The sequence below is a fragment of the Myotis nattereri genome, assembly GCF_964212035.1.
Source record: "Myotis nattereri genome assembly, chromosome: 6".
Taxonomy (NCBI): domain Eukaryota; kingdom Metazoa; phylum Chordata; class Mammalia; order Chiroptera; family Vespertilionidae; genus Myotis; species Myotis nattereri.
Genome location: NC_138081.1, coordinates 4,770,110 through 4,914,288, shown reverse-complemented (window position 1 = coordinate 4,914,288; position 144,179 = coordinate 4,770,110). Strand labels below are relative to the sequence as shown.

At 38.6% G+C, this 144,179-nt stretch overlaps 1 protein-coding gene across 1 annotated transcript; it reads left to right on the top strand.

Moving 5' to 3' along the window:
- Positions 1-36,308: 36,308 nt before the first annotated feature.
- On the top strand, positions 36,309-140,102 carry LOC308521524 (uncharacterized protein; the record flags this gene model as incomplete). Its single annotated transcript, XM_081094602.1, has 57 exons — positions 36,309-36,525; positions 48,541-48,561; positions 50,225-50,263; positions 51,717-51,887; positions 53,336-53,356; positions 55,017-55,055; positions 56,509-56,679; positions 58,126-58,146; positions 59,817-59,855; positions 61,309-61,479; positions 62,927-62,947; positions 64,626-64,664; positions 66,118-66,288; positions 67,736-67,756; positions 69,447-69,485; positions 70,939-71,109; positions 72,557-72,577; positions 74,253-74,291; positions 75,745-75,915; positions 77,363-77,383; positions 79,066-79,104; positions 80,558-80,728; positions 82,176-82,196; positions 83,872-83,910; positions 85,364-85,534; positions 86,984-87,004; positions 88,678-88,716; positions 90,170-90,340; positions 91,789-91,809; positions 93,493-93,531; positions 94,985-95,155; positions 96,603-96,623; positions 98,298-98,336; positions 99,790-99,960; positions 101,410-101,430; positions 103,089-103,127; positions 104,581-104,751; positions 106,196-106,216; positions 107,874-107,912; positions 109,366-109,536; positions 110,982-111,002; positions 112,663-112,701; positions 114,155-114,325; positions 115,770-115,790; positions 117,449-117,487; positions 118,941-119,111; positions 120,558-120,578; positions 122,264-122,299; positions 126,131-126,151; positions 126,853-126,873; positions 128,243-128,278; positions 130,781-130,801; positions 131,501-131,521; positions 136,748-136,768; positions 137,468-137,488; positions 138,857-138,877; positions 139,981-140,102. Exons 1-57 carry the CDS (start codon positions 36,492-36,494, stop codon positions 140,100-140,102), a joined length of 3,861 nt encoding a protein of 1,286 aa, XP_080950728.1. The 5' UTR covers positions 36,309-36,491.
- Between the last annotated feature and the right edge of the window lie 4,077 nt (positions 140,103-144,179).

Sequence of the window (144,179 nt, the reverse complement as noted above, 5' to 3'; positions counted from 1 at the left end):
GTACTGTGCTGAGCTGAGTGAAATAAGCCAGACAGAGAAAGTCACATATAATTTCATTTATATGTGGAATCTAAAGAGGAAAATAAACAAACCTACAAAATTGAGGCAGATTCGTAAATACAGAAAACGTTTTTATTGTTTCCAGAAAGGTGGGGTGAGAAGTAGGTAAAAAATGTGAAGGCATTAAGTAGTAAAAATTAGTATTTACACAATGGTCTCAAGGAGGTAAAGTACAATATAGGGAATGTAGTCAATAATATTGTAATAACTAGATATGGTGCAAGATGAGTACTGGATTTATCAGACATATCATTTTACAATTGATTTCTATGTCTAGTAACTGGGTTGTACACATGAAAGAAATGTATTATTGTATATCAACTATAAAAAATTTGATCCAATATTTTTAACATTTTTTAAAATAAGAAAAAAGAAAAAGATATGCCCATGTAATATGAGGAAGAGACACATAAGGGAGAGGTCAATGGAGGTAAGGGGAACATATGTAATAGTTTCAACAATAAAGAATTAAACAAAAAGTAAAAAAAAAAATGGCATCTAAATTGGGGGAATAAAAAAGTGAATGAAGTTTTTACATTTTTGTACCTAATTTTGACATTTGCCTTCATTTGGAATTAATCATTGCTTTCTTCCTTCTACTTTGTGAAGAAGGAAAAGTAAGTCAAAATTTTAATAGTAATATAACTAACTTTTTTCCTTGAATGTTGTTTTTTTCTTTATTGTGGACACAATTACAAAAAATTTGATCCCCAAAGAAAAGTAAATTTAATGTAATTTTTTTTGTACCTAGTCATGGTCTTATCTCTTACTTGTAACTTCCTCTTCAACAAGTGATCATTATCTCAAATCCAAAATACTGAGATTTTTACATAAATTTTCCTCAGTACTTATGTTTCAACTTATAGGTAGCCATTTTAATTCATTATTCAATTGTATCCCAATATTGCTTGTTTGAATTGTTTTTTTTTTTTTATCTATAGAGATATTCCTTTGAGTGAAGTAAATTTTATTTTTCATACACCTCTACTATATTGTAATCCTATATAATAAAAACCTAATATGCTAAGTGTCTGGTCGTCCAGTTGTCCATTCAACCAATCAAAACGTAATATGTTAATGATATGCTAAGGTTGCTCAACTGCTCGCTATGATGTGCACTGACCACCAGGGGACAGACAGTCGACTGGTTGACCAGTCACTATGATGTGCACTGAACACCAGGGGACAGACGCTCTGACTGGTAGGTTAGCTTGCTGCTGGGGTCTGGCCAATTGGGACTGAGCGAGATGGGCTGGACATGCCTTGGAGACCTCCTGCAGTCCTTCCCAGGCTGGCCAACCTCCCGCGTCCAACCCAGGCCCGATCGTGCACCATTGGGGTCCCTTGGCCTGGCATTGCCCTCTCACAATCCAGGATCCCTTAGGGAATGTTGGAGAGCCAGTTTTGGCTCAATCCCTCATGCCTGGCCAAAGGACCCCACTGGTGCATGAATTAGTGCACCAGGCCTCTAGTACTCAATAAGGCTGATGTCAAAATTTGTCCAATATATGCCTATGTCAATTCATTTGCCCAATTGACTGTTATGCTATATTTCATTTCTTTTTTTTTTTTTTTTTCATGGAATTTACTTAAGAAGTGCTTCATTTAACTGTTAGTTGAAATATAAATTCACATAACACAAGATTGTTAAAATGTTGCAAATAGAGTGGTCTAAGAATATAACCCTGTTGCACTTCTACTTGCCTTGGTTCAAGATCCTCTAATTTACTGTTTGTGGTTAATGTATACAACATAGCTACTGCAAACACTAGATTTGACTAGACACATTAATTAAACTGATGAACTTACAGATTTCCACATTGAGAAATAAAGAAAAACTAATTAATGTCCAAAAGGATAAGAAATACTTTAATAGGCAACCTTGAGAAATAGTATTTCCATGTTTCTTTTATTTTAATTAATGTATCATATTGTGATCATTTTTACTGAGTTCTCAACCACTATTTCGTGCAGGTGTATGTGTCTGTGTGGTTTTGTATGTGCCCATATGCAATGTTGTGCATGTGTGTTTATTTGCTACTCAATAGGATTACTTTTAAATATATATTTGCATGAAATTTGAGTTTTATTCTTATTTCTTTTACATAATTTTTACATTGATCTCTATTTTGTTTTGCAGAAAATACTGGGAAAACACTTGGTAAGTTTTTTTATAAAATTCTTACTCTGAAACCCGTGGCTGGTTTTATATCGTTTTTATATTCTCTTTTACTAATCTACATGCTTTACCTTTCCCTCTTCAATTAATTTGCTAAAATCTTCTGTCATATTAAGTCTCTCTAATTTGATTTTCCAAATTCCATATATTTCCATTTTGTTATGCATTCCTTGCCATTGTTTTGCTATCAACATTGACTTTTTCTGTTTTTCATTAACAATCTATAGTTTCAAGAAGGGGTGAAATAAAGAGCATTTGATTGACTTTTAAGTGCCTTCTCTTTTTGGGAGAATGTAATTACTTCTATGTTTGGCTAATCAAGAGATGAAAGATATGGGAAAAGAACTATTTAACATGCTGAATAACCTTTTCCCATTTCCTTTTTAAAAAATTATTTATATCGGTATCTATATATAGAAAAGGCTAAGCGACCTTTCAACCAGCTGACTGGCTGGTAGGTATGATGCACACTGAAAACCAGGGGGCAGATGCTCAGCTCAAGCCAGGAGCTACTGAGCTGCAGTGACTTGGCAGTGGTGGTTCTTAGGTGACACATCCCAGAACCAGAGAGGAGAGAGCCCTATTCCTTGCAAAGCCATATGATTCTACTTTTGGGCCTGGGTTATGTTGTTGCTGGGATACTGTCGGCCCTGAATCTGGTTTACTGTGGAGCTGTGGTGACTGCAGACACCCTTTGAGCCATGGCACCGCCCCAGGTGTGGCCAGCCAGGGATGGATCATGGGAGGTTGGCTCCAGGGCATGTCTGGCCCATCTTGCCCAGTTCCACCCTGCCGGCCACCTTCTAATTAATTTCTGGGTCATTCTATCTATCTATCTATCTATCTATCTATCTATCTATCTATCTATCATCTATCTATCATCATCTATCTATCATCTATCTATCTATCTATCTATCTATCTATCTATCTATCTATCTATAGATAGTCATTATATCTATCTATCTATCTATCTATCTATCTATCTATCTATCTATCTATAGATAGTCATTATATCTCTATCTATCTATCTATCTATCTATCTATCTATCTATCTATCTATCATCTATCTATCTATCTATCTATCTATCTATCTATCTATCTATCTATATAATTTGGTAGTTTTACTGATATCTCCCATTTCCCTCACTTTACCCCCCTCCTCTCAACCCCTACTACCCCCTCAGGACTTCACCACCCTATTACCCCTTTCTATGAGCTATGTATATAAATATATAGCTTCTTTGGTTTATCTCTTATCCCCACATACCCACATTGAGGTATGGCAGTCTGTTTGATGCCTCCCTTCTTTGAGGCTTATTTTGTTGGTCAATTCAAGTTGTTCATTAGATTCCACAAGTAAGTGAGATCATGTGATATTTGTCTTTCTCGGATTGGCTTATTTCACTTAGCATAGTATTTTCCAGGCCCATCTATGCTCTCCCAAAGGGTAAGAGAGCCCTCTCTTTTGCAGCTGCATAGTATTCCACAGTGTAAATGTCCCACCGCTCTTCTATTCATTCATCCAGTGATGGGCACTTGGGTTGTTTCCAAATCTTAGCTATTGTAAGTAATGTTGTTATGGACATACTCGTATGGGTGCATATATTCTTTCTGACTGGCGTTTTGGTGATTTTAGGACATATTCCCAGAAGTGGGATCGCTGGGTCAAACAAAAGGTTCATTTTTAATTTTTTGAGGAAACTATACTTTTTCCCATAGTGGCTGCACCAGTCTGCATTCCCATCAGCAGCGAACCAGTGTTCCCTTTCTCCACGTCCTCAACAGCACTTGTTGTTTATTGGCTTATTGATGATAGCCATTCTGACAGGTGTGAGCTGATATCTCCTTATGGTTTTAATTTGAATTTCTCTGATGATTAATGACATTGAGCAATTTTTCTTATCTCTTGGCCATTATGGAGAAACGTCAACTGAGGTCTTCTACCCATTTTTATTGGATTATTTCTCTTCCTTCATTGAGTTGTTTGAGTACTTTATATATTTTGGATATTAACCCTTTATCAGACGTATCATTGGCAAATATGTTCTCCCATACAGTAAGTTCCCTTTTCATTCTGATGGGGTTTCTTTTGCTGGGCAGAAGCTTTTTTATTTTATGAAGTCCCATTTGTTTATTTTCTCCTTCATTTCCTTTGCCCTTGGAGATCTAACCTTAAACATATTGCTACCTGAGATGTCTGAGATTGTATTGCCTATTTTCTCTTCTAAGATTTTTATGGTTTCACACCTTACATTTCAGCCTTTTATCCATCTTGAATTTATTCTTGTATACGGTGTAAATTGGTGGTCTAGTTTCATCTTTTTTAATATGTCTCTCCAGTTTTCCCAATACCATTTGTTGAAGAGAAAGTCTTTATTCCATTGTATGTTCTTGCTTCCTTTGACAAATATTAATTGATCATAATAGTGTAAGTCAATTTCTTGGGTCTCTGTTCTTTTCTATTGGTCCATATGCCTGTTCTTGTGCCAGTACCAGACTAGTTCAGTTATAATAGCTTTGTAGTAGAGTTTGATAGCCCTCCTACTTTAATCTTCTTTCTCAAGATCGTTGCAGTTATTCGGGGTCCTTTTTGGTTCCATATAAATTTTTGTAATATTTGTTCTAACTCTGTGGTATTTTAATAGGGATTGCATTGTATCTATAGATTGCTTTGGGTAGTATAGACATTTTAATGATGTTAATTCTACCAATCCATGAACATGGTATAAGTTTTCAAAAGTCCTATAGTGTTCCAAGTACAAGTCTTTTAATTTTTTGTTTACATTTATTTCTAATCATCTTAACTTTTTTGTTGCAGTGGTAAATGGGATTTCTTTTTCTTTCTAAGAATTCATTATTTGTGTATAAAAATGCCAGTGATTTCTAAATGCTTATTTTGTACCCTGCTCCTTTGCCAGATTTATTTATTAAGTCTAGTTATTTCCTGGTATCATATTTAGGGTTTTCAAGATCATATAATCTGCATATAATGAGAGTTTTATGTCTTCCTTTACAATTTGGCTCTCTTTTATCTCTTCCTCTTATCTGATTGCTATGACTAGGAGTTCCAGTGCTATGTTGAATAAGAGTGATAATAGTGGATATCCATGTCTTGTTCCCATTCTTAGGGGAAGTGCTTTTAGTTTTTGATCATGAGTATGAAGTTCATTGTAGTCAAGTATAGTCTTTATTATGATTCCTCTATTCCCATTTCACTGAGAGTTTATTAAAAGAGGATGCTGGATTTAGTAGAATCACTTTTTTTGGCATCTATTTATATGATCATGTGATTTTTATCTTTATATTTGTTTATGTGATGTATCACATTTATTGATCTGTGAATATTTTGCCAGGCTTGCATCCCCAGAATAACCATTACTTGATCATGGTGTATGATATTTTTAATATATTACTGGATCTGATTTGCTAATATTTTGTTGAAAATTTTAACATTTGTGTTCTTCAAAGATATTGACCTGTAATTTTCTATCTTTGTTGTGTTTTTCTTTTCTTTTTTTCTTTCTGGTTTTGGAATTCAGATAATGCTGGCTTTGTTAAAAGAGCTTGAATTCTTTTCTCTTGAATTTTTTTGGAATAGTTTGAAGAAGATAGGTGTTAATTCTTCTTTGAAGGTTTGGAAAATTCTCCTGCAAATTAATTTGATTTAGCACTTTTGTTTGTTGGAAGTTCTTAAATTACTGCCTTAATTTAATCAATTGTTATTGGTCTATTAAGGTTTTCTGATTCTTCCTGATTGAATTTTGAAAGATTGTATATTTCTAGCAATTTTCCTATTTTGCCCAGGTAATACAGTGTGTTGGCATATAGTTGTTCATAGTATTTGCTTCCAATCCTTTATATTACTGTGGTGTCCATTGTTATATCACCTCTTTAATTTCTGATTTTATTTATTTGGTTCCTTTCCCCTTTGTTTCTTGAGGAGTCTGGCAGAGGGGCCATCAATCTTGTTTTCAAGGAACCAGCTCTTGGACTTAATGATCCTTTGTACTCTTTGTTTAGTCTGTATGTCATTTATTTCTGCTCTGTTTTTTTATTACTTTCTTTCTTCTACTTCCTCGGGACTTTTCTTGCTGTTCTTTTTCTAATTTATTTAGTTGTAGGGTTAGATAGATTATAGGTGCTTTTTCTTGATTCTTGAGGTAGGCCTATTATGCTATGAACTTCTCTCTCAGGACTGTTTTTGCCATGTACCATAGGTTTTGGGTGGTAGTGTGTTCATTTTCATTTGTTTCCACGAAGTTTTAAATTTCTTGCTTGATCTCATTGGTAATCCATTCTTTGTTTAATAATAGCCTATTTAGCCTCCAGGTATTTGAGTTTTGTTTTGTTTTTTTAATTGGAGTTGATTTCTAACTTCATACCAGTGTGATCTGAGAAGATGCTTGGAATTATATCAGTCTTCTTAAATTTGTATAGACTTGTTTTGTTCTCTAACACGTGGTCTACCTTTGATAATGTTCCATGTGCACTTGAGAAGAATGTATATTCTGTTGCTTTGGAGTGAAATGTACTGTAAATATTGGTTAGATCCATCTGATCTAGGATGTCATTTAAGGCCTCTGTTTTCTTGTTCATTTTTTGTCTGGAACGTCTACCCAGTGATGAATTGGGGTGTTAAAATCCTCTACTATGATTGTATTTCTGTCAATCTCTCCCTTAAAGTTCATCAAGTATGTTTTTATATAATTGGGTGCTCTTATATTCATTGCATATATGTTTACAAGGCTTATATTTTCTTGTTGAACAATTCCCTTTAGTATTATGTAATGGCCTTCTTTGTCTCTTGTTTTGGCCTTTGTTTTAAAATCGATTTTATATGAAAAGAATATTGCTGTGCAGCTTTTTTTCATTTCCTTTTGAATGGAATATATTTTTCTAATCCTTCACTCTGAGTCTGTGTATATCTTTTGTTCTGAGGTGGGTTTCTTATAGACAGCATGTATATGGGTCATGTTTTCTTATCCATTCATTAATCCTATATCTTTTGACTAGAATATTTAATGAATTAAATTTAAGGCTATTATTGATAGGTATTTATTTATTGCCATTTTTCTTTTCTTTATGCCTAGGATCATATCTCTCTCCTTTTCCTTTTAAAGCAGTCCCTTTAACACTTTTTGCATTGTTTGGTGGCAATGTACTCCTCTAACCTTTTTTTGTCACCTTAAATGTTAAATGATAGCCTCTTTGAATACAGTAGGTAGGACTAGGGCCCTTGCTTTTCATTACCTTGAGTACTCCATGTTACTACCTTCTGGCCTGAAATGTTTTTATTGAGAAGTCAGCTCTCATTCTAATGGGAACTCCTTTGGAAGTAATTTTCTCTCTCTCTTGCTGCCTTTAAGATTCTTTCCTTGTCTTTAATGTTTGCCATTTTAATTATGATGTGTCTAGGTGTGGGTCTCTTTGGGTCCATCTTGATTGGGACACTCTGTGCCTCCTGAAATTGTGTGACATTTTCCTTCACCAGGTTGGGAAAGTTTTCTGTCATTATTTTTTTAAACAGGTTCTCTGTTCCTTGCTTACCCTGTGTATAATTACATACAGACTAGAGGCCCGGTGCACAAAATTCTTGCATGGGTGAAGTCTCTAGGCCTGACCAGTGACAGGGCATTTCGGAGCCAGGCCGATCAAGGCCTGCCAGCTGTTGTGAGGGACACGGCATGGGAGGTTGGCTGTTGGCCCCAAGGAGGAAGCTGGCCCTTGGCCCCTGGGAAAGGGGCTGCATCTGCCTTCACCCACCCCCAGTTCCCTGTCCCAGCCTGGGGCCTGAAAGCCCTGGCAGGGTTAGGAGAGGAGGCGATGGTCACCAGGCTGGCTGCGGAAAGAATGGCACAAGATGCTGACACCAATACAGGAGCCCCGCCACCATGTGGTTCTCCACCTCCCCTGCTCCTTCTTTCTTTGCCACCGTGCTGGCACCTGGGCCTGCTGGCTGGGGGGAAGTGTATGGGGAGAAACCTCGGGAGGTTTGCTGGCCAGAGAGAGGGACTGTGGAGATTGGCCGCTGCCCCAAGGAGGGAGCTGGCCCTTGGCTGCCTTAGGAAAGGGGTCATGTCTGCTGCCACCCACCCCCAGTTCTCCATCTCAGCCTGAAGGCCCTGGCAGTGTGGGGAGAGAAGGCTCCAGTTGCTGGGCCAGGTGTGGAAGGAATGGATGGCCAATGCCAAATGGCGGCAGACCAATCAGTGCCTGCTGGCCAGGGTGGGAGGGACAGGGTGTGGAAGGTTGTCCGCTCACCCCAAGGAGGGAACTGGCCCTTGGCTCCCCTGGGAAAGGGGCTGTGTCCTCTGCCACCCAGCCCTGGTTTCCTATCCCAGCACAGGGCCCAGTCCCAATCAGATATGATCAGGGCCTGCTGGCCAGGGGAAGGGGCTACAGGAGGTTGACTGGTGGGGGGAGGTTTGCTCTGTGAGTGCACTGACCAACAGGGAGCAGCTCATTCATTGAGGGTTGCCCATGGTGGTCAGTGTGTGTTATAGTGACCATTCATTCTAGTTTTTCTGGTTCTTTGATCATAATGGTCCCTCAGGCTTTTATATATATATAGACTAGAGGCCCGGTGCACAAAAATTTGTGCACTCGGGGGGGGGGGGGAGGGTGTCCCTCAGCCCGGCCTGTGCCCTCTCGCAGTCTGGGACCCCTCGGGAGATAATTACCTGCTGGCTTAGGCCTGCTCCCGGGTGGCAGAGGGCAGGCCTAATCCCTAGGTGCAGCCCCAGGTCGGGCTCAGAGCAGGGCCGATTGGGGAGTTGGGGTGCCGCCCCTGTCATCCACAGAGCAGGGTGCATTGGGAGGTTGCGATACCACTCTCAGTCACACTCAGGGTAGGGCTGATTGGGGGGTTGTGGCACCTCCCCCTGTCACACTCAATGCAGGGCTGATGGGGAGGTTGCGGCGCCACCCTCTGTCACACACAGAGCCGCAGGACGATCAGGGGGTTGGGAGCTCCCCCCTATCAGCACAGAACAGGGCCGATCAGCGGGTTGGGGCGCCTTCCCCTGTCACGAACAGAGCAGGGCGGATGGGGAGGTTGTGGCCCCGCCCCCTGTCACACACAGAGCCAAAGGGCAATCAGGGGGTTTGGGTGCTGCCCCCTGACACACTGATCCCAGTGCTGGGAGGCATATTACCCTTTTACTATATAGAATAGAGGCCTGGTGCATGGGTGGGAGCTGGCTGGTTTTCCCTGAAGGGTGTCCTGGATCAGGGTAGGGGTCCCCACTGGGGTGCCTGGCCAGCCTGGATGAGGGGCTTAGGGCTGTTTTCAGGCTGGGACTAAAGCTCCCAACTGCTCCTTTTTTTCTTTTTTCTTTTTTTTTTTATTCTGGGCCAGCTTCAGCTCTGGCTCCAGCTCTGAGGCCTCTGCTGCTGAACGAAGGTATCTGGTTTGTTTCGGTTCTACAATCAAAACTCTGTATCAACTCCAGCTCTGAGATCCCCGGCTGGCTGAAAGCTGGTTTCTGGGAGTTTTTTTAGCTTCTATATTTGTAACTATGTTTCAAACTGCAGGCTCAGAGGCCAGCAAGGCAGGCGGGGAACGTTGCAGTCCTCCATCATTGAAGCAAGCAAGCCTCATGTTCAGTTTAAGCTGCCTGGCTGCCGGCCGCCATCTTGGCTGGCAGTTAATTTGCATATCTTGCTGATTAGCCAATGGGAAGGGTAGCGGTCATACGCCAATTACCATGTTTCTCTGTCTTTTTTTTTTTTTTTAAACTTCAGAGCAAGCTTTTCTTTTTCTTTCTTTTTTTTTTTTAATATATTTTATTGATTTTTCACAGAGAGGAAGGGAGAGAGATAGAGAGTTAGAAACATCGATGAGAGAGAAACATCGTTCAGCTGCCTCTTGCACATCTCCTACTGGGGATGTGCCCGCAACCCAGGTACATGCCCTTGACCGGAATCGAACCTGGGACCTTTCAGTCAGCAGGCCGACGCTCCATCCACCGAGCCAAACCAGTTCCAGCTACCATGTTTCTCTTTTATTAGATAGGATATCATTCATTGGTCAAGTTTGAACACAGGCTCATACTTCCACTTCCCTGGTATACTTTTCCAAAGTTTTCACTGGCTTATAAAAAATGTTCATGATTTTCCTGGAAATAATTTTATATATAACCACACAACATATTAAAAATATTATACACCATGATCAAATGGAATTTATTCCAGGGATGTAAGGTTGGAACAATATTCACAAATTAATAAACATATTACATCATATAAACAAATTTAAAGATAAAAATCACATGATCAAATCAATAGATGCAGAAAAAGCATTTGACAAAATCTAACACCTATTTTTGATAAAACACTCAACATAGTGGGAGTAGAAGGATCATACCTCAACATAATAAAGGCCACATATGACAAACATACAGCATACAGCAAACTCAATAGTTAAAAAATCAAACCATTTCCCCTAAGAACAGGAGTCAGACAGGGATGTTCACTTTCACCACTCTTCTTCAACATAGTAGTAGAAGTCCAAGCCACAGTGACCAGACAAGAAGAAAATATATAAGGCATCCAAATTGGAAAAGAGGAAGTAAAACTGTCATTATTCCCAGATGACATGATAGTGTACATAGAAAACCCTAAAGACTCCACCAAAAATATACTAGATTTAATAAATAAATTTTAGGTTTTTAAAATTTCTTTTACATGATATTCAATTTGATCTTTTGTTTTTCAAAAAAAAATTCATAATAATATTTGGCACGTGTTTTGTAAATCTTTACTTCGAATAAAATGACTGGTTTCTTCTTGCCTTAACATTCCCTTCCCTTAATCTACATGTGGTCAATTGGCTTGTTCTTCTCTCAGATAGGTACCCTTTCCTCCCCAATTTATAGCTTGATCTCTTTCATACTAAGCCTCTTTATTTCAACTTTACAACATTCCATATACTCCCATCCCTTATTTTCCATTTCCATATCATTCTTTCTGATGAGCATAGGCTTTTCCTAGAAATGTACTCTAGTTTCACTAAGAAGTTGGTGAGTTGGAGAACATTACATGGATAGATATATGGATTTCATTGTGTATATCTTTATAAAACATAGCCAAAGATAGGGCAACTGTCACACATTCCATATTCAGTTGTCCTTTAATATACTGTCCTAACCTTAAGAAGTGAGAGAAGGTTTCTAAAAATCTAGTGACATTTGTCAATCTATTATTCTTTGAAACACTATGCAAACTCTGTTATTATTCATTGGTCAACTGTCAACCTGAGGCTCATTCTTCCACTCTTCCATTGCCCTTAAACATATTACTCAAGTGTTGCAGCTATACAAATATGACGCATGATAGTCTTACAAGTTTTTTAGGGTCCTTTTATTTTTGCATTTTCAATTTTATAATTTAATTTTGGTAAGCATGTAATTCCTGTTAAATATTGGTAGAATGATTTCATATCACAGAGTATGTTCAATTATTATGTAATCTCTCAAATCACAAATTTACATGGGAAAGATACATGAATAATTACCTTAGAATGTTGGTAAATATTTTTTTAAAAAAACAAAAATGACATTCTTAAAAATGGAACAATCTCCTGGTATATTTTTAAATGATAATTTTTATTTATAATAAAACTTGTTCAAGATTATATTAATTTAATGTATATAGCAAGTCTCATTTGACAAAAGCTAAGGCAGAGTTTTAGATAAATGAGTGTTTCTTTCTCATATTCTTAATGTGCCTCTCTTGAGTATGAATATCCGTTCTCATCTTATTCTAAGTAAAGTAGAAGGCCTAATACAAAGCCACTGTTGGATACCTTATTTATCGCCCCTAGAGGTTTTTGTTCTCTACCTCTTTGCATGGTGTTATTTGCAATCTCAAACCTTTTGGTACTGTATTTGACATATGAACATAAAATAACATTTTCTCTGATTGGTAAGGTGGCCTTTGAACTTTGGTTCCAATTTTCAGAAATGTGTCAGACAGTTCCTTAGAAAAAAATATGGAAATTTTTGCTCCCTTCTTTTCATGATTTTGTACTCTCATTTTTTCCTTAATATAGAAAATTTTATTGAATAACCAGGTCCTTCAACAAATAAAAGTCATGTAGTAGGCACAGAGTTATGAAAAGGGATGGAAAGTTGTTACCCATAAAAGGTCTATTAACCAAATTCAATGTGTGAACTTTGTTTGGATCCTCTTGTGAACAAAATAATTTAAAAAGACACTTTGAGATAATCAGGGAAACATGACCATGTACTTGTTATTATTATATTGACAAAGTTTTGTGAATTTTCTAATGCATATTTATGACTTTGTAGTAATGTAAAATAATTAATCCTTTATCTCTCTCTCTCTTTCATTATAAATGTGAAGAAGAAAAAAGTAAGTCCCATTAATGTATTTTCTTGGGTGCTTAGTCACAGTTTTATCAATTACTTGGTATCTTTCTTTTCAACTCCCAGTGATCATCTATCTCAATTTGAATATATGCTTTTTTTACATAATTTCCTCTGAAATATGTTTTTTTCCAACTGAAGGTTGTCATCTTCAATTGCTATTCAATTAGGTAAATTATCCGACAACTTTTTAGTCCAATAACCCTTAAAATAACTGTTAATATTCCCCCATTTTTATGTATAGACTAACCATTGGGTTGCCTTCCTCCCTTCTCTCTCTAATATTTCTTAAACAAGAGGCCCGGTGCACAAAATTCGTGCATTGTTGGGGCGGGGGGAGTCCCTCAGCCAGCCTGCACCCTCTCCAATCCAGGACCCCTCAGCGGGATCGGGCCTAAACAGGCAGTCGGACATCCCTATCACAATCTTGGACTGCTGGCTCCTAACCTCTCACTTGCCTGCCTGATCACCCCTAACCACTCTACCTACCTGCCTGATCACCCCTAACTGCTCTCCCCTGCCAGCCTGATCACCCCTAACAGCTCTACCTTGTCAGTCAGATGGCCCCTAACTGCCTCTGTTTTGGCCACCGCCACTGTGGCTTTGTCCGGAAGGAAGTCGAGAAGACATCCAGTCTAATTAGCATATTATCCTTTTATTAGTATAGATGGTCTTCACCCATGTTAATTTTTCTTCATTTTTTCCCTACATATTACCCTTTCCCATTCATTTTTTTTTCATTCCATGCCATTCCTCTTCTATGAGCATTAGTTTCTCATGTCTACATAGATTTCCCAGTTTTATTATGAATTTTGTAAAGATGAAGGAAATTGGGCTAAAAGCCAACTCTCATTTATCAAATGAATATTTTCTGGAATACAAGCTCTGACATGGATTCTTTGTCACTTCAAAGTTCAAGGGGCAATGACAATGCAACTCATAGTCAAACCTTAAGTGAACAGAAAACTTCAACTTATTAAATAAAGTTTCTTTAACTTTTGTTCTTTCAACGTCTATGTGAAGTCAAATGTCATTCTTTGGTCTAGTATGAGCTTTCAGGTAAACAGTGTTCTTTGCCTTGATCAAATAATAATGGTCATATAATAAAGTTCCAAGGTATAGAAATATTTTATATAATATTTTGTGGCCATTTTTTCTCTTCATCCAAGAAACTTTCTTTTTCATTTTTATCGACACAGTGATTAACTATGCAAACTGAAATTCTACTTAATGTTTTTTAAAGGAATTTCATTTATAGATAACCTGTCTTTCAACAATGAAAATGCATGTTAGTGATATAAGAAGATATTATCCTAGCATATAAAGGAGTTGTCCATAAAGCACTAATTAAAACATTAACAGTTTCACATCCTCCATTCTAATGATATTTTCTAATTACAATTATGTTTTGAGGGGAAATGGGATTTATCAATATATCCCTATAGTTTGTATTCGGCTACAAAGGACTAGTGCTACAATAACACATTTCTATAGATGGAACATTTCCTGTGTGTTTCATCATCACTTTTTAAGTAACTATCTCTGATATCTGTACCTGTTTGTATTTTATTATTAAAAAGGCAAAGGGCCAAGGTAAGCCCCATGACTGCTTTTGTTGAATCCAGAGGAATTCCTAGTCCACCTCCTCCAGGTCCTATATTTTGAAGTGAAGTTTAACATCTTCACTTGCCTTTCTTTAATCCCTTAATTGCTTCTTTAATTGTCTGGTTGCTGCAATCCATGCAGACATTCCTCTTAAGTTAAGTAAACTTTATTTATCTGACATTCTGGTATTTTTAGTGAGGCTGATGTAAAAATTTGTCCCAGAAAACCCAAGTCATTTGAGTTAGACCAGATTGACTTCCTTAGTATGCTTCATTTGTCATTTTTAGTGGAATTTAATGAAGAACTTTCTTTAGGTAGTAATTAAAATATAAATTCATATAACATAAGGTTAAATACTTATCATTTAATTAAAATATTGTGAATAGTGTGGCCCATGAAATTGCCTCAATGTCTTTTGAAACACTGGTTCAGGGACTACTAATTTAGTGTTTGTGTCTGTTTTATACCACACAACTGCTGAAAAAACTAAAATTGAATATACACTTAAGTAAAAGCCTAAAATCCTATAAAATTCACACAGTGAACAATTAAATGTTAACTAATAATAAAAGATTAAAGAATATTTTAAAAAATTACCATGATAACTACTATTTCTATACTTTTCTCTCAATTCAGTAAATTCACTAAGTATTTGCACAATTAATTTTAGGGAGACATTCGTGGACAAAACTGAGCTCTCAACTACTATAGTTTTGTATATGTATGTGAATGTATGTGTGTCTATACTCAATTGTGTGGGCTGTGTTTTTCAGTGTGTGCTTATATGCTTCTGGTTTGTTTAATTTTAAATATGAATAATGCATTAAATTTGAATTTTATTTGTATTTCTTTCCATGATATTCACATTGATCTCTCTATTTCATTTTCAGAAATACCGCTAGAAAAAAATGGTAACTTTTTAGAAAAACCTGGTTCTCTTAATCACAATGAAATTGCCTGATCTTGTTACCTTTCATTCCCTGGCTTTAAATCTGCATGCAGTCTGTTAGGTAATTATTTTCCTGGATGTCTACCCCTCTGTCCTTAAATAATTGCTTATAGACTTCTTCCATATTAAGTTCTCAATTTCAGTTTCCAACTTTCATATTTTATTCCATTCTTCCTAATCAATATTGGTTACTCACAGACTTGCTTTCATTCCACTAGAAGTTGGTAAGAAGAAGGGTGTTAGGTTGATAGAAATATATCTATTGTACATATCTATCTGGAACACATCCAAAGATAGGACCATCCATAAATAACTTGGTTTATTTATGGATTTCAATTAACATTATTAGTGATAGTTTCCTAACCTGAAGAGATAAGCAAAGACATTCTTTTTTAAAAAAAAGAAAATAGCTAATACTCACCTGAGGATATTATTTCCATTGACTTTTAGAGAGTGGAAGGGAGAGGGAGAGGAAGAGAGAGAAACATGGATGTGAGAGACACATCATTTGGATGCCTCCTGCATATACCCTGACTGGGGCTAGGGATAGAGCCTGCAACTGAGGTAAGTGCCCTTGACCAGAACCTAACCAGGACACTTCAGTCTGCAGGTCGACACTCTAAGCACTGAACAAAACCTCCAGGCTGCAAACCCACACTTAACACTTTGAGTAAACTTTGGTCACCCTTTTACTCTTGTGTAAATTCTGATTCGTGCAATATTCAAGTGTGAACTTGAGGTGCCAGAAAAATTACCCAACAGCATCTATAAAAACATTGGTTCAAGAACCTCTAACTTTATGGTTTTGGCTACATACACTATACAGCTGCTGCACACATTAGAACTGAATATACACATTAATTTAAAGCAGAGAAATTATATCTGATAAACTAACCAATAAAACCCAATTAATTTAAAAAGGAATAAGGAGGTTTGAAAAAGGTAAACATGAGAACTACTATTCCTAAGATTTTCCTCAGTTAAGTCATTCAATCATCTGATGCAATTTTAATTTTAGCAAAAACTGTTTTCTGGGGAAAATAGAATGCTCAACCAGTGTATTTGTGTTTGTGTGTGAACGTGTTGTTGCCTACATCAGTGGTACTGATCCGGGTTGTTTTCCTGAGCAGGATGCAAGGGTGATTTCTTTCCCGGGTCCAGATGGGTTCAAAGAACGAAGCCACAGACAATAGGTGGTAGGTGCAAAGGATGGAAATTTATTGGAAGCAAATACAGACTCCCATACAGGGAGGGGGTGCCAAGGGAGTAACCAACTAAGCTCCCTTTCCCTAAGGTTTATAAAGGCTAAAGGCTGTAGTTTTGTCTCTTCATACTGTCTTCTAATTGGTCACTCCTTTTGCAGAATATCATCTTCAAAGCCCAAACCCCAGGTGGTGCCCCCTCTACCTCTCCCATTTATCTTGTAACATTTCTGTGTCTCCTCTATTTTCCTCTTCCTCCCATACCCTGTGGCTTTTCCCTATCTTCTGTGAATGAATGTCTCCCTCTCCCCTTATTCTGTGGTGCTTGCTTTTTTTCTTCTGTGAAGGTATGCCTTCTGGCAACTCCCAGCCCTCACCTATGCATTCCTCCCCCATGGACACTCTTTACAAGTATTTCTAAAACTCCCTAAACCTGCCTATTTTATCCCAAAAACTCCTTTCAGTATGTGTGTATGTGTGCTTAACTACATCTAAATAATTTTAATTTTATATATAAATATTGCTATACATTTGAATATTCTTTTTATTTCATGACATTTTTATTGATTATCTTCAATTTATTTTCTCTTTGAAAATATATTTCTTGCCTTAACCGGTTTGGCTCAGTGGATAGAGTGTCAGCCTGTGCACTCAAGGGTCCCAGGTTCGATTCCAGTCAAGGGCGTATACCTTTGCTGCAGGCACATACCCAGTAGGGAGTGTGCAGGAGGCAGCTGATGGATGTTTCTCTCTCATCGATGTTTCTAACTCTCTATCCCTCTCCCGTCCTCTCTGTAAAAATTTAATAAAATATATTTAATAAAAAATATGTTTCTTTAATTGATTTTAGTGAGAGAGGAAGGAAGAGAGAGAGAAACATCGATAAGAGAGAGACATGGATCTGCTGCTTCCTGCATGCACCCTACTGGGTTCAAGCCTGAACCCCAGGCTTCTGCCCTGACCTGGAATCTAATGGGTGAACTCTTTCTTGTTTTATGGCTCAAAGTTCAACCACTGAGCTACACAGGCTGTGCTCAATTTATTTTCAGAAAGATCTTGAGCCACAAATGATAACTTTTTGGAAAACATATTACTTCTCATATATTGATATAATAAATGTAGCAGGCTTCAGATGGCTACCTCTATACGTTGAGTTTTGGAGAAGTTTTACCTTTACTCTTTACTTGTTTCTTCCTCACCTTACATTTAGCACCTCTTTTGTATGTGCGTGTGTGTTCTTATTTTCTATTGAAAGTGGAAGGCCCATTATAGAACCAGTGATGCATCCATTCTCTATCCACCCCAGAGGCAGTGTATTGGAGCTTCTTGCATGGTGTCATTTCCATTTTAGCCTGTTTGGCTCCAGGGAGTGTAAGGAAGTTAAAAAAGTTTTCCATTCAGTGGGGAGCTGTTCTTTGGACCTTGTGGTGCCAGTTCCCTTAGATGTGTGTCATTTAGGACCCCAGAGAAAAACTATGGTAATATTTGAGAGTTGTGTCTTTCTTTCTTAGTGTCATTGGGTTCTTATTTTGAATTAATGTTTATTTTTTTTCTTTCTATCTTATTAATAAAGATGAGGAAGAAAAAGGTAAGTTGTATTAATGTATTTTCTTAGATACCTAGTCATGCTTCACCCATTAAATGTACCTTTTCCTTTGACCCCCCAATGATAATCATCCTCAACCTCAAATACATATTTTTACATGATAATCTCTTGAATCTAGTCTTTCCAAATGAAAGTTGCCATTTTTTTTTATCTATTAAAACATCCCTTAATGTTCCTTTTTTTTGTTTGTTTCCTACTTGTCTGGTTGTTGCATCTACACAGATACGCCTTTTGAGTCAGGTACATTTTATTAATTATGCATATTTGAAATACTGTCATTTTCAATGTGGCTAAGGTGAGCATTTGTTTAAGACAGGTCTGGATCATTTTATTTGGACCAAATAACTGTCATTTAATAATTCATTTCCTTTCTTTCATAAAATTTAATTAAGAAGAACATTTAGACATTAAATGTAAATTAAAATATAAATTAACATAAGGCAAGGTTTGTATTCATTGGTTGATAATAATGCTGTGAATAAAGGAGCTCAGGGAGATCACTCTGCAGTACCTCTAGAACAGTGGTTCTCAGCCTTCCTGATGCCGCGACCCTTTAATACGGTTCCTCATGTTGTGGTGACCACCAATTTCATTGTTACAAATTGAACATAATTAAAACATAGTGATTAATCACAAAAACGATATGTAATTATTTATGTGTTTTCCGATGGTCTTAGACGACCCCTGTGAAAGGGTCTTTCAAACGCCAAAGGGGTCGCGACCCACAGGTTGAGAACCACTGCTCTAGAAGCTTCTCTTGTAGTAGTAGTATGAGTACGACCACAGAACCTTCTCTAATTTGATGTTTGTGGCTACTTTCTACTACATAGCTACTTCAAGAAATAAAATTGGATATTCCTGTCAATTGAAAGCCAAAGAACTGATTAAATCTTACATACTGAACAATAATATTCTAACTAATGTCAAAAGACAAAATGAATAATTTAAAAGGTAACCATAAGAACTACTGTTCCTAAAATTTTCTATAATTTAGTAAATTTACTTATTATGCTCATATTCATTTTGGGAAGAAAAAGGTAAGTTCCATTAGTGAATTTTCCTATATACCTATTCATGGCTTCATCATTACATGAAATCAAAACTGATTTCAACCACTATATTTTGCAGGTGTGTGTATGATTGTGTGTGTGTGTCTACAAACAATTGTGTGTACATGTGTGTATGTATTATGTGCTCCCTGCTTGTTTGAAACATGAATTTTGCATTAAATTTGCATCTTCTTTCTCCGTTTTTCATGATGTTTATACTGATTTCTTTATTTTATTTTCCAGAAGAAAGCAAGATGGATGTTGGTAAATTTTTTGTCAACACATTACTCTCAATCCTGTTAAAATTACTGGTTTCTCATTGCTTTAATCTGTCTTGCTTGTTAATCTATATAGCATCCATTGGCTCACTGTTCTCCTGGAAGTCTAGGCTTCTCTCCTCCAAAAATCGCTATATAGACTTCTCCCTCATTAAGTCTCTCCATATCAATTTGCCAGTCTTCCAACATTCATATTCTTCCCTTTTCCACTTCAATACCATGTGTCACTATCAACATTGGCCTTTTTACTTTCCAGAGACTTGTACAGTTTAACTAATAAGTTGGTGAGATGAAGGGCTTTAGATTGATAGGCCCAAGGTTCTCATTCTGAAAGTCTGATAGACTACAGACAAAGATAGACCTCTGTCACCTACACAACATTAAAAGGCCCACTTTTAAGTATTTGATACTTCCTCTAACCTGAAGTTTGTCTTTTAAAGCCTGTGCATTAAATTTTGATAACATTCATTGCTCAAGTGTAAAGTTCAGATTCATTTTTCTATTGTCTTTGACAATATTACCCAAATTATCAAGGTATCCAAATATTATCCATGATTATCCAGGAAAAATGATACAATTTTTATTATGACCAAGTGTATTTGAGACAATTATTTGTATAAGGTTTTACATCTTAGGAATTGTCGCATTAAAATAAATTCTCAGGTTTTCATGTAAATGACATAGGATACAATTATCCCACGCTATTGGACATATTTTTTCATACAACAACAATATAAATCTTAAAACATTACATACTCCTTATAAAGACTATACTATAACTGTATTCTTGAAATGCAGTTGAATAACATGTCTAATGTATGTGAGAGTTTTATATGACTACCACTTTTTTAAAACTTTATTTTTATTGTTGATGCTATTACATATGTCCCCATTTCCCAATTTTGCCACCTTCTTATTTTTTTCTATACAAGATAAAGGCATAATAAAAGACCAGTATTTGACAGAGGAAGTGCTCACAACTGCTCTCAGAGTACATTTTGAATCTCAAAACCTGTCAGGTATGACCCCGGAGAAAAGATATTGAAGTATTATTAACATTTCTGTCTTCCTCACTTTCTGAAATTAAGCCCTCACTTTGGAGGAATTGTTTCCTTCTTTCTTTTATTTAATCAACAAAATGAGGAAGGAAAAGGCAAGTCTTGTTCCTGTATTTTCCTGTGTATCTAGTCATGGTATCTTATTACTTATTCCATGGACTTTGATTGTAACTTGATGGCTCAATGACCATCATCCTCAACTCTAAGAGCTGAGTAATTGTGGATAATATTTTCCTCATTTTCTTGTCTCTAATTGATGCGCTCCATATTCATTTGTTATTCAATTTTTCCCGTTGATAATTTCTGTGATTCGTGCAGTTGTTACAATCTATGCAAACAGTTTCTTTGTGGCCAATGTTATTATACACATACCTCTAAACTATGGCATTTCCTGTGTGCCTGGCATGTCAGGTTTGTCCTAGATATGCTCAAGTCCTGTGACTTAGAACTCACTTCACAGACATTTGATACTTTCATTCATTTCATGGGATTTAAGTAACATAAGGTTAATTGTGGCCTAGGTTAAAGTAGTAAGCAACATCAAAGAAGGCTATGGTCAGTGTTTGATGTAAATGTCAATGGAGAGTGTATAACCATGTTTAACCTCCAGAAAGTAAATGGCTTTATATCCTCTAATTCAGTGACTCTGTCTAATTTATACAACAATGCTATGCTCTTACCTGAATTGACTTAACATATATCTTTGGTAGCAACCACAGAACTTAATAAATTGTACAAACTAAATAATAAAAGACTCAAAAATGATTAAGACCTAATATTTTTAAATTTATGTTTCCATTCAGCAAAATACTCACTTTATGCCCGTCTTCATTTTTTGAATCATATTCTTGGACAAAAGTGAGCATTTAGTCACTGTGTGTGTTCATGTGCCTTCCAGTAACACGTGTGTCTACATTTTGCTTCATTCTTATGATTTTAATTTTAAAAGTAAACTTTTGATTAACATTTAATTGTCTGTGTTTTTGTTACCTTGATTTTACATGGGTCTTTCCATTTTATTTTTCAGGTTGGCTTCGGAATTATTTTGGTAAATTTTTAACAACTCTTTACGCTCATAACTCTTTAAATAACTGCTAACATTCCTGCTTTTTATCTACCCTTTGGCTTACCCTTTTTTTCCTTCTCACTCCAATGTTTTGGACGTGGCCTTGACCCATGTGAACTTCTCTCCATATCCTTTTCCTGACATTGCATCCTTCCCCATTCCTTCATTTTCATGCCATACCATTCCTTTTCCATTAACATTAGTTTCTTATGTCTCCATTGATTAGACATAGTTTCATTATGAATTTTGTAGTGATGAAGGGGATGAGACTGAAAGCCAAATCTCTTTCATCCTATGAATAGTTTCTGAACACAATCTGTGACATAGAATCTCTGTTTTTTATCTCTCAAAGGGACTTCCTTCAACTACTGTTCTTTCAAAGTCTATATAAATTCAGATGCTATGTCTTTGTCTAATATGAGTTTTCAGGTAAATTCTCTGCTTTGTCTTGATCATATTATTCAAATATTCCCAGATATAGAAATATTTTACACACTCTTTTGTGGACATGTTTTCTTTCCATTACAGTAATCTTATTTCTTATTTTTTTGCATTTTCGTTGACTCAGTTATTAGCTGTGCACATTGTAATTCTTTTTAATGTGTTTAGAAGTTCTCCATACCTTCAACGAAGATCATTGATAATGTATCTCCCCGGTATGAAATTTTATGTTAGTGATATAAGAAGATGTTATCCTTGCATAATCCTAAAGGAACCTTCAGTAAAACACTAATTAAAAAATTAAAAATTTTACATTCCCTATTCTAATGATACTTTATAATTATATATTTAGTTTTGTTTTCAGGAGAAATAGAAGTTATCAGTATATCCCTACAGTTTGTAATAAGCTACAGAAGGCTACTGCTGAAATAACACATTTGCATAGATAGGTCCTTTCCTCTTTCCTTGTCACTTTTTAAGTACTTGTCTCAGATATTGGTACATATTTTAATATATTTCTGAGAAACTTTTTTATTTTTTAAATATATTTTATTGATTTTTTACAGAGAGGAAGGGAGAGAGATAGAGAGTTAGAAACATCGATGAGAGAGAAACATCGATCAGCTGCCTCCTGCACATCTCCTACTGGGCATGTGCCCGCAACCCAGGTACATGCCCTTGACCGGAATCGAACCTGGGACCTTTCAGTCCGCAAGCCGACGCTCTATCCACTGAGCCAAACCGGTTTCGGCTATTCTGAAAAACTTTAAGGGCCCATGCAAACTCAGTGACGGCTGTTGTTTAACCCAGAGGAATTCCTAGTCCACCTCCTCTCACAGCAACATTTTGAACCTTACCTACTTTGGCACCAAGCAGTGTATGGAAGCCAAACTACAAGCTCTGATTTGTGAGGTAGACTTTCAACATGTGGTGTCATTTCTCATAAATATGTGTCATTGGAATCCCAAAGAAAACTAAGCATTGTTTCAGATTTTTGTACTCACCCCTTATTAACCTTGTGCCCTCATTTTCAATGAATAGGAATGTTCTCCCATTTATTTCTCCGTTAGTGGGAAGAGGAAAAAGCTTGCCTTTAACCACTTCACTGTGTACCAGTCATGGTCACATTGTTTCCTGTATCTTTGTCTTCCACTCGCAACATCTTCCTCAGTGCACTGTGCACTTAATGTACATGATTTGTCCTGTTAATCTTCCCACTGAAGTCGCCTTCTTCATTTGTTATTCAATTTCCTTGATTTTAATTCTGTGATTTCTCCATACACTCTATGCCAGTGGTTCTCAAGCTTGGCTGCACATTAGAATCACCTGGGAATCTTTTTAAAATCCTGATTTCTGGGCCTCATCCTCCGGAAATTCCATTTCTTTGTTACTAATGTTGTGGCCTCACCCCATAACAAAGAAACAGAATTTGTTATAGTTTCTCTAAGAAGTTAGTAAATAAAGGGCATTAGGGTTATAGGCCCATGGTTTGACTTTTTTAAAAAATCTTCGCAGAACACATTCAAAGATTGTGCCAATGTCACCATCCATACTGGAGTGCTCATTTCCATGCCACTGAAAGTTTCATAACCATAAGGGATGCAAAAATTCCTAAAACTCTAAGTAAATTTTGACCATATATTGTTTTTCAAAGCCTGTGTAAATTATATTATCATTAATTGATCAAGGATGAACTTGAGGTATATTATTTTTCTTGCCCATGTATACACTGCCCAAGTGATTTCAATGTACAAACATTGCCCATGATTGTGCTTGGAAGATTTTTTCCAAAGAGAGTAATTGTTTTATGGTTTTGCATTTTCAATAAGACAATCCTCATTTTGGAAATTCACTTCTGCTTAATATGTGTAGAAGAATTTCATATTACACAGTTTGGTATTCTATTTCCTTTCATGTTGTTATTTCCCATCATAGCCCCTTTGGCAACAATGTTGTATGGAAGTTAAATAACATTTCCTCAAATTTGTGGGATGGTCTTTGAGCACTGTGGGTTCAGTTCTCAGAAACACATGTCAGCACCAATGGATCTAGAGGCTACTGTACTGAGCGGAAGAAGTCAGACAGAGAAAGATAACACCAAATGAAACAACAAAGCTGAGGCAGATTCACAGATACAGAGAACATTTTGATGGCTTCCTGAAGACAGGGGGTATTGAGAAGTAGGTCAAAAAGGTAAAGGCATGAAGAAACACAAATTGGTATTTACACAGTAGTCTTAGGGATGAAAATTACAGCATAGGGGATACAGAAAAAATATTGTAACAACTATGTCTGGTGCCAGATGGGTTTAGATTCATCAGGAATATCACTTCCCAAGTTATATCAAAGTCTCATAATTGGGTTGTAGCCCTAGAACTAATATGATATTGTACATCAATTTTTAAAAAATTAAAAAGATATTTTAAGAAAGAAAGATATTTAAAAAGTTATGCATGTAAATTAGAAGTAAGAGACACATATTGAAGCTTTGAAATTTTTGTGGCCCTTTTTGACATTTGCTTTATTTGAAAATAACCCTTGCTTTCTTCCTTCTACTATGTGAGGGAGAAAAAGGAAGGTGAAAACTTTAATAATAATATAACTGTTTTTATCTCTAATAATATTTTTTCTTTACTGTTGACACTATCACAAATGTCCCCCAATGGAAGTCAATTCAATATAAATGTTTGTGTGTCTAGTCATGTTACTTGTAACTTCTTCTTCAACTACCAATGATCATCATTCCAAACCCAACACACACACATTTTTACATAATTTCCCCTTAAACTTATCTTTCACACTGAAGGTTTCCATGTTCCCTTGCTACTCAATTATAACCCATTATTGCTTGTTTGAACTGTTTGTTACGTTATCTATGCATACATTCCTTTTGAGTCACTTAAATTCATTTTTTCCTACGTGTTTATCATGTATTTATACTGAGTGAGGCTGATCTGTCAAAATGTGTCCAGAATTTGCTGATGGGATTGCATTCACCCAACGGATTGTCATGTAATACTTCATTTCTCTTTTTCCCTGCATGGACTTTAGCTTAAAAGAGTTCTATTTATCTGGCAGTTAAAATAGAAACTCACATAATACAAGGTTGGTATAAATGTTGTAAATAGAGTGGTCTAGGGAAAAAACCCTGTTGTACTTCTAGAGGCCTCAGTTCAAGATCCTCTAATGTACTGTTGGTGGCTACTGTATCCAACATAGCTGCTGCAACACTACATCTTATTGTACACATTAACTAAACCAAAACACTTATAAATCTTACACATTGAAAAATAAATCTTAACTAATGTCAGTAGAGATAAGAAATACTGTAACAGGCAAACTTGAGAACTATTATTTATTTCAATTAAAATACTCATTTTATGACCACTTACATTTTGAAAAGAGTACTCCCTGGAAAATACTGAGTTCTCAACCACTATTTCATCCTCCTGTGTGTGTCTCATACAGTGTGTATCTATATGCTATGTTGTGCATTTGTGTTTATTTGTAGCCTGATAGGTTAAATTTTAAATATGTGTGAAATTTAAGTTTTATTCCTGTTTCTTCTACACAAGATTTTGATTGTTCTCTATTTTTTTTTTCCAGAAAATCTTGGGAAAACATCTGGTAAATGTTTATAAAATCCTTACTCATAACTTCAATAAAATGACTGCTTTCTATTGCCTTTAGTTCCCTTCTATTAATTATATGCCATCAATAGTCTTTCTGTTTTCCTGGATCATTACATTTAATTAATTAACTAAGTTCTTCTGCAATATTAAATCTCTAATTTGGTATTACAATCTTCCACATATTTCCATTCCATTTTATGCATTCCATACCGTTGTTATCCTACCAAAAATTTTTTTTCTGTTTTTCAGAAAAAAAAAACAAAAAACTCTTTTTTCACTACATTGGTGAAATGAGGGACATTAGTCTTACAGGCACAGGGACAGGTTCTCAATCTGTTCATTTTTCTGGAACACATTCCAATACAGGTCAACATCATTAATTCCATATTTGAGTGATCATGTGATACTTTCCTGATCTTAAGAGATGTGAAATAATCCTAATATACTGACACATATGTATAATTCATTGGTTAAGTGTGAGCCTGAGTCCTATTTTTCCACTGCCCTTGTACATATTTCCAATGTGTTCACAGGCATGCAAGTATTTACCACGGTGTTCCTGGAAATCATTTTATATGCAACCATAACACCTGCTTTTCTCTTTGGCCTTTAATAACACAATTTCAACATTGCTAAACTGCAGTGTCTGTTAATATTTAATGGAAGCATTTATATCCATCAGAATCATCACTGATCATTATATATTTTTCAAGTCTCAAAATTTCAACTGAAATACTTTAAAATTATTACCTGGGAAATTTCCAAAGATTTGTTCTACAACACAAATGTAATCTTTAGGGCTTAAAATCCCTCCTTGCAATGCCATTATTTTCATGATCATTTTAATTTCAAAGGGAGTACATTTCCCTAACATACCATGGTAATATGTATCACAGGCCTTTTATGGTTGCTGCTACATGCAGCATTTTGAACAGATCTTTTCTTTTACTCTTTTCTTTCTTATCTACTTTTTCATCATGATATTTACCTTGATCTCTTCATTTTGTTTTTCAGAAAGCCCAAAGCAATACAATGGTAAATTTTCTGAAACACATTTATTCCCATCCTCTTTAAGTTACTTGCATCTTGTTTCCTTAATATTCCGTGCCTTTTACACTCTCTGCCATCTATTGCCTCACTTTTCTAGATTTCTACCCTTCCCTTCTCAATAAATAGGTAGTGGGTTTCTCTCACAGTAGGTCACTGCATTTAAATTTTACAACCTTCCATATTTTCCCAATCCTTTTTTCCCACTTCATACCATTTCTTTCTCAATCACCATTGCCTTTCTCAGTTTTGCATTCCATTACAAATGTGTGAGACACAGGGTGTTACGTTGATTTACATATGGTTTCTATTGTACATCTCTTTCTGGAACACATTAGCCTTCCTGGTCTTACATGACTATGCTTTCCTTCCTAATTTTGGCTACAGACTCCCTCATATTAAGTTCTCTCCATTTAGTTCGTTTCTCTAAAGGGAAATAAGTCAGGCAGAAAGTGTCAAGAACCACATAATTTCACTCATACATGGGATATAAAACTGAAAGCAACAACTGAACAAACAGAAAAACAAACAAAAACTCATAGACACAGTCAATAGTATGGTGGTTACCAGAGGGGAGGAGAGTTGGGGAGGAAGTAAAGGGTAAAAAGGGACTATTATTTGGTGGTGAAAGAAAAGTTTACTTTGGGTGGTGACCAAGGTGTGCAATATTCATATGATGGATCATAGAAATGTACACTTGAAGCCTATATATTTTATTATCCAATGTCACCCCAATATATTGATGAAGAAAAAAATAGAAAAGATTACATATTAATGATATCACAAATATGTTGTGAACAGAGTTCTGCAACCTAAAGCAGATTTCCTCCAGAAACAATGGTTCAGTATAATCCAAATTAAATTTTGTTGAAACTGTAATATATATCATGGCTATTGCAAACGTAAGACATGTGTACAGGGAGAGGCAAAAGTTGACTTACAGTTGTGAGTACATGAAACACAGAGCTGATACTTGTATTACTTGTATTACTATTTATAAATTATTAAGTTATTTAAAAAATAACTGTAAATTTACTTTTGCCACACCCTGTATTTATAATTAGTAACAAAGAACTTATCAAAGGTAACAAGACAAAAACAAATTCTAAAAAAGGTAAAACAAGTTAAAATATTTTTATGAGATTACTAACAGAACTTTATTCCTTTTTTGTTAATTTGCTGCATCAATACTTTTCTCAATTTTAGTATCAAGACCATTGTTTCTGAGCAAATCAGAGTGTTGAGCCAATGTTCCCATGTGCATGTTGTGTTTTCATCTGCACTTTAATAGGTTTAGTTTTGCATGAGTGTTTTACAATAATTTGAATTTTATTCACATTTGTTTCCCGTGATATTCACAATATCATTCCATTTATTTTTCATAAATATTTCAGGGAGAACTTGGTGAATTATTTCTGACAAGCCTTAATTCCCATACTTGAATGAAATAACTGCTTACTTACTGTCTCTAGCATTGTCTGCCTTTTTCTTTATATGACATCCATAGGCTCACTTTTGGCATATATAATTCTCCAAGTTCAATTCCACCTATTTATATTTCTAACTTTCTTACTTCTCCATTTATTTTGTTTTCCATCTCATACCTGTAGTTCCATATAAATTTTGGCATTTCCTGCTTCCAGAGACTTGCCATATGTTCACAACAAATCTTGTGAAGTGAGGAAGATTAGGCACATGATTTCCACTCTCTCTCTATATATACTGTCCATAAAATATAGATGAAATTAGGACTCTGCCTTTTTATTGTTGTTGTTCAAGGGGCCCACTTTATTCAAACTTTGAGTAATGAGAGATTCCAAATGTGATGAGCACAGTTCCTTCCTCCATTGCCCTGTCAAACACTGTGTAAACCCTGATGTCATTCTTTGATGATGTGTGACCTTGAGCCTCACTCTTTCAACTCCCTGAAGATCAGACTTGGTAAAACTTAGCCAAGTTTTACCATTTATATGAATATTTTATATAATATTTTTTGGACACTTTCCTTTCAATTACATTAAATGTTCTTCGCTCTTTCACATTTTTGCTCACTAAGTTAACAATTCCAAAAACTTCAATACCACTTACATGTTGCTCTATCTTAAGGAAAGTTAGGTATAATGTATCTTTAACTCAGACCTCTATGTGGATGACATGAGAAGCTGTTGGTCAGAGCATGATCCCCAAAGCTTTTTTCATGGAGCTCTGATAGAAGAATTAAATGCTTTATGCCCTCCTTTTCTAATGTTATATTTCAAGTATGTTTTAGTTTAGAGACACAATGGAATTTGGGAAGAGAGCCCTTTATGTTTATAAGCAGGCTTCATGTGATTGTTGATACAAATACAGGTGTAGATAGCAGGGTCTTTTTACTATAAACAGGCTTCTGCATCACACCTTAAGTACCTGCCTCAGGTATGTGCACTTTAGCCATTTTAGTCTGAAAAAGCGAAAGGCCCAAAGCAAGACCAAAGATTGATATTGCTTATCCCAGAGGAAGTTCTCCTTTAGGTCTGTCATACTTTCCTTTCCCATCTCATTGCTTTTGCACAAATGGGTATGGAGATGACACTGGCTCTCATTGGTTACATGGCCTTAGGTTACTTTGGCTCCACCTCCTAGAAATGTCAGTCAGTTTTCATTAGAGACTAAACAACAGAAGGGTTTCAAATTAGTGTCCTCTTCTCTTCCTGATATTGGGGCTTCATGATGTTTGAATGGATTATTCTTTCTCTCACTTTTTCAGATAAGGGTGACCAGGATAAAGGCAAGTCCCAAGAAGGTATTTCACTTTGCACTTACGCATTGTCATGTGGTTATTTTGCATTTGTTTTCAACTCTCAAAGATCATCTTCCTTACTCCACCACACACATGTACATCATTTTTTCATGTATTGGTATGATTGTAACATATGTTTACTATCTTCATTTGTTATTCAGTTTCCCCCATGATTATTTCTTTGGTGGTCTTATCCTTGCAATGTATGCAAAGAATTCCTCTCTGACTAGAAAATTTTAGTAATTACTGTCCTACAAAATTTTTCTGTTTTTAAGGTGTCTGATCTGAAAGTTTTGTCCAATATAGCTCTAGTCCATATAATGTAGTCTACACCCACCACCCGGTTCCAGGCCATAAAATATATACCTCTCTCACTACCCCATTCCTGCCCAGTAAGTACTGCCATTTAATACTTCATCTCCCTTTCCTGAGAATTTCTTAGGATAAACTTTATTCAGGCATGTGTTAAAATCAGGCTCACATATAATAAAGTTTTGTATGAACCATTAGACAAAATATTGAGTTTAGAGGTACCCATTAACGTAATCTGCATAACCAAGAGGAGCAGTAGTTTAGGATTCTATGAATCATTAGGTGTGGCAGTATTACTAGTCTATGGCTAGCTACCACAATAGAAGAATTGACTATTTACATTTAGCTGCAGCCAGGGGTCTTAAGAATATAAAACCTTATTAACATGGATGAGTACTATCCCATTGTATGTAGGTGACAATTTATCTTTATGCAAGCAAAATGAAAGGACACTTGGCTTGCTTCCATGTCTTCTCCACTGTGACTAATGCTACAGTGAACATAGGAGTGCATATATGATTAGGAAGAAATATTTTTTCAGTAGTGGGGCCAAGATATCCATAGAGGGTGTTGCTGGGTCAGATGGAATCACTATTCTTCACGTTTGAGGAACCTCCGTACGTTTCCCACAGTAGCTGTACCAGTTCACATTCCCACCAGCAGTAAATGAGGCTTCCCTTTCCTCCACAACCACTCCAACATTTGTTACTACCAGTCTTGTTGATAACAGCCACTCTAACAGGGGTGAGGTGGTGTCTCCTTGTAGGTTTGATTTGCACTTCCCTAGTAGCTAGTGCAGTACAGGACCTTTTCAAATACCTGTTGGCCATTGATACGTCTTCTTGGAAGATGAAATACTGCCATTTGTGACAACAGGGATGGATCTTGAGAAGATCATGCTGAGCAGACAAAGCCAAGAACCATATGATTTTCCTCATACGTGGCATATGAAACCGAAAGCACAAAATGAGCACACAAGACAATCAAACAAAACCTCACAGAGACAGGAAAGCATGGAACAGACTGAGAATCCTCAGAGGAATGACGGTAGGTGTGGGGGGAACAGGTGGGCTGGAATGATTAAGAAAAGAACTTAAGAGCACATAAGCATAACCCGTGGACACAGACAGCAGTGTCTTGAAGACCTGGGAGTGAGGTGGTGGGAAACGGGTCGAGGGGGGCCATAGTGGGAAAAAGGGACATCTGTAATGCTCTCCACAGTAAAGACTTAAACAAAACAGAACTCATAGACACAGACAACTGTATGGTGGTTACAAGAGGGAAGGAGTGGGTATTGCAGGATAAAGGAGGTGAAATACAGGGTGAAGGAATAAGATTTCACTTTGAGTGGTCTGCCCACCATGTGATACCCAGGTGATATGTCAGAGCACCACACTATTAGTAGCACATAATTTTATTAACCAGCATCACCCCAATAAATTTAATTTACCAAAATTTTAAAGAACAATTTTTAATACAATATTCATAATAAAACGCTAAATAATCTCAAAAGGGATAACACAAATATTTAAGGTAATTAACAGAATTAAATTTTGTATGATTTCCTCAATTCATAAAACTCATTCACTTTTCCCTCTTTAATTACTTCAAAGGGGAACTATCAGCCATATTTGTACACGTGCGTGTGTGTTCGCGTGCGGCACGGGCACATTATTTGATTTGTATCTGCATCCCAAGTTTAAATAAATAGTTTTCATATTTTTGAATTTTTTGGCTTTCATAAAATTTACATTAATTTTTTCCTTTTCGTTTTTCAGACAAAATTCTGAAGATATTGGGTAAATTTTCTCTCATATCCCTTACTCCCAAACACTTTAAAATGACTGCTTTCCTGATGTGTCTAACATTTCCTGCCTTTATACTGATTGGCCATTTCATTACTTTGCACTTCTGCAAGATGCCTACTAACCTAACACAGATTTCCTCCAGAAAACCTGTTTCTATATTGTCCAAGTCAATCTATTGTTCAACTGTAATATACAACATGGCTTCTGTAATCATGCGACGTGACTGCGGGAACGTTCCAAAATAGGTTAAAGTTGTGAGTACATGAAACACAGAATTTCATCTGTTATTATTTTTATTTAATAATTATTTTATTATTTAGCAAACAACAATAACTTTACTTTTGCCCCACCCTCTATTATACTTAGTACCTAAGAACTAGTAAAGCTAGAAACCCTCCACCCCAAAATATAAAATCTTCAAATTAAATTAGGAATATTTTTCTAAGGTAACTAATAGAACTGTATTTCTAAATTTTTTGGCTGAATTCACTATATTCAGACCTTTCTTCCCTTTGAATTTTGGAACAATTATCTCTGAGCAAATGAGAGCTTTCAGCCACTGTTGATAATTGTGTGTGTTGTGTGTTCCTCTGCAACATGACGGGTTTGATGTTGTGTGCATGTTGTAGAAGAAATTGAATTTTATTCATATTTGTTTCCCATGATATTTACAATTTCACTTTTATTTTTCAGAAAATCTTCAGGAAAAATTTGGTAAGTTATTTCTGACAATCCTTTATTCCCAAGCCCTTAAAAACAATGTGATGTGTTTACCATCATCTGCCCTTTCCTCTCTTGACATTCATTTGCTCACCTTTCTTTCAGAAGTCTACTCCTTTTTCCTCAGTTATTTTGGTCTGTATACTTCTCACATATGAAGTTCCATCTATTTATTTTTCATACTTTCCATCCTCCCCAGTTTCTTCGCTTTTCCATTGCATACTTGTCCTTCCCTATAACCTTTGGCATATTCTGCTTCCAAGAAACTTGACATATTTACTGTGAATCTTGTGAAGTGAAGAGGATTGTGCTAACAGGCACAGGATTTCCACTCTATATATTCTGTCTGCAAAATATCCATTAAAGTAGAACCTCTGTCATTTTTTACAAGTTCAGGATCCCATCTTAAGCAAACTGAGTGATGAGAGAAGATTCCATATTTGATGAGTGCATTGGACCCCTCATCTGTCCTGGGAACATTTTCTAGGATCTGATGTCATTCATTGACAAAGTGTGACTTTGACGCACAAAGTTTCACCCTCTCAGTGACCATATTACCCATTGCACTGATAATTTATACAATATTTTCTGGCCTTTTTCTTTCCAATTACATTAAATGTTCTTTATTCTTTCACATTTTTATTCGCTCAGGTATTAATTCACAATATTGGAAAAGATTTTTTTTTTATGTTTGAAAAAGTATGTTACATCTTAAAGAAAGTTTATGTGTGATGTATCTTTAACTCAGAACTCTCTATGTGGATGACAAGAGAAGCTATTTGTCATAGCATGATCCCCAAAGGTTTTTTCTTGGAGCACTGAAAGAATCATTAAATGCTTTCTGTCCATTTTTCTAAGGTAATATTTCAAGTATGTTTTAGTTTAGAGACACAATGGAATTTGGGAAGAGAGCTCCTTATGTTTATAAGCAGGATTCATATGATTATTGTTCTGCATACAGGTGTAGATAGCAGGGTCTTTTTACTATATACAGGCTTCTGCATCACACTTTAAGTACCTGCCTCAGGTATGAGCACTTATGCCATTTTAGTCTGAAAAAGCGGAAGGCCCAAACCAAGACCTAAGATTGATATTTTTGATCCCTGTGAAAGTTCTCCTTTAGGTCTGTCATACTTTCCTTTCCCATCTCATTGCTTTTGAACGAATGGGTACAGAGATGGAGGGTGACGCTGGCTCTCATTGGTTATATGGCCTTAGGTTACTTTGGCTCCACCTCTTAGAAATTTCAGTCAGATTTCATTAAAGACTAAACAACAGAAGGGTTACAAATTAGCACCTCTTCTCTTCCTGATATTGGGCCTTCATCGTGCTTGAACGTTGTTTTCTTTCTTTCACTTTTTCAGATAAGGGTGACCAGGATAAAGGCAAGTTCCACTAATCTATTTCACTTTGCACTTACTAAGTTTCATGTGTTTATTTTGCATTTGTTTTCAACTCTCAAGGATCATCTTCCTTACTCCACCACACAAATGTACAGCATTATTTTCAGGTATTAGTAATATTTCAACATATGTTTACCATATTCAGTTGTTGGTCCTCTCCTTGCAATGTATGAAAATATTTCTTTTTGCACAGGATATTTTTAGTAATTACTTTCCTGCAAAATGTTGCTATTTTTCAAGTGTCTGATCTTAAAGTTTTGTCCAATATAGCACCAGACCATACAATGCACACCACCCCCACCATACCCGTCTCCAGGCCAAACAAAGTAGACCACTCACTGTACTTCATCCCTGCCCAGCCATTACTGCCATTTAATACTTTATCTCCATTCCATCTGAATTTTTTATCATAACCTTTATTCAGGCATAAATTAAAATCAGGCTCACATATAATAAAATTATATGTGAACCAGTTGACAAAACATTGGGAATAGAGGTACACATTAATCTAATCTGCATAACCTATAGATGCAGTACTTCAAGATTCTATGAATCATTGTTTTTGACAATTTAATATGGCTTGTTACCACAATAGATGAATTGATTATATATATTTGGGTGCAGCCAGAAATCTTCTACACTAATAAAAGATAAACATGGTAATTGGCGTACGACTGCTACCCTTTTCATTGGCTAATCAGCGAGATATGCAAATTAACTGTCAGCCAAGATGGTGGCTGGCAGCCAGGCAGCTTGAAACTAACATGAGGCTTGTTTGCTTCAGTGATGGAGGACTCCAACATTCCCCGCCTGCCACTGCAGGCCTCTGAGCCTGCAGTTTGAAACATTTTAACAAATACCACCAGACTTCAGCCAGCAGATTCGCAACATTGTGAGCAAAGGCCAGAAACCTACTTTCAGCCACGGAGGCCTAAGAGCTGGAGCCAAGCCTCAAAGCTAAAGCTGGCCCAGAATAAAAAAAAAAAGAAAAAGAAAAAAAGGAGCAGTTGGGAGCTTCAGTCACCCCCAGCCTGAAAACAGCCCTCAGCCCCTCACCCAGACTGGCCAGGCACCCCAGTGGGGACCCCCACCCTGAAGGGTGTGTGACTAGCTGCAAACAGCCATCATCCCCTCACCCAGGCTGGTCAGGCACCCCAGTGGGGACCCCCACCCTGAAGGGTGTGTGACCAGCCTCAAACAGCGATCATCCCCTCACCCAGGCTGGCAAAGCACCCCAGTGGGGACCCCTACCCTGAATGGTGTGTGACCAGCTTCAAACAGCCATCATCCCCTCACCTAGGCTGGCCAGGCACCCCAGTGGGGCCCCCCACCCTGATCCAGGACACCATTCAGGGCAAACCAGCCGGCCCCACCCATGCACCAGGCCTCTCCCCTATATAGTAAAAGGGTAATATGCCTCCCAGCACTGGGATCAGCGGAGCCATGAAGCCTCCTAGCACCGGGATCAGCTTGACAGGGGGCAGCGCCCAAACACCCTGATCACCCTGCGACTCTGTGTGTGACAGGGGGCGGGGCCACAACCTCCCTATCCATCCTGCTCTTTCGTGATAGGGGAAGGCGCCCCAACCCCCTGAGCAGCCCTGCTCTGTGCCTGATAGGGGGGAGCTCCCCAACCCCCCTCCCCCACGGGCCCTGCTCTGTGTGTGACGGGGTAGAGCCATAACATCCCCATCAGCCCTGCCCTGAATGTGAGAGTGGCGGGGACCCAACCCCCTGATGTGCCCTGCTCTGTGTGTGACGGAGGCAGCACCCCAACCCCTTGATTGGCCCTGCTCTGTGCATGACAGGGTACAGAGCCCCAACCCCCCTGATGGGCCCTGCTCTGTGAGTGACAGGGGGCAGTGACCCAACCCCCTGATTGGCCCTGCTCTGTGCATGACAGGGGGTGGCGCCACAACCTCCCCATCGACCCTGCCTTGACTGTGACAGGGTACGGTGCCCCAACCCCCCAATCGGCCCTACCCTGATCGTGACTGAGGGTGGCATCACGACCTCCCAATCTCCTTGCTCTGTGCATGACGGGGCGGTGCCCCAACTCCCCAATCGGCCCTGCTCTGAGCCCGACCAGGGGCTGCACCTAGGGATTGGGCCTGCCCCTTGCCACCTGGGAGCAGGCCTAAGCCAGCAGGTCATTATCTCCCGAGGGGTCCCAGACTGCGAGAGGGCACAGGCCGGGCTGAGGGACTCCCCTTCCCCCCGAGTGCACAATTTTTTGTGCACCGGGCCTCTAGTATTAATATAAAACCTTATCCTATGGCTCAGTAATATCCCATTGATAATAGGTACCACTTTTTCTTTATCCAAGCATGCATAGAAGGACACTTGGCTTGCTTCCATGTCTAGTCCACTGTTGCTAATGCTACAGTGAACATAGTAGTGCATATATCATTGGAAAGAAATATTTTCAAATTTGGTGGCGGGGGGGGGGTGTAAGTATGCTTAGAAGGTGTCACTGGGTCATATGGGATCTCTATTCTAATTTTTGATTAACCTCCTTACTGTTTCCCACAGTAGCTGTACCAGTTCACATTCCCACCAGCAGTAAATGAGGCTTCCCTTTCCTCCAAAACCTCTCCAATACTTGTTATTTCTAGTCTTATTGATAACAGCTATTCTAATAGGTGTGAGGAGGTATCTCATTGCAGTTTTGATTTGCATTTCCCTAATGGCTAGTGCAGTACAGGATCTTTTAAAATACCTGTTAGCCATGTATGTATCTTGGGAGATGAAATACTGCCTTTTGCGGCAACAGGGATGGATCTTGAGAAGATCATGCTGAGCAGACAAAGCCAAGAACCATATGATTTCACTCACACGTGGCATATGAAACTGAAAGCACAAAAGACCATACAAGACAATCAAACAAAACCTCACAGAGACTGGAAAGCATGGAAGAGACTGACGATTCTGAGAGGCATGGGGGTGGGTGCGGGAGGACAGGTGGGATGGAAAGATTCACCAAAGAACTTAAATGCATGTATGCATAACCCATGGACACAGACAATAGTGTCTTGCAGACCTGGTGTGAGGCGGTGGAAGAAGGGATGAGGGGGGCATTAGGGGGGGAAAGGGACATCTGTAATACTCTCAACAATAAAGACTACAGCAAAACAGAACTCATAGACACAGACATGGAAGGGGAGGGTAGCACAGGATAAAGGAGGTGAGATATATGGCAAAGGGCCTAGATTTGACTTTGGGTGGTAAACCCACATCATACGCAGGTGATGTATCATAGCACTGCACTGTTACTTCCACATAAGTTTTTTAACCAATATCATCCCAATGAATTTAATTTACACAAACTTTAAAAGAACAATAGAGATACAATATTAATAACAAAACACTAAATAATCTCAAAAGGGATCATAATACATCTAAGGTAATTACCTGAATTAACATTCGCATAATTTCCTCAATTCAGAGATTCATTCATTTTTCCTTGTTTAATTACCACAAAACTGAACTTTCAGCCACTATCTATGTGTAGACACGTGAGTGTTCATCAGTGTATGTATGTGTGTGTATTTTGTCTCTGCAACCAAAGTTTAAGTTATCATATGTAGTTTTCAATATTATTGAATTTTTTGTTTCTCATCAAATTTGCATTAATTTTTTTCTTTTAATTATTTATTTTCATATTTTTTCTTTATTGGTTAAAGTATTAGATATGTGTCTTTATCGCCACATTGCCCACTATTCCACCGTTAATTTTTCCTTTTCATTTTTCAGATAAAATTCTGAAGATATTGGGTAAATTTTCTCTCATATCCCTTTATTCCCATACACCTTAAAATGACTGCTTTCTGATATTTCCAACATTTCCTGCCTTTTTATTGATTGGCCAATTCATTTCTTTGCACTTCTCCTAGATGCCTTCTAACCAAAACCAGAATTCCCCCACAAATTCTGTTTCAATATTGTCCAACTCAAGCTATTGTTCAACGATAATATAAAACATGGCTATTGAAAATATGAGATGTAACTACAGGCAGGTTCAAATGTAGGACAAAGTTGAGAATAATCAGAGAATAATAATATTCTCTTAATCTTTTTATTTATTAATTATTATATTAGTTAGCAAACAACTAAACATGTACTTTGCCTACCCGTATAATATATTTAGTCATAAAGAACTTTTAAAAGATAATAACAACTCCAAAATTATAAATTCTTCAAATTAAATTAGGAATATTTTTATAAGGTAACTAACAGAACTGTATTTTAATTTTTTTTTTTTTTGCTAAGTTCATTATATTCAGATGTTTCTTTGAATTTTGGAACACTTATCTCCAATCAAATGAGAGCTTTGAGCCACTTTTCCTACATGTGTGTGTTGTGTGTTCCTCTGCAACATGAAAGGTTTGATGTTGCATTCATGTTGTAGAAAAAATTGAATTTTATTCATATTTGTTTCAAATGATATTTACAATTTCACTTTTATTTTTTAGAAAATCTTCAGAAAAAACTTGGTAAGTTATTTCTGACAATCCTTTATTGCCAAACCTTTAAAAACAATGTGATATGTTTACCATTATCTGCCTTATTCCCCCTATGACATTCATTGGCTCACCTTTCTTTAGGAAGTCTACTCCTTTATCCTCAATTATTTTGGTCTGTATACTTCTCACATATGAAGTTCCATCTATTTATTTTCATAACTTCTATCCGTCCCAGTTTCTTCCCTTCTCCGTCTCATAGCTGTGCCTCCCTATAAACTTTGGCATTTTCTGCTTCCCAGAAACTTGCCATATTTACTGTGAATTTTGTGAGGTGAAGAGGATTGTGCTAACAGGCACAGGATTTCCATTCTATATATTGTCTGTAAAATACCCATTAATGTAGGACCTCAGCCATTTTGTACAAGTTGAAGGGCCCATCTTAAGCAAACTGAGTGATGAGAGAAGATTCCAAATGCAATGAGTGCATTTGACTCCTCCACTGTCCTGCCAAAATTTTCTAAGTTCCGATGTCATTCATTGACTGAGTGTGACCTACAGGCCCACCATTTGACCTCCATTGTTGAACATACTCCAGGTGGCAGAAATAATTCATATAATATTTTCTGGCCTTTTACTTTCCAACTCTTTAAATACTCTTTATTCTTTTGCATTTTTATTCACTCAGGTTTTAATTCACAACATTGCAAAAGATTTTTTATGTTTACAAAAGGATGTTAAATCTTAAGGAAAGTTTAAGTGTGATGTATCTTTAGCTCAGAACTCTCTATGTGGATGCCACGAGAAGTTATTTGTCATAGCATGATCCCCAAAAGTGTTTGCATGGAGCCCTAATAGAATCATTAAATGCCTTACGTCCTCCTTTTCTGATGTTATATTTCAATTACGTTTTAGTTTAGAGATACAATGGAATTTGGGAAGAGAGCTCCTTATATTTATAAGCAGGCTTCATATGATGACTGATACAGATACAGGTGTTGATAGCAGGGGTCCTTTTAATGTATACAGGCTTCTGCATAAGACTTAAAGTATCTCCCTCAGGTATGTGCAGTTTTGCCATTTAGGTGTGAAAAGGTGGAAAGTCTAAAGCAAGACCAAAGATTGATATAGTTTACCCCAGAGGAAGTTCTACTTTATGTCTGTCATACTTTCCTTTCCCGTCTCATTGCTTTTGCACAAGTGGGTATGGAGGTGGAGCGTGACACTGGCTCTCATTGCTTGCATGGCCTTAGGATCCTTAGCCTCCACGGGTTAGAAATGTGGATTAGTTTCCATTAAAGAATAAGCAACAAAAGGGTTTCAAATTAGCGCCTCTTCTCTTCCGGATATTGGGCCTTCATCATGCTTGAACGTTTTTTTCTTTCTTTCACTCTTTCAGATAAGGGTGACCAGGATAAAGCCAAGTGCCATGAAGGTATTTCACTTTGCACTTACTAAGTTTCATGTGTTTATTTTGCATTTGTTTTCAACTCTCAAAGATCACTTTCCTTACTCCACCACACACATGTACATCAATTTTTCATGTATTGCTGTGATTTCAACATAAGTTTACTATTTTCATTTGATTTTGTTTTCCCCAATGATTATTTCTTTGGTGGTCCTGTCCTTGTAATGTATGAAAATATTTCTTTTCTGACAAGATAATTTTAGTAATGACTTTCCTGCAAAATGCTGCTCTTCTTAAAGTGTCTGATCTGAAAGTTTTGTCCAATATAGCTCCAGGCCATACAATGTAGACCTCCCCTCCTACCCTCCTCCAGCCATACAATGTAGACCTCTCCCCTTCCCCATCCCCAGCCAGCAATTACTGCCATTTAATACTTCACCTCCCTTCCCTCTGAATTGCTTATGGTAAAGTTTCTTCAGGCATGAGTTAAAATCAGGCTCACATACAATAAAGTTATGTATGAACCATTTGACAACACATTGAGAATACAGGTACCCATTAACCTAATCTGCATAACAAATAGCAGCAGTAGTTCAGGATTCTATGAATCATAGTTTGTAGCATTTTTATATGGCCAGCTAACACAATAGAACTGACTATATATATTTAGCCACAAGCAGAGATCTTATTAAAATAAAAGCCTTATTCTTATGGCTGAGTAGTATCCCACTGTATACAGGCACCACTTCTTCTTTAGTTAAGCATGTAGAGAATGACACTTGGCTTGCTTCCATGTCTTGCCCACTGTGAATAATGCTACAGTGAACATAGGAGTGCATATATCTTTGGGAAGAAATATTTTCAAATGTGGGGCGTAGGTATCCATATAAGGTGTTGCTGGATCTCTAGTCTTAATTTTTGAGGAACCTCCATACTGTTTCCCACAGTAGCTGTACCAGTTTACATTCCCACCAGCAGAAAATTAGGCTTTCCTTTCCTCCATAACCTTTCCAACACTTGTTTTTACTAGTCTTATTTAAAAAAGCTATTTGAACAGGTATGAGGAAGTTTCTCATTGCATTTTTTAAAAATCTTTAAATTGTTTATTAGTTAAGTAATTACAGAATGTGTCATCATCCCCCACATTAACCCCCTTCCACCCCATTAACCCTCATCCCCCTGCCACTCATGCTCCCATCCCCCTGTTGTCCATGTCTATTGGTTTGGCTTATATGCATGCATACAAGTCCTTTGGTTGATCTCCTCCCCTTACCCTCACCATCCCTTACTTTCCCTCTGGGGATTAATAGTCTGATTGCTGTTTCTTTGTCTTTGAATCTGACCCTGTTCATCATTCTATGTTGTTCTCTATATTCCACAAATGAGTGAGATCATGTAGTATTTATCTTTCTCTGACTGGCTTATTTCACTTAGCATAATGCTGTCCAGTTCCATCCAAGCTGTTGCAAAAGGCAAGAGTTCCTTCTTTTTGACCACAGCGTAGTATTCCATTGTGTAGATGTACCACTGTTTTCTAATTCACTCATCTCCTGATGGGCACTTAAGTGGTTTCCAAATCTTAGCTATGGTGAATTGTGCCGCTATGAACATAGGGGTGCATATATCCTTTCTGATTGGTGTTTCTGGCTTCTTGGGATATATTCCTAGAAGTGGGATCACTGGTTCCATTTGGAGTTTCATTTTTAGTTTTTTTGAGGAAGCTCCATACTGTTCTCCACAGTGGCTATACCAGTCTGCATTCCCACCAGCAGTGCAGAAGGGTTTCTTTTTCTCCACATCCTCTCCAACACTTGTTGTTTGTTGATTTGTTGATGATAGCCATTCTGACAGGTGTGAGATGATACCACATTGTCATTTTGATTTGCATCTCTCCTATAATTAGTGACTTTGAGCATGTTTTCATATGTCTCTCGGCCTTCTGTATGTCCTCTTTCGAAAATTGTCTATTTCGGTCCTTTGCCCATTTTTGATTGGATTGTTTATCTTCCTATTGTTAAGTTTCATGAGGTCCCTGTAAATGTTGGAGATTAAACCCTTATCAGTGATATCATTGGCAAATATGTACTCCCATGCAGTGGGTCTTCTTCTTGTTTTGTTGATGATTTCCTTTGCTGTGCAAAAGCTTTTTATTTTGATGTAGTCCCATTTGTTTATTTTCTCTTTAGTTTCCATTGCCCTAGGAGCATTATCAGAGAAGAAATTCCTTTGGCATATGTTTGCGATTTCGCTGCCTGTGGATTTCTCTAGTATTTTTATGGTTTCTCATCTTACATTTAAGTCTTTTATCCATTTTGAGTTTATTTTTGTGTATGGTGTGAGTTGATGGTCTAGTTTCATCTTTTTGCATGTATCTGTCCAATTTTCCCAACACCACTTATTGAAGAGACTGTCTTGACTCCATTGTATGCTCTTGCCTCCTTTGTCGAATATTAATTGGGCATAGTGCTTTGGGTCAATTTCTGAGTTCTCTATTTTATTCCATTGATCTATATGTCTGTTCTTGTGCCAGTACCAAGCTGTTTTAAGAATAGTGGCTTTGTAATACAGTTTGATATCTGGTATTGAGATCCCAGCTACTTTGTTCTTCTTTCTCAGGATTGCTGCAGCTATTCGAGGTCTTTTTTTTATTCCAGATGAAATTTTGGAACGTTCATTCTAGATCTGTGAAATATGCCATTGGTAATTTAATGGGGATTGCATTGAATCTATAGATTGCTTTGGGTAGTATGGACATTTTGATGATGATAATTCTACCAATCCATGAACACTGTATGCTCTTCCATCTGTTTATGTCTTCCTCTAACTCTTTTTTCAGTGTCCTGTAGTTTTTCGCATATAAGTCTTTTACCTCCTTGGTTAAGTTTATTCCTAGGTACTTTAATTTTTTTGGTGTGATGGTAAATGGGATTGCTTTTTTAGTGTCCCTTTCTGTAAGTTCACTATTTCTGTAAAGAAAGTCCTTAGATTTCTTGGCATTATTTTTGTATCCTGAAACATTGCCGAATTCATTTATTAAGTCTAATAATTTTTTGATGGAGTCTTTATGGTTTTCTATGTACAGTATCATGTCATGCAAATAAAGACAGTTTTATTTCTTCTCTTCCAATTTCGATGTCTTTTATTTCTTCTTCTTGTCTGATCACAATGGCTAATACTTCCAGTACTATGTTGAACAGGAGTGGTGAGAGGGGGCATCCCTGTCTTGTTTCTGTTCTCAGGGGAAATGGTTTTAGTTTTTGCCCATTGATTATGATGTTGGCTGTGGGTTTGTCATATATGGCTTTTATTATGTTGAGGTATGATCCTTCTATTCCGACCTTGCTGAGAGTTTTTATCAAGAAAGTGTGTTAAATTTTGTCGAAGGCTTTTTCTGCATCATTGATATGACTATGTGGTTTTTATCTCTCAATTTGTTTATGTGATGTATCACGTTTATTGATTTGCAGATATTGTACCATCCTTGCATCCTTGGGATAAATCCTACTTGGTCATGGTGTATGATCTTTCTGAGGTATTGCTGAATCCGATTTTCTAGAATATTGTTGAGTATTTTGGCATCTATGTTCATGAGGGATATTGGCCTGTAATTCTCTTTCATTGTGTTGTCTCTATCTGGTTTTGGTATTAGGGTGATGCTGGCTTCATAGAATGAGCTTGGAAGTGTTCCTTCCTCTTGTATTTTTTGTAGTAGTCTGAGGAGGATAGGTTTTAGTTCTTCCTTGAATGTTTGGTAAAACTCCCCTGTGAAGCCGTCTGGTCCTGGGTTTTTGTTTGCTGGGAGCTTTTTGATGAGTGCTTCAATTTCTTCCATAGTTATTGGCCTATTGAGATTTTTAGATTCTTCCTGATTGAGTTTTGGAATGTTGTCTTTTTCAAGGAATATGTCCATTTCCTCCAGGTTGTCTAGTTTGTTAGAGTTGTTCATAGTATTTCTTTAACAATTCTTTGAATTTCTGAGGGATATATTGTTATTTTGCCTCTTTCATTTCTGATTTTGTTTATTTGAGTCCTCTCTGCTTATTGGTGAGCCTGGCTAGAGGCTCATCAACCTTGTTTGTCCTTTCAAAGAAACAACTCTTGGTTTCATTGATCTTTTGTATTGATTTTTTTGGTCTCTATGTCATTTATTTCTGCTCTGATCTTTATTATCTCCTTTCTTCTGCTCACTCTAGGCTTTTTGTTGTTGTTCTCTTTCTAATTCTTTGAGTTGTAGAGTTAAATGATTTACTATCATTTTTTCTTGTTTTCTGAGGTAGGACTGTAGTGCTATAAACTTCCCTCTCAGGACTGCTTTCATTGTGTCCCATACATTTTGGATTGATGTACTGTTAACATTGTCATTAGTTTCCAGGGTGTTTTTAATTTCTTCTTTGATCTCACTGGTAACCCAATCATTATTTAGTAGCATGCTATTCAGCTTCCATCTGTTTGAGTTTTTTGGGTTGTTATTATTGTGGTTTATTTCTAATATTATGCCACTGTGATCTGAGAAGATGCTTGGTATAATTTCAATCTTCTTGAATCTGGGGAGACCTTGCTTGTGACCCAATATGTGGTCTATTTTTGAAAATGTCCCATGTGCACTTGAGAAGAACGTATATTCCATGTCTTTGGGGTGAAATGTTCTGAAGATGTAAATTAAGTCCATCTGATCTAGTGAGTCATTTAGGATTGCTGTTTCTTTGCTGATTTTTTTCTAGAAGATTTATCCAGTAATGTCAATGGTCTGTTTAAGTCCCCCTTCTATGATTGTGTTGTTGTTGATCTCTCCCATGTTATTTTCCAGCTGGTTTTTTATGTATTCGGGTGCTCCTGCATTGGGTGCATATATGTTTATCAGGGTTATATCCTCTTGTCGTAGCGATCCTTTTAGTATTATGAAGTGGCCTTCCTTATCTCTTGTTATGGCCTTAACTTTGAGGTCTATTTTGTCAGATGTTAGTATTGCTACCCCAGCTTTTTTTTTTCATTTCCATTTGCCTGAAAGATATTTTTCCATCCCTTCACTTTCAGTCTGTGTGAATCCCTTTTTCTGACGTGGGTCTCTTGTAGACAGCATATATATGGGTCATGTCTTTTTATCAATTCAACCACTCGATGTCTTTTGATTGGAGCATTTAGTCGGTTTATATTTAAAGTTATTATTGAAAGGTACTTGCTTGTAGTCATTTCTATTTTTGTACCTGTGTTCTTTCTTACCTTTATATTTCTTCTTTTTACAGCATTCCCTTTAGCATTTCTTGCATTGCTGGCTTGGTAGTGATAAACTCTCTTAGCCTTTTTTTTTCTGCAGAGCTCCTGATTTCCTCTTCAATTTTGATTGATAGTCTTGCTGGATATAGTATTCTTGGATTCAGACCTTTGCTTTGCAATACTTTGTATACCTCCTTCCATTCCTTTCTAACTTGATGTGTTTCTGTTGAGAAATCGTTTGGTAATCTGATGGGGGATCCTTTGTAGAGTGACTCTCTGTCTTTCTCTTGCAGCCTTTAAAATTCTCTCTTTGTCTTGTACATTTGCCATCATTATTATGACGTGTCTTGGTGTGAGTCTTTTGGGGTTCATCTTGCTTGGGACTCTCTGTACTTGTGTAACTTTTTTCTTCCCCATATCTGGGAAGTTTTCTGTCATTACTTTTTAAATAGATTTTCTAGTCCTTGCTGCTCTTCTTGTCCTTCTGGAAGCCCAATTATGGGTATGTTACTTTGTTTCATGTTGTCCCAAAGCTCCCTTAAGCTCTCCTCCTGCTTTTTAAATTTTTTCTCCAGTTGCTGTTCAGATTGAGCTTGTTTCTCTACCTTACCTTCTAACTCCCTAATTCGGTCCTCTGCTTCTTCTAGTCTACTGTTGAAACCTTCCCTGGTGTTTTTGATTGTAGCTATATCACTTTTCATTTCTTCCTTATTCTTGCATAGGTTGTTGATTTTCTCATCCATCCGGTGAATAAATCGTACAACCATTACTCTGAATTCTTTTTCTGACATGTTGCATGCTTCAACTTCATTAATTTCCTTTCTTGGCGACTCCTCATTTACTTTCCTCTGGGTGTTGTGTCATCTCTTCATTCTGATTATCTCCCAATGGTTGAAACGTTGAGTTGTGTGGGCCAGGGCCGTGTGCAGTGGGAGCCTCACACCACCCTAGTGTCACTGAAGAGCTCTGGCACTAAGATGTGTGGTTGTGGGTTGGTGGGAACCAGGCTCACTCAGAGTCAGTGTTGCCAGCGCTCAATGTGGCCTCGTGTGCACCCTTAGAATCAGGGACCCTGCCTGCACCATGCTGAAACAGAGACCTCCTGGGAGTGTGTTCAAAATCAGAGCCCCCTAGTGTGCGCCAGGAGTCAGAGTTTCCCAAGAATCCAGTATCAGAGTCTTTGTTGCTTCGCACAAACTCTCATTGAGAATCAGGGTCCTGTGTGCCCATGCACCAAGAATTGGAGTCACTGGCTCTTAGTATGAATGCACAGGGAATCAGGGATCCCAGGCTCAGGTGATAAGAAACACAGTGAAGTCACTGGTGCTTGGTGTTACCTCCTGCCTCAAGAATCAGGATCCTGGGCCCCGTGCTGCGAGGAACCAGGTCCCAGTGTTCATACGTTAGCTCCCAGGCAAAGGCTCCCTTAGCCTGCACAGCAATGGACAAGTCCCTGGTGTTCTTGCACTTCCAGGCCAAGGCTCCCTTAGCCTGCACAGCAAGGGGTAAGTTCCTGGTGTTCGAGCACTTCAGGCCAGGGCTCCCTTAGCCTGAGTAGCAAGGGACAAGTCTCTGGTGTTCCAGCACTTCCAGGGCAAGGCTCCCTTAGCCTGCGCAGCAAGGGACACTTCCAGGCTAAGGTCCCTGTAGCAGCACTGAGGCACAGGCAAGGGGTGGGTCTATCAGTTACTATGCCACTGCCCACAAGACTGCCGGGAGGGGAATGGGCTCTGTTACTCATGGATCTGCCACAGGCATTTCTGAACTTTTTGCTGTCCATGGCTCTGTAGCTGTGGTTGCAGATCTCTGTCCTCAGTGGCTGCAGGAACCTGGTTTTCCTCTGACACCAGACTGGGTGGTGCTGAAGCCAGGATCCTAGTCTCAAGCAGCTCTGTTTCTCAAGTTAGCATAGTCTCTGTTCCCGTCCTGGCTGCCCAGGAGTGTCCGCACTGGGAGCAGGGCTAAGACTGGCTGGTTTAGAGGCCCTTAGAAGACCTGCAGAGTCTAATAGTCCCTAGCTCATACAAACACACACGACACATGTCCACACACTCCTCTATCACTTCCTCATACTCTCAGAATCTCTCCCTCCCTGCCATTCTGCTGTCGCCATCTTCCTCTCGACCCCAGGAACATTCTCTCTCATTGCAATTTTGATTTGCATTTCCCTAATGGATAGTGCAGTACAGGATCTTTTCAAATACCTGTTGGCCATTTGTAAGTCTTCTTGGAAGATGAAATACTGCCATTTGTAACAACACAGATGGATATAGAGATTATAATACTGAGCAGACAAAGCGAAGAACCATTTGATTTCACTCACACATGGCATATGAAACTGAGAGCAAAAAAGAGTACACAAGAAAATCAAATAAAACCTCACAGGGACAGGAAAGGATGGAACAAACTGAAGATTCTAAGAGGCAAGGGGATTGGTGCAGGAGGAAGGTGGGTTGGAAAGATTCACCAAAGAACTGAAATGCATGTATGACTAAGCCGGGGACACAGACAGCAGTGTCTTGAAGACCTGGGAGTGAGGTGGTGGGAAACGGGTCGAGGGGGGCCATAGGGGCAAAAAGGGACAACTGTAATGCTCTCCACAATAAAACCTAAAACAAAACAGCACTCATAGACACAGACAACTGTATGGTGTTACCAGAGGGAAGGAGAGGGTAGTGCAGGATAAAGGAGGTGAGATATATGACGAAGGAATAAGATTTCACTTTGGGTCGTCAGCCCACAACGTGATACCCAGGTGATGTATCAAAGCACTGCACTATTAGTTCCACATAATTTTATTAACCAACATCACCCCAATAAATTTAATTTACCAAAATTTTAAAGAACAATTTTTAATACAATATTCATAATAAAACACTAAATAATCTCAAAAGGGATCACACGAAATTTTAGGGTAAGTACCAGAACTAATTTTTGTATAATTTCCTCAATTCATAGAATTCACTCATTTTTCCCTGTTTAATTACCTCAAAAGGGAGCGTATGTGTGTGGGTGTGTGTGTGTATGCGCGGGCACATTATTTGTTTTGTATCTGCATCCTAAGTTTAAATACGTAGTTTTCAATATTTTTTTAATTTTTTGTGTTTTGCATAAAATTTACGTTAATTTTTCCTTTTCATTTTTTCTGACAAACTTCTGAAGATATTGGTTAAATTTTCTCTCATATCACTTTACTCCCAAACACTTTAAAATGACTGCTTTCCTGATGCGTCTAACATTTCCTGCCTTTATACTGATTGGCCAATTCATTGCTTTGCACTTCTGCAAGATGCCTACTAACCTACTACGGATTTCCTCCAGGAAACCTGTTTCTATACTTTCCAAGTCAATCTATTGTTCAACGATAATATACAACATGGCTACTGTAATCATGAGACGTGACTGCAGGCAGGTTCCAAAGTAGGTTAAAGTTGTGAGTACATGAAACACAGAATTTCATCTTTTATTATTTTTATTCACTACTAATTATATCATTTAGCAATCAACCATAACTCTACTTTTGCCCCACCCTATATTATATTTAGTACCAAGGAACTAGTAAAAGATACAAGCGCCCCCACCCCAAATTATAAAATCTTCAATTTAAATAAGAGTATTTTATGAGGCAACTAACAGAACTGTATTTCTAAACTTTTTTTTTTTTTTTTTGCTTAAATCACTATATTCAGACCCTTCGTCCCTTTGAATTTTGGGATTCTGATCAAATCAGAACTTTCAGCCACTGTTTCCACCTGTGTGTGTTGTGTGTTCCTCTGCAACACGACGGGTTTGATTCTGCGAGCATGTTGTAGAAGAAATTGAATTTTATTCATATTTGTTTCCCGTGATATTTACAATTTCACTTTTATTTTTCAGAAAATCTTCAGGAAAAATTTGGTAAGTTATTTCTGACAATCCTTTATTGCCAAACCTTTATAAACAATGCGATGTCTTAGCATTATCTGCCTTGTCCCCTCTTGACATTCTTTGGCTCGCCTTTCTTTCGGAAGTCTACTCCTTCTTCCTCAATTATTTTGGCCTGTATACTTCTAACATGTGAAGGTCCATCTATTTCTTTCTCATACTTTCCATCCGTCCCAGTTTCTTCCCTTCTCCGTCTCATAGCTGTGCTTGCCTATAAACTTTGGCATTTTCTGCTTCCCAGAAACTTGCCATATTTGCTGTGAATCTTGTGAAGTGAAGGGGATTGTGCTAACAGGCACAGGATTTCCATTCTATATATTGTCTGTAAAATACCCATTAAAGTAGGACCTCAGCCATTTTGTACAAGTTGAGGGGCCCATCTTAAGCAAACTGAGTGATGAGAGAAGATCCCATATGCGATGAGTCCATTTGACCCCTCCACTGTCCTGCCAAAATTTTCTACGTTCCGATGTCATTCATTGACTGAGTGGTGGCCTAAAGGCCCACTCTTTCACCTCGCTGGGGACCGTATTCCAGGTGGCACAGATAATTCATATAATATTTCCTGGCCTTTTTCTTTCCAACTCCATTAAATGGTCTTTATTCTTTTGCATTTTGATTCGCTCAGGTATTCACTCACAACATTGCACAAGATTTTTTATGTTTGCAAAAGGATATTAAATCTTAAGGAAAGTTTATGTGTGATGTATCTTTAGCTCAGAACTCTCTATGTCAGTGGTTCTCAACCTTCCTAATGCCGCGACCCGTTAACACAGTTCCTCGTGTTGTGGTGAGCCCCAACCATAAAATTATTTTTGGTTCCTACTTCATAACTGTAATTTTGCTATTGTTATGAATCATAATGTAAATATCTGATATGAAGGATGTATTTTCGTTGTTACAAATTGAACATAATTAAAGCATAGTGATTATTCAAAAAAACAATATGTAATTATACGTGTTTTCCGATGGTCGTAGGCGACCCCCGTGAAAGGGTCCTTTGACCCCAAGAGGGGTCGCGACCCACAGTGTGAGAACAGCTGCTCTACGTGGATGACATGAGAAGCTGTTTCTCATAGCATGATCCCCAAAGGTTTATTCATGGAGACCTAATAGAATCAATAAATGCCTTATGCCCTCCTTTTCTGATGTTACACTTCAATTATGTTTTAGTTTAGAGATACAATGGAATTATGCAAGGGAGCTCCTTATGTTGATAAGCAGGCTTCCTATGATGACTGATGCGGATACAGGTGTTGACAGCCGGGTACTTGTACTATATACAGGCTTCTGCATCAGACTTTAAGTACCTCCCTCAGGTATGGGCACTTTTGCCATTTAGGTCTGAAAAGGTGGAAAGCCTAAAGCAAGACCAAAGATTGATATCGTGTACCCCAGAGGAAGTTCTACTTTTAGTCTATACTTTCCCATCTCATGCCTTTGGCACGAATGGGTATGGAAATGGAGGGTTAGGATTCTTTGGCTCCGCTTCTTAGAAAAGTCGGTTTGTTTCCATTAAACAGTAAAAAAAAAAAAAAAAAAAAAAAAAAAAAAGAAGGGTTTCAAATTAGCGCCCTCTTCGCGACATTGTGCTTGCATCATCTTTGAACAGAGTTTCTTTCTTTCACTCTTTCAGATAAAGGAGGTGACCAGGATAAAGCCAAGCCCCATGAAGGTATTTTACTTTGCACTTACTCAGTTTCATGTGTTTATTTTCCATCTGTTTTCAACTCTCAAGGATCATCTTCCTTACTCCACCACACACATGTACATGACTTTTTCATGTATTGGTATGATTTTTGAACATAAGTTTACTATTTTCATTTGTTATTTGGTTTCCCCCATGGTTATTTCTTTGATCGTCCTGTCTTGTACGCAAACAGTTTCTTCCTGAAAAGAAAATTTTAGTAATTACTTTGGAAAATTTTGCTACTTTTAAAGTATCTTATCTGAAAGTATTGTCCAATATAGTTTCAGTTCATACAATGTAGACCTCGCCTCCTGTCCCTCCTTAACCTTTCAATGTAGACCTCTCCCCCTTCCCCATCTGCAGCCAGCGATTACTGCCATTTAATACTTTACCTCCCTTCCCTCTGAATTGCTTGTGGTAAAGTTTCTTCAGGCATGAGTTAAAATCAGGCTCACATGCAATAAAGTTCTGTATTCATCATTTGACAACACGTTGAGGATAGAGGTACCCATTAACCTAATCTGCATAACCAATGGGAGCAGTGGTTCTGGATTTGATGAGTCATTATTTGTGGTAGTGTTGTATGGCCAGCTCGCACAATAGAAGAACTGACTATATTTACCTACAGCCAGATAGCTTCTATGTCATTAAAGGCCTGTGGCCGTGACGTTGGGTCATATGGTATCTCTATTCTTAATTGTTGTGGAACCTCCATACTATGACTTCATGACCCAACGTGCAGCGGCTCTCACGATGGTCGGGGCAGAATGCCCGCAGCATCTGCGGACGTCTGGGGCGGGATGCCGGCAGTCTCCACGGAGCGTACAAGGCTTCGTGGTGCGGCGGACATGGCCCTGATGGCAGGCTAGGCCTAGGGGACCCTACATTCGTACAATTTAATCATGCACTGGGTCTATAGTACTAAAATAAAAACCTTATTCTTATGTCTGAGTAATATCCCATTGTATATAGGCACCGCTTCATCTTTACCCTAGCATGTATTCAAGGACACTCACTTGGCTTGCTTCCATGTCTAGTCCACTGTGACTAATGCTACAGGGAACATAGTAGTGCATATATCATTGGGAAGAAATATTTTCAAATTCTGGGCGGTAAGTATGCTTAGAAGGTGTTGCTGGGTCATATGGGATCTCTATTCTAAGTTTTGATTAACCTCCGTACTGTTTCCCACAGTAGCTGTACCAGTTCACATTCCCACCAGCAGTAAATGAGGCTTCCCTTTCCTCCACAACCACTCCAACATTTGTTACTACCAGTCTTGTTGGTAACAGCCACTCTAACAGGGGTGAGGTGGTGTCTCCTTGTAGGTTTGATTTGCACTTCCCTAGTAGCTAGTGCAGTACAGGACCTTTTCAAATACCTGTTGGCCATGGGTACGTCTTCTTGGAAGGTGAAATACTGCCATTTGCGACAACAGGGATGGATCTTGAAAATATCGTGCTGAGCAGACAAAGCCAAGAACCATATGATTTTCCTCATACGTGGCATATGAAACCGAAAGCACAAAATGAGCACACAAGACAATCAAACAAAACCTCACAGAGACAGGACAGCATGGAACAGACTCAGGATTCTCAGACGCATCAGGGTAGGTGTTATGGGAACAGGTGGGCATGAATGATTAAGCAAAGAACTTAAATGCACATATGCATAACCCGTGGACACAGACAGCAGTGTCTTGAAGACCTGGGAGTGAGGTGGTGGGAAACGGGTCGAGGGGGGCCATAGGGGCAAAAAGGGACAACTGTAATGCTCTCCACAATAAAACCTAAAACAAAACAGCACTCATAGACACAGACAACTGTATGGTGTTACCAGAGGGAAGGAGAGGGTAGTGCAGGATAAAGGAGGTGAAATATATGACGAAGGAATAAGATTTCACTTTGGGTCGTCAGCCCACAACGTGATACCCAGGTGATGTATCAAAGCACTGCACTATTAGTTCCACATAATTTTATTAACCAACATCACCCCAATAAATTTAATTTACCAAAATTTTAAAGAACAATTTTTAATACAATATTCATAATAAAACACTAAACAATCTCAAAAGGGATCACACGAAATTTTAGGGTAAGTACCAGAACTAATTTTTGTATAATTTCCTCAATTCATAGAATTCACTCATTTTTCCCTGTTTAATTACCTCAAAAGGGAGCGTATGTGTGTGGGTGTGTGTGTGTATGCGCGGGCACATTATTTGTTTTGTATCTGCATCCTAAGTTTAAATACGTAGTTTTCAATATTTTTTTAATTTTTTGTGTTTTGCATAAAATTTACGTTAATTTTTCCTTTTCATTTTTTCTGACAAACTTCTGAAGATATTGGTTAAATTTTCTCTCATATCACTTTACTCCCAAACACTTTAAAATGACTGCTTTCCCGATGCGTCTAACATTTCCTGCCTTTATACTGATTGGCCAATTCATTGCTTTGCACTTCTGCAAGATGCCTACTAACCTACTACGGATTTCCTCCAGGAAACCTGTTTCTATACTTTCCAAGTCAATCTATTGTTCAACTATAATATACAACATGGCTACTGTAATCATGAGACGTGACTGCAGGCAGGTTCCAAAGTAGGTTAAAGTTGTGAGTACATGAAACACAGAATTTCATCTTTTATTATTTTTATTCACTACTAATTATATCATTTAGCAATCAACCATAACTCTACTTTTGCCCCACCCTATATTATATTTAGTACCAAGGAACTAGTAAAAGATACAAGCGCCCCCACCCCAAATTATAAAATCTTCAATTTAAATAAGAGTATTTTATGAGGCAACTAACAGAACTGTATTTCTAAACTTTTTTTTTTTTTTTTTTGCTTAAATCACTATATTCAGACCCTTCGTCCCTTTGAATTTTGGGATTCTGATCAAATAAGAACTTTCAGCCACTGTTTCCACCTGTGTGTGTTGTGTGTTCCTCTGCAACACGACGGGTTTGATTCTGCGAGCATGTTGTAGAAGAAATTGAATTTTATTCATATTTGTTTCCCGTGATATTTACAATTTCACTTTTATTTTTCAGAAAATCTTCAGGAAAAATTTGGTAAGTTATTTCTGACAATCCTTTATTGCCAAACCTTTATAAACAATGCGATGTCTTAGCATTATCTGCCTTGTCCCCTCTTGACATTCTTTGGCTCGCCTTTCTTTCGGAAGTCTACTCCTTCTTCCTCAATTATTTTGGCCTGTATACTTCTAACATGTGAAGGTCCATCTATTTCTTTCTCATACTTTCCATCCGTCCCAGTTTCTTCCCTTCTCCGTCTCATAGCTGTGCTTGCCTATAAACTTTGGCATTTTCTGCTTCCCAGAAACTTGCCATATTTGCTGTGAATCTTGTGAAGTGAAGGGGATTGTGCTAACAGGCACAGGATTTCCATTCTATATATTGTCTGTAAAATACCCATTAAAGTAGGACCTCAGCCATTTTGTACAAGTTGAGGGGCCCATCTTAAGCAAACTGAGTGATGAGAGAAGATCCCATATGCGATGAGTCCATTTGACCCCTCCACTGTCCTGCCAAAATTTTCTACGTTCCGATGTCATTCATTGACTGAGTGGTGGCCTAAAGGCCCACTCTTTCACCTCGCTGGGGACCGTATTCCAGGTGGCACAGATAATTCATATAATATTTCCTGGCCTTTTTCTTTCCAACTCCATTAAATGGTCTTTATTCTTTTGCATTTTGATTCGCTCAGGTATTCACTCACAACATTGCACAAGATTTTTTATGTTTGCAAAAGGATATTAAATCTTAAGGAAAGTTTATGTGTGATGTATCTTTAGCTCAGAACTCTCTATGTCAGTGGTTCTCAACCTTCCTAATGCCGCGACCCGTTAACACAGTTCCTCGTGTTGTGGTGAGCCCCAACCATAAAATTATTTTTGGTTCCTACTTCATAACTGTAATTTTGCTATTGTTATGAATCATAATGTAAATATCTGATATGAAGGATGTATTTTCGTTGTTACAAATTGAACAGAATTAAAGCATAGTGATTATTCAAAAAAACAATATGTAATTATACGCGTTTTCCGATGGTCGTAGGCGACCCCCGTGAAAGGGTCCTTTGACCCCAAGAGGGGTCGCGACCCACAGTGTGAGAACAGCTGCTCTACGTGGATGACATGAGAAGCTGTTTCTCATAGCATGATCCCCAAAGGTTTATTCATGGAGACCTAATAGAATCAATAAATGCCTTATGCCCTCCTTTTCTGATGTTACACTTCAATTATGTTTTAGTTTAGAGATACAATGGAATTATGCAAGGGAGCTCCTTATGTTGATAAGCAGGCTTCCTATGATGACTGATGCGGATACAGGTGTTGACAGCCGGGTACTTGTACTATATACAGGCTTCTGCATCAGACTTTAAGTACCTCCCTCAGGTATGGGCACTTTTGCCATTTAGGTCTGAAAAGGTGGAAAGCCTAAAGCAAGACCAAAGATTGATATCGTGTACCCCAGAGGAAGTTCTACTTTTAGTCTATACTTTCCCATCTCATGCCTTTGGCACGAATGGGTATGGAAATGGAGGGTTAGGATTCTTTGGCTCCGCTTCTTAGAAAAGTCGGTTTGTTTCCATTAAACAGTAAAAAAAAAAAAAAAAAAAAAAAAAAAGAAGGGTTTCAAATTAGCGCCCTCTTCGCGACATTGTGCTTGCATCATCTTTGAACAGAGTTTCTTTCTTTCACTCTTTCAGATAAAGGAGGTGACCAGGATAAAGCCAAGCCCCATGAAGGTATTTTACTTTGCACTTACTCAGTTTCATGTGTTTATTTTCCATCTGTTTTCAACTCTCAAGGATCATCTTCCTTACTCCACCACACACATGTACATGACTTTTTCATGTATTGGTATGATTTTTGAACATAAGTTTACTATTTTCATTTGTTATTTGGTTTCCCCCATGGTTATTTCTTTGATCGTCCTGTCTTGTACGCAAACAGTTTCTTCCTGAAAAGAAAATTTTAGTAATTACTTTGGAAAATTTTGCTACTTTTAAAGTATCTTATCTGAAAGTATTGTCCAATATAGTTTCAGTTCATACAATGTAGACCTCGCCTCCTGTCCCTCCTTAACCTTACAATGTAGACCTCTCCCCCTTCCCCATCTGCAGCCAGCGATTACTGCCATTTAATACTTTACCTCCCTTCCCTCTGAATTGCTTGTGGTAAAGTTTCTTCAGGCATGAGTTAAAATCAGGCTCACATGCAATAAAGTTCTGTATTCATCATTTGACAACACGTTGAGGATAGAGGTACCCATTAACCTAATCTGCATAACCAATGGGAGCAGTGGTTCTGGATTTGATGAGTCATTATTTGTGGTAGTGTTGTATGGCCAGCTCGCACAATAGAAGAACTGACTATATTTACCTACAGCCAGATAGCTTCTATGTCATTAAAGGCCTGTGGCCGTGACGTTGGGTCATATGGTATCTCTATTCTTAATTGTTGTGGAACCTCCATACTATGACTTCATGACCCAACGTGCAGCGGCTCTCACGATGGTCGGGGCAGAATGCCCGCAGCATCTGCGGACGTCTGGGGCGGGATGCCGGCAGTCTCCACGGAGCGTACAAGGCTTCGTGGTGCGGCGGACATGGCCCTGATGGCAGGCTAGGCCTAGGGGACCCTACATTCGTACAATTTAATCATGCACTGGGTCTATAGTACTAAAATAAAAACCTTATTCTTATGTCTGAGTAATATCCCATTGTATATAGGCACCGCTTCATCTTTACCCTAGCATGTATTCAAGGACACTCACTTGGCTTGCTTCCATGTCTAGTCCACTGTGACTAATGCTACAGGGAACATAGTAGTGCATATATCATTGGGAAGAAATATTTTCAAATTCTGGGCGGTAAGTATGCTTAGAAGGTGTTGCTGGGTCATATGGGATCTCTATTCTAAGTTTTGATTAACCTCCGTACTGTTTCCCACAGTAGCTGTACCAGTTCACATTCCCACCAGCAGTAAATGAGGCTTCCCTTTCCTCCACAACCACTCCAACATTTGTTACTACCAGTCTTGTTGGTAACAGCCACTCTAACAGGGGTGAGGTGGTGTCTCCTTGTAGGTTTGATTTGCACTTCCCTAGTAGCTAGTGCAGTACAGGACCTTTTCAAATACCTGTTGGCCATGGGTACGTCTTCTTGGAAGGTGAAATACTGCCATTTGCGACAACAGGGATGGATCTTGAAAATATCGTGCTGAGCAGACAAAGCCAAGAACCATATGATTTTCCTCATACGTGGCATATGAAACCGAAAGCACAAAATGAGCACACAAGACAATCAAACAAAACCTCACAGAGACAGGACAGCATGGAACAGACTCAGGATTCTCAGACGCATCAGGGTAGGTGTTATGGGAACAGGTGGGCATGAATGATTAAGCAAAGAACTTAAATGCACATATGCATAACCCGTGGACACAGACAGCAGTGTCTTGAAGACCTGGGAGTGAGGTGGTGGGAAACGGGTCGAGGGGGGCCATAGGGGCAAAAAGGGACAACTGTAATGCTCTCCACAATAAAACCTAAAACAAAACAGCACTCATAGACACAGACAACTGTATGGTGTTACCAGAGGGAAGGAGAGGGTAGTGCAGGATAAAGGAGGTGAAATATATGACGAAGGAATAAGATTTCACTTTGGGTCGTCAGCCCACAACGTGATACCCAGGTGATGTATCAAAGCACTGCACTATTAGTTCCACATAATTTTATTAACCAACATCACCCCAATAAATTTAATTTACCAAAATTTTAAAGAACAATTTTTAATACAATATTCATAATAAAACACTAAACAATCTCAAAAGGGATCACACGAAATTTTAGGGTAAGTACCAGAACTAATTTTTGTATAATTTCCTCAATTCATAGAATTCACTCATTTTTCCCTGTTTAATTACCTCAAAAGGGAGCGTATGTGTGTGTGTGTGTGTGTGTATGCGCGGGCACATTATTTGTTTTGTATCTGCATCCTAAGTTTAAATACGTAGTTTTCAATATTTTTTAATTTTTTGTGTTTTGCATAAAATTTACGTTAATTTTTCCTTTTCATTTTTTCTGACAAACTTCTGAAGATATTGGTTAAATTTTCTCTCATATCACTTTACTCCCAAACACTTTAAAATGACTGCTTTCCCGATGCGTCTAACATTTCCTGCCTTTATACTGATTGGCCAATTCATTGCTTTGCACTTCTGCAAGATGCCTACTAACCTACTACGGATTTCCTCCAGGAAACCTGTTTCTATACTTTCCAAGTCAATCTATTGTTCAACTATAATATACAACATGGCTACTGTAATCATGAGACGTGACTGCAGGCAGGTTCCAAAGTAGGTTAAAGTTGTGAGTACATGAAACACAGAATTTCATCTTTTATTATTTTTATTCACTACTAATTATATCATTTAGCAATCAACCATAACTCTACTTTTGCCCCACCCTATATTATATTTAGTACCAAGGAACTAGTAAAAGATACAAGCGCCCCCACCCCAAATTATAAAATCTTCAATTTAAATAAGAGTATTTTATGAGGCAACTAACAGAACTGTATTTCTAAACTTTTTTTTTTTTTTTTTGCTTAAATCACTATATTCAGACCCTTCGTCCCTTTGAATTTTGGGATTCTGATCAAATAAGAACTTTCAGCCACTGTTTCCACCTGTGTGTGTTGTGTGTTCCTCTGCAACACGACGGGTTTGATTCTGCGAGCATGTTGTAGAAGAAATTGAATTTTATTCATATTTGTTTCCCGTGATATTTACAATTTCACTTTTATTTTTCAGAAAATCTTCAGGAAAAATTTGGTAAGTTATTTCTGACAATCCTTTATTGCCAAACCTTTATAAACAATGCGATGTCTTAGCATTATCTGCCTTGTCCCCTCTTGACATTCTTTGGCTCGCCTTTCTTTCGGAAGTCTACTCCTTCTTCCTCAATTATTTTGGCCTGTATACTTCTAACATGTGAAGGTCCATCTATTTCTTTCTCATACTTTCCATCCGTCCCAGTTTCTTCCCTTCTCCGTCTCATAGCTGTGCTTGCCTATAAACTTTGGCATTTTCTGCTTCCCAGAAACTTGCCATATTTGCTGTGAATCTTGTGAAGTGAAGGGGATTGTGCTAACAGGCACAGGATTTCCATTCTATATATTGTCTGTAAAATACCCATTAAAGTAGGACCTCAGCCATTTTGTACAAGTTGAGGGGCCCATCTTAAGCAAACTGAGTGATGAGAGAAGATCCCATATGCGATGAGTCCATTTGACCCCTCCACTGTCCTGCCAAAATTTTCTACGTTCCGATGTCATTCATTGACTGAGTGGTGGCCTAAAGGCCCACTCTTTCACCTCGCTGGGGACCGTATTCCAGGTGGCACAGATAATTCATATAATATTTCCTGGCCTTTTTCTTTCCAACTCCATTAAATGGTCTTTATTCTTTTGCATTTTGATTCGCTCAGGTATTCACTCACAACATTGCACAAGATTTTTTATGTTTGCAAAAGGATATTAAATCTTAAGGAAAGTTTATGTGTGATGTATCTTTAGCTCAGAACTCTCTATGTCAGTGGTTCTCAACCTTCCTAATGCCGCGACCCGTTAACACAGTTCCTCGTGTTGTGGTGAGCCCCAACCATAAAATTATTTTTGGTTCCTACTTCATAACTGTAATTTTGCTATTGTTATGAATCATAATGTAAATATCTGATATGAAGGATGTATTTTCGTTGTTACAAATTGAACAGAATTAAAGCATAGTGATTATTCAAAAAAACAATATGTAATTATACGCGTTTTCCGATGGTCGTAGGCGACCCCCGTGAAAGGGTCCTTTGACCCCAAGAGGGGTCGCGACCCACAGTGTGAGAACAGCTGCTCTACGTGGATGACATGAGAAGCTGTTTCTCATAGCATGATCCCCAAAGGTTTATTCATGGAGACCTAATAGAATCAATAAATGCCTTATGCCCTCCTTTTCTGATGTTACACTTCAATTATGTTTTAGTTTAGAGATACAATGGAATTATGCAAGGGAGCTCCTTATGTTGATAAGCAGGCTTCCTATGATGACTGATGCGGATACAGGTGTTGACAGCCGGGTACTTGTACTATATACAGGCTTCTGCATCAGACTTTAAGTACCTCCCTCAGGTATGGGCACTTTTGCCATTTAGGTCTGAAAAGGTGGAAAGCCTAAAGCAAGACCAAAGATTGATATCGTGTACCCCAGAGGAAGTTCTACTTTTAGTCTATACTTTCCCATCTCATGCCTTTGGCACGAATGGGTATGGAAATGGAGGGTTAGGATTCTTTGGCTCCGCTTCTTAGAAAAGTCGGTTTGTTTCCATTAAACAGTAAAAAAAAAAAAAAAAAAAAAAAAAAAAAAAAAAAAAGAAGGGTTTCAAATTAGCGCCCTCTTCGCGACATTGTGCTTGCATCATCTTTGAACAGAGTTTCTTTCTTTCACTCTTTCAGATAAAGGAGGTGACCAGGATAAAGCCAAGCCCCATGAAGGTATTTTACTTTGCACTTACTCAGTTTCATGTGTTTATTTTCCATCTGTTTTCAACTCTCAAGGATCATCTTCCTTACTCCACCACACACATGTACATGACTTTTTCATGTATTGGTATGATTTTTGAACATAAGTTTACTATTTTCATTTGTTATTTGGTTTCCCCCATGGTTATTTCTTTGATCGTCCTGTCTTGTACGCAAACAGTTTCTTCCTGAAAAGAAAATTTTAGTAATTACTTTGGAAAATTTTGCTACTTTTAAAGTATCTTATCTGAAAGTATTGTCCAATATAGTTTCAGTTCATACAATGTAGACCTCGCCTCCTGTCCCTCCTTAACCTTTCAATGTAGACCTCTCCCCCTTCCCCATCTGCAGCCAGCGATTACTGCCATTTAATACTTTACCTCCCTTCCCTCTGAATTGCTTGTGGTAAAGTTTCTTCAGGCATGAGTTAAAATCAGGCTCACATGCAATAAAGTTCTGTATTCATCATTTGACAACACGTTGAGGATAGAGGTACCCATTAACCTAATCTGCATAACCAATGGGAGCAGTGGTTCTGGATTTGATGAGTCATTATTTGTGGTAGTGTTGTATGGCCAGCTCGCACAATAGAAGAACTGACTATATTTACCTACAGCCAGATAGCTTCTATGTCATTAAAGGCCTGTGGCCGTGACGTTGGGTCATATGGTATCTCTATTCTTAATTGTTGTGGAACCTCCATACTATGACTTCATGACCCAACGTGCAGCGGCTCTCACGATGGTCGGGGCAGAATGCCCGCAGCATCTGCGGACGTCTGGGGCGGGATGCCGGCAGTCTCCACGGAGCGTACAAGGCTTCGTGGTGCGGCGGACATGGCCCTGATGGCAGGCTAGGCCTAGGGGACCCTACATTCGTACAATTTAATCATGCACTGGGTCTATAGTACTAAAATAAAAACCTTATTCTTATGTCTGAGTAATATCCCATTGTATATAGGCACCGCTTCATCTTTACCCTAGCATGTATTCAAGGACACTCACTTGGCTTGCTTCCATGTCTAGTCCACTGTGACTAATGCTACAGGGAACATAGTAGTGCATATATCATTGGGAAGAAATATTTTCAAATTCTGGGCGGTAAGTATGCTTAGAAGGTGTTGCTGGGTCATATGGGATCTCTATTCTAAGTTTTGATTAACCTCCGTACTGTTTCCCACAGTAGCTGTACCAGTTCACATTCCCACCAGCAGTAAATGAGGCTTCCCTTTCCTCCACAACCACTCCAACATTTGTTACTACCAGTCTTGTTGGTAACAGCCACTCTAACAGGGGTGAGGTGGTGTCTCCTTGTAGGTTTGATTTGCACTTCCCTAGTAGCTAGTGCAGTACAGGACCTTTTCAAATACCTGTTGGCCATGGGTACGTCTTCTTGGAAGGTGAAATACTGCCATTTGCGACAACAGGGATGGATCTTGAAAATATCGTGCTGAGCAGACAAAGCCAAGAACCATATGATTTTCCTCATACGTGGCATATGAAACCGAAAGCACAAAATGAGCACACAAGACAATCAAACAAAACCTCACAGAGACAGGACAGCATGGAACAGACTCAGGATTCTCAGACGCATCAGGGTAGGTGTTATGGGAACAGGTGGGCATGAATGATTAAGCAAAGAACTTAAATGCACATATGCATAACCCGTGGACACAGACAGCAGTGTCTTGAAGACCTGGGAGTGAGGTGGTGGGAAACGGGTCGAGGGGGGCCATAGGGGCAAAAAGGGACAACTGTAATGCTCTCCACAATAAAACCTAAAACAAAACAGCACTCATAGACACAGACAACTGTATGGTGTTACCAGAGGGAAGGAGAGGGTAGTGCAGGATAAAGGAGGTGAAATATATGACGAAGGAATAAGATTTCACTTTGGGTCGTCAGCCCACAACGTGATACCCAGGTGATGTATCAAAGCACTGCACTATTAGTTCCACATAATTTTATTAACCAACATCACCCCAATAAATTTAATTTACCAAAATTTTAAAGAACAATTTTTAATACAATATTCATAATAAAACACTAAATAATCTCAAAAGGGATCACACGAAATTTTAGGGTAAGTACCAGAACTAATTTTTGTATAATTTCCTCAATTCATAGAATTCACTCATTTTTCCCTGTTTAATTACCTCAAAAGGGAGCGTATGTGTGTGGGTGTGTGTGTGTATGCGCGGGCACATTATTTGTTTTGTATCTGCATCCTAAGTTTAAATACGTAGTTTTCAATATTTTTTTAATTTTTTGTGTTTTGCATAAAATTTACGTTAATTTTTCCTTTTCATTTTTTCTGACAAACTTCTGAAGATATTGGTTAAATTTTCTCTCATATCACTTTACTCCCAAACACTTTAAAATGACTGCTTTCCTGATGCGTCTAACATTTCCTGCCTTTATACTGATTGGCCAATTCATTGCTTTGCACTTCTGCAAGATGCCTACTAACCTACTACGGATTTCCTCCAGGAAACCTGTTTCTATACTTTCCAAGTCAATCTATTGTTCAACTATAATATACAACATGGCTACTGTAATCATGAGACGTGACTGCAGGCAGGTTCCAAAGTAGGTTAAAGTTGTGAGTACATGAAACACAGAATTTCATCTTTTATTATTTTTATTCACTACTAATTATATCATTTAGCAATCAACCATAACTCTACTTTTGCCCCACCCTATATTATATTTAGTACCAAGGAACTAGTAAAAGATACAAGCGCCCCCACCCCAAATTATAAAATCTTCAATTTAAATAAGAGTATTTTATGAGGCAACTAACAGAACTGTATTTCTAAACTTTTTTTTTTTTTTTTTGCTTAAATCACTATATTCAGACCCTTCGTCCCTTTGAATTTTGGGATTCTGATCAAATCAGAACTTTCAGCCACTGTTTCCACCTGTGTGTGTTGTGTGTTCCTCTGCAACACGACGGGTTTGATTCTGCGAGCATGTTGTAGAAGAAATTGAATTTTATTCATATTTGTTTCCCGTGATATTTACAATTTCACTTTTATTTTTCAGAAAATCTTCAGGAAAAATTTGGTAAGTTATTTCTGACAATCCTTTATTGCCAAACCTTTATAAACAATGCGATGTCTTAGCATTATCTGCCTTGTCCCCTCTTGACATTCTTTGGCTCGCCTTTCTTTCGGAAGTCTACTCCTTCTTCCTCAATTATTTTGGCCTGTATACTTCTAACATGTGAAGGTCCATCTATTTCTTTCTCATACTTTCCATCCGTCCCAGTTTCTTCCCTTCTCCGTCTCATAGCTGTGCTTGCCTATAAACTTTGGCATTTTCTGCTTCCCAGAAACTTGCCATATTTGCTGTGAATCTTGTGAAGTGAAGGGGATTGTGCTAACAGGCACAGGATTTCCATTCTATATATTGTCTGTAAAATACCCATTAAAGTAGGACCTCAGCCATTTTGTACAAGTTGAGGGGCCCATCTTAAGCAAACTGAGTGATGAGAGAAGATCCCATATGCGATGAGTCCATTTGACCCCTCCACTGTCCTGCCAAAATTTTCTACGTTCCGATGTCATTCATTGACTGAGTGGTGGCCTAAAGGCCCACTCTTTCACCTCGCTGGGGACCGTATTCCAGGTGGCACAGATAATTCATATAATATTTCCTGGCCTTTTTCTTTCCAACTCCATTAAATGGTCTTTATTCTTTTGCATTTTGATTCGCTCAGGTATTCACTCACAACATTGCACAAGATTTTTTATGTTTGCAAAAGGATATTAAATCTTAAGGAAAGTTTATGTGTGATGTATCTTTAGCTCAGAACTCTCTATGTCAGTGGTTCTCAACCTTCCTAATGCCGCGACCCGTTAACACAGTTCCTCGTGTTGTGGTGAGCCCCAACCATAAAATTATTTTTGGTTCCTACTTCATAACTGTAATTTTGCTATTGTTATGAATCATAATGTAAATATCTGATATGAAGGATGTATTTTCGTTGTTACAAATTGAACATAATTAAAGCATAGTGATTATTCAAAAAAACAATATGTAATTATACGTGTTTTCCGATGGTCGTAGGCGACCCCCGTGAAAGGGTCCTTTGACCCCAAGAGGGGTCGCGACCCACAGTGTGAGAACAGCTGCTCTACGTGGATGACATGAGAAGCTGTTTCTCATAGCATGATCCCCAAAGGTTTATTCATGGAGACCTAATAGAATCAATAAATGCCTTATGCCCTCCTTTTCTGATGTTACACTTCAATTATGTTTTAGTTTAGAGATACAATGGAATTATGCAAGGGAGCTCCTTATGTTGATAAGCAGGCTTCCTATGATGACTGATGCGGATACAGGTGTTGACAGCCGGGTACTTGTACTATATACAGGCTTCTGCATCAGACTTTAAGTACCTCCCTCAGGTATGGGCACTTTTGCCATTTAGGTCTGAAAAGGTGGAAAGCCTAAAGCAAGACCAAAGATTGATATCGTGTACCCCAGAGGAAGTTCTACTTTTAGTCTATACTTTCCCATCTCATGCCTTTGGCACGAATGGGTATGGAAATGGAGGGTTAGGATTCTTTGGCTCCGCTTCTTAGAAAAGTCGGTTTGTTTCCATTAAACAGTAAAAAAAAAAAAAAAAAAAAAAAAAAAAAAAAAAAAAAAAAAAAAGAAGGGTTTCAAATTAGCGCCCTCTTCGCGACATTGTGCTTGCATCATCTTTGAACAGAGTTTCTTTCTTTCACTCTTTCAGATAAAGGAGGTGACCAGGATAAAGCCAAGCCCCATGAAGGTATTTTACTTTGCACTTACTCAGTTTCATGTGTTTATTTTCCATCTGTTTTCAACTCTCAAGGATCATCTTCCTTACTCCACCACACACATGTACATGACTTTTTCATGTATTGGTATGATTTTTGAACATAAGTTTACTATTTTCATTTGTTATTTGGTTTCCCCCATGGTTATTTCTTTGATCGTCCTGTCTTGTACGCAAACAGTTTCTTCCTGAAAAGAAAATTTTAGTAATTACTTTGGAAAATTTTGCTACTTTTACAGTATCTTATCTGAAAGTATTGTCCAATATAGTTTCAGTTCATACAATGTAGACCTCGCCTCCTGTCCCTCCTTAACCTTTCAATGTAGACCTCTCCCCCTTCCCCATCTGCAGCCAGCGATTACTGCCATTTAATACTTTACCTCCCTTCCCTCTGAATTGCTTGTGGTAAAGTTTCTTCAGGCATGAGTTAAAATCAGGCTCACATGCAATAAAGTTCTGTATTCATCATTTGACAACACGTTGAGGATAGAGGTACCCATTAACCTAATCTGCATAACCAATGGGAGCAGTGGTTCTGGATTTGATGAGTCATTATTTGTGGTAGTGTTGTATGGCCAGCTCGCACAATAGAAGAACTGACTATATTTACCTACAGCCAGATAGCTTCTATGTCATTAAAGGCCTGTGGCCGTGACGTTGGGTCATATGGTATCTCTATTCTTAATTGTTGTGGAACCTCCATACTATGACTTCATGACCCAACGTGCAGCGGCTCTCACGATGGTCGGGGCAGAATGCCCGCAGCATCTGCGGACGTCTGGGGCGGGATGCCGGCAGTCTCCACGGAGCGTACAAGGCTTCGTGGTGCGGCGGACATGGCCCTGATGGCAGGCTAGGCCTAGGGGACCCTACATTCGTACAATTTAATCATGCACTGGGTCTATAGTACTAAAATAAAAACCTTATTCTTATGTCTGAGTAATATCCCATTGTATATAGGCACCGCTTCATCTTTACCCTAGCATGTATTCAAGGACACTCACTTGGCTTGCTTCCATGTCTAGTCCACTGTGACTAATGCTACAGGGAACATAGTAGTGCATATATCATTGGGAAGAAATATTTTCAAATTCTGGGCGGTAAGTATGCTTAGAAGGTGTTGCTGGGTCATATGGGATCTCTATTCTAAGTTTTGATTAACCTCCGTACTGTTTCCCACAGTAGCTGTACCAGTTCACATTCCCACCAGCAGTAAATGAGGCTTCCCTTTCCTCCACAACCACTCCAACATTTGTTACTACCAGTCTTGTTGGTAACAGCCACTCTAACAGGGGTGAGGTGGTGTCTCCTTGTAGGTTTGATTTGCACTTCCCTAGTAGCTAGTGCAGTACAGGACCTTTTCAAATACCTGTTGGCCATGGGTACGTCTTCTTGGAAGATGAAATACTGCCATTTGCGACAACAGGGATGGATCTTGAAAATATCGTGCTGAGCAGACAAAGCCAAGAACCATATGATTTTCCTCATACGTGGCATATGAAACCGAAAGCACAAAATGAGCACACAAGACAATCAAACAAAACCTCACAGAGACAGGACAGCATGGAACAGACTCAGGATTCTCAGGCGCATCAGGGTAGGTGTTATGGGAACAGGTGGGCATGAATGATTAAGCAAAGAACTTAAATGCACATATGCATAACCCGTGGACACAGACAGCAGTGTCTTGAAGACCTGGGAGTGAGGTGGTGGGAAACGGGTCGAGGGGGGCCATAGGGGCAAAAAGGGACAACTGTAATGCTCTCCACAATAAAACCTAAAACAAAACAGCACTCATAGACACAGACAACTGTATGGTGTTACCAGAGGGAAGGAGAGGGTAGTGCAGGATAAAGGAGGTGAAATATATGACGAAGGAATAAGATTTCACTTTGGGTCGTCAGCCCACAACGTGATACCCAGGTGATGTATCAAAGCACTGCACTATTAGTTCCACATAATTTTATTAACCAACATCACCCCAATAAATTTAATTTACCAAAATTTTAAAGAACAATTTTTAATACAATATTCATAATAAAACACTAAATAATCTCAAAAGGGATCACACGAAATTTTAGGGTAAGTACCAGAACTAATTTTTGTATAATTTCCTCAATTCATAGAATTCACTCATTTTTCCCTGTTTAATTACCTCAAAAGGGAGCGTATGTGTGTGGGTGTGTGTGTGTATGCGCGGGCACATTATTTGTTTTGTATCTGCATCCTAAGTTTAAATACGTAGTTTTCAATATTTTTTTAATTTTTTGTGTTTTGCATAAAATTTACGTTAATTTTTCCTTTTCATTTTTTCTGACAAACTTCTGAAGATATTGGTTAAATTTTCTCTCATATCACTTTACTCCCAAACACTTTAAAATGACTGCTTTCCTGATGCGTCTAACATTTCCTGCCTTTATACTGATTGGCCAATTCATTGCTTTGCACTTCTGCAAGATGCCTACTAACCTACTACGGATTTCCTCCAGGAAACCTGTTTCTATACTTTCCAAGTCAATCTATTGTTCAACTATAATATACAACATGGCTACTGTAATCATGAGACGTGACTGCAGGCAGGTTCCAAAGTAGGTTAAAGTTGTGAGTACATGAAACACAGAATTTCATCTTTTATTATTTTTATTCACTACTAATTATATCATTTAGCAATCAACCATAACTCTACTTTTGCCCCACCCTATATTATATTTAGTACCAAGGAACTAGTAAAAGATACAAGCGCCCCCACCCCAAATTATAAAATCTTCAATTTAAATAAGAGTATTTTATGAGGCAACTAACAGAACTGTATTTCTAAACTTTTTTTTTTTTTTTTTGCTTAAATCACTATATTCAGACCCTTCGTCCCTTTGAATTTTGGGATTCTGATCAAATCAGAACTTTCAGCCACTGTTTCCACCTGTGTGTGTTGTGTGTTCCTCTGCAACACGACGGGTTTGATTCTGCGAGCATGTTGTAGAAGAAATTGAATTTTATTCATATTTGTTTCCCGTGATATTTACAATTTCACTTTTATTTTTCAGAAAATCTTCAGGAAAAATTTGGTAAGTTATTTCTGACAATCCTTTATTGCCAAACCTTTATAAACAATGCGATGTCTTAGCATTATCTGCCTTGTCCCCTCTTGACATTCTTTGGCTCGCCTTTCTTTCGGAAGTCTACTCCTTCTTCCTCAATTATTTTGGCCTGTATACTTCTAACATGTGAAGGTCCATCTATTTCTTTCTCATACTTTCCATCCGTCCCAGTTTCTTCCCTTCTCCGTCTCATAGCTGTGCTTGCCTATAAACTTTGGCATTTTCTGCTTCCCAGAAACTTGCCATATTTGCTGTGAATCTTGTGAAGTGAAGGGGATTGTGCTAACAGGCACAGGATTTCCATTCTATATATTGTCTGTAAAATACCCATTAAAGTAGGACCTCAGCCATTTTGTACAAGTTGAGGGGCCCATCTTAAGCAAACTGAGTGATGAGAGAAGATCCCATATGCGATGAGTCCATTTGACCCCTCCACTGTCCTGCCAAAATTTTCTACGTTCCGATGTCATTCATTGACTGAGTGGTGGCCTAAAGGCCCACTCTTTCACCTCGCTGGGGACCGTATTCCAGGTGGCACAGATAATTCATATAATATTTCCTGGCCTTTTTCTTTCCAACTCCATTAAATGGTCTTTATTCTTTTGCATTTTGATTCGCTCAGGTATTCACTCACAACATTGCACAAGATTTTTTATGTTTGCAAAAGGATATTAAATCTTAAGGAAAGTTTATGTGTGATGTATCTTTAGCTCAGAACTCTCTATGTCAGTGGTTCTCAACCTTCCTAATGCCGCGACCCGTTAACACAGTTCCTCGTGTTGTGGTGAGCCCCAACCATAAAATTATTTTTGGTTCCTACTTCATAACTGTAATTTTGCTATTGTTATGAATCATAATGTAAATATCTGATATGAAGGATGTATTTTCGTTGTTACAAATTGAACATAATTAAAGCATAGTGATTATTCAAAAAAACAATATGTAATTATACGTGTTTTCCGATGGTCGTAGGCGACCCCCGTGAAAGGGTCCTTTGACCCCAAGAGGGGTCGCGACCCACAGTGTGAGAACAGCTGCTCTACGTGGATGACATGAGAAGCTGTTTCTCATAGCATGATCCCCAAAGGTTTATTCATGGAGACCTAATAGAATCAATAAATGCCTTATGCCCTCCTTTTCTGATGTTACACTTCAATTATGTTTTAGTTTAGAGATACAATGGAATTATGCAAGGGAGCTCCTTATGTTGATAAGCAGGCTTCCTATGATGACTGATGCGGATACAGGTGTTGACAGCCGGGTACTTGTACTATATACAGGCTTCTGCATCAGACTTTAAGTACCTCCCTCAGGTATGGGCACTTTTGCCATTTAGGTCTGAAAAGGTGGAAAGCCTAAAGCAAGACCAAAGATTGATATCGTGTACCCCAGAGGAAGTTCTACTTTTAGTCTATACTTTCCCATCTCATGCCTTTGGCACGAATGGGTATGGAAATGGAGGGTTAGGATTCTTTGGCTCCGCTTCTTAGAAAAGTCGGTTTGTTTCCATTAAACAGTAAAAAAAAAAAAAAAAAAAAAAAAAAAAAAAAAAAAAAAAAAAAAAAAAAAAAAAAAGAAGGGTTTCAAATTAGCGCCCTCTTCGCGACATTGTGCTTGCATCATCTTTGAACAGAGTTTCTTTCTTTCACTCTTTCAGATAAAGGAGGTGACCAGGATAAAGCCAAGCCCCATGAAGGTATTTTACTTTGCACTTACTCAGTTTCATGTGTTTATTTTCCATCTGTTTTCAACTCTCAAGGATCATCTTCCTTACTCCACCACACACATGTACATGACTTTTTCATGTATTGGTATGATTTTTGAACATAAGTTTACTATTTTCATTTGTTATTTGGTTTCCCCCATGGTTATTTCTTTGATCGTCCTGTCTTGTACGCAAACAGTTTCTTCCTGAAAAGAAAATTTTAGTAATTACTTTGGAAAATTTTGCTACTTTTACAGTATCTTATCTGAAAGTATTGTCCAATATAGTTTCAGTTCATACAATGTAGACCTCGCCTCCTGTCCCTCCTTAACCTTTCAATGTAGACCTCTCCCCCTTCCCCATCTGCAGCCAGCGATTACTGCCATTTAATACTTTACCTCCCTTCCCTCTGAATTGCTTGTGGTAAAGTTTCTTCAGGCATGAGTTAAAATCAGGCTCACATGCAATAAAGTTCTGTATTCATCATTTGACAACACGTTGAGGATAGAGGTACCCATTAACCTAATCTGCATAACCAATGGGAGCAGTGGTTCTGGATTTGATGAGTCATTATTTGTGGTAGTGTTGTATGGCCAGCTCGCACAATAGAAGAACTGACTATATTTACCTACAGCCAGATAGCTTCTATGTCATTAAAGGCCTGTGGCCGTGACGTTGGGTCATATGGTATCTCTATTCTTAATTGTTGTGGAACCTCCATACTATGACTTCATGACCCAACGTGCAGCGGCTCTCACGATGGTCGGGGCAGAATGCCCGCAGCATCTGCGGACGTCTGGGGCGGGATGCCGGCAGTCTCCACGGAGCGTACAAGGCTTCGTGGTGCGGCGGACATGGCCCTGATGGCAGGCTAGGCCTAGGGGACCCTACATTCGTACAATTTAATCATGCACTGGGTCTATAGTACTAAAATAAAAACCTTATTCTTATGTCTGAGTAATATCCCATTGTATATAGGCACCGCTTCATCTTTACCCTAGCATGTATTCAAGGACACTCACTTGGCTTGCTTCCATGTCTAGTCCACTGTGACTAATGCTACAGGGAACATAGTAGTGCATATATCATTGGGAAGAAATATTTTCAAATTCTGGGCGGTAAGTATGCTTAGAAGGTGTTGCTGGGTCATATGGGATCTCTATTCTAAGTTTTGATTAACCTCCGTACTGTTTCCCACAGTAGCTGTACCAGTTCACATTCCCACCAGCAGTAAATGAGGCTTCCCTTTCCTCCACAACCACTCCAACATTTGTTACTACCAGTCTTGTTGGTAACAGCCACTCTAACAGGGGTGAGGTGGTGTCTCCTTGTAGGTTTGATTTGCACTTCCCTAGTAGCTAGTGCAGTACAGGACCTTTTCAAATACCTGTTGGCCATGGGTACGTCTTCTTGGAAGATGAAATACTGCCATTTGCGACAACAGGGATGGATCTTGAAAATATCGTGCTGAGCAGACAAAGCCAAGAACCATATGATTTTCCTCATACGTGGCATATGAAACCGAAAGCACAAAATGAGCACACAAGACAATCAAACAAAACCTCACAGAGACAGGACAGCATGGAACAGACTCAGGATTCTCAGGCGCATCAGGGTAGGTGTTATGGGAACAGGTGGGCATGAATGATTAAGCAAAGAACTTAAATGCACATATGCATAACCCGTGGACACAGACAGCAGTGTCTTGAAGACCTGGGAGTGAGGTGGTGGGAAACGGGTCGAGGGGGGCCATAGGGGCAAAAAGGGACAACTGTAATGCTCTCCACAATAAAACCTAAAACAAAACAGCACTCATAGACACAGACAACTGTATGGTGTTACCAGAGGGAAGGAGAGGGTAGTGCAGGATAAAGGAGGTGAAATATATGACGAAGGAATAAGATTTCACTTTGGGTCGTCAGCCCACAACGTGATACCCAGGTGATGTATCAAAGCACTGCACTATTAGTTCCACATAATTTTATTAACCAACATCACCCCAATAAATTTAATTTACCAAAATTTTAAAGAACAATTTTTAATACAATATTCATAATAAAACACTAAATAATCTCAAAAGGGATCACACGAAATTTTAGGGTAAGTACCAGAACTAATTTTTGTATAATTTCCTCAATTCATAGAATTCACTCATTTTTCCCTGTTTAATTACCTCAAAAGGGAGCGTATGTGTGTGGGTGTGTGTGTGTATGCGCGGGCACATTATTTGTTTTGTATCTGCATCCTAAGTTTAAATACGTAGTTTTCAATATTTTTTTAATTTTTTGTGTTTTGCATAAAATTTACGTTAATTTTTCCTTTTCATTTTTTCTGACAAACTTCTGAAGATATTGGTTAAATTTTCTCTCATATCACTTTACTCCCAAACACTTTAAAATGACTGCTTTCCTGATGCGTCTAACATTTCCTGCCTTTATACTGATTGGCCAATTCATTGCTTTGCACTTCTGCAAGATGCCTACTAACCTACTACGGATTTCCTCCAGGAAACCTGTTTCTATACTTTCCAAGTCAATCTATTGTTCAACTATAATATACAACATGGCTACTGTAATCATGAGACGTGACTGCAGGCAGGTTCCAAAGTAGGTTAAAGTTGTGAGTACATGAAACACAGAATTTCATCTTTTATTATTTTTATTCACTACTAATTATATCATTTAGCAATCAACCATAACTCTACTTTTGCCCCACCCTATATTATATTTAGTACCAAGGAACTAGTAAAAGATACAAGCGCCCCCACCCCAAATTATAAAATCTTCAATTTAAATAAGAGTATTTTATGAGGCAACTAACAGAACTGTATTTCTAAACTTTTTTTTTTTTTTTTTGCTTAAATCACTATATTCAGACCCTTCGTCCCTTTGAATTTTGGGATTCTGATCAAATCAGAACTTTCAGCCACTGTTTCCACCTGTGTGTGTTGTGTGTTCCTCTGCAACACGACGGGTTTGATTCTGCGAGCATGTTGTAGAAGAAATTGAATTTTATTCATATTTGTTTCCCGTGATATTTACAATTTCACTTTTATTTTTCAGAAAATCTTCAGGAAAAATTTGGTAAGTTATTTCTGACAATCCTTTATTGCCAAACCTTTATAAACAATGCGATGTCTTAGCATTATCTGCCTTGTCCCCTCTTGACATTCTTTGGCTCGCCTTTCTTTCGGAAGTCTACTCCTTCTTCCTCAATTATTTTGGCCTGTATACTTCTAACATGTGAAGGTCCATCTATTTCTTTCTCATACTTTCCATCCGTCCCAGTTTCTTCCCTTCTCCGTCTCATAGCTGTGCTTGCCTATAAACTTTGGCATTTTCTGCTTCCCAGAAACTTGCCATATTTGCTGTGAATCTTGTGAAGTGAAGGGGATTGTGCTAACAGGCACAGGATTTCCATTCTATATATTGTCTGTAAAATACCCATTAAAGTAGGACCTCAGCCATTTTGTACAAGTTGAGGGGCCCATCTTAAGCAAACTGAGTGATGAGAGAAGATCCCATATGCGATGAGTCCATTTGACCCCTCCACTGTCCTGCCAAAATTTTCTACGTTCCGATGTCATTCATTGACTGAGTGGTGGCCTAAAGGCCCACTCTTTCACCTCGCTGGGGACCGTATTCCAGGTGGCACAGATAATTCATATAATATTTCCTGGCCTTTTTCTTTCCAACTCCATTAAATGGTCTTTATTCTTTTGCATTTTGATTCGCTCAGGTATTCACTCACAACATTGCACAAGATTTTTTATGTTTGCAAAAGGATATTAAATCTTAAGGAAAGTTTATGTGTGATGTATCTTTAGCTCAGAACTCTCTATGTCAGTGGTTCTCAACCTTCCTAATGCCGCGACCCGTTAACACAGTTCCTCGTGTTGTGGTGAGCCCCAACCATAAAATTATTTTTGGTTCCTACTTCATAACTGTAATTTTGCTATTGTTATGAATCATAATGTAAATATCTGATATGAAGGATGTATTTTCGTTGTTACAAATTGAACATAATTAAAGCATAGTGATTATTCAAAAAAACAATATGTAATTATACGTGTTTTCCGATGGTCGTAGGCGACCCCCGTGAAAGGGTCCTTTGACCCCAAGAGGGGTCGCGACCCACAGTGTGAGAACAGCTGCTCTACGTGGATGACATGAGAAGCTGTTTCTCATAGCATGATCCCCAAAGGTTTATTCATGGAGACCTAATAGAATCAATAAATGCCTTATGCCCTCCTTTTCTGATGTTACACTTCAATTATGTTTTAGTTTAGAGATACAATGGAATTATGCAAGGGAGCTCCTTATGTTGATAAGCAGGCTTCCTATGATGACTGATGCGGATACAGGTGTTGACAGCCGGGTACTTGTACTATATACAGGCTTCTGCATCAGACTTTAAGTACCTCCCTCAGGTATGGGCACTTTTGCCATTTAGGTCTGAAAAGGTGGAAAGCCTAAAGCAAGACCAAAGATTGATATCGTGTACCCCAGAGGAAGTTCTACTTTTAGTCTATACTTTCCCATCTCATGCCTTTGGCACGAATGGGTATGGAAATGGAGGGTTAGGATTCTTTGGCTCCGCTTCTTAGAAAAGTCGGTTTGTTTCCATTAAACAGTAAAAAAAAAAAAAAAAAAAAAAAAAAAAAAAAAAAAAAAAAAGAAGGGTTTCAAATTAGCGCCCTCTTCGCGACATTGTGCTTGCATCATCTTTGAACAGAGTTTCTTTCTTTCACTCTTTCAGATAAAGGAGGTGACCAGGATAAAGCCAAGCCCCATGAAGGTATTTTACTTTGCACTTACTCAGTTTCATGTGTTTATTTTCCATCTGTTTTCAACTCTCAAGGATCATCTTCCTTACTCCACCACACACATGTACATGACTTTTTCATGTATTGGTATGATTTTTGAACATAAGTTTACTATTTTCATTTGTTATTTGGTTTCCCCCATGGTTATTTCTTTGATCGTCCTGTCTTGTACGCAAACAGTTTCTTCCTGAAAAGAAAATTTTAGTAATTACTTTGGAAAATTTTGCTACTTTTACAGTATCTTATCTGAAAGTATTGTCCAATATAGTTTCAGTTCATACAATGTAGACCTCGCCTCCTGTCCCTCCTTAACCTTTCAATGTAGACCTCTCCCCCTTCCCCATCTGCAGCCAGCGATTACTGCCATTTAATACTTTACCTCCCTTCCCTCTGAATTGCTTGTGGTAAAGTTTCTTCAGGCATGAGTTAAAATCAGGCTCACATGCAATAAAGTTCTGTATTCATCATTTGACAACACGTTGAGGATAGAGGTACCCATTAACCTAATCTGCATAACCAATGGGAGCAGTGGTTCTGGATTTGATGAGTCATTATTTGTGGTAGTGTTGTATGGCCAGCTCGCACAATAGAAGAACTGACTATATTTACCTACAGCCAGATAGCTTCTATGTCATTAAAGGCCTGTGGCCGTGACGTTGGGTCATATGGTATCTCTATTCTTAATTGTTGTGGAACCTCCATACTATGACTTCATGACCCAACGTGCAGCGGCTCTCACGATGGTCGGGGCAGAATGCCCGCAGCATCTGCGGACGTCTGGGGCGGGATGCCGGCAGTCTCCACGGAGCGTACAAGGCTTCGTGGTGCGGCGGACATGGCCCTGATGGCAGGCTAGGCCTAGGGGACCCTACATTCGTACAATTTAATCATGCACTGGGTCTATAGTACTAAAATAAAAACCTTATTCTTATGTCTGAGTAATATCCCATTGTATATAGGCACCGCTTCATCTTTACCCTAGCATGTATTCAAGGACACTCACTTGGCTTGCTTCCATGTCTAGTCCACTGTGACTAATGCTACAGGGAACATAGTAGTGCATATATCATTGGGAAGAAATATTTTCAAATTCTGGGCGGTAAGTATGCTTAGAAGGTGTTGCTGGGTCATATGGGATCTCTATTCTAAGTTTTGATTAACCTCCGTACTGTTTCCCACAGTAGCTGTACCAGTTCACATTCCCACCAGCAGTAAATGAGGCTTCCCTTTCCTCCACAACCACTCCAACATTTGTTACTACCAGTCTTGTTGGTAACAGCCACTCTAACAGGGGTGAGGTGGTGTCTCCTTGTAGGTTTGATTTGCACTTCCCTAGTAGCTAGTGCAGTACAGGACCTTTTCAAATACCTGTTGGCCATGGGTACGTCTTCTTGGAAGATGAAATACTGCCATTTGTGACAACAGGGATGGATCTTGAAAATATCGTGCTGAGCAGACAAAGCCAAGAACCATATGATTTTCCTCATACGTGGCATATGAAACCGAAAGCACAAAATGAGCACACAAGACAATCAAACAAAACCTCACAGAGACAGGACAGCATGGAACAGACTCAGGATTCTCAGACGCATCAGGGTAGGTGTTATGGGAACAGGTGGGCATGAATGATTAAGCAAAGAACTTAAATGCACATATGCATAACCCGTGGACACAGACAGCAGTGTCTTGAAGACCTGGGAGTGAGGTGGTGGGAAACGGGTCGAGGGGGGCCATAGGGGCAAAAAGGGACAACTGTAATGCTCTCCACAATAAAACCTAAAACAAAACAGCACTCATAGACACAGACAACTGTATGGTGTTACCAGAGGGAAGGAGAGGGTAGTGCAGGATAAAGGAGGTGAAATATATGACGAAGGAATAAGATTTCACTTTGGGTCGTCAGCCCACAACGTGATACCCAGGTGATGTATCAAAGCACTGCACTATTAGTTCCACATAATTTTATTAACCAACATCACCCCAATAAATTTAATTTACCAAAATTTTAAAGAACAATTTTTAATACAATATTCATAATAAAACACTAAATAATCTCAAAAGGGATCACACGAAATTTTAGGGTAAGTACCAGAACTAATTTTTGTATAATTTCCTCAATTCATAGAATTCACTCATTTTTCCCTGTTTAATTACCTCAAAAGGGAGCGTATGTGTGTGGGTGTGTGTGTGTATGCGCGGGCACATTATTTGTTTTGTATCTGCATCCTAAGTTTAAATACGTAGTTTTCAATATTTTTTTAATTTTTTGTGTTTTGCATAAAATTTACGTTAATTTTTCCTTTTCATTTTTTCTGACAAACTTCTGAAGATATTGGTTAAATTTTCTCTCATATCACTTTACTCCCAAACACTTTAAAATGACTGCTTTCCTGATGCGTCTAACATTTCCTGCCTTTATACTGATTGGCCAATTCATTGCTTTGCACTTCTGCAAGATGCCTACTAACCTACTACGGATTTCCTCCAGGAAACCTGTTTCTATACTTTCCAAGTCAATCTATTGTTCAACTATAATATACAACATGGCTACTGTAATCATGAGACGTGACTGCAGGCAGGTTCCAAAGTAGGTTAAAGTTGTGAGTACATGAAACACAGAATTTCATCTTTTATTATTTTTATTCACTACTAATTATATCATTTAGCAATCAACCATAACTCTACTTTTGCCCCACCCTATATTATATTTAGTACCAAGGAACTAGTAAAAGATACAAGCGCCCCCACCCCAAATTATAAAATCTTCAATTTAAATAAGAGTATTTTATGAGGCAACTAACAGAACTGTATTTCTAAACTTTTTTTTTTTTTTTTTGCTTAAATCACTATATTCAGACCCTTCGTCCCTTTGAATTTTGGGATTCTGATCAAATCAGAACTTTCAGCCACTGTTTCCACCTGTGTGTGTTGTGTGTTCCTCTGCAACACGACGGGTTTGATTCTGCGAGCATGTTGTAGAAGAAATTGAATTTTATTCATATTTGTTTCCCGTGATATTTACAATTTCACTTTTATTTTTCAGAAAATCTTCAGGAAAAATTTGGTAAGTTATTTCTGACAATCCTTTATTGCCAAACCTTTATAAACAATGCGATGTCTTAGCATTATCTGCCTTGTCCCCTCTTGACATTCTTTGGCTCGCCTTTCTTTCGGAAGTCTACTCCTTCTTCCTCAATTATTTTGGCCTGTATACTTCTAACATGTGAAGGTCCATCTATTTCTTTCTCATACTTTCCATCCGTCCCAGTTTCTTCCCTTCTCCGTCTCATAGCTGTGCTTGCCTATAAACTTTGGCATTCTCTGCTTCCCAGAAACTTGCCATATTTGCTGTGAATCTTGTGAAGTGAAGGGGATTGTGCTAACAGGCACAGGATTTCCATTCTATATATTGTCTGTAAAATACCCATTAAAGTAGGACCTCAGCCATTTTGTACAAGTTGAGGGGCCCATCTTAAGCAAACTGAGTGATGAGAGAAGATCCCATATGCGATGAGTCCATTTGACCCCTCCACTGTCCTGCCAAAATTTTCTACGTTCCGATGTCATTCATTGACTGAGTGGTGGCCTAAAGGCCCACTCTTTCACCTCGCTGGGGACCGTATTCCAGGTGGCACAGATAATTCATATAATATTTCCTGGCCTTTTTCTTTCCAACTCCATTAAATGGTCTTTATTCTTTTGCATTTTGATTCGCTCAGGTATTCACTCACAACATTGCACAAGATTTTTTATGTTTGCAAAAGGATATTAAATCTTAAGGAAAGTTTATGTGTGATGTATCTTTAGCTCAGAACTCTCTATGTCAGTGGTTCTCAACCTTCCTAATGCCGCGACCCGTTAACACAGTTCCTCGTGTTGTGGTGAGCCCCAACCATAAAATTATTTTTGGTTCCTACTTCATAACTGTAATTTTGCTATTGTTATGAATCATAATGTAAATATCTGATATGAAGGATGTATTTTCGTTGTTACAAATTGAACATAATTAAAGCATAGTGATTATTCAAAAAAACAATATGTAATTATACGTGTTTTCCGATGGTCGTAGGCGACCCCCGTGAAAGGGTCCTTTGACCCCAAGAGGGGTCGCGACCCACAGTGTGAGAACAGCTGCTCTACGTGGATGACATGAGAAGCTGTTTCTCATAGCATGATCCCCAAAGGTTTATTCATGGAGACCTAATAGAATCAATAAATGCCTTATGCCCTCCTTTTCTGATGTTACACTTCAATTATGTTTTAGTTTAGAGATACAATGGAATTATGCAAGGGAGCTCCTTATGTTGATAAGCAGGCTTCCTATGATGACTGATGCGGATACAGGTGTTGACAGCCGGGTACTTGTACTATATACAGGCTTCTGCATCAGACTTTAAGTACCTCCCTCAGGTATGGGCACTTTTGCCATTTAGGTCTGAAAAGGTGGAAAGCCTAAAGCAAGACCAAAGATTGATATCGTGTACCCCAGAGGAAGTTCTACTTTTAGTCTATACTTTCCCATCTCATGCCTTTGGCACGAATGGGTATGGAAATGGAGGGTTAGGATTCTTTGGCTCCGCTTCTTAGAAAAGTCGGTTTGTTTCCATTAAACAGTAAAAAAAAAAAAAAAAAAAAAAAAAAAAAAAAAAAAAAAAAAAAAAAAAGAAGGGTTTCAAATTAGCGCCCTCTTCGCGACATTGTGCTTGCATCATCTTTGAACAGAGTTTCTTTCTTTCACTCTTTCAGATAAAGGAGGTGACCAGGATAAAGCCAAGCCCCATGAAGGTATTTTACTTTGCACTTACTCAGTTTCATGTGTTTATTTTCCATCTGTTTTCAACTCTCAAGGATCATCTTCCTTACTCCACCACACACATGTACATGACTTTTTCATGTATTGGTATGATTTTTGAACATAAGTTTACTATTTTCATTTGTTATTTGGTTTCCCCCATGGTTATTTCTTTGATCGTCCTGTCTTGTACGCAAACAGTTTCTTCCTGAAAAGAAAATTTTAGTAATTACTTTGGAAAATTTTGCTACTTTTAAAGTATCTTATCTGAAAGTATTGTCCAATATAGTTTCAGTTCATACAATGTAGACCTCGCCTCCTGTCCCTCCTTAACCTTACAATGTAGACCTCTCCCCCTTCCCCATCTGCAGCCAGCGATTACTGCCATTTAATACTTTACCTCCCTTCCCTCTGAATTGCTTGTGGTAAAGTTTCTTCAGGCATGAGTTAAAATCAGGCTCACATGCAATAAAGTTCTGTATTCATCATTTGACAACACGTTGAGGATAGAGGTACCCATTAACCTAATCTGCATAACCAATGGGAGCAGTGGTTCTGGATTTGATGAGTCATTATTTGTGGTAGTGTTGTATGGCCAGCTCGCACAATAGAAGAACTGACTATATTTACCTACAGCCAGATAGCTTCTATGTCATTAAAGGCCTGTGGCCGTGACGTTGGGTCATATGGTATCTCTATTCTTAATTGTTGTGGAACCTCCATACTATGACTTCATGACCCAACGTGCAGCGGCTCTCACGATGGTCGGGGCAGAATGCCCGCAGCATCTGCGGACGTCTGGGGCGGGATGCCGGCAGTCTCCACGGAGCGTACAAGGCTTCGTGGTGCGGCGGACATGGCCCTGATGGCAGGCTAGGCCTAGGGGACCCTACATTCGTACAATTTAATCATGCACTGGGTCTATAGTACTAAAATAAAAACCTTATTCTTATGTCTGAGTAATATCCCATTGTATATAGGCACCGCTTCATCTTTACCCTAGCATGTATTCAAGGACACTCACTTGGCTTGCTTCCATGTCTAGTCCACTGTGACTAATGCTACAGGGAACATAGTAGTGCATATATCATTGGGAAGAAATATTTTCAAATTCTGGGCGGTAAGTATGCTTAGAAGGTGTTGCTGGGTCATATGGGATCTCTATTCTAAGTTTTGATTAACCTCCGTACTGTTTCCCACAGTAGCTGTACCAGTTCACATTCCCACCAGCAGTAAATGAGGCTTCCCTTTCCTCCACAACCACTCCAACATTTGTTACTACCAGTCTTGTTGGTAACAGCCACTCTAACAGGGGTGAGGTGGTGTCTCCTTGTAGGTTTGATTTGCACTTCCCTAGTAGCTAGTGCAGTACAGGACCTTTTCAAATACCTGTTGGCCATTGGTACGTCTTCTTGGAAGATGAAATACTGCCATTTGTGACAACAGGGATGGATCTTGAAAATATCGTGCTGAGCAGACAAAGCCAAGAACCATATGATTTTCCTCATACGTGGCATATGAAACCGAAAGCACAAAATGAGCACACAAGACAATCAAACAAAACCTCACAGAGACAGGACAGCATGGAACAGACTCAGGATTCTCAGACGCATCAGGGTAGGTGTTATGGGAACAGGTGGGCATGAATGATTAAGCAAAGAACTTAAATGCACATATGCATAACCCGTGGACACAGACAGCAGTGTCTTGAAGACCTGGGAGTGAGGTGGTGGGAAACGGGTCGAGGGGGGCCATAGGGGCAAAAAGGGACAACTGTAATGCTCTCCACAATAAAACCTAAAACAAAACAGCACTCATAGACACAGACAACTGTATGGTGTTACCAGAGGGAAGGAGAGGGTAGTGCAGGATAAAGGAGGTGAAATATATGACGAAGGAATAAGATTTCACTTTGGGTCGTCAGCCCACAACGTGATACCCAGGTGATGTATCAAAGCACTGCACTATTAGTTCCACATAATTTTATTAACCAACATCACCCCAATAAATTTAATTTACCAAAATTTTAAAGAACAATTTTTAATACAATATTCATAATAAAACACTAAATAATCTCAAAAGGGATCACACGAAATTTTAGGGTAAGTACCAGAACTAATTTTTGTATAATTTCCTCAATTCATAGAATTCACTCATTTTTCCCTGTTTAATTACCTCAAAAGGGAGCGTATGTGTGTGGGTGTGTGTGTGTATGCGCGGGCACATTATTTGTTTTGTATCTGCATCCTAAGTTTAAATACGTAGTTTTCAATATTTTTTTAATTTTTTGTGTTTTGCATAAAATTTACGTTAATTTTTCCTTTTCATTTTTTCTGACAAACTTCTGAAGATATTGGTTAAATTTTCTCTCATATCACTTTACTCCCAAACACTTTAAAATGACTGCTTTCCTGATGCGTCTAACATTTCCTGCCTTTATACTGATTGGCCAATTCATTGCTTTGCACTTCTGCAAGATGCCTACTAACCTACTACGGATTTCCTCCAGGAAACCTGTTTCTATACTTTCCAAGTCAATCTATTGTTCAACTATAATATACAACATGGCTACTGTAATCATGAGACGTGACTGCAGGCAGGTTCCAAAGTAGGTTAAAGTTGTGAGTACATGAAACACAGAATTTCATCTTTTATTATTTTTATTCACTACTAATTATATCATTTAGCAATCAACCATAACTCTACTTTTGCCCCACCCTATATTATATTTAGTACCAAGGAACTAGTAAAAGATACAAGCGCCCCCACCCCAAATTATAAAATCTTCAATTTAAATAAGAGTATTTTATGAGGCAACTAACAGAACTGTATTTCTAAACTTTTTTTTTTTTTTTTTGCTTAAATCACTATATTCAGACCCTTCGTCCCTTTGAATTTTGGGATTCTGATCAAATCAGAACTTTCAGCCACTGTTTCCACCTGTGTGTGTTGTGTGTTCCTCTGCAACACGACGGGTTTGATTCTGCGAGCATGTTGTAGAAGAAATTGAATTTTATTCATATTTGTTTCCCGTGATATTTACAATTTCACTTTTATTTTTCAGAAAATCTTCAGGAAAAATTTGGTAAGTTATTTCTGACAATCCTTTATTGCCAAACCTTTATAAACAATGCGATGTCTTAGCATTATCTGCCTTGTCCCCTCTTGACATTCTTTGGCTCGCCTTTCTTTCGGAAGTCTACTCCTTCTTCCTCAATTATTTTGGCCTGTATACTTCTAACATGTGAAGGTCCATCTATTTCTTTCTCATACTTTCCATCCGTCCCAGTTTCTTCCCTTCTCCGTCTCATAGCTGTGCTTGCCTATAAACTTTGGCATTCTCTGCTTCCCAGAAACTTGCCATATTTGCTGTGAATCTTGTGAAGTGAAGGGGATTGTGCTAACAGGCACAGGATTTCCATTCTATATATTGTCTGTAAAATACCCATTAAAGTAGGACCTCAGCCATTTTGTACAAGTTGAGGGGCCCATCTTAAGCAAACTGAGTGATGAGAGAAGATCCCATATGCGATGAGTCCATTTGACCCCTCCACTGTCCTGCCAAAATTTTCTACGTTCCGATGTCATTCATTGACTGAGTGGTGGCCTAAAGGCCCACTCTTTCACCTCGCTGGGGACCGTATTCCAGGTGGCACAGATAATTCATATAATATTTCCTGGCCTTTTTCTTTCCAACTCCATTAAATGGTCTTTATTCTTTTGCATTTTGATTCGCTCAGGTATTCACTCACAACATTGCACAAGATTTTTTATGTTTGCAAAAGGATATTAAATCTTAAGGAAAGTTTATGTGTGATGTATCTTTAGCTCAGAACTCTCTATGTCAGTGGTTCTCAACCTTCCTAATGCCGCGACCCGTTAACACAGTTCCTCGTGTTGTGGTGAGCCCCAACCATAAAATTATTTTTGGTTCCTACTTCATAACTGTAATTTTGCTATTGTTATGAATCATAATGTAAATATCTGATATGAAGGATGTATTTTCGTTGTTACAAATTGAACATAATTAAAGCATAGTGATTATTCAAAAAAACAATATGTAATTATACGCGTTTTCCGATGGTCGTAGGCGACCCCCGTGAAAGGGTCCTTTGACCCCAAGAGGGGTCGCGACCCACAGTGTGAGAACAGCTGCTCTACGTGGATGACATGAGAAGCTGTTTCTCATAGCATGATCCCCAAAGGTTTATTCATGGAGACCTAATAGAATCAATAAATGCCTTATGCCCTCCTTTTCTGATGTTACACTTCAATTATGTTTTAGTTTAGAGATACAATGGAATTATGCAAGGGAGCTCCTTATGTTGATAAGCAGGCTTCCTATGATGACTGATGCGGATACAGGTGTTGACAGCCGGGTACTTGTACTATATACAGGCTTCTGCATCAGACTTTAAGTACCTCCCTCAGGTATGGGCACTTTTGCCATTTAGGTCTGAAAAGGTGGAAAGCCTAAAGCAAGACCAAAGATTGATATCGTGTACCCCAGAGGAAGTTCTACTTTTAGTCTATACTTTCCCATCTCATGCCTTTGGCACGAATGGGTATGGAAATGGAGGGTTAGGATTCTTTGGCTCCGCTTCTTAGAAAAGTCGGTTTGTTTCCATTAAACAGTAAAAAAAAAAAAAAAAAAAAAAAAAAAAAAAAAAAAAAAAAAGAAGGGTTTCAAATTAGCGCCCTCTTCGCGACATTGTGCTTGCATCATCTTTGAACAGAGTTTCTTTCTTTCACTCTTTCAGATAAAGGAGGTGACCAGGATAAAGCCAAGCCCCATGAAGGTATTTTACTTTGCACTTACTCAGTTTCATGTGTTTATTTTCCATCTGTTTTCAACTCTCAAGGATCATCTTCCTTACTCCACCACACACATGTACATGACTTTTTCATGTATTGGTATGATTTTTGAACATAAGTTTACTATTTTCATTTGTTATTTGGTTTCCCCCATGGTTATTTCTTTGATCGTCCTGTCTTGTACGCAAACAGTTTCTTCCTGAAAAGAAAATTTTAGTAATTACTTTGGAAAATTTTGCTACTTTTAAAGTATCTTATCTGAAAGTATTGTCCAATATAGTTTCAGTTCATACAATGTAGACCTCGCCTCCTGTCCCTCCTTAACCTTACAATGTAGACCTCTCCCCCTTCCCCATCTGCAGCCAGCGATTACTGCCATTTAATACTTTACCTCCCTTCCCTCTGAATTGCTTGTGGTAAAGTTTCTTCAGGCATGAGTTAAAATCAGGCTCACATGCAATAAAGTTCTGTATTCATCATTTGACAACACGTTGAGGATAGAGGTACCCATTAACCTAATCTGCATAACCAATGGGAGCAGTGGTTCTGGATTTGATGAGTCATTATTTGTGGTAGTGTTGTATGGCCAGCTCGCACAATAGAAGAACTGACTATATTTACCTACAGCCAGATAGCTTCTATGTCATTAAAGGCCTGTGGCCGTGACGTTGGGTCATATGGTATCTCTATTCTTAATTGTTGTGGAACCTCCATACTATGACTTCATGACCCAACGTGCAGCGGCTCTCACGATGGTCGGGGCAGAATGCCCGCAGCATCTGCGGACGTCTGGGGCGGGATGCCGGCAGTCTCCACGGAGCGTACAAGGCTTCGTGGTGCGGCGGACATGGCCCTGATGGCAGGCTAGGCCTAGGGGACCCTACATTCGTACAATTTAATCATGCACTGGGTCTATAGTACTAAAATAAAAACCTTATTCTTATGTCTGAGTAATATCCCATTGTATATAGGCACCGCTTCATCTTTACCCTAGCATGTATTCAAGGACACTCACTTGGCTTGCTTCCATGTCTAGTCCACTGTGACTAATGCTACAGGGAACATAGTAGTGCATATATCATTGGGAAGAAATATTTTCAAATTCTGGGCGGTAAGTATGCTTAGAAGGTGTTGCTGGGTCATATGGGATCTCTATTCTAAGTTTTGATTAACCTCCGTACTGTTTCCCACAGTAGCTGTACCAGTTCACATTCCCACCAGCAGTAAATGAGGCTTCCCTTTCCTCCACAACCACTCCAACATTTGTTACTACCAGTCTTGTTGGTAACAGCCACTCTAACAGGGGTGAGGTGGTGTCTCCTTGTAGGTTTGATTTGCACTTCCCTAGTAGCTAGTGCAGTACAGGACCTTTTCAAATACCTGTTGGCCATTGGTACGTCTTCTTGGAAGATGAAATACTGCCATTTGTGACAACAGGGATGGATCTTGAAAATATCGTGCTGAGCAGACAAAGCCAAGAACCATATGATTTTCCTCATACGTGGCATATGAAACCGAAAGCACAAAATGAGCACACAAGACAATCAAACAAAACCTCACAGAGACAGGACAGCATGGAACAGACTCAGGATTCTCAGACGCATCAGGGTAGGTGTTATGGGAACAGGTGGGCATGAATGATTAAGCAAAGAACTTAAATGCACATATGCATAACCCGTGGACACAGACAGCAGTGTCTTGAAGACCTGGGAGTGAGGTGGTGGGAAACGGGTCGAGGGGGGCCATAGGGGCAAAAAGGGACAACTGTAATGCTCTCCACAATAAAACCTAAAACAAAACAGCACTCATAGACACAGACAACTGTATGGTGTTACCAGAGGGAAGGAGAGGGTAGTGCAGGATAAAGGAGGTGAAATATATGACGAAGGAATAAGATTTCACTTTGGGTCGTCAGCCCACAACGTGATACCCAGGTGATGTATCAAAGCACTGCACTATTAGTTCCACATAATTTTATTAACCAACATCACCCCAATAAATTTAATTTACCAAAATTTTAAAGAACAATTTTTAATACAATATTCATAATAAAACACTAAATAATCTCAAAAGGGATCACACGAAATTTTAGGGTAAGTACCAGAACTAATTTTTGTATAATTTCCTCAATTCATAGAATTCACTCATTTTTCCCTGTTTAATTACCTCAAAAGGGAGCGTATGTGTGTGTGTGTGTGTGTGTGTATGCGCGGGCACATTATTTGTTTTGTATCTGCATCCTAAGTTTAAATACGTAGTTTTCAATATTTTTTTAATTTTTTGTGTTTTGCATAAAATTTACGTTAATTTTTCCTTTTCATTTTTTCTGACAAACTTCTGAAGATATTGGTTAAATTTTCTCTCATATCACTTTACTCCCAAACACTTTAAAATGACTGCTTTCCTGATGCGTCTAACATTTCCTGCCTTTATACTGATTGGCCAATTCATTGCTTTGCACTTCTGCAAGATGCCTACTAACCTACTACGGATTTCCTCCAGGAAACCTGTTTCTATACTTTCCAAGTCAATCTATTGTTCAACTATAATATACAACATGGCTACTGTAATCATGAGACGTGACTGCAGGCAGGTTCCAAAGTAGGTTAAAGTTGTGAGTACATGAAACACAGAATTTCATCTTTTATTATTTTTATTCACTACTAATTATATCATTTAGCAATCAACCATAACTCTACTTTTGCCCCACCCTATATTATATTTAGTACCAAGGAACTAGTAAAAGATACAAGCGCCCCCACCCCAAATTATAAAATCTTCAATTTAAATAAGAGTATTTTATGAGGCAACTAACAGAACTGTATTTCTAAACTTTTTTTTTTTTTTTTTGCTTAAATCACTATATTCAGACCCTTCGTCCCTTTGAATTTTGGGATTCTGATCAAATCAGAACTTTCAGCCACTGTTTCCACCTGTGTGTGTTGTGTGTTCCTCTGCAACACGACGGGTTTGATTCTGCGAGCATGTTGTAGAAGAAATTGAATTTTATTCATATTTGTTTCCCGTGATATTTACAATTTCACTTTTATTTTTCAGAAAATCTTCAGGAAAAATTTGGTAAGTTATTTCTGACAATCCTTTATTGCCAAACCTTTATAAACAATGCGATGTCTTAGCATTATCTGCCTTGTCCCCTCTTGACATTCTTTGGCTCGCCTTTCTTTCGGAAGTCTACTCCTTCTTCCTCAATTATTTTGGCCTGTATACTTCTAACATGTGAAGGTCCATCTATTTCTTTCTCATACTTTCCATCCGTCCCAGTTTCTTCCCTTCTCCGTCTCATAGCTGTGCTTGCCTATAAACTTTGGCATTCTCTGCTTCCCAGAAACTTGCCATATTTGCTGTGAATCTTGTGAAGTGAAGGGGATTGTGCTAACAGGCACAGGATTTCCATTCTATATATTGTCTGTAAAATACCCATTAAAGTAGGACCTCAGCCATTTTGTACAAGTTGAGGGGCCCATCTTAAGCAAACTGAGTGATGAGAGAAGATCCCATATGCGATGAGTCCATTTGACCCCTCCACTGTCCTGCCAAAATTTTCTACGTTCCGATGTCATTCATTGACTGAGTGGTGGCCTAAAGGCCCACTCTTTCACCTCGCTGGGGACCGTATTCCAGGTGGCACAGATAATTCATATAATATTTCCTGGCCTTTTTCTTTCCAACTCCATTAAATGGTCTTTATTCTTTTGCATTTTGATTCGCTCAGGTATTCACTCACAACATTGCACAAGATTTTTTATGTTTGCAAAAGGATATTAAATCTTAAGGAAAGTTTATGTGTGATGTATCTTTAGCTCAGAACTCTCTATGTCAGTGGTTCTCAACCTTCCTAATGCCGCGACCCGTTAACACAGTTCCTCGTGTTGTGGTGAGCCCCAACCATAAAATTATTTTTGGTTCCTACTTCATAACTGTAATTTTGCTATTGTTATGAATCATAATGTAAATATCTGATATGAAGGATGTATTTTCGTTGTTACAAATTGAACATAATTAAAGCATAGTGATTATTCAAAAAAACAATATGTAATTATACGTGTTTTCCGATGGTCGTAGGCGACCCCCGTGAAAGGGTCCTTTGACCCCAAGAGGGGTCGCGACCCACAGTGTGAGAACAGCTGCTCTACGTGGATGACATGAGAAGCTGTTTCTCATAGCATGATCCCCAAAGGTTTATTCATGGAGACCTAATAGAATCAATAAATGCCTTATGCCCTCCTTTTCTGATGTTACACTTCAATTATGTTTTAGTTTAGAGATACAATGGAATTATGCAAGGGAGCTCCTTATGTTGATAAGCAGGCTTCCTATGATGACTGATGCGGATACAGGTGTTGACAGCCGGGTACTTGTACTATATACAGGCTTCTGCATCAGACTTTAAGTACCTCCCTCAGGTATGGGCACTTTTGCCATTTAGGTCTGAAAAGGTGGAAAGCCTAAAGCAAGACCAAAGATTGATATCGTGTACCCCAGAGGAAGTTCTACTTTTAGTCTATACTTTCCCATCTCATGCCTTTGGCACGAATGGGTATGGAAATGGAGGGTTAGGATTCTTTGGCTCCGCTTCTTAGAAAAGTCGGTTTGTTTCCATTAAACAGTAAAAAAAAAAAAAAAAAAAAAAAAAAAAAAAAAAAAAAAAGAAGGGTTTCAAATTAGCGCCCTCTTCGCGACATTGTGCTTGCATCATCTTTGAACAGAGTTTCTTTCTTTCACTCTTTCAGATAAAGGAGGTGACCAGGATAAAGCCAAGCCCCATGAAGGTATTTTACTTTGCACTTACTCAGTTTCATGTGTTTATTTTCCATCTGTTTTCAACTCTCAAGGATCATCTTCCTTACTCCACCACACACATGTACATGACTTTTTCATGTATTGGTATGATTTTTGAACATAAGTTTACTATTTTCATTTGTTATTTGGTTTCCCCCATGGTTATTTCTTTGATCGTCCTGTCTTGTACGCAAACAGTTTCTTCCTGAAAAGAAAATTTTAGTAATTACTTTGGAAAATTTTGCTACTTTTAAAGTATCTTATCTGAAAGTATTGTCCAATATAGTTTCAGTTCATACAATGTAGACCTCGCCTCCTGTCCCTCCTTAACCTTACAATGTAGACCTCTCCCCCTTCCCCATCTGCAGCCAGCGATTACTGCCATTTAATACTTTACCTCCCTTCCCTCTGAATTGCTTGTGGTAAAGTTTCTTCAGGCATGAGTTAAAATCAGGCTCACATGCAATAAAGTTCTGTATTCATCATTTGACAACACGTTGAGGATAGAGGTACCCATTAACCTAATCTGCATAACCAATGGGAGCAGTGGTTCTGGATTTGATGAGTCATTATTTGTGGTAGTGTTGTATGGCCAGCTCGCACAATAGAAGAACTGACTATATTTACCTACAGCCAGATAGCTTCTATGTCATTAAAGGCCTGTGGCCGTGACGTTGGGTCATATGGTATCTCTATTCTTAATTGTTGTGGAACCTCCATACTATGACTTCATGACCCAACGTGCAGCGGCTCTCACGATGGTCGGGGCAGAATGCCCGCAGCATCTGCGGACGTCTGGGGCGGGATGCCGGCAGTCTCCACGGAGCGTACAAGGCTTCGTGGTGCGGCGGACATGGCCCTGATGGCAGGCTAGGCCTAGGGGACCCTACATTCGTACAATTTAATCATGCACTGGGTCTATAGTACTAAAATAAAAACCTTATTCTTATGTCTGAGTAATACCCCATTGTATATAGGCACCGCTTCATCTTTACCCTAGCATGTATTCAAGGACACTCACTTGGCTTGCTTCCATGTCTAGTCCACTGTGACTAATGCTACAGGGAACATAGTAGTGCATATATCATTGGGAAGAAATATTTTCAAATTCTGGGCGGTAAGTATGCTTAGAAGGTGTTGCTGGGTCATATGGGATCTCTATTCTAAGTTTTGATTAACCTCCGTACTGTTTCCCACAGTAGCTGTACCAGTTCACATTCCCACCAGCAGTAAATGAGGCTTCCCTTTCCTCCACAACCACTCCAACATTTGTTACTACCAGTCTTGTTGGTAACAGCCACTCTAACAGGGGTGAGGTGGTGTCTCCTTGTAGGTTTGATTTGCACTTCCCTAGTAGCTAGTGCAGTACAGGACCTTTTCAAATACCTGTTGGCCATTGGTACGTCTTCTTGGAAGATGAAATACTGCCATTTGTGACAACAGGGATGGATCTTGAAAATATCGTGCTGAGCAGACAAAGCCAAGAACCATATGATTTTCCTCATACGTGGCATATGAAACCGAAAGCACAAAATGAGCACACAAGACAATCAAACAAAACCTCACAGAGACAGGACAGCATGGAACAGACTCAGGATTCTCAGACGCATCAGGGTAGGTGTTATGGGAACAGGTGGGCATGAATGATTAAGCAAAGAACTTAAATGCACATATGCATAACCCGTGGACACAGACAGCAGTGTCTTGAAGACCTGGGAGTGAGGTGGTGGGAAACGGGTCGAGGGGGGCCATAGGGGCAAAAAGGGACAACTGTAATGCTCTCCACAATAAAACCTAAAACAAAACAGCACTCATAGACACAGACAACTGTATGGTGTTACCAGAGGGAAGGAGAGGGTAGTGCAGGATAAAGGAGGTGAAATATATGACGAAGGAATAAGATTTCACTTTGGGTCGTCAGCCCACAACGTGATACCCAGGTGATGTATCAAAGCACTGCACTATTAGTTCCACATAATTTTATTAACCAACATCACCCCAATAAATTTAATTTACCAAAATTTTAAAGAACAATTTTTAATACAATATTCATAATAAAACACTAAATAATCTCAAAAGGGATCACACGAAATTTTAGGGTAAGTACCAGAACTAATTTTTGTATAATTTCCTCAATTCATAGAATTCACTCATTTTTCCCTGTTTAATTACCTCAAAAGGGAGCGTATGTGTGTGTGTGTGTGTGTGTGTATGCGCGGGCACATTATTTGTTTTGTATCTGCATCCTAAGTTTAAATACGTAGTTTTCAATATTTTTTTAATTTTTTGTGTTTTGCATAAAATTTACGTTAATTTTTCCTTTTCATTTTTTCTGACAAACTTCTGAAGATATTGGTTAAATTTTCTCTCATATCACTTTACGCCCAAACACTTTAAAATGACTGCTTTCCTGATGCGTCTAACATTTCCTGCCTTTATACTGATTGGCCAATTCATTGCTTTGCACTTCTGCAAGATGCCTACTAACCTACTACGGATTTCCTCCAGGAAACCTGTTTCTATACTTTCCAAGTCAATCTATTGTTCAACTATAATATACAACATGGCTACTGTAATCATGAGACGTGACTGCAGGCAGGTTCCAAAGTAGGTTAAAGTTGTGAGTACATGAAACACAGAATTTCATCTTTTATTATTTTTATTCACTACTAATTATATCATTTAGCAATCAACCATAACTCTACTTTTGCCCCACCCTATATTATATTTAGTACCAAGGAACTAGTAAAAGATACAAGCGCCCCCACCCCAAATTATAAAATCTTCAATTTAAATAAGAGTATTTTATGAGGCAACTAACAGAACTGTATTTCTAAACTTTTTTTTTTTTTTTTGCTTAAATCACTATATTCAGACCCTTCGTCCCTTTGAATTTTGGGATTCTGATCAAATCAGAACTTTCAGCCACTGTTTCCACCTGTGTGTGTTGTGTGTTCCTCTGCAACATGACGGGTTTGATTCTGCGAGCATGTTGTAGAAGAAATTGAATTTTATTCATATTTGTTTCCCGTGATATTTACAATTTCACTTTTATTTTTCAGAAAATCTTCAGGAAAAATTTGGTAAGTTATTTCTGACAATCCTTTATTGCCAAACCTTTATAAACAATGCGATGTCTTAGCATTATCTGCCTTGTCCCCTCTTGACATTCTTTGGCTCGCCTTTCTTTCGGAAGTCTACTCCTTCTTCCTCAATTATTTTGGCCTGTATACTTCTAACATGTGAAGGTCCATCTATTTCTTTCTCATACTTTCCATCCGTCCCAGTTTCTTCCCTTCTCCGTCTCATAGCTGTGCTTGCCTATAAACTTTGGCATTCTCTGCTTCCCAGAAACTTGCCATATTTGCTGTGAATCTTGTGAAGTGAAGGGGATTGTGCTAACAGGCACAGGATTTCCATTCTATATATTGTCTGTAAAATACCCATTAAAGTAGGACCTCAGCCATTTTGTACAAGTTGAGGGGCCCATCTTAAGCAAACTGAGTGATGAGAGAAGATCCCATATGCGATGAGTCCATTTGACCCCTCCACTGTCCTGCCAAAATTTTCTACGTTCCGATGTCATTCATTGACTGAGTGGTGGCCTAAAGGCCCACTCTTTCACCTCGCTGGGGACCGTATTCCAGGTGGCACAGATAATTCATATAATATTTCCTGGCCTTTTTCTTTCCAACTCCATTAAATGGTCTTTATTCTTTTGCATTTTGATTCGCTCAGGTATTCACTCACAACATTGCACAAGATTTTTTATGTTTGCAAAAGGATATTAAATCTTAAGGAAAGTTTATGTGTGATGTATCTTTAGCTCAGAACTCTCTATGTCAGTGGTTCTCAACCTTCCTAATGCCGCGACCCGTTAACACAGTTCCTCGTGTTGTGGTGAGCCCCAACCATAAAATTATTTTTGGTTCCTACTTCATAACTGTAATTTTGCTATTGTTATGAATCATAATGTAAATATCTGATATGAAGGATGTATTTTCGTTGTTACAAATTGAACAGAATTAAAGCATAGTGATTATTCAAAAAAACAATATGTAATTATACGCGTTTTCCGATGGTCGTAGGCGACCCCCGTGAAAGGGTCCTTTGACCCCAAGAGGGGTCGCGACCCACAGTGTGAGAACAGCTGCTCTACGTGGATGACATGAGAAGCTGTTTCTCATAGCATGATCCCCAAAGGTTTATTCATGGAGACCTAATAGAATCAATAAATGCCTTATGCCCTCCTTTTCTGATGTTACACTTCAATTATGTTTTAGTTTAGAGATACAATGGAATTATGCAAGGGAGCTCCTTATGTTGATAAGCAGGCTTCCTATGATGACTGATGCGGATACAGGTGTTGACAGCCGGGTACTTGTACTATATACAGGCTTCTGCATCAGACTTTAAGTACCTCCCTCAGGTATGGGCACTTTTGCCATTTAGGTCTGAAAAGGTGGAAAGCCTAAAGCAAGACCAAAGATTGATATCGTGTACCCCAGAGGAAGTTCTACTTTTAGTCTATACTTTCCCATCTCATGCCTTTGGCACGAATGGGTATGGAAATGGAGGGTTAGGATTCTTTGGCTCCGCTTCTTAGAAAAGTCGGTTTGTTTCCATTAAACAGTAAAAAAAAAAAAAAAAAAAAAAAAAAAAAAAAAAAAAAAAAAAAAAAAAAGAAGGGTTTCAAATTAGCGCCCTCTTCGCGACATTGTGCTTGCATCATCTTTGAACAGAGTTTCTTTCTTTCACTCTTTCAGATAAAGGAGGTGACCAGGATAAAGCCAAGCCCCATGAAGGTATTTTACTTTGCACTTACTCAGTTTCATGTGTTTATTTTCCATCTGTTTTCAACTCTCAAGGATCATCTTCCTTACTCCACCACACACATGTACATGACTTTTTCATGTATTGGTATGATTTTTGAACATAAGTTTACTATTTTCATTTGTTATTTGGTTTCCCCCATGGTTATTTCTTTGATCGTCCTGTCTTGTACGCAAACAGTTTCTTCCTGAAAAGAAAATTTTAGTAATTACTTTGGAAAATTTTGCTACTTTTACAGTATCTTATCTGAAAGTATTGTCCAATATAGTTTCAGTTCATACAATGTAGACCTCGCCTCCTGTCCCTCCTTAACCTTTCAATGTAGACCTCTCCCCCTTCCCCATCTGCAGCCAGCGATTACTGCCATTTAATACTTTACCTCCCTTCCCTCTGAATTGCTTGTGGTAAAGTTTCTTCAGGCATGAGTTAAAATCAGGCTCACATGCAATAAAGTTCTGTATTCATCATTTGACAACACGTTGAGGATAGAGGTACCCATTAACCTAATCTGCATAACCAATGGGAGCAGTGGTTCTGGATTTGATGAGTCATTATTTGTGGTAGTGTTGTATGGCCAGCTCGCACAATAGAAGAACTGACTATATTTACCTACAGCCAGATAGCTTCTATGTCATTAAAGGCCTGTGGCCGTGACGTTGGGTCATATGGTATCTCTATTCTTAATTGTTGTGGAACCTCCATACTATGACTTCATGACCCAACGTGCAGCGGCTCTCACGATGGTCGGGGCAGAATGCCCGCAGCATCTGCGGACGTCTGGGGCGGGATGCCGGCAGTCTCCACGGAGCGTACAAGGCTTCGTGGTGCGGCGGACATGGCCCTGATGGCAGGCTAGGCCTAGGGGACCCTACATTCGTACAATTTAATCATGCACTGGGTCTATAGTACTAAAATAAAAACCTTATTCTTATGTCTGAGTAATATCCCATTGTATATAGGCACCGCTTCATCTTTACCCTAGCATGTATTCAAGGACACTCACTTGGCTTGCTTCCATGTCTAGTCCACTGTGACTAATGCTACAGGGAACATAGTAGTGCATATATCATTGGGAAGAAATATTTTCAAATTCTGGGCGGTAAGTATGCTTAGAAGGTGTTGCTGGGTCATATGGGATCTCTATTCTAAGTTTTGATTAACCTCCGTACTGTTTCCCACAGTAGCTGTACCAGTTCACATTCCCACCAGCAGTAAATGAGGCTTCCCTTTCCTCCACAACCACTCCAACATTTGTTACTACCAGTCTTGTTGGTAACAGCCACTCTAACAGGGGTGAGGTGGTGTCTCCTTGTAGGTTTGATTTGCACTTCCCTAGTAGCTAGTGCAGTACAGGACCTTTTCAAATACCTGTTGGCCATGGGTACGTCTTCTTGGAAGGTGAAATACTGCCATTTGCGACAACAGGGATGGATCTTGAAAATATCGTGCTGAGCAGACAAAGCCAAGAACCATATGATTTTCCTCATACGTGGCATATGAAACCGAAAGCACAAAATGAGCACACAAGACAATCAAACAAAACCTCACAGAGACAGGACAGCATGGAACAGACTCAGGATTCTCAGACGCATCAGGGTAGGTGTTATGGGAACAGGTGGGCATGAATGATTAAGCAAAGAACTTAAATGCACATATGCATAACCCGTGGACACAGACAGCAGTGTCTTGAAGACCTGGGAGTGAGGTGGTGGGAAACGGGTCGAGGGGGGCCATAGGGGCAAAAAGGGACAACTGTAATGCTCTCCACAATAAAACCTAAAACAAAACAGCACTCATAGACACAGACAACTGTATGGTGTTACCAGAGGGAAGGAGAGGGTAGTGCAGGATAAAGGAGGTGAAATATATGACGAAGGAATAAGATTTCACTTTGGGTCGTCAGCCCACAACGTGATACCCAGGTGATGTATCAAAGCACTGCACTATTAGTTCCACATAATTTTATTAACCAACATCACCCCAATAAATTTAATTTACCAAAATTTTAAAGAACAATTTTTAATACAATATTCATAATAAAACACTAAATAATCTCAAAAGGGATCACACGAAATTTTAGGGTAAGTACCAGAACTAATTTTTGTATAATTTCCTCAATTCATAGAATTCACTCATTTTTCCCTGTTTAATTACCTCAAAAGGGAGCGTATGTGTGTGGGTGTGTGTGTGTATGCGCGGGCACATTATTTGTTTTGTATCTGCATCCTAAGTTTAAATACGTAGTTTTCAATATTTTTTTAATTTTTTGTGTTTTGCATAAAATTTACGTTAATTTTTCCTTTTCATTTTTTCTGACAAACTTCTGAAGATATTGGTTAAATTTTCTCTCATATCACTTTACTCCCAAACACTTTAAAATGACTGCTTTCCTGATGCGTCTAACATTTCCTGCCTTTATACTGATTGGCCAATTCATTGCTTTGCACTTCTGCAAGATGCCTACTAACCTACTACGGATTTCCTCCAGGAAACCTGTTTCTATACTTTCCAAGTCAATCTATTGTTCAACTATAATATACAACATGGCTACTGTAATCATGAGACGTGACTGCAGGCAGGTTCCAAAGTAGGTTAAAGTTGTGAGTACATGAAACACAGAATTTCATCTTTTATTATTTTTATTCACTACTAATTATATCATTTAGCAATCAACCATAACTCTACTTTTGCCCCACCCTATATTATATTTAGTACCAAGGAACTAGTAAAAGATACAAGCGCCCCCACCCCAAATTATAAAATCTTCAATTTAAATAAGAGTATTTTATGAGGCAACTAACAGAACTGTATTTCTAAACTTTTTTTTTTTTTTTTTGCTTAAATCACTATATTCAGACCCTTCGTCCCTTTGAATTTTGGGATTCTGATCAAATCAGAACTTTCAGCCACTGTTTCCACCTGTGTGTGTTGTGTGTTCCTCTGCAACACGACGGGTTTGATTCTGCGAGCATGTTGTAGAAGAAATTGAATTTTATTCATATTTGTTTCCCGTGATATTTACAATTTCACTTTTATTTTTCAGAAAATCTTCAGGAAAAATTTGGTAAGTTATTTCTGACAATCCTTTATTGCCAAACCTTTATAAACAATGCGATGTCTTAGCATTATCTGCCTTGTCCCCTCTTGACATTCTTTGGCTCGCCTTTCTTTCGGAAGTCTACTCCTTCTTCCTCAATTATTTTGGCCTGTATACTTCTAACATGTGAAGGTCCATCTATTTCTTTCTCATACTTTCCATCCGTCCCAGTTTCTTCCCTTCTCCGTCTCATAGCTGTGCTTGCCTATAAACTTTGGCATTCTCTGCTTCCCAGAAACTTGCCATATTTGCTGTGAATCTTGTGAAGTGAAGGGGATTGTGCTAACAGGCACAGGATTTCCATTCTATATATTGTCTGTAAAATACCCATTAAAGTAGGACCTCAGCCATTTTGTACAAGTTGAGGGGCCCATCTTAAGCAAACTGAGTGATGAGAGAAGATCCCATATGCGATGAGTCCATTTGACCCCTCCACTGTCCTGCCAAAATTTTCTACGTTCCGATGTCATTCATTGACTGAGTGGTGGCCTAAAGGCCCACTCTTTCACCTCGCTGGGGACCGTATTCCAGGTGGCACAGATAATTCATATAATATTTCCTGGCCTTTTTCTTTCCAACTCCATTAAATGGTCTTTATTCTTTTGCATTTTGATTCGCTCAGGTATTCACTCACAACATTGCACAAGATTTTTTATGTTTGCAAAAGGATATTAAATCTTAAGGAAAGTTTATGTGTGATGTATCTTTAGCTCAGAACTCTCTATGTCAGTGGTTCTCAACCTTCCTAATGCCGCGACCCGTTAACACAGTTCCTCGTGTTGTGGTGAGCCCCAACCATAAAATTATTTTTGGTTCCTACTTCATAACTGTAATTTTGCTATTGTTATGAATCATAATGTAAATATCTGATATGAAGGATGTATTTTCGTTGTTACAAATTGAACATAATTAAAGCATAGTGATTATTCAAAAAAACAATATGTAATTATACGTGTTTTCCGATGGTCGTAGGCGACCCCCGTGAAAGGGTCCTTTGACCCCAAGAGGGGTCGCGACCCACAGTGTGAGAACAGCTGCTCTACGTGGATGACATGAGAAGCTGTTTCTCATAGCATGATCCCCAAAGGTTTATTCATGGAGACCTAATAGAATCAATAAATGCCTTATGCCCTCCTTTTCTGATGTTACACTTCAATTATGTTTTAGTTTAGAGATACAATGGAATTATGCAAGGGAGCTCCTTATGTTGATAAGCAGGCTTCCTATGATGACTGATGCGGATACAGGTGTTGACAGCCGGGTACTTGTACTATATACAGGCTTCTGCATCAGACTTTAAGTACCTCCCTCAGGTATGGGCACTTTTGCCATTTAGGTCTGAAAAGGTGGAAAGCCTAAAGCAAGACCAAAGATTGATATCGTGTACCCCAGAGGAAGTTCTACTTTTAGTCTATACTTTCCCATCTCATGCCTTTGGCACGAATGGGTATGGAAATGGAGGGTTAGGATTCTTTGGCTCCGCTTCTTAGAAAAGTCGGTTTGTTTCCATTAAACAGTAAAAAAAAAAAAAAAAAAAAAAAAAAAAAAAAAAAAAAAAAGAAGGGTTTCAAATTAGCGCCCTCTTCGCGACATTGTGCTTGCATCATCTTTGAACAGAGTTTCTTTCTTTCACTCTTTCAGATAAAGGAGGTGACCAGGATAAAGCCAAGCCCCATGAAGGTATTTTACTTTGCACTTACTCAGTTTCATGTGTTTATTTTCCATCTGTTTTCAACTCTCAAGGATCATCTTCCTTACTCCACCACACACATGTACATGACTTTTTCATGTATTGGTATGATTTTTGAACATAAGTTTACTATTTTCATTTGTTATTTGGTTTCCCCCATGGTTATTTCTTTGATCGTCCTGTCTTGTACGCAAACAGTTTCTTCCTGAAAAGAAAATTTTAGTAATTACTTTGGAAAATTTTGCTACTTTTAAAGTATCTTATCTGAAAGTATTGTCCAATATAGTTTCAGTTCATACAATGTAGACCTCGCCTCCTGTCCCTCCTTAACCTTTCAATGTAGACCTCTCCCCCTTCCCCATCTGCAGCCAGCGATTACTGCCATTTAATACTTTACCTCCCTTCCCTCTGAATTGCTTGTGGTAAAGTTTCTTCAGGCATGAGTTAAAATCAGGCTCACATGCAATAAAGTTCTGTATTCATCATTTGACAACACGTTGAGGATAGAGGTACCCATTAACCTAATCTGCATAACCAATGGGAGCAGTGGTTCTGGATTTGATGAGTCATTATTTGTGGTAGTGTTGTATGGCCAGCTCGCACAATAGAAGAACTGACTATATTTACCTACAGCCAGATAGCTTCTATGTCATTAAAGGCCTGTGGCCGTGACGTTGGGTCATATGGTATCTCTATTCTTAATTGTTGTGGAACCTCCATACTATGACTTCATGACCCAACGTGCAGCGGCTCTCACGATGGTCGGGGCAGAATGCCCGCAGCATCTGCGGACGTCTGGGGCGGGATGCCGGCAGTCTCCACGGAGCGTACAAGGCTTCGTGGTGCGGCGGACATGGCCCTGATGGCAGGCTAGGCCTAGGGGACCCTACATTCGTACAATTTAATCATGCACTGGGTCTATAGTACTAAAATAAAAACCTTATTCTTATGTCTGAGTAATATCCCATTGTATATAGGCACCGCTTCATCTTTACCCTAGCATGTATTCAAGGACACTCACTTGGCTTGCTTCCATGTCTAGTCCACTGTGACTAATGCTACAGGGAACATAGTAGTGCATATATCATTGGGAAGAAATATTTTCAAATTCTGGGCGGTAAGTATGCTTAGAAGGTGTTGCTGGGTCATATGGGATCTCTATTCTAAGTTTTGATTAACCTCCGTACTGTTTCCCACAGTAGCTGTACCAGTTCACATTCCCACCAGCAGTAAATGAGGCTTCCCTTTCCTCCACAACCACTCCAACATTTGTTACTACCAGTCTTGTTGGTAACAGCCACTCTAACAGGGGTGAGGTGGTGTCTCCTTGTAGGTTTGATTTGCACTTCCCTAGTAGCTAGTGCAGTACAGGACCTTTTCAAATACCTGTTGGCCATTGGTACGTCTTCTTGGAAGATGAAATACTGCCATTTGTGACAACAGGGATGGATCTTGAAAATATCGTGCTGAGCAGACAAAGCCAAGAACCATATGATTTTCCTCATACGTGGCATATGAAACCGAAAGCACAAAATGAGCACACAAGACAATCAAACAAAACCTCACAGAGACAGGACAGCATGGAACAGACTCAGGATTCTCAGACGCATCAGGGTAGGTGTTATGGGAACAGGTGGGCATGAATGATTAAGCAAAGAACTTAAATGCACATATGCATAACCCGTGGACACAGACAGCAGTGTCTTGAAGACCTGGGAGTGAGGTGGTGGGAAACGGGTCGAGGGGGGCCATAGGGGCAAAAAGGGACAACTGTAATGCTCTCCACAATAAAACCTAAAACAAAACAGCACTCATAGACACAGACAACTGTATGGTGTTACCAGAGGGAAGGAGAGGGTAGTGCAGGATAAAGGAGGTGAAATATATGACGAAGGAATAAGATTTCACTTTGGGTCGTCAGCCCACAACGTGATACCCAGGTGATGTATCAAAGCACTGCACTATTAGTTCCACATAATTTTATTAACCAACATCACCCCAATAAATTTAATTTACCAAAATTTTAAAGAACAATTTTTAATACAATATTCATAATAAAACACTAAATAATCTCAAAAGGGATCACACGAAATTTTAGGGTAAGTACCAGAACTAATTTTTGTATAATTTCCTCAATTCATAGAATTCACTCATTTTTCCCTGTTTAATTACCTCAAAAGGGAGCGTATGTGTGTGTGTGTGTGTGTGTGTATGCGCGGGCACATTATTTGTTTTGTATCTGCATCCTAAGTTTAAATACGTAGTTTTCAATATTTTTTTAATTTTTTGTGTTTTGCATAAAATTTACGTTAATTTTTCCTTTTCATTTTTTCTGACAAACTTCTGAAGATATTGGTTAAATTTTCTCTCATATCACTTTACTCCCAAACACTTTAAAATGACTGCTTTCCTGATGCGTCTAACATTTCCTGCCTTTATACTGATTGGCCAATTCATTGCTTTGCACTTCTGCAAGATGCCTACTAACCTACTACGGATTTCCTCCAGGAAACCTGTTTCTATACTTTCCAAGTCAATCTATTGTTCAACTATAATATACAACATGGCTACTGTAATCATGAGACGTGACTGCAGGCAGGTTCCAAAGTAGGTTAAAGTTGTGAGTACATGAAACACAGAATTTCATCTTTTATTATTTTTATTCACTACTAATTATATCATTTAGCAATCAACCATAACTCTACTTTTGCCCCACCCTATATTATATTTAGTACCAAGGAACTAGTAAAAGATACAAGCGCCCCCACCCCAAATTATAAAATCTTCAATTTAAATAAGAGTATTTTATGAGGCAACTAACAGAACTGTATTTCTAAACTTTTTTTTTTTTTTTTTGCTTAAATCACTATATTCAGACCCTTCGTCCCTTTGAATTTTGGGATTCTGATCAAATAAGAACTTTCAGCCACTGTTTCCACCTGTGTGTGTTGTGTGTTCCTCTGCAACACGACGGGTTTGATTCTGCGAGCATGTTGTAGAAGAAATTGAATTTTATTCATATTTGTTTCCCGTGATATTTACAATTTCACTTTTATTTTTCAGAAAATCTTCAGGAAAAATTTGGTAAGTTATTTCTGACAATCCTTTATTGCCAAACCTTTATAAACAATGCGATGTCTTAGCATTATCTGCCTTGTCCCCTCTTGACATTCTTTGGCTCGCCTTTCTTTCGGAAGTCTACTCCTTCTTCCTCAATTATTTTGGCCTGTATACTTCTAACATGTGAAGGTCCATCTATTTCTTTCTCATACTTTCCATCCGTCCCAGTTTCTTCCCTTCTCCGTCTCATAGCTGTGCTTGCCTATAAACTTTGGCATTTTCTGCTTCCCAGAAACTTGCCATATTTGCTGTGAATCTTGTGAAGTGAAGGGGATTGTGCTAACAGGCACAGGATTTCCATTCTATATATTGTCTGTAAAATACCCATTAAAGTAGGACCTCAGCCATTTTGTACAAGTTGAGGGGCCCATCTTAAGCAAACTGAGGGATGAGAGAAGATCCCATATGCGATGAGTCCATTTGACCCCTCCACTGTCCTGCCAAAATTTTCTACGTTCCGATGTCATTCATTGACTGAGTGGTGGCCTAAAGGCCCACTCTTTCACCTCGCTGGGGACCGTATTCCAGGTGGCACAGATAATTCATATAATATTTCCTGGCCTTTTTCTTTCCAACTCCATTAAATGGTCTTTATTCTTTTGCATTTTGATTCGCTCAGGTATTCACTCACAACATTGCACAAGATTTTTTATGTTTGCAAAAGGATATTAAATCTTAAGGAAAGTTTATGTGTGATGTATCTTTAGCTCAGAACTCTCTATGTCAGTGGTTCTCAACCTTCCTAATGCCGCGACCCGTTAACACAGTTCCTCGTGTTGTGGTGAGCCCCAACCATAAAATTATTTTTGGTTCCTACTTCATAACTGTAATTTTGCTATTGTTATGAATCATAATGTAAATATCTGATATGAAGGATGTATTTTCGTTGTTACAAATTGAACATAATTAAAGCATAGTGATTATTCAAAAAAACAATATGTAATTATACGTGTTTTCCGATGGTCGTAGGCGACCCCCGTGAAAGGGTCCTTTGACCCCAAGAGGGGTCGCGACCCACAGTGTGAGAACAGCTGCTCTACGTGGATGACATGAGAAGCTGTTTCTCATAGCATGATCCCCAAAGGTTTATTCATGGAGACCTAATAGAATCAATAAATGCCTTATGCCCTCCTTTTCTGATGTTACACTTCAATTATGTTTTAGTTTAGAGATACAATGGAATTATGCAAGGGAGCTCCTTATGTTGATAAGCAGGCTTCCTATGATGACTGATGCGGATACAGGTGTTGACAGCCGGGTACTTGTACTATATACAGGCTTCTGCATCAGACTTTAAGTACCTCCCTCAGGTATGGGCACTTTTGCCATTTAGGTCTGAAAAGGTGGAAAGCCTAAAGCAAGACCAAAGATTGATATCGTGTACCCCAGAGGAAGTTCTACTTTTAGTCTATACTTTCCCATCTCATGCCTTTGGCACGAATGGGTATGGAAATGGAGGGTTAGGATTCTTTGGCTCCGCTTCTTAGAAAAGTCGGTTTGTTTCCATTAAACAGTAAAAAAAAAAAAAAAAAAAAAAAAAGAAGGGTTTCAAATTAGCGCCCTCTTCGCGACATTGTGCTTGCATCATCTTTGAACAGAGTTTCTTTCTTTCACTCTTTCAGATAAAGGAGGTGACCAGGATAAAGCCAAGCCCCATGAAGGTATTTTACTTTGCACTTACTCAGTTTCATGTGTTTATTTTCCATCTGTTTTCAACTCTCAAGGATCATCTTCCTTACTCCACCACACACATGTACATGACTTTTTCATGTATTGGTATGATTTTTGAACATAAGTTTACTATTTTCATTTGTTATTTGGTTTCCCCCATGGTTATTTCTTTGATCGTCCTGTCTTGTACGCAAACAGTTTCTTCCTGAAAAGAAAATTTTAGTAATTACTTTGGAAAATTTTGCTACTTTTAAAGTATCTTATCTGAAAGTATTGTCCAATATAGTTTCAGTTCATACAATGTAGACCTCGCCTCCTGTCCCTCCTTAACCTTTCAATGTAGACCTCTCCCCCTTCCCCATCTGCAGCCAGCGATTACTGCCATTTAATACTTTACCTCCCTTCCCTCTGAATTGCTTGTGGTAAAGTTTCTTCAGGCATGAGTTAAAATCAGGCTCACATGCAATAAAGTTCTGTATTCATCATTTGACAACACGTTGAGGATAGAGGTACCCATTAACCTAATCTGCATAACCAATGGGAGCAGTGGTTCTGGATTTGATGAGTCATTATTTGTGGTAGTGTTGTATGGCCAGCTCGCACAATAGAAGAACTGACTATATTTACCTACAGCCAGATAGCTTCTATGTCATTAAAGGCCTGTGGCCGTGACGTTGGGTCATATGGTATCTCTATTCTTAATTGTTGTGGAACCTCCATACTATGACTTCATGACCCAACGTGCAGCGGCTCTCACGATGGTCGGGGCAGAATGCCCGCAGCATCTGCGGACGTCTGGGGCGGGATGCCGGCAGTCTCCACGGAGCGTACAAGGCTTCGTGGTGCGGCGGACATGGCCCTGATGGCAGGCTAGGCCTAGGGGACCCTACATTCGTACAATTTAATCATGCACTGGGTCTATAGTACTAAAATAAAAACCTTATTCTTATGTCTGAGTAATATCCCATTGTATATAGGCACCGCTTCATCTTTACCCTAGCATGTATTCAAGGACACTCACTTGGCTTGCTTCCATGTCTAGTCCACTGTGACTAATGCTACAGGGAACATAGTAGTGCATATATCATTGGGAAGAAATATTTTCAAATTCTGGGCGGTAAGTATGCTTAGAAGGTGTTGCTGGGTCATATGGGATCTCTATTCTAAGTTTTGATTAACCTCCGTACTGTTTCCCACAGTAGCTGTACCAGTTCACATTCCCACCAGCAGTAAATGAGGCTTCCCTTTCCTCCACAACCACTCCAACATTTGTTACTACCAGTCTTGTTGGTAACAGCCACTCTAACAGGGGTGAGGTGGTGTCTCCTTGTAGGTTTGATTTGCACTTCCCTAGTAGCTAGTGCAGTACAGGACCTTTTCAAATACCTGTTGGCCATTGGTACGTCTTCTTGGAAGATGAAATACTGCCATTTGCGACAACAGGGATGGATCTTGAAAATATCGTGCTGAGCAGACAAAGCCAAGAACCATATGATTTTCCTCATACGTGGCATATGAAACCGAAAGCACAAAATGAGCACACAAGACAATCAAACAAAACCTCACAGAGACAGGACAGCATGGAACAGACTCAGGATTCTCAGACGCATCAGGGTAGGTGTTATGGGAACAGGTGGGCATGAATGATTAAGCAAAGAACTGAAATGCACATATGCATAACCCGTGGACACAGACAGCAGTGTCTTGAAGACCTGGGAGTGAGGTGGTGGGAAACGGGTCGAGGGGGGCCATAGGGGCAAAAAGGGACAACTGTAATGCTCTCCACAATAAAACCTAAAACAAAACAGCACTCATAGACACAGACAACTGTATGGTGTTACCAGAGGGAAGGAGAGGGTAGTGCAGGATAAAGGAGGTGAAATATATGACGAAGGAATAAGATTTCACTTTGGGTCGTCAGCCCACAACGTGATACCCAGGTGATGTATCAAAGCACTGCACTATTAGTTCCACATAATTTTATTAACCAACATCACCCCAATAAATTTAATTTACCAAAATTTTAAAGAACAATTTTTAATACAATATTCATAATAAAACACTAAATAATTTCAAAAGGGATCACACGAAATTTTAGCGTAAGTACCAGAACTAATTTTTGTATAATTTCCTCAATTCATAGAATTCACTCATTTTTCCCTGTTTAATTACCTCAAAAGGGAGCGTATGTGTGTGTGTGTGTGTGTGTATGCGCGGGCACATTATTTGTTTTGTATCTGCATCCTAAGTTTAAATACGTAGTTTTCAATATTTTTTTAATTTTTTGTGTTTTGCATAAAATTTACGTTAATTTTTCCTTTTCATTTTTTCTGACAAACTTCTGAAGATATTGGTTAAATTTTCTCTCATATCACTTTACTCCCAAACACTTTAAAATGACTGCTTTCCTGATGCGTCTAACATTTCCTGCCTTTATACTGATTGGCCAATTCATTGCTTTGCACTTCTGCAAGATGCCTACTAACCTACTACGGATTTCCTCCAGGAAACCTGTTTCTATACTTTCCAAGTCAATCTATTGTTCAACTATAATATACAACATGGCTACTGTAATCATGAGACGTGACTGCAGGCAGGTTCCAAAGTAGGTTAAAGTTGTGAGTACATGAAACACAGAATTTCATCTTTTATTATTTTTATTCACTACTAATTATATCATTTAGCAATCAACCATAACTCTACTTTTGCCCCACCCTATATTATATTTAGTACCAAGGAACTAGTAAAAGATACAAGGGCCCCCACCCCAAATTATAAAATCTTCAATTTAAATAAGAGTATTTTATGAGGCAACTAACAGAACTGTATTTCTAAACTTTTTTTTTTTTTTGCTTAAATCACTATATTCAGACCCTTCGTCCCTTTGAATTTTGGGATTCTGATCAAATAAGAACTTTCAGCCACTGTTTCCACCTGTGTGTGTTGTGTGTTCCTCTGCAACACGACGGGTTTGATTCTGCGAGCATGTTGTAGAAGAAATTGAATTTTATTCATATTTGTTTCCCGTGATATTTACAATTTCACTTTTATTTTTCAGAAAATCTTCAGGAAAAATTTGGTAAGTTATTTCTGACAATCCTTTATTGCCAAACCTTTATAAACAATGCGATGTCTTAGCATTATCTGCCTTGTCCCCTCTTGACATTCTTTGGCTCGCCTTTCTTTCGGAAGTCTACTCCTTCTTCCTCAATTATTTTGGCCTGTATACTTCTAACATGTGAAGGTCCATCTATTTCTTTCTCATGCTTTCCATCCGTCCCAGTTTCTTCCCTTCTCCGTCTCATAGCTGTGCTTGCCTATAAACTTTGGCATTTTCTGCTTCCCAGAAACTTGCCATATTTGCTGTGAATCTTGTGAAGTGAAGGGGATTGTGCTAACAGGCACAGGATTTCCATTCTATATATTGTCTGTAAAATACCCATTAAAGTAGGACCTCAGCCATTTTGTACAAGTTGAGGGGCCCATCTTAAGCAAACTGAGTGATGAGAGAAGATCCCATATGCGATGAGTCCATTTGACCCCTCCACTGTCCTGCCAAAATTTTCTACGTTCCGATGTCATTCATTGACTGAGTGGTGGCCTAAAGGCCCACTCTTTCACCTCGCTGGGGACCGTATTCCAGGTGGCACAGATAATTCATATAATATTTCCTGGCCTTTTTCTTTCCAACTCCATTAAATGGTCTTTATTCTTTTGCATTTTGATTCGCTCAGGTATTCACTCACAACATTGCACAAGATTTTTTATGTTTGCAAAAGGATATTAAATCTTAAGGAAAGTTTATGTGTGATGTATCTTTAGCTCAGAACTCTCTATGTCAGTGGTTCTCAACCTTCCTAATGCCGCGACCCGTTAACACAGTTCCTCGTGTTGTGGTGAGCCCCAACCATAAAATTATTTTTGGTTCCTACTTCATAACTGTAATTTTGCTATTGTTATGAATCATAATGTAAATATCTGATATGAAGGATGTATTTTCGTTGTTACAAATTGAACATAATTAAAGCATAGTGATTATTCAAAAAAACAATATGTAATTATACGTGTTTTCCGATGGTCGTAGGCGACCCCCGTGAAAGGGTCCTTTGACCCCAAGAGGGGTCGCGACCCACAGTGTGAGAACAGCTGCTCTACGTGGATGACATGAGAAGCTGTTTCTCATAGCATGATCCCCAAAGGTTTATTCATGGAGACCTAATAGAATCAATAAATGCCTTATGCCCTCCTTTTCTGATGTTACACTTCAATTATGTTTTAGTTTAGAGATACAATGGAATTATGCAAGGGAGCTCCTTATGTTGATAAGCAGGCTTCCTATGATGACTGATGCGGATACAGGTGTTGACAGCCGGGTACTTGTACTATATACAGGCTTCTGCATCAGACTTTAAGTACCTCCCTCAGGTATGGGCACTTTTGCCATTTAGGTCTGAAAAGGTGGAAAGCCTAAAGCAAGACCAAAGATTGATATCGTGTACCCCAGAGGAAGTTCTACTTTTAGTCTATACTTTCCCATCTCATGCCTTTGGCACGAATGGGTATGGAAATGGAGGGTTAGGATTCTTTGGCTCCGCTTCTTAGAAAAGTCGGTTTGTTTCCATTAAACAGTAAAAAAAAAAAAAAAAAAAAAAAAGAAGGGTTTCAAATTAGCGCCCTCTTCGCGACATTGTGCTTGCATCATCTTTGAACAGAGTTTCTTTCTTTCACTCTTTCAGATAAAGGAGGTGACCAGGATAAAGCCAAGCCCCATGAAGGTATTTTACTTTGCACTTACTCAGTTTCATGTGTTTATTTTCCATCTGTTTTCAACTCTCAAGGATCATCTTCCTTACTCCACCACACACATGTACATGACTTTTTCATGTATTGGTATGATTTTTGAACATAAGTTTACTATTTTCATTTGTTATTTGGTTTCCCCCATGGTTATTTCTTTGATCGTCCTGTCTTGTACGCAAACAGTTTCTTCCTGAAAAGAAAATTTTAGTAATTACTTTGGAAAATTTTGCTACTTTTAAAGTATCTTATCTGAAAGTATTGTCCAATATAGTTTCAGTTCATACAATGTAGACCTCGCCTCCTGTCCCTCCTTAACCTTTCAATGTAGACCTCTCCCCCTTCCCCATCTGCAGCCAGCGATTACTGCCATTTAATACTTTACCTCCCTTCCCTCTGAATTGCTTGTGGTAAAGTTTCTTCAGGCATGAGTTAAAATCAGGCTCACATGCAATAAAGTTCTGTATTCATCATTTGACAACACGTTGAGGATAGAGGTACCCATTAACCTAATCTGCATAACCAATGGGAGCAGTGGTTCTGGATTTGATGAGTCATTATTTGTGGTAGTGTTGTATGGCCAGCTCGCACAATAGAAGAACTGACTATATTTACCTACAGCCAGATAGCTTCTATGTCATTAAAGGCCTGTGGCCGTGACGTTGGGTCATATGGTATCTCTATTCTTAATTGTTGTGGAACCTCCATACTATGACTTCATGACCCAACGTGCAGCGGCTCTCACGATGGTCGGGGCAGAATGCCCGCAGCATCTGCGGACGTCTGGGGCGGGATGCCGGCAGTCTCCACGGAGCGTACAAGGCTTCGTGGTGCGGCGGACATGGCCCTGATGGCAGGCTAGGCCTAGGGGACCCTACATTCGTACAATTTAATCATGCACTGGGTCTATAGTACTAAAATAAAAACCTTATTCTTATGTCTGAGTAATATCCCATTGTATATAGGCACCGCTTCATCTTTACCCTAGCATGTATTCAAGGACACTCACTTGGCTTGCTTCCATGTCTAGTCCACTGTGACTAATGCTACAGGGAACATAGTAGTGCATATATCATTGGGAAGAAATATTTTCAAATTCTGGGCGGTAAGTATGCTTAGAAGGTGTTGCTGGGTCATATGGGATCTCTATTCTAAGTTTTGATTAACCTCCGTACTGTTTCCCACAGTAGCTGTACCAGTTCACATTCCCACCAGCAGTAAATGAGGCTTCCCTTTCCTCCACAACCACTCCAACATTTGTTACTACCAGTCTTGTTGGTAACAGCCACTCTAACAGGGGTGAGGTGGTGTCTCCTTGTAGGTTTGATTTGCACTTCCCTAGTAGCTAGTGCAGTACAGGACCTTTTCAAATACCTGTTGGCCATTGGTACGTCTTCTTGGAAGATGAAATACTGCCATTTGCGACAACAGGGATGGATCTTGAAAATATCGTGCTGAGCAGACAAAGCCAAGAACCATATGATTTTCCTCATACGTGGCATATGAAACCGAAAGCACAAAATGAGCACACAAGACAATCAAACAAAACCTCACAGAGACAGGACAGCATGGAACAGACTCAGGATTCTCAGACGCATCAGGGTAGGTGTTATGGGAACAGGTGGGCATGAATGATTAAGCAAAGAACTTAAATGCACATATGCATAACCCGTGGACACAGACAGCAGTGTCTTGAAGACCTGGGAGTGAGGTGGTGGGAAACGGGTCGAGGGGGGCCATAGGGGCAAAAAGGGACAACTGTAATGCTCTCCACAATAAAACCTAAAACAAAACAGCACTCATAGACACAGACAACTGTATGGTGTTACCAGAGGGAAGGAGAGGGTAGTGCAGGATAAAGGAGGTGAAATATATGACGAAGGAATAAGATTTCACTTTGGGTCGTCAGCCCACAACGTGATACCCAGGTGATGTATCAAAGCACTGCACTATTAGTTCCACATAATTTTATTAACCAACATCACCCCAATAAATTTAATTTACCAAAATTTTAAAGAACAATTTTTAATACAATATTCATAATAAAACACTAAATAATTTCAAAAGGGATCACACGAAATTTTAGCGTAAGTACCAGAACTAATTTTTGTATAATTTCCTCAATTCATAGAATTCACTCATTTTTCCCTGTTTAATTACCTCAAAAGGGAGCGTATGTGTGTGTGTGTGTGTGTGTATGCGCGGGCACATTATTTGTTTTGTATCTGCATCCTAAGTTTAAATACGTAGTTTTCAATATTTTTTTAATTTTTTGTGTTTTGCATAAAATTTACGTTAATTTTTCCTTTTCATTTTTTCTGACAAACTTCTGAAGATATTGGTTAAATTTTCTCTCATATCACTTTACTCCCAAACACTTTAAAATGACTGCTTTCCTGATGCGTCTAACATTTCCTGCCTTTATACTGATTGGCCAATTCATTGCTTTGCACTTCTGCAAGATGCCTACTAACCTACTACGGATTTCCTCCAGGAAACCTGTTTCTATACTTTCCAAGTCAATCTATTGTTCAACTATAATATACAACATGGCTACTGTAATCATGAGACGTGACTGCAGGCAGGTTCCAAAGTAGGTTAAAGTTGTGAGTACATGAAACACAGAATTTCATCTTTTATTATTTTTATTCACTACTAATTATATCATTTAGCAATCAACCATAACTCTACTTTTGCCCCACCCTATATTATATTTAGTACCAAGGAACTAGTAAAAGATACAAGGGCCCCCACCCCAAATTATAAAATCTTCAATTTAAATAAGAGTATTTTATGAGGCAACTAACAGAACTGTATTTCTAAACTTTTTTTTTTTTTTTGCTTAAATCACTATATTCAGACCCTTCGTCCCTTTGAATTTTGGGATTCTGATCAAATAAGAACTTTCAGCCACTGTTTCCACCTGTGTGTGTTGTGTGTTCCTCTGCAACACGACGGGTTTGATTCTGCGAGCATGTTGTAGAAGAAATTGAATTTTATTCATATTTGTTTCCCGTGATATTTACAATTTCACTTTTATTTTTCAGAAAATCTTCAGGAAAAATTTGGTAAGTTATTTCTGACAATCCTTTATTGCCAAACCTTTATAAACAATGCGATGTCTTAGCATTATCTGCCTTGTCCCCTCTTGACATTCTTTGGCTCGCCTTTCTTTCCGAAGTCTACTCCTTCTTCCTCAATTATTTTGGCCTGTATACTTCTAACATGTGAAGGTCCATCTATTTCTTTCTCATGCTTTCCATCCGTCCCAGTTTCTTCCCTTCTCCGTCTCATAGCTGTGCTTGCCTATAAACTTTGGCATTTTCTGCTTCCCAGAAACTTGCCATATTTGCTGTGAATCTTGTGAAGTGAAGGGGATTGTGCTAACAGGCACAGGATTTCCATTCTATATATTGTCTGTAAAATACCCATTAAAGTAGGACCTCAGCCATTTTGTACAAGTTGAGGGGCCCATCTTAAGCAAACTGAGTGATGAGAGAAGATCCCATATGCGATGAGTCCATTTGACCCCTCCACTGTCCTGCCAAAATTTTCTACGTTCCGATGTCATTCATTGACTGAGTGGTGGCCTAAAGGCCCACTCTTTCACCTCGCTGGGGACCGTATTCCAGGTGGCACAGATAATTCATATAATATTTCCTGGCCTTTTTCTTTCCAACTCCATTAAATGGTCTTTATTCTTTTGCATTTTGATTCGCTCAGGTATTCACTCACAACATTGCACAAGATTTTTTATGTTTGCAAAAGGATATTAAATCTTAAGGAAAGTTTATGTGTGATGTATCTTTAGCTCAGAACTCTCTATGTCAGTGGTTCTCAACCTTCCTAATGCCGCGACCCGTTAACACAGTTCCTCGTGTTGTGGTGAGCCCCAACCATAAAATTATTTTTGGTTCCTACTTCATAACTGTAATTTTGCTATTGTTATGAATCATAATGTAAATATCTGATATGAAGGATGTATTTTCGTTGTTACAAATTGAACATAATTAAAGCATAGTGATTATTCAAAAAAACAATATGTAATTATACGTGTTTTCCGATGGTCGTAGGCGACCCCCGTGAAAGGGTCCTTTGACCCCAAGAGGGGTCGCGACCCACAGTGTGAGAACAGCTGCTCTACGTGGATGACATGAGAAGCTGTTTCTCATAGCATGATCCCCAAAGGTTTATTCATGGAGACCTAATAGAATCAATAAATGCCTTATGCCCTCCTTTTCTGATGTTACACTTCAATTATGTTTTAGTTTAGAGATACAATGGAATTATGCAAGGGAGCTCCTTATGTTGATAAGCAGGCTTCCTATGATGACTGATGCGGATACAGGTGTTGACAGCCGGGTACTTGTACTATATACAGGCTTCTGCATCAGACTTTAAGTACCTCCCTCAGGTATGGGCACTTTTGCCATTTAGGTCTGAAAAGGTGGAAAGCCTAAAGCAAGACCAAAGATTGATATCGTGTACCCCAGAGGAAGTTCTACTTTTAGTCTATACTTTCCCATCTCATGCCTTTGGCACGAATGGGTATGGAAATGGAGGGTTAGGATTCTTTGGCTCCGCTTCTTAGAAAAGTCGGTTTGTTTCCATTAAACAGTAAAAAAAAAAAAAAAAAAAAAAAAAAAGAAGGGTTTCAAATTAGCGCCCTCTTCGCGACATTGTGCTTGCATCATCTTTGAACAGAGTTTCTTTCTTTCACTCTTTCAGATAAAGGAGGTGACCAGGATAAAGCCAAGCCCCATGAAGGTATTTTACTTTGCACTTACTCAGTTTCATGTGTTTATTTTCCATCTGTTTTCAACTCTCAAGGATCATCTTCCTTACTCCACCACACACATGTACATGACTTTTTCATGTATTGGTATGATTTTTGAACATAAGTTTACTATTTTCATTTGTTATTTGGTTTCCCCCATGGTTATTTCTTTGATCGTCCTGTCTTGTACGCAAACAGTTTCTTCCTGAAAAGAAAATTTTAGTAATTACTTTGGAAAATTTTGCTACTTTTAAAGTATCTTATCTGAAAGTATTGTCCAATATAGTTTCAGTTCATACAATGTAGACCTCGCCTCCTGTCCCTCCTTAACCTTTCAATGTAGACCTCTCCCCCTTCCCCATCTGCAGCCAGCGATTACTGCCATTTAATACTTTACCTCCCTTCCCTCTGAATTGCTTGTGGTAAAGTTTCTTCAGGCATGAGTTAAAATCAGGCTCACATGCAATAAAGTTCTGTATTCATCATTTGACAACACGTTGAGGATAGAGGTACCCATTAACCTAATCTGCATAACCAATGGGAGCAGTGGTTCTGGATTTGATGAGTCATTATTTGTGGTAGTGTTGTATGGCCAGCTCGCACAATAGAAGAACTGACTATATTTACCTACAGCCAGATAGCTTCTATGTCATTAAAGGCCTGTGGCCGTGACGTTGGGTCATATGGTATCTCTATTCTTAATTGTTGTGGAACCTCCATACTATGACTTCATGACCCAACGTGCAGCGGCTCTCACGATGGTCGGGGCAGAATGCCCGCAGCATCTGCGGACGTCTGGGGCGGGATGCCGGCAGTCTCCACGGAGCGTACAAGGCTTCGTGGTGCGGCGGACATGGCCCTGATGGCAGGCTAGGCCTAGGGGACCCTACATTCGTACAATTTAATCATGCACTGGGTCTATAGTACTAAAATAAAAACCTTATTCTTATGTCTGAGTAATATCCCATTGTATATAGGCACCGCTTCATCTTTACCCTAGCATGTATTCAAGGACACTCACTTGGCTTGCTTCCATGTCTAGTCCACTGTGACTAATGCTACAGGGAACATAGTAGTGCATATATCATTGGGAAGAAATATTTTCAAATTCTGGGCGGTAAGTATGCTTAGAAGGTGTTGCTGGGTCATATGGGATCTCTATTCTAAGTTTTGATTAACCTCCGTACTGTTTCCCACAGTAGCTGTACCAGTTCACATTCCCACCAGCAGTAAATGAGGCTTCCCTTTCCTCCACAACCACTCCAACATTTGTTACTACCAGTCTTGTTGGTAACAGCCACTCTAACAGGGGTGAGGTGGTGTCTCCTTGTAGGTTTGATTTGCACTTCCCTAGTAGCTAGTGCAGTACAGGACCTTTTCAAATACCTGTTGGCCATTGGTACGTCTTCTTGGAAGATGAAATACTGCCATTTGCGACAACAGGGATGGATCTTGAAAATATCGTGCTGAGCAGACAAAGCCAAGAACCATATGATTTTCCTCATACGTGGCATATGAAACCGAAAGCACAAAATGAGCACACAAGACAATCAAACAAAACCTCACAGAGACAGGACAGCATGGAACAGACTCAGGATTCTCAGACGCATCAGGGTAGGTGTTATGGGAACAGGTGGGCATGAATGATTAAGCAAAGAACTGAAATGCACATATGCATAACCCGTGGACACAGACAGCAGTGTCTTGAAGACCTGGGAGTGAGGTGGTGGGAAACGGGTCGAGGGGGGCCATAGGGGCAAAAAGGGACAACTGTAATGCTCTCCACAATAAAACCTAAAACAAAACAGCACTCATAGACACAGACAACTGTATGGTGTTACCAGAGGGAAGGAGAGGGTAGTGCAGGATAAAGGAGGTGAAATATATGACGAAGGAATAAGATTTCACTTTGGGTCGTCAGCCCACAACGTGATACCCAGGTGATGTATCAAAGCACTGCACTATTAGTTCCACATAATTTTATTAACCAACATCACCCCAATAAATTTAATTTACCAAAATTTTAAAGAACAATTTTTAATACAATATTCATAATAAAACACTAAATAATCTCAAAAGGGATCACACGAAATTTTAGGGTAAGTACCAGAACTAATTTTTGTATAATTTCCTCAATTCATAGAATTCACTCATTTTTCCCTGTTTAATTACCTCAAAAGGGAGCGTATGTGTGTGGGTGTGTGTGTGTATGCGCGGGCACATTATTTGTTTTGTATCTGCATCCTAAGTTTAAATACGTAGTTTTCAATATTTTTTTAATTTTTTGTGTTTTGCATAAAATTTACGTTAATTTTTCCTTTTCATTTTTTTGACAAACTTCTGAAGATATTGGTTAAATTTTCTCTCATATCACTTTACTCCCAAACACTTTAAAATGACTGCTTTCCTGATGCGTCTAACATTTCCTGCCTTTATACTGATTGGCCAATTCATTGCTTTGCACTTCTGCAAGATGCCTACTAACCTACTACGGATTTCCTCCAGGAAACCTGTTTCTATACTTTCCAAGTCAATCTATTGTTCAACTATAATATACAACATGGCTACTGTAATCATGAGACGTGACTGCAGGCAGGTTCCAAAGTAGGTTAAAATTGTGAGTACATGAAACACAGAATTTCATCTTTTATTATTTTTATTCACTACTAATTATATCATTTAGCAATCAACCATAACTCTACTTTTGCCCCACCCTATATTATATTTAGTACCAAGGAACTAGTAAAAGATACAAGCGCCCCCACCCCAAATTATAAAATCTTCAATTTAAATAAGAGTATTTTATGAGGCAACTAACAGAACTGTATTTCTAAACTTTTTTTTTTTTTTTGCTTAAATCACTATATTCAGACCCTTCGTCCCTTTGAATTTTGGGATTCTGATCAAATAAGAACTTTCAGCCACTGTTTCCACCTGTGTGTGTTGTGTGTTCCTCTGCAACACGACGGGTTTGATTCTGCGAGCATGTTGTAGAAGAAATTGAATTTTATTCATATTTGTTTCCCGTGATATTTACAATTTCACTTTTATTTTTCAGAAAATCTTCAGGAAAAATTTGGTAAGTTATTTCTGACAATCCTTTATTGCCAAACCTTTATAAACAATGCGATGTCTTAGCATTATCTGCCTTGTCCCCTCTTGACATTCTTTGGCTCGCCTTTCTTTCGGAAGTCTACTCCTTCTTCCTCAATTATTTTGGCCTGTATACTTCTAACATGTGAAGGTCCATCTATTTCTTTCTCATACTTTCCATCCGTCCCAGTTTCTTCCCTTCTCCGTCTCATAGCTGTGCTTGCCTATAAACTTTGGCATTTTCTGCTTCCCAGAAACTTGCCATATTTGCTGTGAATCTTGTGAAGTGAAGGGGATTGTGCTAACAGGCACAGGATTTCCATTCTATATATTGTCTGTAAAATACCCATTAAAGTAGGACCTCAGCCATTTTGTACAAGTTGAGGGGCCCATCTTAAGCAAACTGAGTGATGAGAGAAGATCCCATATGCGATGAGTCCATTTGACCCCTCCACTGTCCTGCCAAAATTTTCTACGTTCCGATGTCATTCATTGACTGAGTGGTGGCCTAAAGGCCCACTCTTTCACCTCGCTGGGGACCGTATTCCAGGTGGCACAGATAATTCATATAATATTTCCTGGCCTTTTTCTTTCCAACTCCATTAAATGGTCTTTATTCTTTTGCATTTTGATTCGCTCAGGTATTCACTCACAACATTGCACAAGATTTTTTATGTTTGCAAAAGGATATTAAATCTTAAGGAAAGTTTATGTGTGATGTATCTTTAGCTCAGAACTCTCTATGTCAGTGGTTCTCAACCTTCCTAATGCCGCGACCCGTTAACACAGTTCCTCGTGTTGTGGTGAGCCCCAACCATAAAATTATTTTTGGTTCCTACTTCATAACTGTAATTTTGCTATTGTTATGAATCATAATGTAAATATCTGATATGAAGGATGTATTTTCGTTGTTACAAATTGAACATAATTAAAGCATAGTGATTATTCAAAAAAACAATATGTAATTATACGTGTTTTCCGATGGTCGTAGGCGACCCCCGTGAAAGGGTCCTTTGACCCCAAGAGGGGTCGCGACCCACAGTGTGAGAACAGCTGCTCTACGTGGATGACATGAGAAGCTGTTTCTCATAGCATGATCCCCAAAGGTTTATTCATGGAGACCTAATAGAATCAATAAATGCCTTATGCCCTCCTTTTCTGATGTTACACTTCAATTATGTTTTAGTTTAGAGATACAATGGAATTATGCAAGGGAGCTCCTTATGTTGATAAGCAGGCTTCCTATGATGACTGATGCGGATACAGGTGTTGACAGCCGGGTACTTGTACTATATACAGGCTTCTGCATCAGACTTTAAGTACCTCCCTCAGGTATGGGCACTTTTGCCATTTAGGTCTGAAAAGGTGGAAAGCCTAAAGCAAGACCAAAGATTGATATCGTGTACCCCAGAGGAAGTTCTACTTTTAGTCTATACTTTCCCATCTCATGCCTTTGGCACGAATGGGTATGGAAATGGAGGGTTAGGATTCTTTGGCTCCGCTTCTTAGAAAAGTCGGTTTGTTTCCATTAAACAGTAAAAAAAAAAAAAAAAAAAAAAAAAGAAGGGTTTCAAATTAGCGCCCTCTTCGCGACATTGTGCTTGCATCATCTTTGAACAGAGTTTCTTTCTTTCACTCTTTCAGATAAAGGAGGTGACCAGGATAAAGCCAAGCCCCATGAAGGTATTTTACTTTGCACTTACTCAGTTTCATGTGTTTATTTTCCATCTGTTTTCAACTCTCAAGGATCATCTTCCTTACTCCACCACACACATGTACATGACTTTTTCATGTATTGGTATGATTTTTGAACATAAGTTTACTATTTTCATTTGTTATTTGGTTTCCCCCATGGTTATTTCTTTGATCGTCCTGTCTTGTACGCAAACAGTTTCTTCCTGAAAAGAAAATTTTAGTAATTACTTTGGAAAATTTTGCTACTTTTAAAGTATCTTATCTGAAAGTATTGTCCAATATAGTTTCAGTTCATACAATGTAGACCTCGCCTCCTGTCCCTCCTTAACCTTTCAATGTAGACCTCTCCCCCTTCCCCATCTGCAGCCAGCGATTACTGCCATTTAATACTTTACCTCCCTTCCCTCTGAATTGCTTGTGGTAAAGTTTCTTCAGGCATGAGTTAAAATCAGGCTCACATGCAATAAAGTTCTGTATTCATCATTTGACAACACGTTGAGGATAGAGGTACCCATTAACCTAATCTGCATAACCAATGGGAGCAGTGGTTCTGGATTTGATGAGTCATTATTTGTGGTAGTGTTGTATGGCCAGCTCGCACAATAGAAGAACTGACTATATTTACCTACAGCCAGATAGCTTCTATGTCATTAAAGGCCTGTGGCCGTGACGTTGGGTCATATGGTATCTCTATTCTTAATTGTTGTGGAACCTCCATACTATGACTTCATGACCCAACGTGCAGCGGCTCTCACGATGGTCGGGGCAGAATGCCCGCAGCATCTGCGGACGTCTGGGGCGGGATGCCGGCAGTCTCCACGGAGCGTACAAGGCTTCGTGGTGCGGCGGACATGGCCCTGATGGCAGGCTAGGCCTAGGGGACCCTACATTCGTACAATTTAATCATGCACTGGGTCTATAGTACTAAAATAAAAACCTTATTCTTATGTCTGAGTAATATCCCATTGTATATAGGCACCGCTTCATCTTTACCCTAGCATGTATTCAAGGACACTCACTTGGCTTGCTTCCATGTCTAGTCCACTGTGACTAATGCTACAGGGAACATAGTAGTGCATATATCATTGGGAAGAAATATTTTCAAATTCTGGGCGGTAAGTATGCTTAGAAGGTGTTGCTGGGTCATATGGGATCTCTATTCTAAGTTTTGATTAACCTCCGTACTGTTTCCCACAGTAGCTGTACCAGTTCACATTCCCACCAGCAGTAAATGAGGCTTCCCTTTCCTCCACAACCACTCCAACATTTGTTACTACCAGTCTTGTTGGTAACAGCCACTCTAACAGGGGTGAGGTGGTGTCTCCTTGTAGGTTTGATTTGCACTTCCCTAGTAGCTAGTGCAGTACAGGACCTTTTCAAATACCTGTTGGCCATTGGTACGTCTTCTTGGAAGATGAAATACTGCCATTTGCGACAACAGGGATGGATCTTGAAAATATCGTGCTGAGCAGACAAAGCCAAGAACCATATGATTTTCCTCATACGTGGCATATGAAACCGAAAGCACAAAATGAGCACACAAGACAATCAAACAAAACCTCACAGAGACAGGACAGCATGGAACAGACTCAGGATTCTCAGACGCATCAGGGTAGGTGTTATGGGAACAGGTGGGCATGAATGATTAAGCAAAGAACTGAAATGCACATATGCATAACCCGTGGACACAGACAGCAGTGTCTTGAAGACCTGGGAGTGAGGTGGTGGGAAACGGGTCGAGGGGGGCCATAGGGGCAAAAAGGGACAACTGTAATGCTCTCCACAATAAAACCTAAAACAAAACAGCACTCATAGACACAGACAACTGTATGGTGTTACCAGAGGGAAGGAGAGGGTAGTGCAGGATAAAGGAGGTGAAATATATGACGAAGGAGTAAGATTTCACTTTGGGTCGTCAGCCCACAACGTGATACCCAGGTGATGTATCAAAGCACTGCACTATTAGTTCCACATAATTTTATTAACCAACATCACCCCAATAAATTTAATTTACCAAAATTTTAAAGAACAATTTTTAATACAATATTCATAATAAAACACTAAACAATCTCAAAAGGGATCACACGAAATTTTAGGGTAAGTACCAGAACTAATTTTTGTATAATTTCCTCAATTCATAGAATTCACTCATTTTTCCCTGTTTAATTACCTCAAAAGGGAGCGTATGTGTGTGGGTGTGTGTGTGTATGCGCGGGCACATTATTTGTTTTGTATCTGCATCCTAAGTTTAAATACGTAGTTTTCAATATTTTTTTAATTTTTTGTGTTTTGCATAAAATTTACGTTAATTTTTCCTTTTCATTTTTTCTGACAAACTTCTGAAGATATTGGTTAAATTTTCTCTCATATCACTTTACTCCCAAACACTTTAAAATGACTGCTTTCCTGATGCGTCTAACATTTCCTGCCTTTATACTGATTGGCCAATTCATTGCTTTGCACTTCTGCAAGATGCCTACTAACCTACTACGGATTTCCTCCAGGAAACCTGTTTCTATACTTTCCAAGTCAATCTATTGTTCAACTATAATATACAACATGGCTACTGTAATCATGAGACGTGACTGCAGGCAGGTTCCAAAGTAGGTTAAAGTTGTGAGTACATGAAACACAGAATTTCATCTTTTATTATTTTTATTCACTACTAATTATATCATTTAGCAATCAACCATAACTCTACTTTTGCCCCACCCTATATTATATTTAGTACCAAGGAACTAGTAAAAGATACAAGCGCCCCCACCCCAAATTATAAAATCTTCAATTTAAATAAGAGTATTTTATGAGGCAACTAACAGAACTGTATTTCTAAACTTTTTTTTTTTTTTTTGCTTAAATCACTATATTCAGACCCTTCGTCCCTTTGAATTTTGGGATTCTGATCAAATAAGAACTTTCAGCCACTGTTTCCACCTGTGTGTGTTGTGTGTTCCTCTGCAACACGACGGGTTTGATTCTGCGAGCATGTTGTAGAAGAAATTGAATTTTATTCATATTTGTTTCCCGTGATATTTACAATTTCACTTTTATTTTTCAGAAAATCTTCAGGAAAAATTTGGTAAGTTATTTCTGACAATCCTTTATTGCCAAACCTTTATAAACAATGCGATGTCTTAGCATTATCTGCCTTGTCCCCTCTTGACATTCTTTGGCTCGCCTTTCTTTCGGAAGTCTACTCCTTCTTCCTCAATTATTTTGGCCTGTATACTTCTAACATGTGAAGGTCCATCTATTTCTTTCCCATACTTTCCATCCGTCCCAGTTTCTTCCCTTCTCCGTCTCATAGCTGTGCTTGCCTATAAACTTTGGCATTTTCTGCTTCCCAGAAACTTGCCATATTTGCTGTGAATCTTGTGAAGTGAAGGGGATTGTGCTAACAGGCACAGGATTTCCATTCTATATATTGTCTGTAAAATACCCATTAAAGTAGGACCTCAGCCATTTTGTACAAGTTGAGGGGCCCATCTTAAGCAAACTGAGTGATGAGAGAAGATCCCATATGCGATGAGTCCATTTGACCCCTCCACTGTCCTGCCAAAATTTTCTACGTTCCGATGTCATTCATTGACTGAGTGGTGGCCTAAAGGCCCACTCTTTCACCTCGCTGGGGACCGTATTCCAGGTGGCACAGATAATTCATATAATATTTCCTGGCCTTTTTCTTTCCAACTCCATTAAATGGTCTTTATTCTTTTGCATTTTGATTCGCTCAGGTATTCACTCACAACATTGCACAAGATTTTTTATGTTTGCAAAAGGATATTAAATCTTAAGGAAAGTTTATGTGTGATGTATCTTTAGCTCAGAACTCTCTATGTCAGTGGTTCTCAACCTTCCTAATGCCGCGACCCGTTAACACAGTTCCTCGTGTTGTGGTGAGCCCCAACCATAAAATTATTTTTGGTTCCTACTTCATAACTGTAATTTTGCTATTGTTATGAATCATAATGTAAATATCTGATATGAAGGATGTATTTTCGTTGTTACAAATTGAACATAATTAAAGCATAGTGATTATTCAAAAAAACAATATGTAATTATACGTGTTTTCCGATGGTCGTAGGCGACCCCCGTGAAAGGGTCCTTTGACCCCAAGAGGGGTCGCGACCCACAGTGTGAGAACAGCTGCTCTACGTGGATGACATGAGAAGCTGTTTCTCATAGCATGATCCCCAAAGGTTTATTCATGGAGACCTAATAGAATCAATAAATGCCTTATGCCCTCCTTTTCTGATGTTACACTTCAATTATGTTTTAGTTTAGAGATACAATGGAATTATGCAAGGGAGCTCCTTATGTTGATAAGCAGGCTTCCTATGATGACTGATGCGGATACAGGTGTTGACAGCCGGGTACTTGTACTATATACAGGCTTCTGCATCAGACTTTAAGTACCTCCCTCAGGTATGTGCACTTTTGCCATTTACGTATGGAAAGGTGGAAAGTCTAAAACAAGACCAATGATTGATATTGTTTATCCCAGAGGAAGTTCTGCTTTAGGTCTGTCATACTTTCATTTCCCATCTCATCACTTTATCATGAATAGGTATGGGGATGGAGGGTGACACTGGCTCTCATTGGTTGCATGGACTTAGGTTCCTTTGTCCTCACTTCTTAGAAATGTGGGTCAGTTTCCATTAAAGAATAAACAGCAGAAGGGTTTCAAATTAGCGTCCTCCTCTCTTCTTGACATCGAGCCTTCATTATGTTTGAACAGTCTTTTTCTTTCTTTCACTCTTTCAGATAAGGGTGACCAGGATAAAGCCAAGTCCCGTGAAGGTATTTCACTTTGCACTTACTCATTGTCATGTGTTTATTTTGCGTTTGTTTTCAACTCTCAAGGATCATCTTCCTTTCTCCACCACACTCACGTACACCACTTTTTCATGTATTGTTATGATTTCAACATAAGTTTACCATCTTCATTTCTAATTCAGTTTCCCCAGTGATTATTTCTTTGATGATCCTGTCCTTGTAATGCATGCAAACAATTTCTCTCGGACTAGAAACTTTAAGTAATTACTTTCCTAAAAAATTTTGCTGTTTCTAAAGTGTCTTATCTGAAAGTTTTGTGCAATATAGCTCCAGCCATACAATGTAGACCACTCCACTCCAGGCCACTTCCCCATTTCTGGCCGGCCATTACTGCCATTTAATACATCATCTCCCTTTCCCAAGAATTTCTTATGATAAACTTCATTCGGATATTTATTAAAATCAGGCTCACATAAAATAAAGTTATGTATGAACCATTTGACAAAACATTGAGGATAGAGGTACCCATTAACTTAAGCTGCGTAACCAATAGGAGCAGTAGTTCAGGATTCTATGAATCACTGGTCGTGGCAGTTTTAGTAGCATATGGCTAGCTACCACAATAGAAGAACTGACTATATATCTTTAGCTGCTGCATGGGGTCTTATGAAGATAAAACCTTATTCTTTTGGATGCGCACTATCCCATTGTATTTTGGTGATAGTTTATCTTTATTCAAGCAAAATGTAAGGACACTTGGCCTGTTTCTATGTCTTGTCCACTGTGACTAACGCTACAGTGAACATAGGTGTGCATATATCATTGGGAAGAAATATTTTTCAGATTGTGGGGCCTAGGTATCCATAGAAGGTGTTATTTATTGGTCATATGGGATCTCTAATATTCATGTTTGAGGAACCTCCATACTGTGTCCCACAGTAGCTTTACCAGTTCACATTCCCATCAGCAGCACATGAGGCTTCCCTTTCCTCCACAACCTCTCCAACACTTGTCATTACTAGTCTTGTTGATAACAGCCACTCTAACAGGTGTGAGGTGGTATCTCCTGGTGGTTTTGATTTGCATTTCCCTAGTAGCTAGTGCACTACAGGATCTTTTCAAATACCTGCTGTCCGTTTATATGCCTTCTTGGGAGATGAAATTCTGCCATTTGTAACAACAGGGATGGATCTTGAGAATATTATTCTGAGCAGACAAAGCCAAGAACCATATCATTTCTCTCATACGTGGCACATGAAACCGAAATCACAAATTGAGCACACAAGACAATCAAACAAAACTTCACCGAGAGCCGGAACCTGTTTGGCTCAGTGGATAGAGCTTCGCCCTGTGGACTGAAAGGTCACAGGTTCGATTCCGGTCAAGGTCATGTACCTGGGTTGCGGGCACATCCCCAGTAGGAGATGTGCAGGAGGCAGCTGATCGATGTTTCTCTCTCACCGATGTTTCGAACTCTCTATCGCTCTCCCTTCCTCTCTGTAAAAAATCAATAAAATATATTAAAAAACAACAACAAACAAACAAAACTTCACCGAGACAGGAAAGCATGGAACAGACTCAGGATTCTCACAGGCATGACAGTAGGTGTGTGGGGGGTGGCGGGGCAGGTGGGCTGCAATGATTCAGCAAAGAACTTAAATGCATATATGCATAACCCATGGACACAGACAGCAGTGTCTTGAACACCTGGGAGTGAGGCTGTGGGCAACGGGTCGATGCCTTCCATAAACGGAAAAAAGGACATCTGTAATGCTCTCCACAATAAAGACAAAAACAAAACAGAACTCATAGACACAGACAACTGTATGGTGTTACCAGAGGGAAGGGGTGGGTAGTGCAGGATAAAGGAGGTGAAATATATGGCGAAGGAATAACATTTCACTTTGGGTGGTCAGCCCACAATGTGATACCCAGATGATGTATCAGAGCATTGAACTATTAGTACCACATGATTTTATTAACCAACATCATCCCAATAAATTTTTTTACCATTTTTTTTATTGCTTAAAGTATTACAAAGGGTATTACATATGTGTCCTTTTTTTCCCCCCGCCCTTGACGATCCCCTGACCTCCCCTACCGCCCAGTGTCTTATGTCCATTGGTTATGCTTATATGCATGCACACAAGTCCTTCGGTTGATCTCTTACCCCCCTCCCTCCTGCCGCCCAACCCTCCCTGGCCTTCCCGGTGCAGTTGACAATCCTTTTGAGGCAGCTCTGCCTCTGTATCTATTATTGTTCATAAGTTTATAATGGTCTTTATTATCCATGAATGAGTGAGATCATGTGGTATTTTTTCCTTCATTGACTGGCTTATTTCACTTAGCATAATGCTCTCCAGTTCCATCCATGCTGTTGCAAAAGGTAAGTGTTCCTTCTTTTTTACAGCAGCATAGCATTCCATCGTGTAGATATACCACTGTTTTCTAATCCATTCGTCTACTGATGGGCCCTTAGGCTGTTTCCAGATCTTAGCTATGTTTGAATTGTGCTGCTATGAACATAGGGGTGCATATATCCTTTCTGATTGGTTTTTCTGGTTTCTTGGGATATATTCCTAGAAGAGGGATCACAGGGTCAAATGGGAGTTCCGTTTTTAGTTTTTTGAGAAAACTCCATACTGTCTTCCATAGTGGCTGCACCTGTCTGCATTCCCACCAGCAGTGCACGATTGATCCTTTTTGTCCACATCCTCTCCAGCACTTGTTGTTTGTTGATTTGTTGATGATAGCCAGTCTGACAGGTGTGAGATGGTACCTCATTGCTGTTTTGATTTGCATCTCTCAGATGATTAGTGACTTTGAGCATGTTTCCACATGTCTCTTGGCTTTCTGAATGTCCTCTTTTGACTGTTGTCTATTTAGACCCTTTGCCCATTTTTTGATTGGATTGTTCATCTTCCTTTTGTTGAGTTGTATGAGTTCCCTATAAATTTTGGAGATTAGGCCCTTATCAGATATGACATTGGCAACTATGATTTCCCACGGTGTGGGAAATCTTGTTGTTTTGTTGATGGTTTCTTTTGCTGTGCAGAAGCTTTTTATTTTGATGTCGTCCCATTTGTTCATTTTCTCTTTAGTTTTCAATGCCCTAGGAGCTGTATCAGTGAAGAAAGTGCTTCGGCATATGTCTGAGATTTTGTTGCCTTTGGATTCTTCTAGAATTTGTATGGTTTCCCGTCGCACATTTAAGTCCTTTATCCATTTTGAGTTTATTTCGGTGTATGGTGTAAGTTGGTGGTCTAGATTCATTTTCTTGCATATATCTGTCCAATTTTCCCAACACCATTTATTGAAGAGACTATCTTGGCTCCATTGTATGTTCTTGCCTCCTTTATCAAATATTAATTGAGCATATTGGTTCGGGCCGATTTCTGGGCTCTCTATTCTATCCCATTGATCTATATGTCTGTCCTTGTGCCAGTACCAGGCATACCAGATATCAAGCTGTATTACAAAGCCACTGATCCCAATAAATTTAATTTACAAAAAGTTTAAAGAACAATTTTTGATACACCATTAACAATAAAACACTAAATAATCTCCAAAGGGATCACACAAAATTTTAAGGTAATTGCCAGAACTAATTTTTCTATAATTACCTCAATTCATAGAATTCATTCATTTTTCCACATTTAATGACCTCAAAAGGGAACTCTCAGCCATATTTGTGTGTGTGTGTGTGTGTGTGTGTGTGTGTGTGAGCACGCATGTGCGTGGACACATTATTTGTTTTGTATCTGCATCCTAAGTTTAAATACGTAGTTTTCAATATTTTTGAATGTTTTGTGTTTTTCATAAAATTCACATTAATTTTTGCTTTGCGTTTTTCAGACGAACATCTGAAGATATTGGGTAAATTTTCTCTCATATCCCTTTACTCCAAAACACTTTAAAATGACTGCTTTCCTGATGTGTCTAGCATTTCCTGCCTTTACACTGATTGGCCAATTCATTGCTTTGCACTTCTGCTAGATGCCTACTAACCTAACACAGATTTCCTCCAGAAAACTTGATTCTATATTGTCCAAGTCAAACTATTGTTCAACTACAATATACAACATGGCTACTGTAATCATGAGACATGACATCAGGAGGTTCTAAAGTAGGTTAAAGTTGTGAGTGCATGAAACACAGAATTTAATCTGTTATTATTTTTATTTATTAATTATTATATTACTTAGCAAACAGCTATAACTTTACTTTTGCCCAACCCTAATTTACACTTAGTACCAAAGAACTAGTAAAGCCAGAAACCACCCACCCCAAATTAAAAAGTCTTCAAATTGAATTAGGAATATTTTTATAAGGTAACTAAGAGAACTGTATTTCTAAACTTTTCTGATTAATTCACTATATTCAGACCTATCCTCCCTTTGAATTTTGGAACAATTGCCTCTGAGCAAATGATAGCTTTCAGCCACTATTCCTAATTGTGTGTGTTGTGTGTTCCTCTGAAACACAACAGTTTGATGTTGCGTGAATGTTGTAGAAGAAATTGAATTTTATTCATATTTGTTTCCCATGACATTTACAATTTCACTTTTATCTTTCAGAAAATCTTCAGGAAAAAATTGGTAAGTTACTTCAGACAATCCTTTATTGCCGAATCTTTAAAAACAATGTGATGCCTTTAGCATTATCTGCCTTTTCTCCTCTTGACATTCATGGGCTCACCTTTCTTTTGGAAGTCTACTCCTTTTTCATCAATTATTTTTGTCTGTATTCTTCTCACCTATTAAGTTCCATCTATTTATTTTCATAACTTCCATGTTTCCCAGTTTCTTCCTTTTCCCATGCCATACCTGTCCTTCCCTATAAACTTTGGCATTTTCTGCATTCCAGAAACTTGCCATATTTACTGTGAATCTTATGAGGTGAAGAGGGTTACGCTAACAGGCATAAGATTTCCCCCCTGTATGTACTGTCAGTAACATACCCATTAAAGTAGGACCTCTACCATTTTTTACAAGTTGAGAGGCCCATCTTAAGAAAACTGAGCGGTGAGAGTAGATTCCATATGTGATGAGTGCATTTGACCACTCCACCGTCCTGGGAACATTTTCTAGGTTCTGATGTCATTCAGTGACAAAGTGTGACTTTAAGGCCCACTGTTTCACCTCCCCGGTGACCATATTACCCTTTGACCAGATAACTTTTGCAATATTTTCTGTCCTTTTTCTTGTCAATTACATTAAATGTTCTTTATTCGTTTGCATTTTTACTCGTTCAGGTATTAATTCACAACATTGCAAAAGAATTTTTTTATATTTGAAAAAGTATGTTACATCTTAAGGAAAGTTTATGGGCGATGTATCTCTAGCTCAGAATTGTCTACATGGATGACATGAGAAGTTGTTTGTCAGAGCATGATCCCCAAAGGATTTTGCATGGAGCCCTGATAGAATCATTAAATGCTTTATGTCCTTGTTTTTCTAATGTTTTATTTCAAGTATATTTTAGTTTAGAGACACAATGGAATTTTGAAAGAGAGCTCCTTATGTTCATAAGCAGGATTCATGTGATTACGGTTATAGATACAGGTATTGAGAGCAGAGTACTTACTATATAAAGGCTTCTGAATCACACTTTCAGTACCTGCCCCAGGTTTGTGCACTTTTGCCATTTTAATCTTAAAAAGTGGAAGTCCCAAAGCAAGACCTAAGATGGATATTGTTCATCCCAAAGGAAGTTCTCCTTTAGCTCTGTCATACTTTCGTTTCCCATCTCATTCCTTTTGGACGAATGGGTATAGAGATGGAGGGTGACACTGACTCTCACTGCTTACATGGACTTAGGATCCTTTGGCTCTACTTCTGAGAAATGTGGGTGAGTTTCTATTAAAGAATAAACAGCAGAAGCGTTTCATAGTACCATCCTCTTCTCTTCCTGACATTGACCCTTAATTATGTTTGAACTGTTTTTTTCTTTCTTTCACTTTTTCAGATAAGAGTGACCAGGAAAAAGGCAAGTCCCATGAATGTATTTCACTTTGTACTTACTCATTGTCATGTGTTTAGTTTGCATTTGTTCTCAACTCTCAGGGATCATCTTCCTTACTACACCACACTTATGTACATCATTTTTTCATGTATTGGTAAGATTTCAACATAAGTTTACCATCTTCATTTGTTACTCAGTTTCCCCATTATTATTTCTCTGACGGTCCTGTCCTTGCAGTGCACAAAAATATTTCCTTTCGGACAAGAAAATTTCAGTTATTACTTTACTGTAAAATCTTGCTATTTTTATAGTGTGTCTGATGTTAAAGTTTTGTGCAATAGAGCACCAGACCATACAATGAAGACGGCCCCCACCATACCCCACTCCAGGCCAAACAAAGTAGACCACTCACAGTACTCCATCCCTGACCAGCCATTACTGCCATTTAATACTTCATCTCCCTTCCCTCTGAATTTCTTAGGATAACCTTTATTCAGGCATGAGTTAAAATCAGGCTCACATACAATAATGTTATATATGAACCAGTTGACAAAACAGTGGGGATAGAGGTATCCATTAACCTAATCTTCATAACCAATAGGAGCAGTAGTTGAAGATCTACGAATGACTGTCTTTGGCAGCTTTATATGGCCAGCTCCCACAACGGAAGAATTCACTATATATGTATATATATATATATATATATATATATATATATATATATATATATATATTATAAATTTGGATGCAACCAGAGATCTTATTAAAATAAAGACCTTATTCTTATGGCTGAGTAGTATTCCACTGTATATAGGTACCCCGTTTTCTTTATCCATGCATACATAGAAGGACACTTGGCTTGCTTTTATGTATTGTCCACTGTGACTAATGCTACAGTGAATATAGGAGTGCATATATCATTAGTGCATATAGGAGTTCATGCAAGCTTAAGTTTACATACGTAGTTTTCTATATTATTAGACTTTTTCTTTCTTCTATAATTCGCAATAATTTTTCAATTTCTTTTCATATTTCTATTGATTAAAGTATTAAATATGAGCCCTTATCACCACATTGCCCCCCATTCCCCATTAATTTTTCCTTTTCATTTTTCAGATAAAAGTCTGAAGATATTGGGTAACTTTTCTCTTATGTCCCTTTACTCCCAAACATCTTAATATGACTGCTTTCTGAAGGAGTGCATATATCATTAGGAAGAAATATTTTTCTGATTTTAGGGCATAGGTATCCATAGCAGGTGTTATTTATTGGTCATATGGGATCTCTAATATTCATGTTTGAGGAAACTCCATACTGTTTACCACAGTAGCTGTACCAGTTCACATTCCCACCAGCAGTACATGAGGCTTCCCTTTCCTCCACAACCTCTCCAACACTTGTTATTACTAGTCTTGTTGATAACAGCCACTCTAACAGGTGTGAGGTGGTGTCTCCTTTTAGGTTTGATTTGCATTTCGCTGATGGCTAGTGCAGTACAGGACCTTCTCAGATACCTTTTGACCATTAGTTTGTACCTTGGGAGAGGAAATGCTGCCCTTTGTGGCAACAGGGATGGATCTTGAGAATATCATGCTGCTGCAGACAAAGCCAAGAACCATGTGATTTCACTCACATGTGCCATATGAAACCGAAAACACAAAATGAGCACAGGACAAAATCAAACAAAAACTCACAGAGACAGGAAAGCATGGACAGACTGAGGATTCTCAGAGGCATGGTGGTGGGAGTGGGGGGACAGTTGGGATGGAAAGATTAACCAAAGAACTTAAATGCATATATGCATAGCCCATGGACACAGACAACAGTGTCTTGAAGACCTGGGTGTGAGGTGTGGAAGAAGGGTTGAGGGTGGCAATAAGGGAATAAGGGGACATCTTTCATGCTCTCAATAATAAAGACTAAAGCAAAACAGAACTCATAGACACTGACAAGGAAGGGTGGGTAGCACAGGATAAAGGAGGTGAAATATATGTCAAAGGAACTAGAGTTAACTTTGGGTGCTAAGCCCACAATATCATATGCAAGTGATGTATCATAGCACTGTGCCATTATTTCCACATAACTTTATTAAGCAATGTCATCCCAATAAATTTAATTTACAGAAGTTTTAAAAGAAGAATAGAGATACAATATCAATAATAATACAATAAAAATCTCAAAAGGGATCACTGAAAATTTAGGTAATCACGTGACTTAACATTCACATAATTTCCTCACTTCAGAGAATTCATTCATTTTTCCGTTTTAATTACCTCAAAAGTGAGCTTTCAGCCACTATCTCCGTGTAGACACCTGTGCGTACTTCTCTGTATGTATGTGTGCGTATTTATCTTGTATCTGAAACTGAAGCTTAAGTTTACATACGTAGTTTTCTATATTATTAGACTTTTTCTTTCTTCTAAAATTCGCAATAATTTTTAAATTTCTTTTCATATTTCTATTGATTAAAGTATTAAATATGAGCCCTTATCACCACATTGCCCCCCATTCCCCCTTTAATTTTTCCTTTTCATTTTTCAGATAAAAGTCTGAAGATATTGGGTAACTTTTCTCTTATGTCCCTTTCCTCCCAAACATCTTAATATGACTGCTTTCTGAAGTGCCCAACATTTTCTGCCTTTTTATTGATTGGCCAATTCATTACTTTGCACTTCACCCAGATGCCTACTAACCTAACTCAGCATTTCTCCAGAAAATCTGGTTCAATATTCTTCAACTAACTCTATTGTTCAACTATAACATACAACATTGCTATTGTAAATATGAGAATTAACTACAAGGAGGTTCAAAAGCACGTTAAGTTGAGAATAATCACAGAATAATAATATGCTCTTAATCTTTTTTATTGATTAATTATTATATTATTTAGCAGAAAACTATACATTTAATTTAGCCTGCCTTTAATATATTTATTCCCAAGAACTTGTAAAAGATAGGAAAACCCCCCAAATTATGAAATCTTCAAATTAAATTTGGAATATTTTATAAGGTAACTAACAGAACTGTATTTCCAATTTTTTATTTTGCTTAATTCACTATATTCAGAACTTTCTTCCCTTTGAATTTTGGAACAATTGTCTCTGAGCAAATGAGAGCTTTCAGCCACTGTGCCTATATTTGTGTGTGTTTTGTGATCCTCTGCACCATGAAAGGTTTGATATTGCCTGCATGTTGCTGAAGAAATTGAATTTTATGCGCATTTTTTCCCGTGAAATTTACAATTTCATTTTTATTTTTCAGAAAATCTTCAGGGAAAATTTGGTAAGTCATTTCAGACAATCCTATATTGTAACCTTTAAAAACAATGTGATGTCTTTAGCATTACCTGCCTTTTCCCCTCTTGACATTCATTAGCTCAGCTTTCTTTTGGATGTCTACACCTTTTTCCTCAATTATTTTGGTCTGTACACTTCTCACATATTAAGTTGCATCTATTTATTTTCATAACTTAAATTCTTCCCAGTTTCTTCCCTTTTCCATCTCATACCTGTCCTTCCCTATAAACTTTGACATTTTCTGCTTCCAAGAAACTTGCCATATTTACTGTGAATCTTGTGAGGTGAAGAGGGTTACTCTAAAAGGCACAGGATTTCCACTCTACATATTCTGGCAGTATCATACCCATCTATAAAGTAGGACTTCTGCCATTTTTTCCAAGTTGAGGAACCCAGCTTAAGCAAACTGAGTGATGAGAGAAGATTCCATATGCGATGAGTGCATTTGACCCCTCCACTTTCCTGCCAAACTTTTCTAAGTTCCGATGTCATTCATTGACTGAGTGTGACCGAAAGGCCCACTCTTTCCCCTCCATGGTGACCATATTCCAGGTCGCACAGATAATTCATATAAAACTTTCTGGCTTTTTTCTTTCCAACTCCAATAAACGCTCTTTATTCTTTTGCATTTTTATTCACTCAGGTATTAATTCACAACATTGAATACGATTTTTTATGTTGGCAAAAGGATGTTACATCTGAAGGAAAGTTTATGTGTGATGTATATTTAGATCAGAATTGTCTGTGTGGATGCCATGAGAAGCTCATTGTCATAGCATGATCCCCAAAGGTTTTTTCATGGAGTCATATTGGAATCATTAAATGTCTTATGTCCTCCTTTTCTGATGTTATATTTCAATTATGTTTTAGTTTAGAGATACAATGGAATTTGGGAAGAGAGCCCCTTAATTTGTAAGCAGGATTCCTATGATTTCGGATACAGGTGTTGATTGCAGGGTACTTTTACTATATACAGGCTTCTCCATCAGACTTAAAGTACCTCCCTCAGGTAAGTGCACTTTTGCCAGTTACGTATGAAAAGGTGGAAAGTCTAAAACAAGACCAATGATTGATATTGTTTATCCCAGAGGAAGTTCTGCTTTAGGTCTGTCATACTTTCATTTCCCATCTCATCGCTTTATGACGAATGGGTATGGGGATGGAGGGTGACACTGGCTCTCATTGGTTGCATGGACTTAGGATCCTTTGTCCCCACTTCTTAGAAATGTGGGTCAGTTTCCATTAAAGAATAAACAGCAGAAGGGTTTCAAATTAGCGTCCTCCTCTCTTCCTGACATTGTGCCTTCATTATGTTTGAAAAGTCTTTTTCTTTCTTTCACTCTTTCAGATAAGGGTGACCAGGATAAAGCCAAGTCCCGTGAAGATATTTCACTTTGCACGTACTCATTGTCATGTGTTTATTTTGCGTTTGTTTTCAACTCTCAAGGATCATCTTCCTTTCTCCACCACACTCACGTACACCACTTTTTCATGTATTGTTATGATTTCAACATAAGTTTACCATCCTCATTTCTAATTCAGTTTCCCCAATGATTATTTCTTTGGTGGTCCTGTCCTTGTAATGCATGGAAAAATTCCTCTCTGACTAGAAAATTTTAGTAATTACTTTCCTACAAAATTTTGCTGTTTTCAAAGTGTCTTATCTGAAAGTTTTGTGCAATATAGCTTCAGCCATTCAATGTAGAACACCCCACTCCAGGCCACTTCCCAATTTCTGGCTGGCCATTACTGCCATTTAATACATCATCTCCCTTTCCCAAGAATTTCTTATGATAAACTGTATTGGGGCATTTATTAAAATCAGGCTCACATAAAATAAAGTTATGTATGAACCATTTGACAAAACATTGAGGATAGAGGTACCCATTAACCTAAGCTGCATAACCAATAGGAGCAGTGGTTCAGGATTCTATGAATCACTGGTCGTGGCAGTTTTACTAGCATACAGCTAGCTTCCACAATAGAAGAACTGAGTATATATCTTTAGCTGCATCAAGGGGCCTTATGAAGATAAAACCTTATTCTTTTGGATGCGCACTATCCCATTGTATATAGGTGACAGTTTATCTTTATGCAAGCAAAATGAAAGGACACTTGGCCTGTTTCTATGTCTTGTCCACTGTGACTAATGCTACAGTGAACATAGGTGTGCATATATCATTTGGAAGAAATATTTTTCAGATTGTGGGGCCTAGGTATCCATAGAAGGTGTTATTTATTGGTCATATGGGATCTCTATTCTTCATGTTTGAGGAACTTCCATACTGTGTCTCACAGTATCTGTACCAGTTCACATTCCCACCCGAAGTACATGAGGCTTCCCTTTCCTCCACAACCTCTCCAACACTTGTCATTACTAGTCTTGTTGATAACAGCCACTCTAACAGGTGTGAGGTGGTATCTCCTGGTGGTTTTTATTTGCATTTCCCTAGTAGCTAGTGCACTACAGGATCTTTCCAAATACCTGCTGTCCGTTTGTATGTCTTCTTGGGAGATGAAATACTGCCTTTTGTAACAACAGGGATGGATCTTGAGAATATTATTCTGAGCAGACAAAGTCAAGAACCATATCATTATTCTCATATGTGGCACATGAAACTTAAAGCAAAAATTAAGCACACAAGACAATCAAACAAAACTTCACCGAGAGCCGGAACCTGTTTGGCTCAGTGGATAGAGTTTTGGCCTGTGGACTGAAAGGTCACAGGTTTGATTCCGGTCAAGGGCATGTACCTGGGTTGCGGGAACATCCCCAGTAGGAGATATGCAGGACGCAGCTGATCGATGTTTCTCTCTCATCGATGTTTCTAACTCTCTATCGCTCTCCCTTCCTCTCTGTAAAAAATCAATAAAATATATTAAAAAAAAACACACACACAAACAAACAAACAAAACTTCACAGAGACAGGAAAGCATGGAACAGACTCAGGATTCTCACAGGCATCACAGTAGGTGTGTGTGGGGTGGTGGGGCAGGAGGGCTGCAATGATTCAGCAAAGAACTTAAATGCATATATGCATAACCCATGGACACAGACAGCAGTGTCTTGAACACCTGGGAGTGAGGCTGTGGGCAACGGGTCGATGCCTTCCATAAACGGAAAAAAGGACATCTATAATGCTCTACACAATAAAGACTAAAACAAAACAGAACTCATAGACACAGACAACTGTATGGTGTTACCAGAGGGAAGGGGTGGGTAGTGCAGGATAAAGGAGGTGAAATATATGGCGAAGGAATAACATTTCACTTTGGGTGGTCAGCCCACAATTTAATACCCAGATGATGTATCAGAGCACTGAACTATTAGTACCACATGATTTTATTAACCAACATCATCCCAATAAATTTTTTTACCATTTTTTTTATTGCTTAAAGTATTACAAAGTGTATTACATATGTGTCCTTTTTTTTCCCAGCCCTTGATAATCCCCTGGCATTCCCTACCGCCCAGTGTCTTATGTCCATTGGTTATGCTTATATGCATGCATACAAGTCCTTCGGTTGATCTCTTACCCCCCTCCCTCCTGCCGAACAACCCTCCTGGCCTTCCCGGTGCAGTTTGACAATCCTTTTGAGGGAACTCTGCCTCTGTATCTATTATTGTTCATAAGTTTATAATGGTCTTTATTATCCATGAATGAGTGAGATCATGTGGTATTTTTCCTTCATTGACTGGCTTATTTCACTTAGCATAATGCTCTCCAGTTCCATTCATGCTGTTGCAAAATGTAAGAGTTCCTTCTTTTTTAAGGCAGCATAGTATTCCATCCTGTAGATATACCACTGTTTTCTAATCCATTCATCTACTGATGGGCTCTTATGCTGTTTCCAGATCTTAGCTATGTTTGAATTGTGCTGCTATGAATATAGGGGTTCATATATCCTTTCTGATTGGTTTTTCTGGTTTCTTGGGATATATTCCTAGAAGAGGGATCACAGGGTCAAATGGGAGTTCCGTTTTTAGTTTTTTGAGAAAACTCCATACTGTCTTCCATATGGCTGCACCAGTCTGCATTCCCACCAGCAGTGCACGAGTGTCCCTTTTTGTCCACATCCTCTCCAGCACTTGTTGTTTGTTGATTTGTTGATGATAGCTAGTCTGACTGGTGTGAGATGGTACCTCATTGCTGTTTTGATTTGCATCTCTCAGATGATTAGTGACTTTGAGCATGTTTCCATATGTCTCTTGGCATTCTGAATGTCCTCTTTTGACTGTTGTCTATTTAGATCCTTTGCCCATTTTTTGATTGGATTGTTCATCTTCCTTTTGTTGAGTTGTATGAGTTCCCTATAAATTTTGGAGATTAGGCCCTTATCAGATATGACATTGGCAAATATGATTTCCCACGGCGTGGGAAATCTTGTTGTTTTGTAGATGGTTTCCTTTGCTGTGCAGAAGCTTTTTATTTTGATGTCGTCCCATTTGTTCATTTTCTCTTTAGTTTCAAGTGCCCTAGGAGCTGTATCAGTGACGAAATTGCTTCAGCATTTGTCTGAGATTTTGTTGCCTTTGGATTATTCTAGAATTTGTATGGTTTCCCGTCGCACATTTAAGTCCTTTATCCATTTTGAGTTTATTTCTGTGTATGGTGTAAGTTGGTGGTCTAGATTCATTTTCTTGCATATATCTGTCCAATTTTCCCAACACCATTTATTGAAGAGACTATCTTGACTCCATTGTATGTTCTTGCCTCCTTTGTCAAATATTAATTGAGCATATTGGTTCGGGCCGATTTCTGGGCTCTCTATTCTATCCCATTGATCTATATGTCTGTCCTTGTGCCAGTACCAGGCATACCAGATATCAAGCTGTATTACAAAGCCACTGATCCCAATAAATTTATTTTACAAAAAGTTTAAAGAACAATTTTTGATACACCATTAACAATAAAACACTAAATAATCTCCAAAGGGATCACACAAAATTTTAAGGTAATTGCCAGAACTAATTTTTCTATAATTTCCTCAATTCATAGAATTCATTCATTTTTCCATATTTAATGACCTCTAAAGGAAATTCTCAGCCATATTTGTGTGTGTGTGTGTGTGTGTGTGTGTGCACGCATGTGCCTGGGCACATTATTTGTTTTGTATCTGCATCCTAAGTTTAAATACGTAGTTTTCAATAATTTTGAATGTTTTGTGTTTTTCATAAAATTCACATTAATTTTTGCTTTGCGTTTTTCAGACGAACATCTGAAGATATTGGGTAAATTTTCTCTCATATCCCTTTACTCCAAAACACTTTAAAATGACTGCTTTCCTGATGTGTCTAGCATTTCCTGCCTTTACACTGATTGGCCAATTCATTGCTTTGCACTTCTGCTAGATGCCTACTAACCTAACACAGATTTCCTCCAGAAAACTTGATTCTATATTGTCCAAGTCAAACTATTGTTCAACTACAATATACAACATGGCTACTGTAATCATGAGACATGACATCAGGAGGTTCTAAAGTAGGTTAAAGTTGTGAGTGCATGAAACACAGAATTTAATCTGTTATTATTTTATTTATTAATTATTATATGACTTAGCAAACAACTATAACTTTACTTTTGCCCAACCCTACTTTACACTTAGTACCAAAGAACTAGTAAAGCCAGAAACCACCCACCCCAATTGAAAAAGTCTTCAAATTGAATTAGGAATATTTTTATAAGGTAACTAACAGAACTATTTCTAAATTTTTCTGATTAATTCACTATATTCAGACCTATCCTCCCTTTGAATTTTGGAACAATTGCCTCTGAGCAAATGATAGCTTTCAGCCACTATTCCTAATTGTGTGTGTTGTGTGTTCCTCTGAAACACAACAGGTTTGATGTTGCGTGAATGTTGTAGAAGAAATTGAATTTTATTCATATTTGTTTCCCATGACATTTACAATTTCACTTTTATCTTTCAGAAAATCTTCAGGAAAAAATTGGTAAGTTACTTCAGACAATCCTTTATTGCCAAATCTTTAAAAACAATGTGATGCCTTTAGCATTATCTGCCTTTTCTCCTCTTGACATTCATGGGCTCACCTTTCTTTTGGAAGTCTACTCCTTTTTCATCAATTATTTTTGTCTGTATTCTTCTCACCTATTAATTTCCATCTATTTATTTTCATAACTTCCATGTTTCCCAGTTTCTTCCTTTTCCCATGCCATACCTGTCCTTCCCTATAAACTTTGGCATTTTCTGCATTCCAGAAACTTGCCATATTTACTGTGAATCTTATGAGGTGAAGAGGGTTACGCTAACAGGCATAAGATTTCCCCCCTGTATGTACTGTCAGTAACATACCCATTAAAGTAGGACCTCTACCATTTTTTACAAGTTGAGAGGCCCATCTTAAGAAAACTGAGCGGTGAGAGTAGATTCCATATGTGATGAGTGCATTTGACCACTCCACCGTCCTGGGAACATTTTCTAGGTTCTGATGTCATTCAGTGACAAAGTGTGACTTTAAGGCCCACTGTTTCACCTCCCCGGTGACCATATTACCCTTTGACCAGATAATTTTTGCAATATTTTCTGTCCTTTTTCTTGTCAATTACATTAACTGTTCTTTATTCATTTGCATTTTTACTCTTTCAGGTATTAATTCATAACATTGCAAAAGATTTTTTTTATATTTGAAAAAGTATGTTACATCTTAAGGAAAGTTTATGTGCGATGTATCTTGAGCTCAGAATTGTCTATGGGGATAACATGAGAAGCTGTTTGTCAGAGCATGATCCCCAAAGGTTTTTGCATGGAGCCCTAAAAGAATCATTAAATGCTTTATGTCCTTTTTTTTCTAATGTTATATTTCAAATATGTTTTAGTTTAGAAACACAATGGAATTTTGGAAGAGAGCTCCTTATGTTCATAAGCAGGATTCATGCGATTACTGTTATAGATACAGGTGTTGAGAGCAGGGTACTTACTATATAAAGGCTTCTGAATCACACTTTCAGTACCTGCCCCTGGTATGTGCACTTTGCCATTTTAATCTGAAAAAGTGGAAGTCCCAAAGCAAGACCAGAGATTGATATTGTTAATCCCAGAGGAAGTTCTCCTTTAGGTCTGTCATACTTTCGTTTCCCATCTCATTCCTTTTAGACGAATGGGTATAGAGATGGAGGGTGACACTGGCTCTCACTGGTTACATGAACTTAGGATCCTTTGGCTCTACTTCTTAGAAATGTGGGTGAGTTTCTATTAAAGAATATACAGCAGAAGGGTTTCATAGTACCATCCTCTTCTCTTCCTGACATTGACCCTTAATAATTTTTGAACTGTTTTTTTCTTTCTTTCACTTTTTCAGATAAGAGTGACCAGGAAAAAGGCAAGTCCCATGAATGTATTTCACTTTGTACTTACTCATTGTCATGTGTTTAGTTTGCATTTGTTCTCAACTCTCAGAGATCATCTTCCTTACTACACCACACTCATGTACATCATTTTTTCATGTATTGGTAAGATTTCAACATAAGTTTACCATCTTCATTTGTTACTCAGTTTCCCCATTATTATTTCTCTGAAGGTCCTGCCCTTGCAGTGCACAAAAATATTTCCTTTCGGACAAGAAAATTTCAGATATTACTTTACTGTAAAATCTTGCTATTTTTATAGTGTGTCTGATGTTAAAGTTTTGTGCAATAGAGCACCAGACCATACAATGAAGACGGCCCCCACCATACCCCACTCCAGGCCAAACAAAGTAGACCACTCACAGTACTCCATCCCTGACCAGCCATTACTGCCATTTAATACTTCATCTCCCTTCCCTCTGAATTTCTTAGGATAACCTTTATTCAGGCATGAGTTAAAATCAGACTCACATACAATAATGTTATATATGAACCAGCTGACAAAACAGTGGGGATAGAGGTATCCATTAACCTAATCTTCTAATCAATAGGAGCAGTAGTTCAAGATTCTATGAATGACTGTCTTTGGCAGTTTTATATGGCCAGTTCCCACAATAGAAGAATTGACTATATATATATATATAAATTTGGATGCAACCAGAGATCTTATTAAAATAAAGACCTTATTCTTATGGCTGAGTAGTATTCCACTGTAATAGGTACCCCTTTTTCTTTATCCATGCATCTATAGAAGGACACTTGGCTTGCCTCTATGCCTTGTCCACTGTGACTAATGCTACAGTGAATATAGGAGTGCATATATCATTAGGAAGAAATATTTTTTTCAGATTTTAGGGCATAGGTATCCATAGCAGGTGTTATTTATTGGTCATATGGGATCTCTAATATTCATGTTTGAGGAACCTCCATACTGTTTCCCACAGTAGCTGTACCAGTTCAAATTCCCACCAGCAGTACATGAGGCTTCCCTTTCCTCCACAACCTCTGCAACACTTGTTATTACTAGTCTTGTTGATAACAGCCACTCTAACAGGTGTGAGGTGGTGTCTCCTTTTAGGTTTGATTTGCATTTCGCTGATGGCTAGTGCAGGACAGGACCTTCTCAGATACCTTTTGGCCATTAGTTTGTACCTTGGGAGAGGAAATGCTGCCCTTTGTGGCAACAGGGATGGATCTTGAGAATATCATACTGCTGCAGACAAAGCCAAGAACCACGTGATTTCACTCACATGTGCCATATGAAACCGAAAGCACAAAATGAGCACAGGATAAAATCAAACAAAAACTCACAGAGACAGGAAAGCATGGACAGACTGAGGATTCTCAGATGCATGGTGGTGGGTGCGGGCGGGACAGTTGGGATGGAAAGATTAACCAAAGAACTTAAATGCATATATGCATAGCCCATGGACACAGACAACAGTGTCTTGAAGACCTGGGTGTGAGGTGTGGAAGAAGGGTTGAGGTTGGCAATAAGGGAATAAGGGGACATCTGTCATACTCTCAACAATAAAGACTAAAGCAAAACAGAACTCATAGACACTGACAAGGAAGGGTGGGTAGCACAGGATAAAGGAGGTGAAACATATGTCGAAGGAACTAGAGTTAACTTTGGGTGCTAAGCCCACAATATCATATGCAAGTGATGTATCATAGCACTGTGCCATTAGTTTCACATAACTTTATTAAGCAATGTCATCCCAATAAATTCAATTTACAGAAGTTTTAAAAGAAGAATAGAGATACAATATCAATAATAATACATTAAATAATCTCAAAAGGGATAATTGAAAATTTAGGTAATCACCTGACTTAACATTCACATAATTTCCTCACTTCAGAGAATTCATTCATTTTTCCGTTTTAATTACCTCATAAGTGAGCTTTCAGCCACTGTCTCCGTGTAGACACCTGTGCGTCCATCTCTGTATGTATGTGTGCGTATTTATCTTGTATCTGAAACTGAAGCTTAAGTTTACATACGTAGTTTTCTATATTATTAGACTTTTTGTATCTTATAAAATTTGCATTAATTTTTTAATTTCTTTTCATATTTTTATTGATTAAAGTATTAAATATGAGCCCTTATCACCACATTGCCCCCCATTCCCCCTTTAATTTTTCCTTTTCATTTTTCAGATAAAAGTCTGAAGATATTGGGTAACTTTTCTCTTATGTCCCTTTCCTCCCAAACATCTTAATATGACTGCTTTCTGAAGTGCCCAACATTTCCTGCCTTTTTATTGATTGGCCAATTCATTACTTTGCACTTCTCCTAGATGCCTACTAACCTAACCCAGATTCCTCCAGAAAATCTGGTTCAATATTGTTCAACTAACTCTATTGTTCAACTATAACATACAACATGGCTATTGTAAATATGAGAATTAACTACAGGGAGGTTCAAAAGCACGTTAAAGCTGAGAATAATCAGAGAATAATAATATGCTCTTAATCTTTTTTATTGATTACTTATTATATTATTTAGCAGAAAACTATACATTTAATTTAGCCTGAGTTTAATATATTTATTCCAAAGAACTTGTAAAAGATAAGAAACCCTCCAAAATTATGAAATCTTCAAAATAATTTGGAATATTTTATAAGGTAACTAACAGAACTGTATTTCCAATTTTTTATTTTGCTTAATTCACTATATTCAGAACTTTCCTCCATTTGAGTTTTGGAACAATTGTCTTTGAGAAAATGAGAGCTTTCAGCCACTGTGCCTATATTTGTGTGTTGTGTGTTCCTCTGCACCATGAAAGGTTTGATATTGCCTGCATGTTGCTGAAGAAATTGAATTATATGCGCATTTTTTCCCATGAAATTTACAATTTCAGTTTTATTTTTCAGAAAATCTTCAGGGAAAATTTGGTAAGTTATTTCAGACAATCCTATATTGTAAACCTTTAAAAGCAATGTGATGTCTTTAGCATTACCTGCCTTTTCCCCTCTTGACATTCATTGGTTCACCTTTCTTTTGGAAGTCTACACCTTTTTCCTCAATTATTTTGGTCTGTACACTTCTCACATATTAAGTTGCATCTATTTATTTTCATAACTTCCATCCTTCCCAGTTTCTTCCCTTTTCCATCTCATACCTGTCCTTCCCTATAAACTTTGACATTTTCTGCTTCCAAGAAACTTGGCATATTTACTGTGAATCTTGTGAGGTGAAGAGGGTTACGCTAACAGGCACAGGATTTCCACTCTACATATTCTGTCAGTAACATACCCATCTATAAAGTAGGACTTCTGCCATTTTTTCCAAGTTGAGGAACCCAGCTTAAGCAAACTGAGTGATGAGAGAAGATTCCATATGCGATGAGTGCATTTGACCCCTCCACTTTCCTGCCAAACTTTTCTAAGTTCCGATGTCATTCATTGACTGAGTGTGACCGAAAGGCCCACTCTTTCCCCTCCCTGGTGACCATATTCCAGGTCGCACAGACAATTCATATAAAACTTTCTGGCTTTTTTCTTTCCAACTCCAATAAACGCTCTTTATTCTTTTGCATTTTTATTCACTCAGGTATTAATTCACAACATTGAATAAGAATTTTTATGTTGGCAAAAGGATGTTACATCTGAAGGAAAGTTTATGTGTGATGTATATTTAGCTCAGAATTGTCTATGTGGATGCCATGAGAAGCTCATTGTCATAGCATGATCCCCAAAGGTTTTTTCATGGAGTCATATTAGAATCATTAAATGTCTTATGTCCTCCTTTTCTGATGTTATATTTCAATTATGTTTTAGTTTAGAGATACAATGGAATTTGGGAAGAGAGCCCCTTAATTTGTAAGCAGGATTCCTATGATTTCGGATACAGGTGTTGATTGCAGGGTACTTTTACTATATACAGGCTTCTCCATCAGACTTAAAGTACCTCCCTCAGGTATGTGCACTTTTGCCATTTACGTTGGAAAGGTGGAAAGTCTAAAACAAGACCAATGATTGATATTGTTTATCCCAGAGGAAGTTCTGCTTTAGGTCTGTCATACTTTCATTTCCCATCTCATCGCTTTATGACGAATGGGTATGGGGATGGAGGGTGACACTGGCTCTCATTTTTTGCATGGACTTAGGATCCTTTGTCCCCACTTCTTAGAAATGTGGGTCAGTTTCCATTAAAGAATAAACAGCAGAAGGGTTTCAAATTAGCGTCCTCCTCTCTTCCTGACATTGTGCCTACTTTATGTTTGAAAAGTATTTTTCTTTCTTTCACTCTTTCAGATAAGGGTGACCAGGATAAAGCCAAGTCCCGTGAAGATATTTCACTTTGCACGTACTCATTGTCATGTGTTTATTTTGCGTTTGTTTTCAACTCTCAAGGATCATCTTCCTTTCTCCACCACACTCACGTACACCACTTTTTCATGTATTGTTATGATTTCAACATAAGTTTACCATCTTCATTTCTAATTCAGTTTCCCCAATGATTATTTCTTTGATGGTCCTGTCCTTGTAATGCATGGAAACAATTCCTCTCTGACTAGAAAATTTTAGTAATTACTTTCCTACAAAATTTTGCTGTTTTCAAAGTGTCTAACCTGAAAGTTTTGTGCAATATAGCTCCAGCCATACAATGTAGACCACCCCACTCCAGGCCACTTCCCAATTTCTGGCTGGCCATTACTGCCATTTAATATATCATCTCCCTTTCCCAAGAATTTCTTATGATAAACTTTATTGGGGCATTTATTAAAATCAGGCTCACATAAAATAAAGTTATGTATGAACCATTTGACAAAACATTGAGGATAGAGGTACCCATTAACCTAAGCTGCGTAACCAATAGGGGCTGTGGTTCAGGATTCTATGAATCACTGGTCGTGGCAGTTTTACTAGCATACGGCAAGCTTCCACAATAGAAGAACTGAGTATATATCTTTAGCTGCATCAAGGGGCCTTATGAAGATAAAACCTTATTCTTTTGGATGCGCACTATCCCATTGTATTTTGGTGACAGTTTATCTTTATGCAAGCAAAATGAAAGGACACTTGGCTTGTTTCTATGTCTTGTCCACTGTGACTAACGCTACAGTGAACATAGGTGTGCATATATCATTGGGAAGAAATATTTTTCAGATTGTGGGGCCTAGGTATCCATAGAAGGTGTTATTTATTGGTCATATGGGATCTCTAATATTCATGTTTGAGGAACCTCAATACTGTGTACCACAGTAGCTGTACCAGTTCACATTCCCGCCAGCAGTACATGAGGCTTGCCTTTCCTCCACAACCTCTCCA